The 144,179-nt window shown below is 45.0% G+C and overlaps 5 protein-coding genes, 2 long non-coding RNA genes and 1 pseudogene across 14 annotated transcripts; 2 read left to right on the forward strand and 6 right to left on the reverse strand.

Annotated features, from left to right (window-relative positions):
- Positions 1 to 4,227: 4,227 nt before the first annotated feature.
- Positions 4,228 to 7,280, reverse strand: LOC109732069 (F-box/LRR-repeat protein At3g03360-like). Its single transcript, XM_020291262.1, has 4 exons — positions 7,245 to 7,280; positions 6,306 to 7,157; positions 5,459 to 5,983; positions 4,228 to 4,512 (listed from the first exon to the last, which is right to left on the reverse strand). The coding sequence occupies exons 1-4, from the start codon at positions 7,278 to 7,280 to the stop codon at positions 4,228 to 4,230; spliced, it is 1,698 nt and encodes a 565-aa protein (XP_020146851.1).
- Positions 7,281 to 10,490: 3,210 nt separating this feature from the next.
- On the reverse strand, positions 10,491 to 13,715 carry LOC109732085 (F-box/LRR-repeat protein At3g26922). Of its 2 annotated transcripts, XM_020291276.4 has the most exons (5): positions 13,385 to 13,715; positions 12,764 to 12,869; positions 11,467 to 12,351; positions 11,196 to 11,348; positions 10,491 to 11,107 (listed from the first exon to the last, which is right to left on the reverse strand). In XM_020291276.4, the coding sequence occupies exons 2-5, from the start codon at positions 12,776 to 12,778 to the stop codon at positions 10,739 to 10,741; spliced, it is 1,422 nt and encodes a 473-aa protein (XP_020146865.1). In that variant the 5' UTR covers positions 12,779 to 12,869; positions 13,385 to 13,715; the 3' UTR covers positions 10,491 to 10,738. The 2 variants fall into 2 exon arrangements, with proteins under 2 accessions (XP_020146865.1, XP_040249057.1); XM_040393123.3 differs by lacking the exon at positions 13,385 to 13,715 and having other exon boundaries at positions 10,543 to 11,107; positions 12,764 to 13,061.
- Positions 13,716 to 19,623: 5,908 nt separating this feature from the next.
- On the reverse strand, positions 19,624 to 28,552 carry LOC109732068 (uncharacterized). 4 transcript variants are annotated; one of them, XM_073502634.1, is made up of 4 exons: positions 28,373 to 28,552; positions 21,503 to 21,620; positions 20,471 to 21,421; positions 19,624 to 20,356 (listed from the first exon to the last, which is right to left on the reverse strand). In XM_073502634.1, the coding sequence occupies exons 2-4, from the start codon at positions 21,536 to 21,538 to the stop codon at positions 19,838 to 19,840; spliced, it is 1,506 nt and encodes a 501-aa protein (XP_073358735.1). In that variant the 5' UTR covers positions 21,539 to 21,620; positions 28,373 to 28,552; the 3' UTR covers positions 19,624 to 19,837. The 4 variants fall into 4 exon arrangements, with proteins under 4 accessions (XP_073358735.1, XP_020146850.1, XP_073358734.1 ...); XM_020291261.4 differs by lacking the exon at positions 28,373 to 28,552 and adding an exon at positions 22,317 to 22,539 and having other exon boundaries at positions 21,503 to 21,679; XM_073502633.1 differs by lacking the exon at positions 28,373 to 28,552 and adding an exon at positions 21,943 to 22,023 and having other exon boundaries at positions 21,503 to 21,750.
- A 3,456-nt stretch (positions 28,553 to 32,008) lies between these two features.
- On the forward strand, positions 32,009 to 38,854 carry LOC109732084 (uncharacterized). 3 transcript variants are annotated; one of them, XR_012188270.1, is made up of 9 exons: positions 32,009 to 32,673; positions 32,790 to 32,877; positions 33,502 to 33,678; positions 34,592 to 34,776; positions 35,678 to 35,808; positions 36,373 to 36,588; positions 36,729 to 36,818; positions 37,368 to 37,682; positions 38,127 to 38,854. It is a non-coding gene; the product is annotated as an uncharacterized lncRNA (long non-coding RNA). The 3 variants fall into 3 exon arrangements; XR_006665736.2 differs by having other exon boundaries at positions 32,802 to 32,877; XR_012188269.1 differs by lacking the exons at positions 32,009 to 32,673; positions 32,790 to 32,877; positions 33,502 to 33,678; positions 34,592 to 34,776 and having other exon boundaries at positions 34,796 to 35,808.
- A 3,773-nt stretch (positions 38,855 to 42,627) lies between these two features.
- LOC109732083 (uncharacterized) lies at positions 42,628 to 45,162 on the forward strand (annotated as a pseudogene).
- Positions 45,163 to 58,870: 13,708 nt separating this feature from the next.
- LOC123494393 (uncharacterized) lies at positions 58,871 to 62,785 on the reverse strand. The gene is made up of 5 exons (XR_012186913.1): positions 61,137 to 62,785; positions 60,738 to 61,039; positions 59,947 to 60,621; positions 59,785 to 59,874; positions 58,871 to 59,700 (listed from the first exon to the last, which is right to left on the reverse strand). It is a non-coding gene; the product is annotated as an uncharacterized lncRNA (long non-coding RNA).
- A 1,591-nt stretch (positions 62,786 to 64,376) lies between these two features.
- On the reverse strand, positions 64,377 to 66,777 carry LOC109732082 (uncharacterized). The gene is made up of 3 exons (XM_020291275.4): positions 66,209 to 66,777; positions 65,245 to 66,126; positions 64,377 to 65,108 (listed from the first exon to the last, which is right to left on the reverse strand). The coding sequence occupies exons 1-3, from the start codon at positions 66,239 to 66,241 to the stop codon at positions 64,599 to 64,601; spliced, it is 1,425 nt and encodes a 474-aa protein (XP_020146864.1). The 5' UTR covers positions 66,242 to 66,777; the 3' UTR covers positions 64,377 to 64,598.
- Positions 66,778 to 72,822: 6,045 nt separating this feature from the next.
- LOC109732081 (uncharacterized) lies at positions 72,823 to 79,649 on the reverse strand. 2 transcript variants are annotated; one of them, XM_020291273.4, is made up of 6 exons: positions 79,197 to 79,649; positions 74,573 to 74,681; positions 74,082 to 74,177; positions 73,833 to 73,997; positions 73,430 to 73,503; positions 72,823 to 73,069 (listed from the first exon to the last, which is right to left on the reverse strand). In XM_020291273.4, exons 2-5 carry the CDS (start codon positions 74,673 to 74,675, stop codon positions 73,472 to 73,474), a joined length of 396 nt encoding a protein of 131 aa, XP_020146862.1. In that variant the 5' UTR covers positions 74,676 to 74,681; positions 79,197 to 79,649; the 3' UTR covers positions 72,823 to 73,069; positions 73,430 to 73,471. The 2 variants fall into 2 exon arrangements, with proteins under 2 accessions (XP_020146862.1, XP_020146863.1); XM_020291274.4 differs by lacking the exon at positions 79,197 to 79,649 and adding an exon at positions 75,619 to 75,773.
- Positions 79,650 to 144,179: the final 64,530 nt, after the last annotated feature.

Consider the following 144,179-nt stretch of genomic DNA (forward strand, 5'->3'; position numbering starts at 1 on the left):
CAAGTGACGGCGGCACTGCCTTGCGTGCAGGGGGGCACACCGCGGAGCCCCATGACGGGCGTCTACGCATGCCTGAACACTTTCACATATGCATCGGGACCCGTGCGATGTTTCGGTGACATAGCTACACCCCGAATCCCCCACCAACTAGAATTCCCTCCGTGTCGACTGTTTCCCCCCTCCGTGACACGGCGATAGCGACGTTTGTAACGGGGGGCAATCGATATACAATCAGGGTATGTTTTTTTAGATAAGGCATAATTATCTTATGCAAAAACAAAAACTAAAATAAAGTAAAACTGAGAAAATAAAGTAAAAATAAAAAAATAGTATGCCGACGGCGAGGCCGTCGGCATACCTATGCACACACGGAGGTGCAGTCCCACGGATCGATGACGTGGCATGGCACACGGATCGATGACGTGGCAGAGGGGCCTATGCCGATGGCTATACCGTAGGCATATATTTGCCATAGGTAGTATAAAGCGAAATTTAAAATAAAACTAAATAAATGTATGCCGACGGCTAGGCCGTCGGCATATCTGTGCACACACGGAGGTGCAGTCCCACGGATCCATGACGTGGCATAGCACACGGATCGATGACGTGGCAGAGGGGTATGGGCTAGGTCTATGCCGACGGCTATGCCGTCAGCATAGGGCTGGCACGGGTATGCCGACGGCCGCCGTTAACACCCGTCGGCGTAGGCTCAACGTCGTCAAACGGTCAGCGCTGACGGCAAGGGCTATGCCGACGGCCGCTCCTATGCCGACGGGCCCCGTAGGCGTACCTCGAGCGGTCCCGACGGCCTCGTATATGTCGTCGGCCCCGTCGGCATATATGGATTTATGCCGACGGCTTTTCTACGCCTACGGCCTGCCCTTGGCCGTCGGCATAGCTGCATTTATGCCGACGGGTGCCGCCGGCATAGATTTGGCCGTCGGCAAACCAAGTTTTTCTGGTAGTGACTTGCCAGGTCCGAGGCACAAGGATTCCCCTTTTCCATCCAACCTTCGGCCATGCCTCATTTAATTAATTGATGTAGGACACTCCTCAAATAAAAAATAATGTAGAACAGGTGGTTCTGGGAGGAGCGTGGAGGGTTGCAACCGGCACAGTGCTGATGGACCTCGGGAGCGACGATGTCGGAGGTTGTTAACTTTGCTGTACGTGCACTTTCTTCTTCCTACAAAATATGTTCTAGTGTAAGAGCATGGCTAATAGAAGAGCCGACAGAGGGCTCTAAACTTGTGCCATGTCATCTTATAGCCTTCACAGGAAAATAACGCTGGCTATACATGACCTGCTCAACTGGCTATAGTAATTAGTATTTACATGCATAGGGAAGAAAAGAAACGTATTGATTGGGTGGGAGAAAGCAGCGCCTGCTTTGAAGGGTTGCATGCCGTCCTTTTCTCTCTTGTAGTGTGCTACAGCCCGGCGAGTAGTGAAGCGCCGGCTACCTTCTCTTTCCTCTCTTCTCTCTCTTCCACATGGGATTTTGCTGATGTAAAATGGCTTATAGCCTACTGATTTGGACCTATTATACTTGCTCTAATGATGTTGAGGTTGTTGCTATTATTGGAAAGCATTAATTTTTCATCCAATTTTCCCTAAAAAGACACAGAATTTAAGTTCCCGTTGTCTTAGGACTTTGGGAATAACCCTAGCTTGTTCAGTTTCTCTCTTGTGGATGATTTGGATCAACTATTTATCTGTATGTATCTTGTGTTGCAAGTTGTGTGTTGATTTGTACTAGTTTTTCTTGTGTTTCCTCGTGATTTTTCTCGTGTTCTTCGTGTTTCCCCTCAAATCCACCTCAAGTTCGTGAAGATCGGACCGCCCTAGTGTCTTGCCCCGTATCATTGTGGTAACAAATCGAGAACGTTTCGCAAAAGTTTCAAGTAGACAGCTTATAAACCAGACCATCTCCGAGGATGAAATTACGTTTTAATAGCGTGTAGGGTGTATGCGGAGCACCTTAGGCTGGGTGCAACACTCAAGAATGCCTTTGCCAAGTTCAAATTGCCCTTCTCCGAGTACACGGGGTATTTGACAAATAAGTTTTCCAGTAGTGAGGTCACCGCTCACTGGTGGAGATTGATCGCGAACATAACCGCCCATTGTGTGTCACACACCATTCTTAAATCTCACAAAATCTCCTAACGTATGTATATAGAAAATATATATCATTTGCAGTATTAGTCATAAATATTTTGTCACTGAATGCACTAGCTAGTTTGGTGGAGCCCTTCTAAGTCAACCCGATCAAATAGCATGCACAATGCTATGACTGCGTTCTAGATAATATGGATCATGCTAGAGGGTGACGTGAGCTTCGCCACACCGTTACTTGGTCGTGAGTTAAGTCTCCTATTTTACACGGGCTATTTTGGTTACAGGTGAGCACTATTACATAGAGTTGACCGATATTCCTGGTTTATTTGGTTTATGGTGTCCGGTTCGCTGTTTCCATCGCTAGTTGTTTGATGTTTGGGTGTATCGTCAGTTTTCATCCTATATACCATCGGACCATATGCATCAAAACTGGCCTCCTTTTTCTCTGACTTCCCTACTTTGCTGGCGTGTGTATAGGCATGGCCCAAGGCCCATACACCATGCACACCCGCACACACAACCCATTTTACTCATGCCTCTGCCTCTCAAAATCACACTCCCTGCACTGTTATTCACCACCAAATGGACTCCAATATCTCAACCTAGTCGCCTCCCAACCTTGGGGTAGATCTACTGATGTAACATGTGCTCATGTTGGCTTGGATCTCCTATGCCTAATCTTTCCGTTCTTACTCTTCCCCACCGCTTAGCACGATGTCGGTATTCCATATCGCAAATCCACCACTTGATGAGTCCGATGGTGTAGACGGAGGATGCAATGAACCAACTGTTCGACATAGAATTAGCAAGCTGCCGCCGCCCCCTCACAAACGCACGAAGCAAAAAACTAGTTCACCCACTCGCCTAGCAGTAAAATCACCCATAGGGGCGGGAGATCCTATTCAACGTGCAACGTGTTGAAGGACCACCAAATGTGCACGTCCCAGGACACTCGCTTTGACCTGGTAGCCAGTCGGCCTTATTGGGCCATGGGCCATCCAGAAAAGCGAAGGGAAAAAACAAAGAAAGGAAGGAGAACTGGAAAAGGTAGAGGGATTGTTCTTGAAAAAATAAAAAATGTTTGCAAATTTTTAAAAAGAATGTAAAAGCCTAAAAATATTCCTGAATTAATAAAAATTTATGAGTTTAGAAAATTATTAGTGAACTTAAAAATGTTAGCAAATTTGAAAAAAGTTAGTGTTCGTGAATTTTAGAAAATCTTCCCTGGATTTTAAAAATGATCACGGGTTTCAAATGAAGTTTCCTTGATTTCAAAAATGTTCAAAGATTTTAAAAATGTACTCATATTTCAAAAAATGTTTTCACATCTATAGGGATTCTGTCTGTACTTACGTGTAGCCCAAATGAGCAAGCATTCAACATTCTTTGTGCCAAAAAGAGGAATAAAAAAACTTTCGTTCGTACCAAGAAGTCAACAACATGTATCAAGGGAGACTGATCTTGTAATCAGAACAACCTGTCCTGAATCGACATATGCTTCTCTTCATGAGTAATTTCACACGAGATGCAGATCAAGATCGATGCTGATGGTGACATGATCCATCGATCCAACAAGCAATATATTCCTATATTTAGCCCCCAGACGGTCGCCGGCGCCAGCAGGCAAGTTCCTCAGTGTCTACCTCGCCGGTTATCAAAGTCAATGACTGCCAGGGTGTGATTTTAAATAAAATATACTCCCTCCGTTCCTAAATATTTGTCTTTTTAGATATTTTAAATAGACTACCACATACGGATGTATATAGACATATTTTAAAATATAGATTCACTCATTTTGCTCCATATGTAGCCACTTTTTGAAATCTCTAGGAAGACAAATATTTAGGAACGGAGGGAGTAGATTGTATTCCACACCAGAAAAGAGAACACACATATATAGGTTTGCCCAACAAGGGGGGTAGCCGATATACATTTCATACGATGTATAGTCAACTAAGAAACAATTAAGAGGAAAACAACATGCGCAATAGCTACTAGTATAAGCTCTGGATGTCCAGGAACAACAAAACCACAGAGATGCCATGAATGATTATTGATTTATATGGACCTTGACCTTATGAGCGGCGGCCATCGCCATCATCCTCCCCCTTACCTTGAATTGATCACCTGTATGACATTCTTCCTCAATGAGTCCACTTTCTCCTTCGCCTCTATGATCTTCTTCCTCAACGAATCCACCTCCTCGCATACCGTGATGCGACTTCCTTTGGCACTCGTGATGCGAAGCTCTTCTAGAGATGGTGCAGCATCAAGAAGGAACATTGTCCAGGCGATATCACATTCTTCAGAAAGATTGTCCAAATTCACAAACCGTAGTTTGGCGAGCAGTACCACACGAGTAAGCAATTTTGGGCATTCCCGTTGAACCCAAATCTGGGAGAGATAAAAAAGAATAATAATGAAAAAAAGTTGTTCATAAATTACATCTCAAGTGATGCTACAGTTGCATATAACAATCATACAGAGAATTGAATAGAGATGATTGGATCAGTGGGTACCTTTTCACTCCAATATTCCTGATAAAAATCGCTTACGGAGGGGACATTGTAGGTCGTCTGTTGGAGCTTTGGTAGACGGTCAAGCTCCTTTGTTTTGAATTCCCCATAGGAGATAACAAGCTCAAGGACTCGAGTGTGTTTTACATGCAATGTTGAACGGATCCCCGCGTCACACTCAAAGAAACACAATGACTTGAGGCACTTGCAGGTGCTTAGAATGTTTTGTATGTCCAGTTCACTAAATCTCATATTATGCAGTTGCGGTCTTGTGAGGCCAACAAAAGCATTTGCACAATGACGAACAAAATTAGAAAACTTCCCAACAAAGAGCAGGGGATACGCCTCGGTGCAATGATAGGTATCCCTTGGCGTCAAGATCTCAAACTCGGTTGCATCTAGTTTCTGGGTCACCATGGCGAGGCCGGCTGATTTGCCAATCGAGTGACAACGAGAGGGACTCAAGAAAACCTGAGCTTCAGCTTGCGAATGGTAATCTGCCGGGACCACATGCTCAAGACTTTGTCTATCACATCGGCCACGATGCAGTTGATTCGAACGAAATAGTGGGGAATAATATCGTGGAGAATCAGCGAGCCGAGGCAGTTTATGCATTTGCCTTGAGAGGATGCAGGTTCTTACAAGATCAACCGTACCCACCCTCTCGGCGATGTCGTCATTGGGCAGCTTGCTTAGTAATATGTGGTCATTGTCAGATGCTTTCGTTAACTGCAATTCTCTAGGAGGGAAATTAGTCATGGGTGATAGATCAATATATTGACCTAGATCAAAGCAAAAAATAGCAATTGCAAAACGAGACTTACATCATGGCGGATTTTGTGAGTGGAAGCCACCGCCATGGCCCTCCCCTTGATCACCTCTGCGATCTCCAGTCTGAATGAATCCACCTCCTCGCTGGTCCGTGGACAACTCCAAGGACGGACTCCGAGATGAGGGAACTTGACAACGCAGTGCTCGCACACCTTCCTGTCGTGTAGAGATACCTCCTTGATGTTCTCCACAGCTTCAATGACGCGCCTGACGTATCCCATGAAGTTGTCGTTGGGCTGGAAGCCGTAGATAGTTAGTCTGGAAAGATTATTGTGCTTGAAATCAGGAGTAGATGGCTCCCACTTCACATCGGTTTTCTGGTAGTAACTTTTTTGCGACTCCAATTGGCATTTATGATCCCATACTGTGATGCAAAGCTCCTCTAAGGATGGCGCGGCTTCAAGAAGGAACATTGTCCAAGAGATGTCACATTCCTCGGGAAGATTGTTAAGATTCATGCGCCGTAGTTTGCCGAGCACAGGTGCAAGCACTTTAGGGCATTCCGGTAGAACCCAAACCTGGTAGAGATAAAACAACACTTGTAAATTACATCTCAAGTGATGCATACGTTACTACCGTTGGCATATAACAATCAGACAACGTATATTTCATATGCATATATATCATGGACCTAGCCACACACAAAATATGTTAGATTAGAAGTGAACTAATTATATCCGGCTTTCAATGCCATGAATGAAAATAGGCTCACGTACACTTGGACTCATGCTTTCAGTGGATTGTCCACTTTGTGATAATAAATGCTTCTAAGGTACTCCAATTTTTTACCATCATACATATATAAAAACAAAACGAGACAAAGATAATTGTGGTGAGTACCTTTTCACTTTGAAAATCGAGGTGCAGGTCACTGATTGAGGGAACATTAACAAGCAGCTGGCTCAGCTTGAGGGTCCTGTTTATAATGAACGCATGCGCCAGAGTTAGCTTGGAGAGCTGAGGGACATAGCCCAAAATCAAGGGATTGTCTAGGTTATCAAATATCCATCTATGCAAGGTCATCCGTCGAAGCTTGGGTAGACAGCCGAGCTCCACCGTTGAGAATTTTGCATAGGCGAGTGTAAGCTCTACGAGTCTGGCGTGCTCTACGTGCAGCACCGGGAGTTTCCGCGCGTCACACCGGAGCAAACGCAACGACTCGAGCCGTTTGCAGGTGGCTAGGATGTTGGGTATGTCTGATTCACCGAACCTCAGGTTCTGCAGATGCAGCCGCGTGAGGCCGGCAAACGCGTCCGGACACTCGCCGATAAAATTGTTGAACAGCTTCGCGGAGTCGAGGAGATCGGCATCGGTGCGCCTATAATAGATGTCCTTGGTCAGGATCTCGAACTCTGCGGCGTCGATCTTCTGCGTGGCCATGGCGAGGGCGACGGCCCTGCCGATCTTGAGATGGTCGTCGCCTCTCATGATGAACCTGAGCTTGAGGCTGCGGATGGGGATCTGTGGAGACCTCGTGCTGAGGATCTTGTCGGTCATGTCGGCCACGCCACGGTTCTTCCGGTGTAGGTCAAGATCGCTGAGGTCGACGACGATCTGCGAGAGCAAGGCCGGCAGGTTGAGCGTTTGCTTGGAGACGACGCAGGTCCTGACGGCGTCCAACGTGCCCACCCTCTCCAGGATGTTGAGCAGCACATCGTCGGGCAGTTTGACTAGCCTGTCGACTTTCAGCAGCTGGATAGATATAGATTTGATATAAATTCAATGACTCATGCACAAGAATTTGACAAGGAGGAACACAAGCAAGCAACGGGGGCTTACATCACGGCAGCGGCGGCGAACCCGGTTGAGCTTCATGGCGCGCGGTCCGATCTCAAGGAACAACGAAGTGGCAGATGGCGGCTAGGCTTACATGGCGCACGGCGGAAATCGCCTGCACGTTCCTTCCTACTAGTAGGTGCGATGATCAATATTGCAGACGTTTATATGGCAGCCTCCTCTTGCTTGAACACGGAAGTTTCCTGATCCTATATTCCACCTAGGTAAAGACAGCCAGGTATTTTAAGCATTGTTTCACAAGACGCAAACATATAAAAACAGCCTCTCTTGGTCGGTAATTTTTTCTTTCTAATGCAACCTTTATTCTGCGAAGGTAACTTTCGATCTATTCATCAACTATCAAGGTAGTAGTACAAAGAACATCAAAAGTAAAAAATACATCTAGGTCTATATACCACCCAGCAATGACTACAAAGCACTGGAGCGAGTTGAAGGCGCGCCGCCGTCTTCTCCCCTCCCTCATCGGAGCCGGACAAACCTTATTGTAGTAGACAGTCGGGAAGTCGTCGTGTTAAGGCCCCATAGGACCAGTCCAGCAGAACACAGCAACCGCCACCGATGAAGAGAAATATATATATCAGAAGGATCCAACCTGTGGACACACGAACATAGACGAATAAAGACATGATCCATGTGGATCCACTGAAGACAAACGCCAACCGAATCTCGTGAGATCCGCCTAAAAGAAACCTCCACACGCCTTCCGACGATACTAGAAACGCCACCGGGACTTATCCATTTTCAGAGAGCCGCCGCCGCCTCGCCTCTTTAAGCAAAACATAAACCCTAACAGAACTGAAAAGATCATGAAAAAACGAAGCCCTCCCACCAGTAAAGACAGAGATCTACCACGCCTATATGGCTCTAAGACCGCGGAAAAGGAGGTAGACCGATGAAGACACCGGCGGGAGGCATCGTCGGTGTTGCACGATGCGACGACAACATCACCGGTGTTGTGGACGTCACCGTGCAACTTCGCCGACGTTGCAATTGATGCTACAATGCTACAAAACATCGCCTGTGTTGTTGAAGCACCGGGCAACACACAACACCTCGTAGCACCCGAGCGGATCGGCTTGTACGACAACGTGGGCTTGCTACACCGGCGTCCCCTGACTACTCCATTGCGGCGGCGGTGGCTGGCGCTTCATCCGGCATTCGGTGGCTCGGTGCCCCCAGCCTGCCATACCCGTGACGGGCAGTACCTCTCCTTGGAGCAGTAGGCGTCTTTTTTAGAGTATTTTTCGGATGAAGCAGTAGGCGTCTTGCGTAGAGTATAGGGGGAAGAGCATCGTGCCGCCTATTAACAAAAATACCACGCATCAGAATTGTTCATAGTATATTTTTTCAGCGTGTATTTTAAAATTGATCTTTGTGTTTTAAAAATATTTCATCTTATATTTTAAAAATGTTCATTGTATTTTAAAAATAGGTTCGCCGTGTACTTGAAAATATTCATCGTGTATTTGCAAAATGTTCGCTGTGTCTTAAAAATACTTCGCTGTGTCTTCAAATTTTTCATCTGTACTTTAAAAATGTTCATCATGCTTTAAAAATATATGCATCGTATATGCTCATCGTGTCTTACTAATGTCCCTTGTGTATTCAAAAATATCCATCATGTGTTTTAAAAATGTTCATCGTGTATTAGAAAAGTACCATGCATCAAAATTGTTGATGTTGTATTTAGAAAATGTTCATCGTGCATTTTAAAAATGTTCATCTTGTGCGTCGTGCACGAATAATACGAAGTTTTTTTACACTTCAGGGTCGCCTTGTGCTTGGGTGCTCCTATCATTCTGAAGAATTCGGTGAAAATCCATGGAAACGAACTATTTTTCAAATTCATGAAGATCTTTTTAATTCCTGATCATTTCTTCAAAGACGCGGACATTTGTTTTTCCTATTCACGAACATTTCTCAAATTCGGGAACATTTTTGCAATTTCGTGAACATTTTTAAAAATACATGATTTTTTTGGTATTCACGAACATTTTTTCAAGTTGATGAACATATTTTCAGATACCCAAACATTTTTTCCTGTTCACAATTGTTTTCAGAATTGTGAGGCAGTACACGTACAGGGGGATAAAGAAGGGCACGTAAGGAAACTCTGTCCATTCACATTGTCTTAGACATCGCCGCATTATAACTCAGTTACTCAGAGTATGCAGATTGCAGAAGCATATAATTGCAGCACTTGTCCCCTAAAAATAGTTGAATATCTCTGCCTCGTATCAAAACTTCTCAAGGCTCTCACATTACAAGGTTGGTGTTCAGTTATGATGCCCACATATATATCAATATATGCCAGGTTCTGGATGAAATCTTGAACCAAGACTTTCAGTTGGCTAGCTATGCCACCTGGGTTGGCACGTGGTACTGCCGTATTATATCATTCGACAAGAAGTTTAAATTTGTGAACCTTTTGAAACAAAAGAAGCCACTGATCAATGTTTGAAAATAAACCTTGCGGTTTCAAAAACTTCAGTTCAGGAGGTTCAGTTTTAGGTGTCATTTTCTACAGTTTCGCCAGTTTTGCCATTTAGCAGATTAGTAAATTAGTTAGCAGATTTAGCTGGCAGGCTTAACAACCCGCAGCAAGTTTCTCACCTCTTTGATATGTTCGTGGGATGGCACGAACGTTGTGGATGATGATGGCGCATAGTCCGGGCCATGAGCTCCGTCTCTTTTTCTGTAATCTGAATAAGTAGAAGAGAAAAAAGAGTAGAAAAGCCGCGGATGTTTGAGCAGCACAAAACCTCTCTTCCACCTCTCATAGTTTTGGCAACCGACATGCATGCTGACCCCGTTCAATAAGATATCATGCCAAATGATATGCCAAAGACTTGGTCATTAGTCAACGGTAGAAGTAAAAGAAACTGAAGCCACTGAAACTGAATTCCCTCAAAAAATAAATAAAAGCCACTGAAACTGAAGCACTTCCCCTGGAAAGCAATGTTTGCATTCTTCAGGAGCCTGCTTCACAAGAAAATACAACTTGTGAATTGTGATGCGATGCGCTAGAGTGGTCTACCAGCCAAGACTAGCACAGCGGAGGTCGTGTCCCGCTTAGTACAATGAGAAGTGCAATTCATTTCACAGTGAAAACCAGCTTCAAGGAGTTATCATGAATACGAAATATCCACGATATCCATTTGATAAAATAGTACTCCCTCCGTTCCTAAATACAAGTCTTTGGAGAGATTTCAGTATGGACTACATACGGAGCAAAATGAGTGAATCATACTTTAAAATGCATCTATATACATCCGTATGTGGTCAGTAGTGGAATCTCTATAAAGACTTATATTTAGGAACAGAGGGAGTACTTGACAAGAGTACACCTTATCCTCCTCGACTCAGTACCATCTCAAAATACAAATAATTGAAAAGGTTCACTAGTGACAACTAATCCATGAATCATACAACAGTGTCTGTAAACTTTAGCTTGCAGTGCAAGAGCATTATTATTTTCAGAAGACTTGCCCCAAACTCGGAAAGTGAATCCGGACATGCGAGGGAATCTCCTTGCTGAATTCATAGCGAAGCCAAGACGTCTCCTCAAATGTCCACTCCTGAAGCATGTACTTGCACCTCACACACACTGGACTCTTATATAGTCTTATGTCCTCCAGATTCACCGCTGCTTCCACGACATTTCTCGCAAAGCGCACGAGTTTGTCTACTGCATGAAACCTCCCATAGATACTGAGCCCAGCCAGGTTGTGGTGCTTGAAATCAGATGTAGATGGTTCCCACTCTAGTCCCTTGTCCTTCTCCTTGCAAACCACAGGCAACTCCCTCCGTTTCCCCGTTACCATTTCACATAAATGATTCCGCACCTGCATTTGGTCAGGTAAAAAATTCCTAACTGGCCAGGGAAGTTTGAACATCGAAAATGAGAATTGAAGAATCGGTACAAGAGTTCACCAAGATGTGTAGTTCCTTAAGGCTGGGTGCACCATCCAGTAAGAACATTGTCCAAGTCAGGTCGCACTCTTCAGCAATGTTAATCAAATTCAGAATACTGAGTTTGTGGAACACCGGTAACAATTGTCTTCGACCTTCCGGTTTGACCCAAATCTGCAAAAGATGTAGTAATGCAGAATTATGTTAACCAAAAATAATGATTACAACCTCCCCATGACATGGCCAGCAAAACATATACACTTCACTGACAACATTGAGGACCTTCACTAACCTTTTCGCTTTTGAAGTCCAAAGACAGGTTGCTTATGGCAGCTTTATCAAGCAACTCACTTAACTTGAGCATCTTGTGCCAAGTGAAAGCAACATTAATGATGGACACAGTCTGGAGCAGTGGGACATAGCCAAGACAGAAGGGGTCATCCCGACATCTAAACACATTAAACTTCAGTTTTGTGAGCTTTGGTGCCCACTTCAGATCAACCCTCTCAAAACGGCCACAGACAATCACTAGTTCACTGAGTTGCGGGTGTTCCACTTCCAGCAAAGACTTAATACCCATGTCACATTCGTAGAGGGAGAGGAACTCCAGTTGCTTGCATATACTGAAAATCTTGGGGAAGCCTGATTCTCCTAACCTCAAATTCTCTAGCGTGAGGCGTGCAAGACCACCAAATGCGTTTGGACATGAATCAAAGAATGACATGAATTGCTTCCCATATATGAGCAGCTCATTCTTGGTACACTTCTTACGCACCTTCGTCAAGATTGTAAACTCAGCTGAATCAACCTTTTGTGTTGCTATGGCGTTGGCAACAGTCTGGCCAATTAAAATGGACTCATCTCCCAAGTAGAATTGCATGCGCAACAGGTGAATGGGGTACAGACTTCCAGCTCTCCTTTCCAGTATGCTCCTGGTTGCTTCCAGCACGGTGGTGTTGGCCCGAACTATATCATCTGGGGTTAACTTGCTCCAGTCTTCGTGCTTCGGCTCAAAAGAACCAGCCAATATAACAACTTTCGAGAGTATAGCAGGGATTTGCTTCCAACGTCTGGACAGGACGGTGGTTCGTGCGACGTCAACGATACCAAGTCGCTCGACAATGTTGAGCAAAACATCATCAGGCAACTTGCTGAGCCGATCATCTTGACTGTCCTCCTACATTTGATAAGGAAACAAATCAGAGTTGATTTCTTATTAGCATCATCATCATAGATGCCTGCGAAGCACGGATACGGACAAATCTGCCATTTCCACGTACATAATGCCGGTTATAGAGAGGATGATCCAGCTAGAGCTCAAAGGGTGACAACACCAACAACGATACACTAATTGGTAAGTATAAAAATCCGTATAGCAGTTTCGATATTATATAATTCGTATATTTACCCACATAAAAATGCAATACTGATTATATATTCCCACCAAAACTTAAAAAAAAAAACCCATGAGTTCTGAACTTCTGCTTATGGTTCCTACTTTCTATTATTCACCACCATGTAGTTTTTTTTGGCGGGTGATGTTGTACGAGGGCCTAGGTAAGGAAAGAGGATCAGGAGGAGGAACTCACCACCATGTTCGCCATCACCGGAGAGGTTTTGCGATGTCTCGGGACTTGCTGGCCTCCGGCGAATTCTAGTGACTGCCAGGGAGACCACCGCTTGGCAGGGGCAGAGCTAGCAATTGACAACAGGATGGTCCGCCTCAAAAGGTTTGACAACAAATATGACATGTAAACATTGTAACTAATTGCAAATTACCACATAGAAATAGATTAATATGGTCTTACAAACACACTAAAATTCTCATTTATGTCTCAGTTTTATAAACACATAAAATTCTCATTTATATCATGATTCACCTCAGAAAAAGCATCTTGCGTTTGTTCGACCACCACAGCCGGCATATGCACAAGCTCTCTAATTTGCTCTTCAGCCACATCTAACATATCATTCTTCCCTATCTTCCTAGCATGCTTGTGGAAAAGTTTTGCAATATCTCCGATCCTCTTCATTCTTCAATAATTCTTCAACAAGAATCTACTTTTATCGATCAATGACACAATTGAAAAGAAATGATGTGCTAAATTTACCGGTCCATGTTCATGTATTTTACTGGACAGAGCACAAATCAGCAAGCAATGAATTGAAGCTAACCCTAAATCAGAGGTTGGGGAATCGGAATATGGTACCTCAAATCAGGCTGAGCCGAGTGCCGGAGTGAAGACCGGGCGGTGGGCGGCTGCCGCCGGCCTGCGGGGGCGCCAGGCGGCCGGGGCAGGGCAGCAGGGTTGCGGCCACGGGCGGTGGCGCGGCTGGCGCCGAGCGCCGGGCAAGCCGAGGGCGCGACGGAGAGTCAGGTGCGGAGGAGCCACCTGGGAGGATGGGCGGCCGGCGACGGGCAAGGGCGGCGAGGCAAGCAGAGGCGGGGACGGGGCGGACGGCGGCTGGGCGTGGGGCAGGCTCTAGCGTCGCGTTCGTGGTGTCTAGTTTTTTTTTTTCGAGGAAGCGTGGTGTCTGCCTGAGAGCAGAGGCTCAGGGGCGTGGGTTGTTTTTTGGTCAAAGTGTTACTGGGCCAAAATTTCTTTCTCTGGTTCACAGCAGAAGCAGCTGCCTTGCTTGATACTGTATTTCTCAAACAAACAAAAAACTGCCTTGCTTGATGGGCTGAAGCTAGCAAGCAATACGGGATGCTCTAATTTTATTTTTATTTTTTATTTGGGAGAAAACTTTCGATCTATTTATCTTCAATCATAGCAGTACAATGAACACTGGAAATAATAAAAATTACATCCTGATCCGTAGACCAACTAGCGATGACTATAAGTACTGAAGCGAGCCGAAGACGCGCCACCGTCATCGCCGGAGTCGGGATGCTCTAATTTGATGGTGAGAACGGACAACAACACGGTTGTGGATGCTATAAACTGCAACAAAGGATATTCTATGGTGACATCGTCTGTTCTTGATGATTCTCATAGTATTTTACTAGATTTCGGGAGGGTTTTATTGAGCATTGTAGTAGAGAGATAAATTATGTAGATCATGGGTTGGCTAGATGGGGACGTGCAAACAACCCTTCTCTTTGGATTGATGCCCCACCTAGCTCATCCTAAGACTGTTAGCGGACAATGTAACTATTATTTGATTAATAAAGTAAACCTTCCCTTAAAAAACCCAAAAAATAGTGAAAAAGTTCATTAATTTCTGATTTTTATGATAAACATTGCTGAAAGTTTTAGCTTCCTGAAAATTTTCGTGATGAAATAACTTTGGTGGCGGTCTGGACAAAAAAGAACAAAATCGATGCTCCAAGACGCTTCCAACAATAGTTTTTTCGGAGCATCCTTTTTTTCAGACCTACATGAATGTCATTTCATAACAAAAAATTGCAGCAAGTTAAAACTTTCACCAATGTTTATAAAAAAATCAGAGTTTTTTTTACTAATTTTTCAGATTTTATATTTCATTAGGGAGCATGTGAGCTTGGATTCAAATACTCCACGTCCAAGAAAAGTATACTTTTCCCCCTCAAATCCATCTAGCTGGATCAAATTCCTCCCCCCCCCCCCCCCCCAAAGTCTAAAACCAGTTAAATCAACCCCCAAACCTTGCAATACCGAATCAATAAGCCCCTCGAGTGGTTTTGCGAAGGATTACGTCCGGTTTTGACTATAGGTTGTTGACTTGTGCCCCGTGATGCAGTGTTCAGAACTTTAGTCAAAACCACGTGCAATCCTTCCCAAAACCACTCAAGGGGCTAATTGATCTAGTATTGCAGAGTTGAGGGCATGATTTAACTGGTTTTAGACTTTGGGGGGAATTTGGTCCAACTAGAGAGATTTGAGGGGGGAAAGTATACTTTCCTCATAGGTATAATTCTTTAAAACTTGAACAATTTTTTAGAAACGTAAACAATGTTTGAAATTGAGAACATTGTTTGAAACTGTGAAAAGAAATTAAGCATGAACTTTCTTTAAACAAAATATGAAAATAATTAAATTGAGTAAAAATTATGAAAATTGTGAATACTATCTGAAAGTTCTGAACATTTTTTGATAAAGCAATCAGTCTTTGAAATTCCAAAAAAATAACTTTTTTAAGAACGTGAACAAATTTTTGAAGCTTTTGAAAAAACGAACATCTTTTAAAGTTTTGAAAGATTTTTATGAAACTTACATGATATTTTGCAAGTTTTATAAAAGAAGGGGAAAAACCAGTAACAACGTAAAAGAGAAAACTTGGAAGAAAAAAACCATCAAGAAAACAACAGGAAAAAACAGAGAAAAAAAATGAACCAGAACCTTTGGGAAGGTTCCCAAAGCCATAACCTTCAAGAATTGGGATCTCTTGCACGTTCCTAGCTATTGGGCCAACCTATCTGGCTGTCGCTCGCTCGCTCGCATGTGCAAAGCAACGACATTTTGCCGCTCGAATAGGATTCTCCACCGTTCGTTCCTTCCTTATATAGGTCAAGCTAGCTGTTTTTTTGTAATGCGGCTAAGGACACTTGACGCCATGCCTTGATTGAATGTCGGATGGCCTGATGTTTATGGATGGGCGTTGGGAGATGAAGAAACGCTGGAACATATGATCTCTAATCGTTCGGACAATGCCCGGCTATGGTTGTTTCTGTTTGTTTGAACCCATGAACCAACAAGAGCTTTCATAAGTGCTTATTACCCTATGGGCCATCTGGTGGACTCGAAAGCAGGCAATTCAGATGACAAATTTTAAAGTCCTCTTTCTATGATGGGTTTCATCAATAGATACTAGGAAGACTTGGAGACAACCTCGGCATGCAATAGGTCTCCAAGTTATGTCTCGGCAAGAGCTCGTCCAGCAAAGGTAACATGGCTTCCCTTGCTATTGGCGACAAGAAGTTGAATGTTGAGCAGTCTAGGCACGGCGGCAAAGGGGCAACAACAGTTGTATGTCGAGATTCTAGTGGCAAGTTCGTTGGAGCTTCAGCAATGGTTTTCGATGGTCTTGTTGATCTAGCTAGCTTGGAGGCCCATGGATGCAATGAGGTGTTTGGTGCTAGGATAAGATCTTCTTATGACAAGATTGACCATTGCATCTGAATGCTTGGAGGTAATCAGGAATATCACCAGCAAAGCCACATGTGTGTATGCTGCTATTCTTAAAGAGATCAATTTTCGGCGGACAATGTTCCAAAGTGTTTCCTTCCGGCATGAGTATCGTGAATCAAATGTTGAGGCTTGTTCGTTGGCAAAAGCTTCTTCTTCCCTTGATATAGGATGCCATCTATGGCTTGGGACTCCCCCTGTGATTGCCTGTATCGCTATGCTTTTGAACTTTGAATAAAGCCTTGTTTGCACTCAAAAAAAATCTAGTTGTTTTTACATGCAGTGGATGCCTGAATGGTTTCCCTACGATTTTCTAGGGTTTACACTGCCCTCCGGTGGATCCCCGTGGGAGTGCACAAAATCAAGTCGATTTACTAGGGTTCTCCTTGGTGACCAAGAGACCTATAGGTTTCACGCGGCGGGGCTGTTTGGAACCGATGGTTCATCATGACGGGGCAAGATCACAAGGGAGTTGGTCATGGCGGCAATCGGGAGAAGCATGAGTCTGTCGATGTCGCAGACTGCCAATGTGCAGGGAAAGATGGAGTTGCAATCAACCTGCTAGAGGAGAAGAACGGAGAATGAGGTGAGGGCAGTGAATAAGCAACCATTATGGCGATGGCGGGTATGCTAGGGCACGACTGGAGCCTAGTATGAAAAATAGGCATGGGGGACTAAATATGCATGGAGAAGAAGCAGCTGGACTGGATTTCTGGAGAGCTGGAGGAGATGATACAGGAGGTCAGATGGCTGGGACACTTTGGGATACATAAGATGAAACCTTTCACCCGTTGGGCGTATTTCAATGCCATGCCAATAGAGTGCGCTTTGGCACATGAAATGACATTCAAAGTTATGGCGGCAAATGTTCATGGTGCAGTTTCAGTTCGTAGCCGGTTGGAAGAGGATGATGGATGGCGACCCATGGATTTTTTGTGGGGTAGATATGCTAATGTAGGACTATTACAGGTTTGCAAATATTCGTTAGGAAAAAAAATGGAAAACTCTCAGCGTCAACCGGCGGATTTTCTTTCGTCCATCCGCCGCTTCCCACGTAACGCGTGTTCAAGTGGACCAGCGCACCGCTTTGGGTGCTGCCTTATCTTCTCTTTGGATTACTCCTGGCCACATCTTTTCAAATCAGCAGATGTAGCACGGGGTATCTGTCGCCTCCCTTGCTTGACACGTGTCCTGCTTGACCTCACACGTCTCTCTCCCTCATCTTTTCTTACAACCACATCGTCGTTGCAGAATGGTGGCAGCGAACGATGACTGCACGAGTGTGCGACGCAGCTGGAGATGTGTTGCAATTTTTGCAACATGTGCCTTGTTGCAGAAAATTAGGTGCGGCAGAGATGTTGTTGCAATTTTTGCAACAAGAGTCTTGTTGCAGAAAAATAGAGAAGAAGAGGTTGTGCAACATGGGTCTTGTTGTAGGAGATTAGAGAAGAAAAGGTTTTGCAAAAAGGGTTTTGTTGCAGGAAATTAGAGAATATAACGTTTTGCAACAAAGGCCTTGTTGCAAGATGAACAACATTTAGAATCACCCGACTGATCATGACTATAGTTACGCCACACGTGCAGCCGTCAGATACAAGTTTAAGCGGACGACATGCAACCTCTATCAGCCGCCCAAGACCTACATTACTGGACGTGTGCCTCTGCCATTTTTCTGCAACATCATCTCGGTTGCAGAAGTCATCCCGCAACAACGTTCATGTTACAAAAACATTAAGATGAGAAAAGAAATTCTGCAACACCATCTGTGTTGCAGAAGTCCGTCCGCAATGACACACATGTTTCAAAAAAGTTAATGCTAAAAAAAATCTACAACAAATCTCCGTTGAAAAAGTTTCCGCAACAAGAGATATGTGCAAACGGTTCTGCAACACTACCTTTGTTGCAATTGTGAGGAAAGAGATCAAACGGTTGTGAAGATGGCGGATCTTTGAAAATAATTCACCGGCGGACGCGTAGCGTCTCCCAAAAAAAATTGAGTCTGACAAAATTTACTTTTGATTTTCTTTTGGATGTGCTAATGTAACATCCACTGATTATTTTTCTAGATTTTTTTTAGTCCGGCAAAATTTATTTTCCTGTAAAGTCCAAAAACAGTAGAAAACAACAATTGGGAATAGGCGAAAATTGTGGAAAGTATATTAATTTAATATAAATATGTCATGGAACAAACAAAAACTATAGATATGTTTGGGATGCATCATGCCCCCTCCCCCGCCGCCATTGCCGTGGGATGTTGTGCCCCCTCCTCCGTCACCTCCGGGTGCTGCCGCTGCAATGGGAAAGAGACGAACAATCCTACAAATTTCTTGTCTGCAGCTAATGTAAACATTTATATGAACATGTATAAAGAAACACTGAGAAAACTTATTATAGGATTCAGTCCTACAAATCAAACAATGAAAAATCTACATGGAAAATTTTCTAAATAATCTAATCATGCAACTGCCTATGGAGATTCTTTGAATAAAAGGAGATGTCCTATAATTCTGCATTTTTCCTTGCGCGGCATCCAAGTCCTTGTTCTTGTAGGAACATGCCATGACTTTTCAGTCTAACATTTTCTACTCCCAACGTTGTTGGAATCATGCGTTCCAAAGGGCCCCTTAGCTTTTACCATTTCCAGCAAGTAAGAGAAAAATATTCTACTTGAAAAATATAAATAGCAACACACTGATGTGCTCATCCAAAATCAGATCAGTCATTTTGTTGTTGTTGATGCAAGCAACAAAACCATAGCAATCATCGGAGGATATGAAAAATCAAATTAACCAACTGGAATCATGCTAGCTGCAGCTATAGCCGGCCAAATACACAAGCACTCAACTTTCTCTTGTGCCATTTCAAAAAAAAAAAAGAACACAAGAACTTCTTTCGGGCACAAATAGCCAACATGCAAAGTCGCTAACCCCACATCACGTCAGATAAATCATGTGTTCAAAACCCAAGTGCAGAGGTCGTTGATGAACTGATCGATCGTTGCAAATCTTCAGCAAAGTTGCAGAGCTGCTCCCGAATGGAGCTCATCATCGCGCCGGAGCTGGCCGCTGGGGACGGACCACTGTGCAGCAGCCCCTACTTTTGCGGCGAGCTCCTCGGCGTGCACCCCGCGCCGGCGGCAACCAGGGACAGGAACGCTGCCGTTTTCTACGTGCATTTTCTTCTTCCAGCAAAGCTGTTGTCAGCAAAGTTTGTATTTCAGTGTCCATGAAAAACAGAGTGTCGTGGCTCTCATAAATACTCCCTCCGTCCGGAAATACTTGTCTTAGATACAACCATTTCTAAGACAAGTATTTCCGAACGGAGGGAGTACAAGATAGAAAAAAAAAAACAGACCATCATTCGAACTGAATATTGACTGTATTCAACATAAGCACGATACTGCACGACCAAAACATAAACGTGCTTATTTTATCTGATTCATTTGTCGAAAATAGCTAAATGAGTCGTTCGAACAAATAGGTAGCCGAGATACATTTCTGCAGAATATGCAGTAGCGCGGACGTAGGGTCTTTCAGATAGAGGTTCATCTTCCACTCAACCTAATGAGCGGAAGTGAATAATAGGAGAAGCCGTAGCCGACGCTGCTGTCATCTTCTCCCTCAACAAACCAAACTCCTCGCTGGTCCGTGGATAACTCGAAGGACGAACCGCCGCCTGAGGAAACTTTTCGAAACACAATGGGCACACCTTCCTGGCGTGCAGGGATACCTCCCTGATGTTCGCCGCAGCTTGAATGACGCGTCTAACGTATCCGATGAAATTGTCATCGGACTGGAAGCCGTAGATAGTTAGCCTTGCCAGATTCTTCTGCTTAAAATGAGGATCAGATGGTTCCCACTTCACATCCGTTTTCTTGGAGACGCTCTTTTGTGACTCGATTCGGCACTTATGGTCCCATACTGTGATGCAAAGCTCCTCTAGGTATGGTGCAGCTTCAAGAAGGAACAGTGTCCAGGAGATATCACATTCTTCGGGAAGATGGTCCAGATTCACAAACCGTAGTTTGGCAAGCACAGGAGCAAGCACTTTTGAGCACTCTGGTTGAATCCAAATCTGGGAGAGATAAAACAAATTAGAAGTAACAATGTGTGCATAAATTGTATCTACTGTCAGATATAAACATTATACAGTTAATGAGAATGGGATAGAGATGATTAGAGTGAGCACCTTTTCACTTCGAAACTCCAGATACAAATCGCTTACAGTGGGGGCATTAGCAAGAAGCTTGCTTAAGTTGAGTGTCTTGCCTGAAAAGTATGGACAAGCAAGACTGAGCTTCGAAAGCTGAGGGACAAAACCAAGAACCAAGGGATTATCATCATACTGCCAATCCCTATAGATCATCCGCTGGAGCTTTGGTAGACAGGCAAGCTCCACTGTTTCAAATTTCCCAAAGATGATAACAAGCTCAACTAGTTGAGCGTGTTCTACATGGAGCACCGAACGGACCCCCTCGTCACACTCGAAGAAAGACAAGAACTCCAACCGCTTGCAATGGCTAAGGATGTTGGATATATCTGATTTACCAAACCTCATATTCCGTAGATGCAGCCGCGTGAGACCAGCAAATGCATCCGGACAATCACGAACAAAATCATTGAATTTCTTAGCATAGAGCAGGCGATGGGCATCAGTGCAATGGCTGAAATCCTTCTGTGTCATGATCTCAAACTCAGCTGCATCCAATTTCTGGGTCACCATGGCGAGGCCAACAGATTTGCCGATGGAGAGACAGCGAGAGGGAACCAAGAAAAATTTGAGCTTCAGCTTGTGAACAGTGATCTGTGGAGACCTCGTACTAAGGATCTTGTCCGTCACTTCAGCCACAACACCATCCATTTCAAACAAATCACGAGGGCTGAGATCAATTACGATCTGCGAGAGCATAGTGGGCAACTTCTGTAGTCGCTTTGAAAGGATGCAGGTTCTTATGGCATCAAGCGTACCCACCTTCTCGAGGATGTTGAGCAGCAAATCATTGGGCAGCTCGCTTAGCCTGTCCTCCTCATTACCAGCTGCTTTCTTCGACTGTATTTTCACCGTCTCGAGGACTTTGACCACAACATCACTTGGCACCTCGCTTAGCCTTTCCTCCCCATAACGAGCTGCTTCCTTCGACTGCGTTAAGGGGACGGATTGGTCATCGGTGATAGATCGATAACTTGAAAGAACAAATAAAGCAAAAAAAAAACGACTTACATCACGGCTGCGGCGGCGACCTCTATTGAACTTCATGGCGATCCGATCTCAAAAGGAACAAAACAGACAACTTGAATCGACAAACAAAACGCCAGCAGTTATTCTTGAAACGATGCTCCTTCGGTGTGCGACAATCGTCGAAAATCAGGCTATAGCCTCCTCCGAACCGGATCCAATCTGGCGGATAATTCGTAAGTCAGACTGATTTACTATTGTTTCACAAGAGGCGGGCATATTAAAATAGGGGTCTGTCTAGGACACATCTAGATGTGATATAATTATGTCACATGTAAGCTGATGTCCACTTTGTTTGTGCTCTATTTTTCTTTGTCCTAGTTTTTATTTATTTCTTGTTGCTGCATTATATGTTTGTGGGAGCTTAGATGTGACATCCTTAAAAAACATCTAGATGTGAATTAGACAAACTGTTAAAATATCACCTTTTTCTAATACAAACCGAAATTGATCCTTTCCTTCTTCGAATCAGATTACATAACGAGATTGCCACATGTGTTTCCTTATTACTTCTTCGAATGAATCCGACCTTTTTTTTGTTTGCTTTCATAATTGCACTAGCTAGCACTTCTTTAGCGACTAATTAAACCTCGGCATCTCTAGCCGATCCCTCGCGCTGGTGCAGTGTTTATGCTTGCCGTGCGTCAATAATAGCATCTCCAATAAGTGCCAGTGCATGCTAGCCGCCGGCGTGTGTGCTTGCCTGCGTCAGTAATTGCCAGTGCGTGCGTGCCGCCGGGTGCCCGGGTCATCGTCAGAGGAGGAGGGCAAGAACGGGAGCGAGCCGGGGAGGTCATACCTGCTTGTGCTCGGGGCGGTGGAGGCTGGGCACGCTTGGAGAGGAACCTCGGGAGCGACGAACGTCACGAACGGCGGCGACGGAAGGGCGCGTCCGCCGTTAGTGCTGGGAGCGAGCCGTCCAGCGTCGGGCGCGGCGAGGACGAAGACGGCGTCAGGCGGTGGCGAGATCGGCTGCGCGGCGCGGCACAAACCCTTAGCGGCGTCCCGGGAATTTGGGGTTCGGGAAACAGAGAAGCCGAGGACCGAGCGGAAACAGGGTCGCAAAACGGGCCGAAATATGCTGCTCGTCTCGGCCTATTTCCTTCTCGGGCCGACCTGGAGTGAGTTTCGGGCTGAGACGAAAAGCTCGCTCGAGCGTCCAGCCCTAGCGCGTCAGCTGGCAACATATTTTGCTCGTTTTTACACATCTTGTTCTTTTAGTCATGAATTTCGAACCTCGAACATTGAGGTTCACAACCTCGCGAAGCATGCATTAACGTTGGGGACCGGCCGTCATGTTTGGTTAGGCCATCCCGGCGATCTTTTGTTCGTCCCTATAAATATTCTGACAGTTGAATAAAAGTTTCGCGAGTTTGTCTCAAAAAAAAAAAAGCTGCCCAAATCCCCTGTTGTCCCCTAAGGCGGCGGCCTAGGGTTCTCCTGTACTCCGGCGATCTCGCCGTGAGTTTTTCTTCCCCGGCGGCCAGCCGGGTTTTCCATCACGCACGAGAGCCCCTCTCCTCTCTTCTCTTCTCGGCTGAATAAGGGGGCAACCTTGTTGCTTTCCCGGCCTTGGTTGGAGACTGGGAGGAGGTGGAGCTCAGGGTTCCCTGCGAAGTCTGGTTTTCTTCAGGGTTTGATCAAAAATCAAGTGTCCATGGCCAACCTAGCAGAAGGCGAGAGGACAACCCAGGGTCTGAACGCCGATGGGGCGAGCGAATTACTGGATCGTTTGACTTTGCAGGATGACGAGTTGGATAACCTCGTCTGGGAAGACGAGATTGATGCTGATGAGATCAAACCCAAGTGGCTCGCCCTTGGGAGGCTATTAACGTTGAAGTCCTTTAGTCAGAGTGCTCCGATCGGTGACATGAGGGCAGCGTGGAACCTAGCGCAATCAGTGGTGTGGCGGCGGATAAACCCGAATCTCTTTTCGATTCAGTTTAATTGTTTGGGAGATTGGGACAAAGCTATGCACAAGGGTCCGTGGGACTTCAAAGGTTATGTGCTTATTCTTGCAGAGTATGATGGTTTCTCTAAACCGGAAAAGGTTAAGCTTGATAGATTGGAGACATGGGCTCAGATCCATAAACTGCCGGATGGGGTTCTAAGAACAAAAGCTTCCTACAGAACCTGGCCAGCCGCATTGGAGATGTTCAAGAGGTGCAAGTTACTTTGCCCAATGGCTTTGTGGGGGAATTTATCAGGGTGAGGGTCAAACTGGATGTGGGAAAGAAGCTGACAAGAGTTGTCCGCTTCACAAAGGCGGGCGAAACTGAATCCTATAGTGTGAAGTTTGAAAAGCTATCCACGTTCTGCTATGCTTGTGGGATGATGGGGCATTGGTATGAGGAGTGTGGGATGGGAGAGCACGACACTTCAAAGTTCGAATGGGGTCCGTTTTTGCAGATGTTCCCGACAAAAGCACCAGGGCCAGTCGGGTTCCCAGCCCATTTTTTCAGCGACCGTGACGCCCCCGATTCAATCGTACACTAATCATACACGCAAATGTGTACGATCAAGATCAGGGACTCACGGTAAGATATCACAACACAACTCTAAGAATAAAATAAGTCATACAAGCATCATAATACAAGCCAGGGGCCTCGAGGGCTCGAATACAAGTGCTCGATCATAGACAAGTCAGCGGAAGCAACAATATCTGAGTACAGACATAAGTTAAACAAGGTGCCATAAGATGGCTAGCACAAACTGGGATACAGATCGAAAGAGGGGCAGGCCTCCTGCCTGGGATCCTCCTAAACTACTCCTGGTCGTCGTCAGCGGGCTGCACGTAGTAGTAGGCACCTCCGGTGTAGTAGGAGTCGTCGTCGACGGTGGCGTCTGGCTCCTGGGCTCCAGCATCTGGTTGCGACAACCAGGTAGAATGGAAAGGGGGAAAAGAGGGAGAAAAGCAACCGTGAGTACTCATCCAAAGTACTCGCGAGCCAGGATCTACACTACATATGCATGGGTATCTGTGTAAGGGGCAATATCGGTGGACTGAACTGCAGAATGCCAGAATAAGAGGGGGATAACTAGTCATGTCAAAGACTACGCTTCTGGCAACCTCCATCTTGCAGCATGTAGAAGAGAGTAGATGGTAAGTTCACCAAGTATCAGCGCATAGCATAATCCTACCCGGCGATCCTCCCCTCATCGCCCTGTGTGAGAGCGATCACCAGGTTATATCTAGCACTTGGAAGGGTGTGTTTTATTAAGTATCCGGTTCTAGTTGTCACAAGGTCAAGGTACAACTCCGGGTCGTCCTTTTACCGAGGGACACGGCTATTCGAATAGATAAACTTCCCTGCAGGGGTGCACCACATAACCCAACATGCTCGATCCCCTTTGGCCGGGCACACTTTCCTGCGTCATGCCCGGCCTCGGAAGATCAACACGTCGCAGCCCCACCTAGGCACAACAGAGAGGTAAGCACGCTGGTCTAAATCCTATGGCGCGGGGGTCTGGGCCCATCGCCCATTGCACACCTGCACGTTGCGAGGGCGGCCGGAAGCAGACCTAGCTCCCTTAATACGAGCGCAGGCTTACGGTCCAATCCGGCGCGCGCCGCTCAGTCGCTGACGTCAAGAAGGCTTCGGCTGATACCATGACGTCGAGTGCCCATAACTGTTCCCGCGTAGTTGGTTAGTGCGTATAGGCCAGTGGCCAGACTCAGATCAAATACCAAGATCTCGTTAAGCGTGTTATTATGAAGTAACCGCGAACGCCGACCAGGGCCAGGCCCACCTCTCTCCTAGGTGGTCTCAACCTGCCCTGTCGCTCCGCCACAAAGTAACAGTCGGGGGCCGTCGGGAACCCAGGCCCACCTCTACCGGGATGGAGCCACCTGCCCCTTCAGCCCCCCATCTCCGAACAGCATCATAAGTAATGTAACAGTATAAAGTATATAGCATATGCCCGTGATCACCTCCCGAAGTGACCACGGCCCAGTAGTATAGCATGGCAGACGGACAAGAGTGTAGGGCCACTGATGGAATACTAGCATCCTATACTAAGCATTTAGGATTGCAGGTAAGGGTAACAACTGTAGCAACAATGACATGCTATGCAGCAGAATAGGATTAACCGAAAGCAGTAACATGCTACACTACTCTAATGCAAGCAGTAGAGAAAAGGAATAGGCGATATCTGGTGATCAAGGGGGGCTTGCCTGATTGCTCTGGCAAGGAGGGGTCGTCAACAACGTAGTCGGTCGGGGCATCAGCAGCGGCGTCAGTCTCGTAGTCTACCGGAGAGAAGAGGGGGAAGAAACAATGAATACAATGCAAACAGATGCATAACGATGCATGACAAGACAATGAGCGTTGCTAGGTGTGCCCTAACGCGGTAGTAGGTGATACCGGCGAAGGGGGAAAACATCCGAGAAAGTATTCCTGGTGTTTTGCGTTCCCGGACAGATGACCCGGAGGGGGAAAGTTGCGTGTTCGATATGTTAGGGATGTGTGACGGACGAACGGGCTGCGTATCCGGATTCGTCTCGTCGTTCTGAGCAACTTTCATGTACAAAGTATTTTCATCCGAGTTACGGATTATTTTATATTAATTTTTAAAGATTTAATTCATTTTTAGAATTAACATAATTAATTTAACCAAAAGCATTTATGACGTCATCATGATGTCAGGGTGATGTCAGCAGTCAACTAGTCAGTTGACCTAGTCAAACTGACGGGTGGGGCCCGTTCGTCATTGACAGAGTTCCACTAAACATGATTAATTAGCTTAACTAGGTTATTAGGTTAACTAAACATAATTAATTAAGTTAATTAATTAACTAATAAGATAATTATTATTTTTTAATTTCTTCTTTTTTAAAACAAACGTTTTGGGGTGCGGGCCCCCTTGTCATAGGCCCCTAGGGGCTTAACGGGGCGGGTTAACGGGCGCGGGCGAGGCTGCCCGTTTGGGCGCCCGCCCAGGCAAGTGGAGGCGCCGGTGCGTCGTAGCCGGCGACGAGGTGCGACGGGCGGCAGGGGGGCGGTGGCGAGCGAGGCCACGGCGCAGGGCAGGCACGCGGTCGGGGCCAGACCGGGCGGCGGCCAGGGGAGGTCGATGGCGGGCGGCGCGTGCAGCATGCGTGCGAGGCAGGCCACAGTGGGGAAGCGGGCGGCAGAGCGAAGCAGGGCAAGGCGGGCAGGCGCCGCGGCGGCGAGCGCGAGCAGGTGCGGTGGTTCGACGGCAGCGGCGGTCGGCTCGACGGGGTGTCGGCGCGGGCGGCGGAGCGCGGCAGGCGCGGCGGCGCAAGCAGCGGCAACAGGCAGCCGTGGGCCGCGTGGAGGTCGCCGGAGCAGGGCAAGCGGGGCGCGGGCGTGGTGAGCGAGCAGGGAGGAGGGGTGCGCGTGCGTGCGGGTGGCCGCGGCGAGCGGAGTGGTAGAGCTCCGGCTGGCCCCGGTGAGGAGCGGCGGGGCGCGGGCTAGGCGCGTGTGGGGCGAGTGCGCGCGAGCGGGACAGCGCGGGCACGCGGTGACCGGGCGAGGAGAGGGGGGCTCACGGGGGTTCGTAGGGCACGGGCAGTGGGGCGCGAGGTGGAGGTCAGAGACGTCGTACGCAGGGGAGGCAGGCCGGCGGGGAGGTCCGGCGAGGTCCGGTGACGGCGTCGGGCGATCCGGGGCGATGGCGTCGTCGGGATCGATCCCCTTCTTCCCGATCCAGATCGGGATCGAGAGGTGGGGGGAGAGACGAGGGAGAGTGGGGGGATCGTGGGGGTGGTTGGGCTAGGGTTTCCCAGGGGTGGGGGGTTAAGTGGGAGGGCGAGGGGCCGGCTGGGCCAAGTGGCAAGCTGGGCCACGGCCCAGCAACAATGGGGCTGTTGTTTCATTTTTTTTTGTGTTTGTTTTCTATTTTTGTTCTTTTCCTTTTTCCTTTTCTTTTCTGTTTTCTCTCATTTCCTAAACATTTCAGTTTTGGAAAAATATATAGGTTGCACCTAATTTAGTAAACTTAATTATGTCACATTCCGATCATTTTAGTTTTGATATTTGAAAGCTTTTAATGTTTGACCTTAATTTGAATTTGAATTCGAGCGAGATTTGAATCATCGTGGAACTACCAATAGTAATCATGATGACGTGGCATCATTAGCAGAGGTTTACTGTAGCTTAACTATCCGGATATCACAGCGACACTGGGAGGTTTGTGGAACAGATGTCACCACAGCGGTACTTCGTATTATCAATGGGACCGAGTCTGCGGAGAGCATCAATGAGACCATTTTGGTGCTAATACCAAAGGTAAAGAACCCCACATTATTGTCTCAGTTCAGGCCTATCTTTTTATGTAATGTGTTATACAAGATTGCCTCCAAGGTCATATCGAATAGATTGAAGCAAGTACTACCGGACATCATCTCAGAGGAACAATCAGCTTTTGTTCAAGGTAGGATGCAGGTTTCTGCATTTTCAGAGGAACAATCAACATTTGCGAGAGCATAGTTGGCAGCTTCTGCATTTTCTTCGAAAGGATGCAGGTTTTTACGGCATCAAGCGTACCCACCCTCTCGAGGATGTTGAGCAGCACGTCATTGGGCAGCTCGCTTAGCCTGTCCTCCCCATTACCAGCTGCTTTCTTCGACTGTGTTTCCACCGTCTCAAGGACTTTGACCAGAACATCACTTGGCAGCTCGCTTAGCCTTTCCTCCCCATAACAAGCTGCGTTCTCCGACTGCGTTAAGGGGACGGATTAGTCATCAGTGATAGATCGATAATTTGTAAAAACAAATAAAGCAAAAAAAGAAACGACTTACATCACGGCTGCGGCGGCGACCTCTATTGAACTTCATGGCGATCCGAACTCAAAAGGAACAAAATAGACAACTTGAATCGTCGAAAGTCAGGCTGAGCGCTTATTATAGCCTCCTCCGAATTGGGTCCAATCTGGCGGACAATTAGTAAGTCAGACTGGTTTACTATCGTTTCACATGAGGCGGGCATATTAAAACAGCACCTTTTTCTAATACAAGACGAAATTGATCCTTTTCTTCTTCGAATCCGGTTACAGAACGAGATAGCCACATGTGTTTCATGATTACTTCTTCGAATGAATCCGACCACGTGCCGCCAGGTGCCAGGGAGGTCATACCTGCTTGTGCTCGGGGCGGCGGACGTTGGGGACGGGGGCGCACTTGAAGAGGAACCACGGGAGTGACGAACGTCACGAACGGCGGCGACGAAAGGGCGCGTCCGCCGTCAGTGTAGGGAGCGAGCCGTCCAGCGTAGGGCGCGGCGAGGACGACGACGGCGTCAGGTGGTGGCGAGAGCGGCGGTGCGGCGCGGCACAAACCCTTAGCGGCGTACGGGGAATTTGGGGCCGGGGACCGAGCGGAAACAGGCCCAAATTTGCTGCTCGGCTAGGCCTTTTTCCTTTCGGGCTGAGCTCAAAAGGACAGTGGTATGCCAACCCAGCCATCGGGTTCAAGTCTGGCTAAAAAAAATCAGGATTCAAGTCCTGCTTGCATTTATCCTGGATTTATTTTAAAATTTCCAACGATATGTATTTAGTGAAAAGAGACATTTCTGTCGACTACGAGGTGCCTACAGTAACTTTATAAAATCTCAAGATGATATGCCGGCTTCAAGATGGGAATGGGCCGGGTCGACCCGCTGGGTCACTGACCCGGCCCAAAAAATCAGGGCCAATGGGTCAAGTGGGTTGGCCTTAGATGATAAACGGGCCAGTGGAGCCGGCACTGTGCTATGATGAGAAACGTATTGTGAAGTTATTTGCGTGTCCATCGACCGAGCTATGTTGGGGTAAAAGTGTGCCGTGGCCCACCCTGCCTAAAGCATTTTTTCTACATATGCATAGTCCAATCTGTGCGCTACCAGCTGAATGCACGAGAGATTTTTTTTAATAAAATGCACGGGAGATTATTCCTATGCTTAGCTTGCCTGAATGCACTAGATATTTACCGTTCGCAGTCTGAATGCCCAGCCTACTGCAGCCCACTCCACCGGAAGACAAGACAGGACCTACACACCTCACATCCAACACTGTATACCTATTCAAAATAACATCGTATTGATTAATGCCTGGTAGTATTGGAGTACTATGGTTCAAAAACCTTTTTTGTCATCCATTAGGCTGGCCTGCCTAGCTATTTATTTGTAAAAACAGAGTTGCAACTATTAATTCGCTGGATTTTGGATTGGCCTCATGTACCCGACGGGCCAGTGAGGCTACAAATTTCTCATGAAATGGGCCAACCCATGGCCTCACATATTGGCCTTGGGGCCACAGGGCCAGGTCCAAGCCAGGTCCTGGTCGGCCCATTCCCATCTTGATGCCGGCTCAATCTCTCGAAGGTGCTCATAGAGGTAAGGTGTGCGTGTGTGCGTTCATAGAAAGCGTTTGCGTTTGTACTATGTTTGAGAAAATAAAGCTTCGAGCCCTAGTGCGTCAGTTGGCACCTATATTTGATCGCAAGAGTCTAATAAACCTAGATTTGATCGCCTAAAAAACCTATATTTGAGTGGTTGTAGCCAGTCTCATGATAATTTCGGCCTTTCTCACTGTGTCGTCCCTTTCCCCTCCCCCGCTCGCACTATAGCCACGCTGGCGCCTCCCAAAGCCACTCGCAGACACTCCAATCCGCAACACAAACCCCGAATCCCCCTAGCCCTCTTTCAATTGACCGTTGTCGCCCCTGATTGCCTCGAATGGCTGGATCCAGCTGTCGGGGGGTCGCCGCCGCCGAGACGACGCATGGGGGCACTACTGGATCAACGTTATAGCCAGAATGGGGCTGTGTACCCGCTCCGAGCACTCACCGGCGCACCAAGCTCTAGATCCAGGCCCGGCCTGCCACCGCCGAGAAAGAAGAAGAAGAAAAAGTACCACATCATGCAACAACGGGCATGAGGGACGTGTGTGTCGGAGATTAAGGACCGCGACAGTGGAAGGAGTACCAGCTACTTCCAGTCGGCGGAGCAGGCGGGTTGTGCCTACAACGTGACGGCGGTATGCCTCTATGTAGCCGAGCAAGGATAAATTTCTCCCTCTGCAGCAGCGTCGTCCCAAAGTTCATCGTCGTCGTTCCCCTAGTGGTTTCCTTCCGCAAGGTACGGGAGAATCAGGAGACCTTCGAGCAAATCAAGGTTGTGCACACCAACGAGGCCTACCACTAGTACGTAACTGAATAGCACTGATTGGCCAATTCATATCATCGCAGTTGCGCGGAATATCACCGATCAACCAATTCATATCATCACAGGCACGCGAGTGGCCTGTTTGTGCCTCGGGGTCAGTGATGAAAGATTTATCATAGATGATGAGTCCCTTTAGTTATTCGGTAATGGGTAGTAGAGAGGTTCTCTGCCTCTTTCCTCAAAGTGTGACCCTGAGTTATAGAACCCTTGAGAAGACGTGCACTATGGGAAGGGTTCCTACCAAGCTCTTGCGAGAGTATTAAATTCCAGTTTTTGGACTGGATTGTTATCACCTCTTTTAATGAAACACTTATAATAAAAACAGGCATGAGTATGAGGACTTAATTCTTACAACCATATGTTTGCAATCAAGATCGCCATAATATTGTGCTCTGGAAGGCATCCGTTAGGATGTGCTTGCAACGAGACAAAGTGGGGGGGGGGGTTCAAATTACGTTTTGACCGGAACGCGCCCTGCATCAAGAGTTAGTTGTCCAACCGTAGGCCCTATCCGTCGTACAGGGTTACCTCAGTTATTAAGATAAATCAAACAAGAACATTGGGCGTTTAATGACTTGACCGCATGTAACACCAAGGATTGGCTTCACGCTACCATACTCAACCAAAGTACTAGCGCGCCATGAAACATCGGCATGATCACCAGCTGAAGTTGAGGCCAAAACTTCTAAAAGAAGGCAACCAAAAGGCCGTCAGAGCCAGGTGCCGGACACGCCATCATGACAACGATCCCCCCCCCCCCCCCCCCCCCCCCCGCCTCTAGCAAGAATGGAAGTGTCAGCCCCCCATTCTCAAGGTCAGATACCTTGGCCGCCACTAGCCAAAAGTCAACCGCCAAGGAAACCCCATCGTGGGGGTCCTCAAAGTGTTCATGTCTGCATTATTTTAGAGATAATTTTTTGTTTCCTTTTTTCTGGTTGTCTGGACTAATTTCAAGTTGGGACCCTACATTAAGGTTTTGAAGATCTACCAATTAGAAAATTATGCAAACCAGATCCATGTTAAACTGTCCTCTTACCATAAATTTGCAACAGTTCATATGAGCACAATTCTAGAAGTGCTCCCTTTCCCCTTATCTGGCCTCTAGTACTTATTTTAGGCACAAGTTCAAGATTGGTGTCCCGCGTGTTACAAGACTCTCGTGTCGCCGCACCACAATATCTCTACTCCTAATGTCTCAGTTGGTAGTCTGCGTTCCGGGTTTTATTTTCGTCCCACCATTTTCGTCCTACCATTTTCGTCCGGTTTTTTTCGCTGGTTTTCTTTCACCCTCTTCCCACCCCACCCATCCACGCACCCACCAAAAAAAACCCCACACCCAGAAAAAAAAAGCTCCATCGATCCCATCTATCGTTGCTGCCGCCGCCGCCGTCCGAGAGGGAGACGCCGCCGCCGCCGCCGAACTCCGGGAAACGCCGCCGCCAAGTCTCCAGGGCAGGGCGGTTTCAATCCCTGCCGCCGAACTCCGGGAGACGCCGTCGCTGCGGCACAGGGTAGATTTCGCGTCTCCACGTGGTCGCACGCACGCCTGCACCTCCACTTCCCCCCTCGATCTCGATCGGATCTTCCTCTCCACAAAAATCGCCACCGCCGGCCTCCTTCGCTCGACTCGGCCATGGTGAAGCTACACCTCCCCCAATTCCTCCCGTCGTCATCGTCATCCTCCGTGTGACCCCGCCAGATTCCACGATTTGGGGGATTCCCTATGAGGAGCCGGCGCGTCGTCCTCATCGCAGGCGGTGGCGGGTGTTGGCATGTGCGCGTACGGAGGAGCTCCACCTCACCCACTTCAGCTTCCTCCCGTCGTCATCATCGTCCTCCGCGCGACCACGCCAGCTTCCATGGTTTGGGGGAGCCTTCCCTATGAGGATCCAGCGTGTCGTCCTCGTCGCACCCTAATTAGGTTCCTGGTGTGTCCGCACCGCCGCACCCTAATTTGATTTCGACTGGAGTCTAGGACGTCAGCGCCACCAGGTACGTACATCTGGCTGTTCATCTTTCTTCCTCCGAACGAGCAGCGACCTATGCGTTTCTGATTCTAGATTTGTCCAACGATTTGCCTGATTGTTTCTCCTCTCTAATCTCTATAGTTTACCAATCAGGTCGTTAGCACTGCCGTCCAGGTGATAATAAACGCCGTTCACCACAAGAAGAGGTGAGAGGCAGATTCCAGATAAGGTATGCCCTAGCAGGTTTTATGAACCAGAGGCGAGAGGCAGATTCTTGATGATGATTTTTAACTGGATCTTATATTATCATAGCTTTGTGCTAATTTCCAAAAATAATTGTCCTTTTCAATTTTAGTACTGTCATGCCATCTCGAAAGTATGCATTGAGAAGAAATTGTTGGATGAGATAGATAGTTACTATCATTACTGATTTACTAATTTGCATCTCGGATGATTTTATTATTTGATATGCTTAATGATTTTAGATGCCCTTATTTTTTGGCCTCTAAATTTATGTCTACATAGATTGATTATTATTTAGACCTTTATACTTAAGGCCCTGGATTTTTGTTTCGCCCTGGGCCCCTAAAATCCGAGGACCGGACCTGCCGGCAGCACTTGATTCTATTTTAGCTGCAACCAAGTATCTACTTTAAAGTTATATAGATCAGATTTTGTCAATAAAGCTGAATTTCCTGATCCTATAATCCTTGTTCTTTCAAGCCAAACATGTCATTTTCTTTAAGTTTGCATGACTGTATTTTTTATTTGTCATTTTCTAAAGTTTTATGAACACTTCTGTTTTTCTGTCGAGCACTAATAGAGAGAAAACTGTTTTCTTATTTTTAACAAGGAGCAAACTGCGTGGCAAGATCAATAATGAATGGTTCAAGTCATGTGTTACAAGTTACAATGAGCAGGTGGTACTCAAGTCCGTTGATGATAAGGATATTATTCGAACATTTACTGCAATGAGGTCTCGGAAAGGGCATTTGCCTCGTGATTGTCTTTAGTGTGCTGTCGGTATTCGGTATGTTCCATCTGACCATCTATATTCTTGCAAGCTTTTGATTTGTAATATATTCAAATAATTTGTATTTAAAAATTATGGGTTAGTAGATCCGTTTTAATTTGCATTTCTATTCTTGCAAGTATTCGGTATTTGCATTCTTTTGTCCACGCTTTAATTCCTAGATCCCGTTTGTTTCGGCAGCATTGTTACTTTGTTGTTTCTTCTGCTACAAGGCCCATGGTTATAGTAAACCTTCTTCTTTTAAGCATCCTATCAAACCTACTTAAACAAACGTGTGCCTTTTTGCCCACATCTTCATGCTATTCATCTGCATGTTGCCTTGCATATATATATATATATGGTCAAAAAGCATACGGTTTCACCACAACAGGTAACACACAGGCCATGTGTCCTCTGCTTATGGATCTGTACTTGTGTTTCGTATATGCTAACCATACTTTCTGTTGCTCTCGCCAAACTCTCGTGTTAACTGTTGAGTGATGGGATCAGTTCATGACCTAACTAAAACCTCTGATCCAACACCTCATCACACTTTTGGTCAGACATGCATATTAGGCCAACGGCACATTTTAGTGAATGAAAACTATGAGCTGAGAATAAATAGGCGCTCTGTTTGGTTCAGATATTTTCATACATAATTTGATGTACTTCTCATGGATATCTTCTTACACGTGAGCTTATTTTGAAGATGATAATAAGTTTCTGCCTTAGAGTTAATGCATAGTATATGACCGTCAATCTCCAGTTCGAGGAAGATTTTGGAGCAGCAACATACAAGCAGAGCTAAGATTGGTCCAGCCACTTCATTTATTTTCTGAAAAGGAATTGATGAATGAGAGTATATTTTGAGAGATCCATCTATATGGTACGTTCAATGCTGATTTGATAATTTTGCGCATGTCTCGTGCAGGCATGCCAGCGCCTTCGTCGACCTCCACTCGCCAATCTGTAACGCCTATGCCCGTGGTGGCGGGTCACACTCTGATGCAGCCGTGCACGCCGCCGCTACCAGACGACACCCCCATCGAGTAATACACCCCAGTCGAGATTTTCTATATCATCTCTGCCAAGGCGCAGTTATCGGAAGAGATTCAGGTAAGATTATCCTTGTTTTCTACATCAAATTTTGCATGTTCATCTATCTAATCTTTAATACTACATTTCTTAGCTAATGTCCTCCTTGCCTGTACCATGTTCATATGATTAACAAAGGCTTGGCCATCTTAATATAGTAGCCCGTGAGGTGGATATATATACTACTCCCTCCATTCCTAAATATAAGTCTTTTTACAGATTCCAATATGGACTACTGAATGAATCTACACTCTAAAGAATGTCTATATGCATCCGTATGTAGTCCATATTGAAACTTCTAAATGGACTTATATTTAGAAACAGAGGGAGTACTTCAGTTTGCATGAGAGAATAATCACTTATATGTGTGCCTTGATATTATAGTAGGATTGCTTGGATTATTTCTGTAGTACTTTGTCCAAAAATGTTGTTCTAATCCCTAGCTCACTTGAACCTGGGTGAACAGTAAAATAATTAAAAAATCTGATTTTTTTTTTAGTGTGAAACATTGACAAATGTTTTCATAGCGAATAGAAATTTTTCACCAGATGACATTCGTGGAAAATATGTCCAAAAAATAGTTGCAAATTTATCACCAGATAACATTGTGGAAAATAGTTGCGTCCGTACAGTGTGTTCTTCGTCGAATTTGTGTTTGATTTTTTCACTATATATTACTTCTTGCTTGCGCGAGGGTGGTGTAGATTTGTTATTTTTTGCCCCGAAAAGAAGGTAGCCGGATTAGTAGTCTAATTGAGTAGATGCTGGTGAGGGAGGGTTACTTGATTTTTATTGAGTACATTATGCTCTGCTTTGTGACGAGGTTTGAAATTTGATGGTTCTGATGTGTAATAGAGGGGGCAAAAGTGTTATCCATTTCATTGTTTCTGTGCATGTTTACGTTGACCATCGGTGGCGGGAGGCGGCATTGCTGGCGGCCGAAGGGGTGCTTGTGGAAGCAGGTGGAATAGTCGGCAGCTGTGGGGATTCGTTATTCTCCGAGGTTGGCGGGCTCGACGCCAGGCTCGATGGGGCTGCGGGATTGTCAAGCAGGTAAAGTTCGTCAACTCGTCCAGTTTGATGCTTTTCAACTGCTGGATAATGGTTTCATGCCATGCGTCGTCTCCATGTATTTACTAAAACATTTACTATGCTCTTCTATTTGGAGAAAGAAGCATGGTGCAGCCTACCAAGCTGGGGAGAGCCATATAATGCCCATCTTGGAATTAGCTGTTCGACTGAGATGTGCTGGACAAATATTGCCAGTTCCTTTGAGTATGCTTGACTTGTATAATGTGATTTTCATTTTTTAGAGTGAATTACATAATATATAGATGTGCATTATTTTGGCTTCAGTAACTGATTTTCTCATGTTTAGAAACATGCGAGGTTGGGGGGGGGGGGGGGGGGGGGGTCTTCTAGCATTCCAATCTGCACTGCTTTTGCTTTGTTTCATCGACAGACATCATGCAATTGAAATAGTTTGATTCAGGACACCAAGCGTTTGGGAAAGTGGCATGGTGCTGGTCCTTGAAATTGATGTTCTTAGTGATTTATGATGGAGTTTTATCTGAATTTAACATCGCTGCCCTCAACATCAATTTTGTTGACTCATAGGCGGGTGATTGCTCAACGATGACTGGAGACGATCTTCGGTATTACAACTGCTTTATACCAATGGGTTATTTGCATCTCAAGTTAAATTAGTCACTGTTGATCAACAATGAGATGTGGCCATTGTTTGATGGATCATTGATGATACGGATGTGCAATGAAACAATGATATACCCACTGTATTGGACCCGAACACCTTCCTGAAAATTGTTCTGAAGGGTGAGACACTGAACCACCACACAATTTCAGAACTATATCTTTATATTATATCTCTTATTTTCCCCTTATTTGAATTTTATAATCCTTACTTTTCAATACATATCTAAATAGACTTGATGTTTTTGACTAATGGGTTGCAGGGTTAGCACAAGGAAACTATTGTTATGACTTGCGAGGTCTGCTGGAGGTGACCGGATCCGGATGACTTGAGCAAAGCTGTGAAAATTCACGTATACCGTTTACCAAACTCAATTTGTTTGGTCTAGATGCATGACTTTTAGAATAAATTTAGATTGTATGTTTACTCATTGTCGTGATCTTTGTACATCTGTAACTACACCCTACAACCTGAGCCACTTGACGACCTGCAATTAGATGTTACAAAATATAGATGCAATATGTTAATTCTAAGGTGGCATCAAATTCCTAATAATTCATACCTGAAATAAAATTGTGATTTATTCACTATCTTACTATCATATCCGCGTCGAGCACAACCGAACGCCTCTATTTCCGGTGAGGCCAACTATCCAGAATCCTCCCACCATCTTAAATCCATTGATGTTTTTCTGTTAAAGGCTTTGCTCTATGTAGATACTGAAATTAGCAACGCCAAACTTTTATTTTGGAAATATCACTTTTTTGTGAGAACTGGAAATATCACTTTAGAGTACTTTGGTCTGTAAGTGTGTTGCGCTGCTGTATTTTAAAGACGCGGTTTGTATTGGAAAAGATTACATTAAAGATGGTGTCGATCCTGACGACGGGCTGCCTTGCAGGGCAAGGGATGGGGGTACAAGGCATGGGTCTGCGGCGCCACACCTTGGTGTTGCCTGCCGGTGGCCAGCGAGCTGTGGCGGTGCTTCTCTGTTGCATGGCGAGGGACTGGGGTGCAAGGCGTGCATCTGCAGTGCCACTCCTGGGGCATGCCTCTCCTGCGACATTGCCGGCATACACAACATACCTTACTACACGGGGATTTCCTCTCTGAACTAAATATTATGTCAGAACTGAATATTACGTCCGAAGACTGAAACATCCATAAAGCTTATTGAGACTATTCATTGATGGTGTTTCTCTACTACACGAGGAAGGTAATTGTCGTTTATGTGCTTCTTTTCCTATTTCAATGCACCATTGTGTTATTTTGGTTGAAAAATTAAAGTTTCTACATATTTTCATGGTTTATGTATAGTAGCTGAGATCCGTTGTTTTATTCCTACATATTGAGGAAATTCTGGTGAAGCTAAAGTTGGTGTTGTTTCTCTTTTTTTTCTGCGATTTAGTACTGTTGACATAGTTGCTAAAATTTATAATTTCAAAAGATCAGTGTAGTGGTGCAGGCTAACAAAATCGTATTGTCTACAAGCCTGAGGTACACAAACATAACAACTGATGAAAGAAGAACATATTTGTACCTTGTTGCCCGCTGACTATAAACAGAAGAACATTGAAACACTCGTTATTGCATTATATATTTTAGTTGCAATAGTATTTGACTTTGCATGAAGAAATATGTTGAGTGTTTCTTCGTTCAGTTTCATGTGCCAATTAGGCATGGACGACGACGGCCATGATCCCATCATGGCAAGCTCACGGGAGGGAGACACACGTCTCATCCAGTGTAATAGCACGCTCCAAAAAATCCCTAACCCTCCATGGAGCCATTGCCAGGGTGATGAGATCAACACCACCCACCACCACCACCGAGCTGTAGACGGCGTGTCATGGTGCTCCCTAGCTCTTCCCGCCTCTTAAGAGACCACATGGCGTTCTGGCAGTTCTGGTGCAGTTTTTGGCCAAGGCTGGAAGCCAAGAACACTTCTTAATTTTGATCATGGACGTGACATTGTGGTCGGTGTTGTGTGGTGCAGTTCAGAGTTTTCTTGCCTGGCGTATAACAATGCATGTTCAATGGGGTAGCCTCTTCTCAGGCACGAGTATCCGAGGCAGACCACGACATCTATTTAGAATAGCTACAACAAAATTGTGACAGAGATGGTTAGTGGGAGAAGGAACTTGAGACCACAGTCAATTCTGCTGTAGGGACTGTGTGTAGAAGATAGTAGTAGCAAACATAGAAGTCACTTTGGAAAAAAAGTGTGCATATATTGTTGTACTAGAGATCCATTCCTATATTTAACTGATATGCATGGTTGAATTGTAGTATGTGTGATACGTGAGAATAATGTAATATGAAGCGAAATGTGGTGGACAGGGCTTCACATTGTTGTTTTTCAGCAGAATATGATGTTCGTCTCTTTTTCATATGAACTACAATATGGTCAATGGTAGCTTGCTGAATAGGTTAGGCTAGACCCAAGACATAATTTCACAGCGAGAATTTGACATGTTTAATTTTTTATGGAAAGAATATTTGCTGCTAATAATTAATGATACAAGTTCTGATTTGTTAGTGCAACATTATCTTCCATGTATATAGATTGAACAAAATATAAGCTGAAGTGGAATGTCAAGCCTTAATTTATACTAAAGAATGATATAGGTTTTCTCTATGTGTAGAATAGGATTTTTTTTCCCTTGGAGAATCTACTAGCTGGAGTGGTCAATGTCGATATCCTTGTGAAAGTTCGCATGATCTTAGCATGAACCAACTCACAATGCTATCTCGAGCAGTGCTTTATTCACTTAAGTATCTTTTTTTAAGGAAAATACTAGGTTAAAAGCCTATTGCAAAAAAATTAGACGCGAAGTTTATAAGGGTTACATGTATGCAATTTACATGGGTCTATCTAATGTTAGAGTTTCATGCCTCTAATTATTTGTATTTATGTATTCTAGCTATGGATACCAGTAGCATTAATTCTTTTAAAGTACTGCATCTATAAAATTTACTATTTAGATACTGTATATGAAAATATCAAGTAATTGTAAATGCCATTTATGATCACAAACAATCTTGCTGTATGATTGTTTCCATGGCCTTCAAAGAAGAGGTATCCTAGAAGTTGAGTGCAGTTGGAGGGGCCTCGGTCCTTTTGAGCTAAGAACAGTTGATGGGGCCTGTCCAATCTATGAATAGTAGATGGGAAAGTGTTGAAATATTTTGTGTTTCCATGGTTTCTAAATGGTAGGAGGTATGTGTAGTAACCTGTACGGTTTCAAGTGCCTAATTTCATGTGTAAAAGTTTGCTAGGGAATTCTGGTTGTAGAATCTTGGAATAAGGAAACAAATCCTACATGTGTCGTATTTAAATAATGAGTGAAGTGCACTAAAGGTCCTCGAACTATTTCAGGGGTGTCATGTAGGTCCTCAAACTATGAAAATCGTATTCCAGGTCCTCGAAGTGCAGTAAGTGTGTCATTCAGGTCCAAGATCTCCCTGACCCCCTCTAACTGGTCAGCTGACGCCGTTAACCATGAACACTGAACAGTAAACCATGAACAGTAATAATAGCGTTCCAGTTCCAACATCATTTCTATTCATGGTTTACTGTTCAGTGCTCACGGTTAACGGCGCCAGATGGCCCGTTAGAGGGGGAGATTTTGGACCTGAATGATTCACTTACATCACTTCAAGGACCTGGATGACGATTTTCATAGTTCGAGCTTCGAGGACCTACGTGACACCCCTGAAATAGTTCGAGGACATACATTGCACTTCACTCTAAAATAATGGATAATAACAGACATGCTATCATGAGATGATTAATCTTAAGCATAAAAGGGCCTTAAAGAATGATATAGGTTTTGCTCTATGTGTAGAATAGGATTTTTTTCCTTGGAGAATCTACTAGCTGGAGTGGTCAATGTCGGTATCCTTGTGAAAGTTCGCATGATCTTAGCATGAACCAACTCACAATGTTATCTCGAGCAGTGCTTTATTCATTAAGTATCATTTTTAGGAAAATACTAGGTAAAAAGCCTATTGCAAAAACATTAGACGCGAAGTTTATAAGGGTTATATGTATGCAATTTACACGGGCCTATCTAATGTTAGAGTTCCATGCCTCTAATTATTTGTATTTATGTATTCTAGCTATGGATACCAGTAGCCTTAGTTCTTTTAAAGTACTGCATCTATAAACTTTACTATTTAGATATTGTATATGAAAATATCAAGTAATTATAAATGCCATTTATGATCACAAACAATCTTGTTGTATGATTGTTTTCATGGACTTCAAAGAAGAGATATCCTAGAAGTTGAGTGCAGTTGGAGGGGCCTCAGTCCTTTTGAGCCAAGAAAAGTTGATGGGGCCTGTCCAAGCTATGAATAGTATATGGGAAAGTGTCGAAATATTTTGTGTTTCCATGGTTTCTAAATGGTAGGAGGTATGTGTAGTAACCCGTACGGTTTTAAGTACCTAATTTCATGTGTAAAAGTTTGCCAGGGAATTCTGGTTGTAGAATCTTGGAATAAGGAAACAAAATCCTACATGTGTCATATTGAAATAATGAGTGAAGTGCACTGTAGGTCCTTGAACTATTTCAGGGGTGTGATGTAGGTCCTCAAACTATGAAAATCGTCATCCAGGTTCTCGAAGTGCAGTAAGTGTGTTATTCAGGTCCAAAATCTCCCTGACCCCCTCTAATTGGCCAGCTGATGCCGTTAACCGTGAACACTAAAAAGTAAACCGTGAATAGTAATAATAGCATTCTAGTTCCAACATCATTTCTGTTCATGGTTTATTGTTCAGTCTCACGGTTAACGGCGCCAGATGGCCCGTTAGAGGGGGAGATTTTGGACCTGAATGACACATTTACAGCACTTCGAGGACCTAGATGACGATTTTCGTAGTTTGAGGACCTACGTGACACCCCTGAAATAGTTGGAGGACCTACGTGACACCCCGGAAATAGTTCGAGGACCTACAGTGCACTTCACTCTTAAATAATGGATAATAACAGACATGCTTTCATGAGATGATTAATCTTAAACATAAAAGGGCCTCCATGTGCCACCTATCATTTGTAATGCCCAATAAAGAGTTCTATGTTCTTGTATGACTTTATTTGTTTTGTTCATTATATCTGGTCGTATATGTTACCGAATTACATTGCAAGTGAAGTGGATCTCAATATTTTCATATGTGATTGGCTATCTTTTTTATACATGTGAAATTTGATATGCAATCAGTAACAACCAACCTGCAATGAGTAGGAAGGCATAGTGATGTAATCAGTAACCCGATATTGAATCCTAATAATGATATCAACAAAAGAATGTTCTCAATTTTTTAAGGCCCGTGGCAACGCACGGGCACTCTACTAGTTAGACTAGGGGTACAATGCTTGGGTTCGAAGTACTTAGCAGTAAAACTTGCATGAGATCAGCGTAATTGTAGGAATGTGTCGGGCAGCTGATGGCATTTGTCCTGAAACTGTTAGCTCATAGAATGATTCATTCATCGCCTGCTTATCAATCATCGGAAGCAAATGTATAGGTGATCTATTATTTTTTTTGGGGGGGGGGGGGGGGATGTTAGTGCTGGGTTTGATTGTTGGCCGCAAGACCATGTGTATGAAAAAGTAATATTGGTGCTATGAAACAAAAGGTAATTTATTCTTTGCTACTTTATCACGCTCAAAAGGTGCAAGTGCTAATTTATTTCACTACTCCCAAAGTGAAATAAATTAAAATCTCCCAAAGTGGTGCCATATATCAGGGGGTTATTTTACCTTTTCTTTAGTCTAAACACGCTCACTTTATATATTAATTAAAAGTATCCAACAAGATTTTTTTTTGAGAACTATCCATCAAGATACAATGTAGACCGGGGGACTGAATGAGCCATAGATGACGGCCCACAGGAATACCTAGAGCGTATTTAGCGAGGTTTTTTTTTAATTGATTTAGCGAAGCTTTTTTTTTTTGAGCGAAAGATTTAGCAAAGCTATGTGCCTTGAAATTGGAAGATCTTTAGTGGGCCGCATTTGAGTGTTCTTCATAGCCTTACAGTTGTGTTGAAATGGGCCTATGGGCTCAATTGTGTACCTTAGCCCGAGCCCAATATTAATAGGTCCACCAGAGGAGAGAGATATGCATACATCGTCTGCCCTAACGCCGTCCCCTCCCCACCCACCCTCCGGCGGCGGCGGCCACCGATCTCCTCCCCGGACTTGTCCCCTAAACCAGCTCCGCTCCAGATGCTACCTTCCAGATGATGAAGGAAGATCAAATTCATTCTGCAGCCGGATTCGAAGAAGGAAGGGACAGGTGCCAATTTCGTTCTGTCTTCGGATTCCAAGAGGAAAGGGATCAATTTCGGTTTGTATTAGAAAAAGGAGCTGTTTTTGTAAATCTAGATATTTTAAATCGTTATAGTAAATCGGTCGGTTTACGGATTCCACACCGGCCAGAAGAGGATTCGGAAACCTCCCGTCTCCGTCTCTTCTTTTGGGATTGGGATCCGAGGAGGTTATTATATAAGATCAGGCTGGGCGCCGGCGATTGTCGCACACAGAGGGGTCATCCGTTCAAGATTCGTTTTTGTTTGTGTTCTGTTTATCCTCGCAAGTTGGTCTCTTTTGTCATCGCATCAACATGAAGTTTAATAGGGGTCGCCGCCACCGACGGAACGTAAGTCGGTGCTTATGTTTTGTTTCATTCATTCATTTTATGAAAGTCAATTTATCGATCTATCACCGATGACTAATCTTCCACCTCGCAAAATGCAGTCGAAGGCAGAAGTTGATAGTGGAGACATGCTAAGCAAGCTGCCTGGCGATATACAAGCTTGTAATGGGGACAGGCTAAGTGAGCTGCCTGCCGATGTGCTGCTCAACATTCTCGAGAGGGTGGGCACACTTGATGCTGTAAGAACCTGCATCCTTTCGAAGCAGATGCAGAAGCTGCCAGCTATGCTCTCGCAGATCGTCATTGATCTCAGCCCTCGTGATTTGTTTCAAAAAAGTGATGTCGTGGCTGATGTGACCAACAAGATTCTTAGTAGGAGGCCTCCACGGATCACCATTCGCAAGCTGAAGCTCAAATTTGTCTTGAGTCCTTCTCGCTGCCTTTCCATCGGCAAATCCGTTGGCCTCGCCATGGCAACTCAGAAATTTGATGCAGCTGAGTTTGAGATCATGACGCCGATGGATTTCCATCTTTGCACTGATGCCTATCGCCTGCTCTTTGCTGAGCAGTTCAATAATTTTGTTCATGATTGTCCAGATGCATTTGCTGGTCTCACGCGGCTGCATCTACGAAATATGAGGTTTGGTGAATCAGACATACCCAACATCCTAAGCAATTGCAAGCGGCTGGAGTCACTGTCTTTCTTCATGTGTGGTGTGGGGATCAGTTCGGTTCTGCATGTGGAACACACTCAACTCGTCGAGCTTGTTATGTCCTATTGTGTATTCAAAACAGTGGAGCTCAGCTCTCTACCAAAACTCCAAAGGATGACCTTTGGTGATTGGCCCTGTGATGAAAATCCGTTGGTTCTTGGTTTTGTCCCTCAGCTTTCCAAGCTCAGTCTTGCTAATCCAAACTTTTCAGGCAAGACCCACAACTGAAGCAAGCTGCTTGCTAATGCCCCTACTGTAAACGATTTGTTTCTGGAGTTTCGAAGTGAAAAGGTACTCACTCTAATCATCTCTATCCCATTCTTGTTTATTGTATGATGTTTTATATCTGACGGTGGTAACTTATGCATCACTTGATGATGCAATTTATGCACAACTTGCACGCATTCTTAATTCTAATTTGTTTTATCTCTCCCAGATCTGGGTTCAACCAGAATGCCCGAAAGTGATTGCTCCTGTACTCGCCAAATTACGGTTTGTGAATCTGGATCACCTCCCCGAAGAATGTGATATTTCTTGGACAATGTTCCTTCTTGAAGCTGCACCATCCGTAGAGGACCTTTGCATCACAGTATGGGATCATAAGTGCCGAAAGAAGTCACACAAGAGTTACTCTGAGAAAACAGATGTGAAGTGGGAGGCATCTGATCCTGATTTTAAGCACAAGAATCTGGCGAGGCTAACTATTTACGGCTTCCAGTCCGATGACAATTTCACAAGATACGTCAGGCGTGTTATTCAAGCTGCGGTGAATATCAGGAAGGTATCTCTGCACGACAGGAAGGTATGCAAGCTCTGTGCTGAAAAGTTTCCTCATGCTGAGGTTCGTCCTTCGGGTTATCCACGGACCAGCGAGGAGATGGATTTGTCGAGGAAGAAGATGACAGCGGCGTCAGGCGGCGGCTTGTCCTGATATTCACTTTTGCTCATAAACAGTTGATTTGAACGTGAATGTGGTTGGAAGGAGCAATGTTGGTTTTCTGCAGAAATGGGCTCCCTCTGTCCAGCGGCCAGCGAGGGCAGTTCATTTGGGAATGCTTTGCTGAAGATTTGCAACGCTCGATCAGTTCATCATCGATCTTTGCACTTGGGTTTTTTTTTTACCGCGAGATGTAGGTGACCTGATGTGGGGTTAGCGTCTTCGCATGCTGACTATTTGTGCAGAAAAGAAAGTTGAGTGCTTCTTTATTTGGCCGGCTATAGCTAGCACGACTGTCCTAGTTCGTTAATTGTACTCAAACGACAAACGATTCTGATCAAGGTGCTTGGAGAATTATACAAGACCCAAGTTCATTGTTGAAAGCCAGGTACTTTCCGCATTGCCATCTCCTGGACGCCACACTGGGCACGTTCCCCTATCAGGTTTGGCGCTCGCTGTTGGAACTTGGAAGGACGGGACACCCTTTCACTTGGGACTCATCAAGGCCTTGTTCGGTTGATGGAGATTCAATCCCCTAGTGGATTCAATCCACGCAGGGGTTTGGTGACACCCACCCCGTCACCCAATCCTCATTATTTCCTTTCCTTCTAATCCCTGTCACTTTAGATTCATTCGGTTAATCCCCAAAATCCCTAATCCTACAAATTCATAGTGTGAGAGGGGAAGGAAGATGAGGGGATGGTAGGGGCGTTGGATCTTACCGGCGAGATGGTCGCCATACGGAGAGGTGAGGGCCGCCACCGCCGCAGCCTCGAGGTTACCGCGCCGCCACCACTGCTGCCGTCGAATCGCGGGAGAGACAGGGGTCGAGCGAAGGACTCCGTTTTTTTTTCTGTACCGTTTCATTCGTCGGGCAGGGTTTGGTTCCACGGGATGGGAGGAGAGGTTTTTTTCCCGGTGAAAACCCAGTAGTTTCGGAGGGAATAGGCCGGGGTTTGACCTCCGCCGGGTTAAACCGAACACACCTATATGACTGACCGGGATCCAACCCCCGCAGGGTGAAACCCACGTGGATCGGGGGGGTTTTGACGCAAATCCCGGCGGGGCTAGGGACAAACGAACAAGGCCTAAAGGGTATTGGCTCTCTGGTTCTTCGACACACATCTGGACCGAGAATTGGCTTCCAAGGGACTATAAGCTTCGGCCTATTTGTCCTATATATCAAATGATCCGCCTCAATTTGTGTCCGAATTGATCAATCCAGCTACAAGGTCGTGGGATAGACAAGTACTGATGCAGCAGTTCATTGCACCGGACACTGAAGTGATCCTAAATATCCCTCTTAGCTCTCGGATACAGGAAGATTTTTGGGCATGGCACTATGAGAAGAGAGGTGTTTTCACGGTACGATCAGCGTAAATGATGATCTCTGCTGTGAAGAAACAAAGGGAGGATTGGCTAGAGCACAGGGCGAGCAACTCAGATATCCAGGCCACAAAACGTTCATGGACATCACTCTGGAAAGTTAAGATCCCTTCGAAGGTGCGCATTTTCGTGTGGAGATTGGCTCATACTTCCCTCCCGACGGGGTCGGTGAGGCATGACAAGAAGATGGCGGACAGTCCAGTCTGTTCTATATGCAATGCATCGATCGACTCATGGCGGCATTCACTTATCGGATGACAAGATGCGTTTGGGCTCTCGGCGACGAAGAAACCCTGAAACATGTGATATCGAACCAAACAGAAGACGCAAATGTCTGGGTCTTCTGGCTATTTGAAACTCTGAAGGAAGAAGAACTTGTGCAGGTTGTGATAACCATGTGGGCGATATAGTGGACTCGGTGGCGAGAAATCCACGATGACCAATATCAGAGCCCTCTCACCACAATGGGTTTCATTAATAAGTACTAGGAGGATCTTCAAATTGCCACGGTCAAGAGAAACCGTGATCATGTGCCACACGCGATAACACAAAGGAAGCAGTGATGGATCCCTCCCACGGATGGTGCCTGCAAATTCAATTTGGATGGTGGTCTATCAACGCTGGGTGACAAAGGAGTTGCAGCGGCAATCTGCAGAGATGAATCAGGAGTGTTTTTGGGAGCCTCAGTTGTCGTTTTTGCGGGCTATCTGAACTAGCAATCTTGGAAGCGATGGCATGCAGTGAGGCATTGGTGCTGGCCCAAGACCTTAATCTCAGGAAGAGGATCATAGCATCGGATTGCCTTGAAGTCGTGAACAATATCAAGAATGGAGCCTCTTCGTCCTATGCTTCAATTCTTAGGGATATTGAGTCTAGCGGAATAAACTTTGATAGTGTTAGTTTCTGTTTTGAGTCAAGAGAGTCCAATTTTGAAGCTCACTCTGTTGCTAAAGGAGTTTCTTCTCTTTCGGTTGGACGCCATGTGTGGCTAGGGACTGACATTGCATGTATTCCGTACGTTGTCAATGTTGAATAAAATCTCTAGTTACCCCTAAAAAATCAAGGTGCTTGCAGGAATATATTTTTAGGAGAAAGGTATTTGGCGAACCACCTGAAATTAGCGATATAGAACCAAACGGCGCGTTTATCGTTTGATCAGAATCGCTCGGCCATGATCAATTGCCTCCGCCCATTTTCTCTTTTTTTTCGCGTGTGCTTTGCAAGCCACGTCTCCACTTCTCCTGCAAGTCCAAGGTAAATAGCCAAAAAAATTGCTATGAACCATTTAGTCTAGCGGACTTTTTTTTCATTACATACAACACACGTTCCTTTCTTAGTCACACATAACACCACATGCTACATGTATCTTTGTACTATTAGTTTTAACTCAAACAAATAGCGATCAAACCGTTTATTCTACTGTTTCTCCTGCACATTACACACCAGTTCACCTGGTCATAGTTATTAGTCTGCTCATGGTAAAGTTACCAAGCTGCTCATGTCATACATACAAACACTATGGTAACTTTGACTCAGGAAAAAAATGATTCAAACATACCCGGTAATTTATGTGTAAATAGCATGGTAATATACGCACCACAGACCTGATAACTTATGTAACTTTATCGTGAAAGAAAGATGTTGAAAAACATTCCTCCAGTAACTTATGTGTAAATAACATGATAATATACACACCACAGACCTAATAACATATGAACAAACACCATGGTAACTTTTTGACCCCGCCCCCCCTAAATTACATGATAACACACACCGCAATAAATTTTAGACCCCGGAAAATAACTTATTGAAAAACATACCCCCGAATAACTTTTGTGTAAATAACATGGTAATATGCGGAGGCGCAGGTTTGGTCTATGGGTGTAGATACACCCTATATGGAAAAATAGTAATTAAATAAAAATTCAAACAATCTAAAAATATTTTTGAAATAAACTGAACCTCCCATTGTACTTGTGAAAAAACCAAACTTTTGACTTCTTCAAGAAAAAAAACATTTTTTAGGGCAAAATAGTGTGAATAGTGACCTATAATAGCAAATAAAAAATTTGCCCTAAAGTCAGCGCTGGTTTTTTATTCGTGAAAATTTATATACTAGTGCAAAAGAAAGTCAAGTTTATATATTCGTGAAATCCTGGCAGGATTCCGGGGCCTCCATGGTCGAAGTAATGGCGAGGTGGCTACCCTTATGTTGATTCCCACTTCAGACCCCGTTCACAGGTGAGGTTTTTGGTATTGGTTCGTATGGTGGAGTCTCTTTGTTGTAACCGATATCTGATTGCATGGGGCGGAAGTAGTTAACCAGGAGAAATTGATGACATGTGGTATGACCGCTAGTATGGTCGGGCACGCTCGTATCACGCATTGCCTTCTTTTCTGGAGCATGAGGCGAAACCTGGTTTCTTCTCATGTGTTCTTCTCTTCGTAAACAAGATTCTTGTGACTTCCAATCAACTTATTTTCCCACCAAAAATTGGGATTTTCCAATGAATGCTCCAAATCTCTTGATTCTTGGGATATTGGTGAAATCAGACAGAATGGGCTCATGTACTTGGTAAAATGTAGTAAATCCTACGTCTATGATGCAGAAATGCTAAATATACTATGATGCGGGATGCAATCATCAACAGTTGGTCCTCTGGGTGTGCGTTGTTTTAAACTTTATACGTACGCTCTCTCCTGTGTATTAAGGCAATGAAAAATTTGTTGCATCAAAATAAGTCACAATTGTAAGGACATTTGAGTTACGAGTAGAGATGTCATCAATTTGGAGGTGGAGACGACACTGATGGTGTAGTAAGAGTGACATAATAGAACAAAAGCATTGAGCCGAAAGCGGATTGATTTAGGTGGAGGTGGCCTTATCTAACACATCACAGGGTAATACTTTTACACATAAGTATTACCCATAATGGTGTATAGTAGGAGATCTCAACAACATAGTCAAAGTTTATAGCGTTATAGTTAAGTAATGAATTAGCCCATGAAAGGCATACATTTCAAATTAACTTCTTTGCAGTAGAAATGTTTTAGGAATGTTGATGATATCTTTGCAGGGGGAAACAAGACTAAACATATAGAATATGATTCCAATAATAAACACATATGATGACTATCTACTAAATCCCCCAAGAACAAGAAGAACAATTATGACCAAGAAACAAGCTAGCGCTGCAAAGAGCGAGAATGGTAGGGGATTGAAGGATAATTACCTCATATAGTCTAGAATCTTCTGCTTTGTCAAATAAACTTGTTAGTCTACTACTCTAGAAACCTCTTAGGAACCACTATGAAGTTACTTGTTACATATACACTCCAAAGAACTCTACTGGGTCTTATAGATAATTAATGATACTATTGGCAATCCCATGATTTTTTATATAAAACATCACAAAGTAAATTTAAAATAAAAGAATATTTGTGATAAGAGTATCACTTTATAAGACCATATATATTATAAGCATGATTATGTTATTACTTATGATATTTTTATTCACAAACAGTATATCAAAGAATGTGTCAATACAAATTGAGATATGTTTAGTGCCAATATGAGTTATGAAAAGGTATAAAAAGTTCACACAACAAATATGCATTAAAAAAGCAAACTAAGACAAACTGCTTGTGTGTAAAAGGACTAAGGTGAAGCAATAAATGCAAAAGATAAATTTGCCTGAAAGAAAAAAAGTCTTGAGGTTAAGAGTAGATTTACTCCTACAGAACTGTTGGAAATATGCCCTCGAGGCAATAATAAATAGGTTATTATTATATTTCCTTGTTCATGATAATCGTTTATTATCCATGCTAGAATTGTATTGATAGGAAACTCAGATACATGTGTGGATACATAGACAACACCATGTCCCTAGTAAGCCTCTAGTTGACTAGCTCGTTGATCAATAGATGGTTACGGTTTCCTGACCATGGACATTGGATGTCGTTGATAACGGGATCACATCATTAGGAGAATGATGTGATGGACAAGACCCAATCCTAAGCCTAGCACAAGATCGTGTAGTTCGTTTGCTCAGAGCTTTTCTAATGTCAAGTATCTTTTCCTTAGACCATGAGATTGTGCAACTCCCGGATACCGTAGGAATGCTTTGGGTGTACCAAACGTCACAACGTAATTGGGTGACTATAAAGGTGCACTACAGGTATCTCCGAAAGTGTCTGTTGGGTTGGCACGAATCGAGACTGGGATTTGTCACTCCGTGTAAACGGAGAGGTATCTCTGGGCCCACTCGGTAGGACATAATCATAATGTGCACAATGTGACCAAGGAGTTGATCACGGGATGATGTGAGTTACGGAACGAGTAAAGAGACTTGCCGGTAACGAGATTGAACAAGGTATCGGGATACCGACGATCGAATCTCGGGCAAGTAACATACTGCTAGACAAAGGGAATTGTGTACGGGATTGATTGAATCCCCGACATCGTGGTTCATCCGATGAGATCATCGTGGAACATGTGGGAGCCAACATGGGTATCCAGATCCCGCTGTTGGTTATTGACCGGAGAACGTCTCGGTCATGTCTGCATGGTTCCCGAACCCGTAGGGTCTACACACTTAAGGTTCGATGACGCTAGGGTTATAGGGAAAGTATGTACGTGGTTACCGAATGTTGTTTGGAGTCCCGGATGAGATCCCGTACGTCACGAGGAGTTCCGGAATGGTCCGGAGGTAAAGATTTATATATAGGAAGTATGGTTTTGGCCACCGGAAGTGTTCCGGGCATCACCGGTAGTGTACCGGGACCACCGGAGGGGTCCGGGGGTCCACCGGGAGGGGCCACGGGGCCCCGGAGGCATACATGGGCCAAGTGTGAGAAGGGACCAGCCCCTAGGTGGGCTGGGGCGCCTCCCCACCAAGGCCCATGCGCCTGGAGAGAAGAGGGGGCAAACCCTAGGGTAGATGGGCCCTTAAGGCCCATGCCTGGTGCGCCTCCCTCTCCCCCCACTTGGCCGCCACCCTAGATGGGTTTTGGGGCTGCCGCACCCCTTGGGGTGGAAACCCTAGAGGGGGCGCAGCCCCCTCCCTCTCCCCTATATATAGTTGAGGCATTGGGGGCTGCAAACACATGAGTTTTCCTCTCCCTGGCGCAGCCCTACCTCCTCCTCCTCCTCTCCCGCGGTGCTTGGCGAAGCCCTGCGGGATTGCCACGCTCCTCCATCACCACCACGCCGTCGTGCTGCTGCTGGATGGAGTCTTCCCCAACCTCTCCCTCTCTCCTTGCTGGATCAAGGCGTGGGAGACGTCACCGGGCTGCACGTGTGTTGAACGCGGAGGCACCGTTCTTCGGTGCTTAGATCGGAATCAACCACGATCTGAATCGCTACGAGTACGACTCCTTCATCCGCGTTCTTGCAACGCTTCCGCATCGCGATCTACAAGGGTATGTAGATGCACTCCCCTTCCCCTCGTTGCTAGATTACTCCATAGATTGATCTTGGTGATGCGTAGAAAATTTTGAATTTCTGCTACGTTCACCAACAGTGGCATCATGAGCTAGGTCTATGCGTAGTTTCTATGCACGAGTAGAACACAAAGTAGTTGTGGGCGTCGATTTTGCCAATTCTTCTTGCCGCTACTAGTCTTATCTTGTTTCGGCGGCATTGTGGGATGAAGCGGCCCTGACCGACCTTACACGTACGCTTACGTGAGACAGGTTCCACCGACTGACATGCACTAGTTGCATAAGGTGGCTAGCGGGTGTCTGTCTCTCCCACTTTAGTCGGAACGGATTCGATGAAAAGGGTCCTTATGAAGGGTAAATAGAAATTGGCATATCACGTTGTGGTTTTACGTAGGTAAGAAACGTTCTTGCTAGAAACCTATACCAGCCACGTAAAAACTTGCAACAACAATTAGAGGACGTCTAACTTGTTTTTGCAGCATGTGCTATGTGATGTGATATGGCCAGAAGATATGATGAATGATATATGTGATGTATGAGATTGATCATATTCTTGTAATAGGGATCACGACTTGCATGTCGATGAGTATGACAACCAGCAGGAGCCATAGGAGTTGTCTTTATTTTTTGTATGACCTGCGTGTCATTGAATAACGCCATGTAAATTACTTTACTTTATTGCTAAGCGCGTTAGCCATAGAAGTAGAAGTAATCGTTGGCGTGACGACTTCATGAAGACACAATGATGGAGATCATGATGATGGAGATCATGGTGTCATGCCGGTGACAAAGATGATCATGGTGCCCCGAAGATGGAGATCAAAGGAGCAAAATGATATTGGCCATATCATGTCACTATTTGATTGCATGTGATGTTTATCATGTTATGCATCTTATTTGCTTAGAACGACGGTAGTAAGTAAGATGATCCCTCACTAAAATTTCAAGAAACGTGTTCCCCCTAACTGTGCACCGTTGCGAAGGTTCGTTGTTTCGAAGCACCACGTGATGATCGGGTGTGATAGATTCTAACGTTCGAATACAACGGGTGTTGACGAGCCTAGCATGTACAGACATGGCCTCGAAACACAAGCAAAACACTTAGGTTGACTTGACGAGCCTAGCATGTACAGACATGGCCTCGGAACACAAGAGACCGAAAGGTCGAACATGAGTCATATAGCAGATACGATCAACATGGAGATGTTCACCGATGATGACTAGTCCGTCTCACGTGATGATCGGACACGGCCTAGTTTGACTCGGATCATGTATCACTTAGATGACTAGAGGGATGTCTATCTGACATACACGTTTTGATGACTACTTGATTGTTCAGTGCGTAATGCTAACGGTTTAGAATTGTGGCACCAAAGACGGTTTTGAAACGTCGCAGAACATATGAGATGTTTCGAAGACTGAAATTGGGATTTCAGACTAGTGCCCACGTCAAGAGGTATGAGACCTCTGACAAGTTTCTTAAGCCTGCAGAATAAGGGAGAAAAGCTCAATCGTTGAGCATGTGCTCAGATTGTCTGAGTATCACAATCGCTTGAATCGAGTGGGAGTTAATCTTCCAGATGAGATAGTGATGGTTCTCCATAGTCACTGCCACCAAGCTATTAGAGCTTCGTGATGAACTATAAATATCAAGGATAGATGATGATCCTTGAGCTATTCGCAATGTTTGACACCGCGAAAGTAGAAATCAAGAAGGAGCATCAATTGTTGATGGTTAGTAAAACCACTAGTTTCTAGAAGGGCAAGGGCAAAAGGGATACTTCATGAAACAGCAAATCGTTTGCTGCTCTAGTGAAGAATCCCAAGGTTGAACCCAAACCCGAGACTAAGTGCTTCTGTAATGAGGGGAACGGTCACTGAAGCAGTGCTACCCTAGATACTCGGTAGATGAGAAGGCAGGCAAGGTCGACAGAAGTATATTGGATATACATTATATGAATGTGTACTTTACTAGTACTCCTAGCAGCACTAGGGTATTAGATACCGGTTCAGTTACTAAGTGTTAGTAACTCGAAATAAAAGCTGCGGAATAAACGGAGACTAGCTAAAGGTGAGATGACGATATGTGTTGGAAGTGTTTCCAAGGTTGATGTGATCAAGCATCGCATGCTCCCTCTACCATCGAGATTTGGTGTTTGCGTTGAGCATGATTGGATTATGTTTATCGCAATACGGTTATTCATTTAAGGAGAATAATGGTTACTCTGTTTATTTGAATAATACCTTCAATGGTCTTGCACCTAAAATGAATCTCGATCGTAGTGATACACATGTTCGTGCCAAAAGATATAAAATAGTAATGATAGTTCCACAAACTTGTGGCACTGCCATTTGAGTCATATTGGTATAGAACGCATGAAGAAGCTCCATGTAGATGGATCTTTGGACTCACTCGTTTTTGAAAAGATTGAGACATGCGAACCATGTCTATTGGTATATATGCATGAAGGAACTCCATGCAGATGGATCGTTTGGACTCACTTGATTTTGAAGCACTTGAGACATGCAAATCATACCACATGGGCAAGATGACTGAAAGGCCTCGTTTTCAGTAAGATGGAACAAGAGAGCAACTTATTGGAAGTAATACATTTTGATGTATGCAGTCCAATGAGTGCTGAGGCATGCAGTGGATATCATTATGTTCTTACTTCACAGATGATTTGAGTAGATGCTGAGTGTATTTACTTGATGAAACACAAGTCTGAATTATTGAAAGGTTCAAGTAATCTCAGAGTGAAGTTGAAGATCGTCGTGACAAGAGGATAGAATGTCTGTGATATGATCATAGAGATGAGTATCTGAGTTACGAGTTTGGCACACAATTAAGACATTGTGGAAAGTGTTTCACAAGTAATACCGCCAGGAACACCATAGTGTGATGGTGTGTCCGGACATCATAGCTGCACCCTATTGGATATGGTGCATACCATGATGTCTCTTATCGAATTACCACTATCGTTTATGGGTTAGGCATTAGAGACAACCGCATTCACTTTAAAAGGGGCACCACGCAATTCCGTTGAGACGACACCGTTTAGAGAAACCTAAGTTGTCGTTTCTTAAAAGTTTGGGGCTGCGATGCTTATGTGAAAAAGTTTCAGGCTGATAAGCTCGAACCCAAAGCGGATAAATGCATCTTCATAGAAAACCCAAAATAGTTGGGTATACCTCCTACGTCAGATCTGGAAGCAAAAGTAATTGCTTCTAGAAACGGGTCCTTTCTCGAGGAAAAGTTTCTCTCGAAAGAATTGAGTGGGAGGATGGTGGAGACTTGATAAGGTTATTGAACCGTCACTTCAACTAGTGTGTAGCAGGGCACAGGAAGTTGTTCCTGTGGCACCTACACCAATTGAAGTGGAAGCTTATGATGGTGATCATGAAACTTCGGATCAAGTCACTACCAAACCTCGTAGGACGACGAGGATGCGTAATACTTCAGAGTAGTACGTGATCCTGTCTTGGAAGTGTTCCGGGCATCACCGGTAGTGTACCGGGACCACCGGAGGGGTCCGGGGGTCCACCGGGAGGGGCCACGGGGCCCCGGAGGCATACATGGGCCAAGTGTGAGAAGGGACCAGCCCCTAGGTGGGCTGGAGCGCCTCCTCACCAAGGCCCATGCACCTGGAGAGAAGAGGGGGCAAACCCTAGGGCAGATGGGCCCTTAAGGCCCATGCCTGGTGCGCCTCCCTCTCCCCCCACTTGGCCGCCACCCTAGATGGGTTTTGGGGCTGCCGCACCCCTTGGGGTGGAAACCCTAGAGGGGGCGCAGCCCCCTCCCTCTCCCCTATATATAGTTGAGGCATTGGGGGCTGCAAACACATGAGTTTTCCTCTCCCTGGCGCAGCCCTACCTCCTCCTCCTCCTCTCCCGCGGTGCTTGGCGAAGCCCTGCGGGATTGCCACGCTCCTCCATCACCACCACGCCGTCGTGCTGCTGCTGGATGGAGTCTTCCCCAACCTCTCCCTCTCTCCTTGCTGGATCAAGGCGTGGGAGACGTCACCGGGCTGCACGTGTGTTGAACGCGGAGGCACCGTTCTTCGGTGCTTAGATCGGAATCAACCGCGATCTGAATCGCTACGAGTACGACTCCTTCATCCGCGTTCTTGCAACGCTTCCGCATCGCGATCTACAAGGGTAAGTAGATGCACTCCCCTTCCCCTCGTTGCTAGATTACTCCATAGATTGATCTTGGTGATGCGTAGAAAATTTTGAATTTCTGCTACGTTCACCAACAAGAACATTATCAGAAATGCAAAAGAACTGAGGTGAAGCAATACTTACGGGTGGTTTTGTGTACCCAATAAGTTTGATTTGCCTTATTACGAGCAGTGTCCTTGGGGACTGAAACAAAAGCCTCATCCATGTTATACCACTTGTCTGCACAACAACAAAACAAAAATGTCAGATGTGCAAAATGATACAAAAAACAAGTGTAGAAAGATATTGCAACAATCTAATTACCATTAGCAGGCAGGTTAGGATAGAACATCGAGCAGCCATCCCGGACGTAATTGGTGCCTTGATAGTTCTTGGGTGTCCCGGGAGGGCACTCTCGCTTGCGAAAATCCCAGGAGGCAGGTACTCCAGCGACCTTTATTGGAGTAATGTGTTCTCTGTAATTCTTGACAAAGCATGTGTCGTTGTTCATATTTGTGTTGTTCTTAATACTTTGATCACTAGAGGGATCACACACCTTTAATATGTCGATGACACAGTTATCCTTACGAAAAAGGATGACCTAAAAGACACTAACTTGAAATTATTCTGACAAAAAACTTAACATTTTCTATTCAAAAGGTTTCAAAATGCCGGTATAAAAAAAGAAAATATAAGAATACAATGTTCTTCACTTGAATCCAATAGAATTTTGTTTCCACCAAAAAAACCTGATTACACTATAGGAAATAATAAAGAATTCCCGTCTGGAGATTCCAGCAAATGTAAAATTCATATGAATGCGGAATGAAATACAACAACAACAAAGTCTTTAGTCCCAAACAAGTTAGGGTAGGCTAGAGGTGAAACCCATAAGATCTTGCAATCAACTTATGGTTCTGGCACATGGATGGCAAGCTTCCACGCAGCCCCTGTCCATGGCTAGTTCTCTGGTGATACTCCAGTCCTTCAGATCTCTCTTTACAGACTCCTCCCATGTCAAGTTCAGTCTAGCCCGGCCTCTCTTGAATTATCATCACGCTTTAGCCATCTGCTATGCACCGACCTGCACTAAATTTGCCCAAACCATCTCAGACGATATTGGACAAGCTTATCTTCAATCGGTGCTACCCCAACTCCATCTCGTATATCATCATTCTGGACTTGGTCCTTCCATGTGTGGCCACATATCCACCTCAACATGCGCACCTAACTGTTGAACATGTCTCCTTTTAGTCGGCCAACACTCAGCGTCATACAACATTGCAGGTCAAACTGCCATCCTATAGAACTTGCCTTTTAACTTTTGTGGCACTTTCTTGTCACAGAGAATGCCAGAAGCTTGGCACCACTTCATCCATCCGGCTTTGATTCGATGGTTCACATCTTCATCGATATCCCCATCCTTCTACATCATTGACCCCAAATATCAAAAGGTGTCCTTCTTAGGCACCACCCGCCCATCAAGGCTAACCTCCTCCTCCTTGTGCCTAGTAGTACTGAAACTGCACCTCATGTACTCTGTTTCAGTTCTAGTAAGTCTAAACCCTTTCGATTTCAAGGTTTGTCTCCAAAGCTCTAACTCCTATTGACCCCGTCTGACTATCATCGACTACCACCACATCATCCGCAAAGAGCATACACTATGGGATATCTCCTTGTATATCCCTCGTGACCTCATACATCACCAAAGCAAAAAGATAAGGGTCCAAAGCTGACCCTTGGTGTAGTCGTATTTTAATCAGGAAGTCATCAGTGTCGCCATCACTTGTTCGAACACTTGTCACAACATTATCATACATGTCGAAATACTGAGAAAATTCATATAGGATTCAGTCCTACAAATCAAACAATGAAAAATCTACACAGAAAATTTTATAAATAACCTAATCATGCAACTGCCTATGGAAATTCTTTGAATAAAAATGAAGATATCCTATAATTCTGCCTTTTTCATGCGCAACACTCAAATCCTTATTCTTGTAGGAACATGTCATGACTTTTCAGTCTAGCATTTTTTACTCCAACATTTTTAGAATCGTGCGTTCGAAAGGGACCCATAACTTTTACTGTTTTACCTTCTTATTGAAAAAAAATAGTATCAACAAGAAAAAAACATCAAATCATGCTCTTTTTGTGTTGTTGTTGCTGCTGATGCTGATGCAAAGAACAAAACCAAAGCAAGCATTGTAGGATGTGAAAAATCTAATTAACAATCTGGAACCGTGCGTCACAAGAGCACTCACTCATGCCGGACAATAAACAAGCACTCGACTTTCTCCTATGCCAGAAAACAAGAACTTCCTTTTGTGCACAAATAGCCAACGCGTGTAAGGGCATCTCTAAAGCTAGCCGCAAATATCTTCGCTATATGTCCATTTTTATATCCGGACGTGATCCGCGGATATGATGCCGGAGGGAGCCATCCAAAGTTATTCACAAATTAATCCTTATTTGTCTGGTTAGGAGGAGAGAGATGAGAGGGGGCCATGCATGTGCAGAGAGAGAAAAGAGAGGAGGATGTCCGGACTTTGGTATAGCTCCCTCACGTTTGTCTCAGTTTTGCCGAAAAACAGACGTCCGAACCACTTCGCGGACCGATGAGGGTCCCCATTGGATGACAGAATTTGCCACAATCAATCCAAACATCATAACAGAGCAAATTGCACCAATGGTACACAAACTTGTCCCCGATGCTCACTTTAGTCCACATTCTCGCATCTCCGAAAAGCGGCTACATCAACTTGTTAATCGCGCTCAGTTTAGTACAAAAACAGCTTAGAGGACGACAACTGGCAAGCTGAGTCAGCAGGTATTTTTCTAAAACCCCCCTGTTATATTTGCACGTTGGGTTAGCAGCGGTGATGGCTGGCGGCAAAGAAGCAGTGCCCGGGTTAGGTCAGGCGATGGCCGGCAACAGAGTGCTCGATGACAGCGAGTGGAAGAACTTAAGAGGAGGGACATGAAGGAGCTTTATTTTTCTTTTGTAGTGTTTTTTGTTGCTGTCATGTATGCAATGGGTTTCAGAATGTAATCTCTTCTCTGAGTGTATTGTCAGTTGTGCAGACTAGTCATGTTTGGAAGTAATGCAATGCTCCTGCCTACTTCAGTTTTATATTTGATAGCAATTGACTTGCATTTTGACAGAAATAAACTGAGCTATGATCATGACAGGATCATTTTGACAGAAATTTACATTTTGGCAGAAATATTGACAGTAATAAACTCATCATTTTGATAGAAATAAACTGATCCATAAAAGATTCAGACTTCTGGCATTAAGTTTCCAACATTGATAAATAGTTTCACATATCCTGGCATGAAAAATGATCTTTCTAAGATCATTTACACTTGTCTGGCACAATGATCTTAACAAGATCTGCTTGAAACCAAAATGGGGCTGCTGCATATTACAAAAGGTGTGCTTCACACATCAAACTAACCTAATCAATGACCTGGGACTGCTGGGTGCCACTATGTTCCTCCTGGACATTTTGTTGGTGAGTGTGGCCTCCCCTGCCAAAGCACAGATTCCAAAGGGTTGTGTTGGTGTAGCCTCTCCCCCTTCTTGTAGACCCTCTTTCCCTGTTTGACAAGAAACCTCTCCCAACAGTACTAGCTCCTCTTCCCCCATGTGAAACTGCACCTCTCCCAATAGGAGTAACTCCTCTTCCCATGTTTGAAACTGAACCTCTCCCAATAGGAATAGCTCCTCTCCCTCCTGCTTGAGAACTTGCATTGCATGTGTTTCCACCCCTAGTTGATTTACCCCTTCTAAGTCCAAGTGACATTCCTCTAGCTGTTGCAGTGGTTACTCTCCTTTGCTTTGGCAATTGATCTCTATGGGCAGCAACAAACTGTGACTCCTAAGGCATAGGATGATGTTGTATCTCACATCTTCTCCTAGCTTCAAACTGCAATTGACAAGAATGATCAAATACATATAAAAAATGGATATCTGATGGAAATTCAAGTCAACAATTATGAAGGTGATTTACTTGATCCATCATGTTTGACAGAAGAGTATCTTCATCCACATTTACTGGATTGTTTATAGTGTCACCTTTAGTTGCTTCAACATTTATGTACTAGAAACAAACAGTTAGCAATGGAAAACAAAGTGAGCAATGGAAACATAAAAAGATGGCAGTGGTACAAACCTGGACATCATTTTCAGTAAATTCCTCCTCTTCTGCAACTCTTTTTCTTTTACCATTTGGTTTAAGATCAGGGCAACCTCCTCTGTTGTGCCCTGCCACACCACAATGACCACAATGAATGACTGTTCCATGTCTGCTCAGTCTTGTACCATCCTCAATTTCTTCTGGGGCCTGTCTCCTGTTCTTCTGCTTCCTGCCTTTCTTTACTTTTACTGCTGGTGCATGAACAAGGATGTTACGGTTTTCTTCCAGAACTTCTTATCTCTCACAGGACAAATGCTATGACCATATGCTTTCACATAGAATTTAAGGTTGTAGCAATCATCAACCATTGTCTCCGGCTTGATCCTCTCACGCCTTGCTGCAGCAACTCCATGGGAACAGGGGATTCCAGTTAGTTGCCATCTTCTACATGTGCAAGTACATGTGCCTAGCTCAACTCTGTATGTGTGGTCATGGCCCGTTACCTGAAAGACCTTACTGCCAGAAGGGTAAGCAGTACAAGATTTTGCAAAATCCACTAATTTCTGAAGTTTCTTTGAAATTTTAGGGCACATCATCCCAGTCCATTTGTTAATTGCTTCTTTCATTTTTGTGTATATCCTATTCATTAGTTGGCATCTTATCTTCTCAAACATTGTCAAAATTGGCATGTCCCTTGCATCAAGTATGTAGCTGGCAAAAAATAAACAATATTTCAATTAAGAAACTACAAACAAATTACAACTCAAGAAGAAAGAAACAATTCATATTTGGAAATGCACTGAAATGCACAAAGATCAACATAATACCTATTAAATACTTCACATGTGTTGTTCAACACAAGGTCACATTTTGGAAATTCTCTAAAATAGGCCTTCACCCAGCACTCTTTAGGAAGGTTTTTTAACCATTCATAACCTGCTGGGCAAGCCACTTTCATCTTCTCCATATTTCTCTCAAACAGAGGTTCATTGCAAGATTTTGCACATGCCCAAACAAGTTCCTTCAGAGTTTCACCTGGGTATAGTTTTCTGAAATTTTGGTACAGGTGCCTGACACAAAACCTGTGTTCAGCTTCTGGGAATACACTTCTCACAGCATTTATTAATCCCTGCCAAGTAAATTACATGTGAACAATAAACACAACTAAACATTGCACAGATTATTGTCATGTGAACAATAAACACAACTAAGATGGCAGTAAATACCATTTGCCTGTCACTCATAATTGTATACTGAATTGAGTTACCAATTCCTAGATCAGTTTTCGGTGTGTTCAAAAACCAGAGCCAGCTATCAGTGCACTCAACCTTCACAATAGCCATTACAATCATTAGGATCAATGCTAACAGCTGTGAGCAAAACATCACCATATCTTGTATTCAAGTGACAACCATCCACACAAATCACTGGTCTACAACCCTCTAGGAAACCCTTCTTGCATCCACCAACAGCCCAGTAGCATGATGTGAAAATTTTCCTTGTATTCAGGCATAGGTAGAAACTGCTACCTGGGTTTGTGCTCCTCGGTTCTTCCCCATAATCATACAAACTATTGTATTGCTCCTCCTCTTCACCATATATTTCATCAAGTGCAGCCTTTCTAGCTCTTTGTAGCTTGGACCTGGTAGCAATCATGTTAAACTATTTTTGCACTTTCATAGAAAACGATTTCACTGTCATCTTCTCATCTACCCTAAACTCTTCTATATATTTCTTGGCAAGATATGGTGTTGTCATTGCCTTTATCTGCCACTCTCTCTCACATGTATGCTCATCAATGTATTTCTTCACAACCATACAATTTGTCCTCTTGTCCATTGCTGCAGACAGGGACCATGGACAACTAAGTTCACAATGAGCCTCTATCCTTTTTGCATCATTCCTTGATTTCTTAATAGGCACTCTCTCTTCGATGTTGTACTCAGTAAGTGTTGCCCTCAGTTCTTTGGCAGAAGCAAAAGCCATGACCAGTTTGAATTTAGGCTCCACCATGTCAACCTCTGGATCAAACACTGTGAAGTTCTAACCCAAATCATCTGGGCCAACTTGTAGCATAGGCAGTGGCTTATCAACATCATCATAGTCATATAGCTTAACTTCCTTTTCCTTTCCTTTTCCCTTTGCTTTGTTGTCCTTTTGCTTTTGCTTTTCTTTCTTGCTACCAACATCATCATCTACATCTGAATCCACTGCATCACCAAGATTATGTGCATATAAATCATCATCATCCTCTAGCTCATAATCACTGTCATTAAACTCAATTCCACTGCCCAAATCTACTGTCACTAGCCCCTGTTCCCCCTCCTCTTCCTCTACTGCAAACTGTGTCCCAGCTAGATCAGCTTCAACTGGTTTATGTACCTTATCCTTGTATGCATGTGAAGACTTTACTAGACTAATGACATGGGGCAATTCAACATTCTGCTGCAACACATCCTCCTCCTGGCGTCTGATAATGTCCACATGATCAACATATAGAGATATAAGCTTTGATTTGAGAGCTTCATTAACCAGTGCTATGGAATCTGCATCACAAGTTAAGGACCTCAGTCCATCTCCTAAATCTTTGCCAGGAATTGTCCAGTACACAGCCAAATTAGTACCAGGAGTGTATCCCAATTTCTCCAGATGATCTTGCAGCCACAGTAATGACCAAGTATCTCCTGAACAGTGGTCAAAAAAATCGATCTTTTCCTCCATATATGCCTTGTTCTTCCCAATCCCACAGAAAAATCCATAGTGGTGGATCTTAACACTAAACAGATCATCAACATCACCTGCATTGCACAAAAATTGGGAAAATTTTAGTTTTTTATCCTATGAAAGCAAACCCTAAATCATATACTACTCTATGTTCGTGGCTACCTAAATGTCAAAGGGAAAGCTGGTCTGATACTACCACGTAAAAACCATGGCGAAATTTAATCTCTGAATCAGTAAATTTCATCCATCTAACTCCCCCGAAACCCTAACCGCCGCCGTGCTTATTTCCAACAAATTGCAGCAGAAAAAACATTGGGAACGAGCACATACCGTAGTCAGGAGGGTCTCCGTCGCGATCTCGAAGCACGGGCGGCATCTATGCACATGGTCGCCGGACTGGGAGCGGCGCCGCCGTCGCCCACCCTTTGTTCGACCGAAAACAGGGGACAGGAGCAGGGGAGAGAGATGAACAGCCGGACCTCCAAATGAGGAAGCGGGGTCCCCTCTGTAAATATGACGCCGCCTCGCATGCACACGTGCCGCTCACGTGTCGGCCAGGGTTTTTTCTGCAAAAATGATTCCCGCACAAACCAGCCTCAGCTGAGTCAGCGTTCCACGTAGTAGTTTTTGTACTAAACTGAGCGCGATTAACAAGTTGATGTAGCCGCTTTTCGAAGATGCGAGAATGTGGACTAAAGTGAGCATTGGGAACAAGTTGTGTACCATTGGTGCAATTTGCTCATCATAACCCAGACGTACACCTGAGCTTTGAGGATCTCCTTTGGAGATGCCCTAAGTGGCTAACCTCACATCATGTCAGATAAATCTTTGGTCAAAACCCAAGTGCAGAGGACACCCAACACGTCTAACTCCTCAAACACACCAGGGTGATCCTTCTCGTTTTTCTCCCTAACCCTAGACCGCTAGGGAAAACTCTCCCTTCCAGGCTTCATTGGCGAGTCCATGGATTCGCCTCCCCTTTGCCTGCCACTACGGCAGCCAGTGGCGAGGAGGGGAATGCCGGTGCCTTCGCTCAAGTTAGTAATTTAGGTTAGGGTGCGGCGCTTGGGTGGATGTTGGTGTGTCTTCTCTGAGTTTGTCCTCCAAACTCCAATCCTCCTCGAGTTCGTCTATCTGGATGTAGTCGACGAAGCTTCGGCGTAGATCCCCGCGGCAGTGAAGGGTTTCTCATCATGTGGTGAGATTTGGTGTCACGTGTTTCAGATCTATGCGGGTTTAACGGCAATCACTGCGGCTCCTGGGCACTGGTCCTTATGTGCACGTGTATGAAGACTTCACGGGTGTCATCGACAAGGTCAAGCCGGCTCTGACAGGGAGCGACGACAATGGCTCGCGGCTTGTTCTGACAGTAGCAATGGTTATTCGGCTATTTTAAAATCTTAATGTCATTATTATTATGTCTGAGATGCTTTGTATTTTCGGTGAACTTTCATAATACATCTGATGCTTTTCGTAATTCAAAAAAAAACAACTGCAGAGGATGATGATGAACTGATCGATTCGGCAAATCTACAGAGCCGCTCCCCAATGGAGCTCAGCTGCATCATTGCGCTGGAGATGGCCGCTCGGGACGGAACACTACTCTCACGGCGATCTCCTCGCCGCTACCACGGCCAGGGACGCTGCCGTTGTTTGTCAGCAAAGCTTGTGTTTGTGCGTCCATGGAAAACAGAGTGCCGTGGCTCTCATATATACAAGATAGAAAAAATAACAGAGCATCATTCATAGTACTGAATATTCACTGAATTCAACATAAGCACGAGCACGTACAGCAATGTCACAACATAGATGTGCTTATTTTAGCCATTTCATTGGCCAAAATAGCTAAATGAGTTGTTCCAACAAATTGGTAGCGGTGAAACATTTTTGCAGAAAAACGATAGCATTGACATAGTCTTTGAGATTGGGGAGTCCTTCCAACGAGATTCATCTTCAACTCGACCTCATGAGCGGAAGTGAATATCAGGAGAAGCCGTCGCCGACGCTGTTGTCATCTTCTTCCTCAACAAATCCACCTCCTCACTGGTCCGTGGATAACTCGAAGGACGAACAGCCGCGTGAGGGAACTTTTCGAAACAAAATGGGCACACCTTCCTGTCGTGCAGGGATACCTCCCTGATGTTCGCAGCAGCTTGAATGACGCGTCTAATGTATCCGATGAAATTGTCATCGGACTGGAAGCCGTAGATAGTTAGCCTCGCCAGATTCTTCTGCTTAAAATGAGGATCAGATGGTTCCCACTTCACATCCGTTTTCATGTGACTCTTTTGTGACTCCTTTTGGCACTTATGATCCCATACTGTGATGGAAAGCTCCTCTAGGTATGGTGCAGCTTCAAGAAGGAACATTGTCCAAGCAACATCACATTCTTCAGGAAGATTGTCCAAATCCACAAGCCGCAGTTTGGCGAGCACAGGAGCAAGCACTTTTGAGCGTTCTGGTTGAACCCAAATCTGGGATAGACAAAACAAATTAGAAGTGATAATGTGTTTGCATCATCAAGTTATGCGTAACTAAATTACTACCATCGGATATATGCATCACATACACAATTAATGAGAATGGGATAGAGGTGATTAGAGTGAGTACCTTTTCACTTCGAAACTCCAGATACAGATGGCTTACAGTGGGGGCATTAGCAAGCAGCTTGCTTAGGTTGAGGGTCTTGCCTGAAATATTTGCATTAGCAAGACTGAGCTTCCAAAGCTGAGGGACAGTGCCAAGAACCAAGGGATTTTCATCACAAGGCCAATTATTATAGGTCATTTGCTGGAGCTTTGGTAGAAAGTCAAGCACCACTGTTTTAAACTCCCCATAGGTGATAACAAGCTCAACAAGTTGAGCGTGTTGTACATGCAGCACGGAACGGACCCCCGCATCACACTCAAAGAAAGACAGGGACTGGAGCCGCTTGCAGGTGCTAAGAATATTGGGTATGTCCGATTCACCAAACCTCATATTCTGCAGTTGCAGCCGTGTGAGACCAGCAAATGCATCTGGACAATCTTTTAGAAAATCATTGAACTGCTTAGCGAAGAGCAGGAAATGTTCCCCTGTGCAATTAAATGAATCCCTCAGTGTCAAGATTTCAAACTCGGCAGCATCTAGTTTCTGAGTCGCCATAGCGAGCGCAACAGCTTTGCCGATGGGGAGACCGCGAGGACTCAAGAAGAATTTGACCTTCAGCTTGCGAACGGTGATCTGGGGAGACCTTTTACTAAGGATGTTTGCCGTCACGTTGGCCACAACGCCGTTCATTCGCACCAAATCGCGAGGGCTGAGATCGATGACAATCTGGGAGAGCATGCCGGGCAGCTTCTGCATTTGCTTCGAGAGGATGCAGGTTTTGACAGCATCAAGCGTGCCCACCCTCTCGAGGATGTTGAGCAGCACGTCATTGGGCAGCTTGCTTAGCATGTCATCGTTGGGCAGCTTGCCTAGCATGTCATCATTGCCAGCTGCTTTCTTGGACTGCAATTAACCAGGGGGAAATTAGTCATCCGTGATGGATAGATGCACATCAAGGAAAAACTTACAATAACAAAACACTTACATCACGGCGGCGGCGACCCCTATTGAACTTCATGGTAACCAGATCCAAAAAACAGGACAACGTCGGCGAACTTGCGTCGATAAACAAACAAAACGCAAGAAATCTTATATTCTTGAAATTATGCTCCTTTCGTGTCCGACGATCGACGACGCCCGAGCTGAGCTTATTATAGCCTCCTCCGATCCTCCTCCTAGAAGAGGAGACAGAGACGGAGGAGGTTTTCTAATCTTATTGAAGCTAGTGTAGAATTCGGAAACCGACTGATTCACTGTTATTTCACAAGAGGCAGACATATATAAAAGTAGCTCCTTTTGCTCATACACAAACCGAAATCGATCCCTTCCTTCTTCGAATCCGACTACAGAACGAAATTGGCACCTGCCCCTTCCTTCTTCGGATCCAACTGCAGAATGGATTTGATCTCCTTCATCTAGAGCATCCGGAGGGACTTGGGTTAGGCAACTAAGGGCGGGGAGGACAGTGGCGGTCGCCGCCGCCGCCGGTGGATGGGGTGGAGGGTGGGTGGGGAATTGGAGAGCGTTTAGGGCAGACGACGCACGCGGAAGGGCAATATCTCTCCTGTGGTGGACCTAGTAGATTTGTGGTTTGGGCTAACCTACAAAGTTGGGCCAAGAAGCCCATTTCAACATAAGAGTAGGCCAGGGAGAAAACAAGATAAGCCCCAGAAATTCCTTGCATCATTTAAAAAAAGTGTTTTGTGCTAGAAAAACATACCTACTATTAAAAGGAGAAAGATTTCTCATTTCTCCTTTCATCATTGTATTATATCCGTTGATTTATATATGGATGTATTAAAGCATTTACAACCATGGTTGTCAAATATGCCACTATATACGTCCGTCGACACGCTTGGCCGATTTTTTTATCTGTCCCTCCCTATTATTAAAAGGAGAAAAATTTCTCATTTCTCCTTTCATCATTGTATTATATCCGTTATTTTTTTTGTTAACCACAAAGATAAACGGTTGAGATTTAAAAGAAATTTCGTATGTCATACCCTTTCGTAAATCTCACCTGTCGCTCGGCCGCTCCTGCACGGGCTTCCGCCTTCCGCCTGGGCTTTGTAGGGAATAAATCAACACACTTCCGCCTAGGCTTCGTATGGAATAAATCAACATGTATTTCGCTTACTTCTTGTGTTTGGACTTTGGACTGCGTTTGTGTGTCTCAATCCAGCCAGGAAAACGTATGGTTACAACCAAACCATGATATCGGAGTCTCGTAGAGAACAGTGAACAAGGCAGGCTCACACTGTAGGAACACCTGCATCAGCAGACGGTGCACTACTGTTGGGGATATTCCCCACGACCAAGACCCGGCTCATAAGGATAAGCCGCCCTAAGGCTTAAGTCATTTCTGGGTTTAAGTCGCCCTGACGTCAAGTCGTCTCTGTACTTAAGCAGCCATGTTAAGTCATCTCAGATCCCGACCCGGCAGGTGAGACACGGCGGATTGTAAGTCGGCAGATTATAGGCCGGCAGATTGTGACCCGGCAGATTATAAGCCGACAGATTGTGACCCGGCAGATTGTAAGGTGGCAGACAGATTATGACCCGGCAAATGCATGGAGTCACGGAGATGAGTCTCAGAGATGAGTCGCCCGGAGTTAAGAAGCCCAAGGCGTTAAGAAGCCCACGAAGAGGAGCCCAGGGTTAAGAAGCCCGCGATGGAAAGTCATAATAGGGCAAGTCCTAATCCTATTAGGACTCTACATGTAACCCGCCCCTTCAGCTTATATAAGGAGGGGCGGGGCATCCCAAGAGGGTCAAGTTTTTCTAGGCGTCTCAATAGACAAGTCTTAGACAACATCAAAGTAGATGCTCTCGAGATAGAGGCAACAAAACATAGCCCTTGTAATCGAGATCGTCATGATTATCAATATCAATCAAGCAGGATGTAGGCTTTTACATCCACCGTGAGGGGCCGAACCTGAGTAAAAACTCGCGTCTCTCGTCCCGCTCAACTCCTCTCGAGCTACCAGTTAGATGCGTTGGCCTCACGACTAAGTCCTGACACTAAAGACATCTGCTATGACGAAACCACGACAACTACAGTCCCAAAGTGCGGCCCCGGGAGTTTTTTTTAAAAAAAGGAGGATGACCCCCGGCCTCTGCATCTGGGAGATGCATACGGCCACTTTATTGATTATTCTCGAGGACCTTACAAAGTTTTGCAACAATATGCCTGAATCCACCATCTTGGCAACATATGCCACTACTCCTATCCATATGATGAAGGGGTGCTACCTGGGCCAAATACCCGGACCACTCACCTAAGCCTATCATCAAAAGCCAGAAGCCCCAGCCGAGCCACATACTGGGTCTGGGGCATAAACTGGTCTGACGCACTCACATGTGTCGTCGCCGCCATCTTCCACAGGTCCGTCTTCAGAGCAGATGTTGAGGCTTCTACCTTGTCAGGCCACTCTGCCATCGATGCCACCATGACGCTAGACAACTGCCTTCACCTGCGCGGCCCCGGGAGTTACCCCTTACCTTCGGCCCTGGTGCATTGGCGCCCAATACACTATGTACACAACGACTCCCAGGAAAAATGATGTTTTTCTTTGATGATGAAGCTGCAATGAATGGAATAAAGGATCTTGTCATGGTGGCTATGATTGAGAAGCCGCAGATCAATAGGTTGTGAATTATGCTGGTAGTACAATTTCACATTAGGCGTTATTTGAATCGAGATTGAGAAGCTGAGGTTTTTATTATCCCAGTTTCAAACAAGGCCACCTCACTGAAATCTGAATTCCCAGCTAAGCAGAATCAACATCAATTGATCTTTTAGTTATAGCTTCTTTACCACGTGATCCATTGTCAAGCATAGAAAGGCTTATGTAATCTCTGTCCACCAACGCACAATTGCATTGTCATAGTCTATAAAAATCATGTGTCAAGATACGAATTTGCATATAGCATTAAATATATACAGGAAAAGAGCTTATACTTTGCAACGGGTACAAAGAAAAATAATGTGTTACTGATACAAATCGACCACATAGTACCATGCTAATTGATTCTCGAACAAGCAAGCACGTACCAAAGATGAATAGATTGAAAGTTTTCTCGTAAAAAAACCGACAAGTAGTACATGTCCTGATCTAAATCAATCTAGGTCGCATATGCTAGCTTCCTATGTACGTCAACTTCCTTCGGTTCATCTCCGTCCATCACCCCTCCTCCATGCGCACGCACCGGTGAATTCCATCTGCTCCACCACCCTGTCTTCGCCTGAACTCCTCTGCCTCTCCGAGTCTGCCCGTCTGACCTTGAGGTTTGCCATGAAAGAGTGATTCCACTCTACAAAGGTAACCCTAATTAGACTTCGATGGAAAGTAGATATATGGATTGAAGAAATTCGTGGTCGGTATTTATCCATAGCTTGGAAACATATTATAGATCATTCACGCGGAAGGACTCGGACTGAAAACGAGTAGAGAGAGAGATCCGGCGAAGGTTTCGTAGGGTTTGGAGAGGTTGTAGAGGAAGAAGAAAGAGTTAGAAGAGAGATGGGGAAGATTTATCTCCTGCTTGAGCGTTATTGGCGTTGCCAAAACGCGGTATGAGCGGCGATACGAGCGCTTGTGCTCGTACCGAATGTTGTCAAATGTCCTGGATAACTGGTCATCTCTGTGCATACCTGGTGCGCTTGTACCGAACACCGTTTTAGAAAACGAGACTTTCTATTGTTCTGCTGAGAAGTCGGCACGACCAATGGTACGACCGCATGTGCTCGTACTGAGATGCCATCTTGAAAAACAAGACCTTCTATGGTTTGAATCTTGGAGAGGTATGACCAGCGATACGAGCATATGCGCTCGTACTGAACTCCATTGATCGCCCTGGACCTTCTGGGCCTTCCTCTCCTCTTGCGGTACGGTTGTCGGGGTCATACCAAGAGCCGTCTCAGCCTCTAAATCACGTGAAAATTCAGTTTCCTTCCGGCTTTTCTTTTTATCACCTGAGAGGTTAGTTTCAACGTGGATAAAAGGCATAATTTCCACGCTCTCAACATGCACTCAGTACATAGCAACTTCACAACATAATCGGGCACGGTAGCGACTCTTTTTCTCTCGTCTTTATCTCCTAACAAAAACTTCAACACTCTTTATTGAAACGACAAAAAGAAAACCTACTTACTGTTCATCTACCTTATTCAAATGGGTAGCCTCCCATGAAGCATTTCGTTTTCGGACACTGTTCTAAGAAAAAGGCCTCTTCAACGAAGGCCCTAACCCCACCCTCCGCCCATTTGTTTGGCATCCCCAAACCTAGTTCATACGCGGGGAGAATATCAGGAGGCATTTGAACATGCTCATAGCTGCCTCCACGTCAGGTGACCCTCGCTGGCCCATGAAAAAGACTTTTTTTTTCTTGATGACCGCGAACCAGTCGTTGTATGTGAAATACTATATCTCGCCCATACTGATTCCTAAGGAAGTCTCGCCTTTAGTGCTCGGCTAATGGGTCGGGTTCAACACTGTAGCTCGTTTGAGCTAGTTTGGCTTGTTTTTGTTTTCTTTTACTTTTGTGTTGTTTGTAATGGTTTTTCATAGGTTTTCTTCAACTTTTCTGTCTTCCTAGTTTCTTCACTAGCTTTTCTTTCGTGTTTCTTTTTTTTTCTATGATTTTCTTTTGTTTTTCTTCATTCCTTCACTGGTTTTCCCTATTTTTTTCCTTTTCCTTTTTCTTTGTTTATGTCCATATCTTCACGGGTCTTCTGCGGGTTTCTTTAGTTTTTCTTTTTTTCATTGTTTCCTTCATTTCTTTTTTTCTTTTGTTTCTTCGGTTTTCTTTTGTTTCTTTTTTGGGTTTCACCAGTTTTCTTCGGTTATTTTTATTTTTCTTTGAACATGTGTCTACATTATTGCATACACATAATCAAGAACATTTTTATATCTTTATTTTCCAAATATAGGATTAATAAAAAAAGTCAAATATATGTGTTACTACATTTTTTCGTAAACATTGCACATTTTTTTGTATACATCAAAAAGATTTTCTATACGAGTCATGTTGTAGAAATTTCCGCTACACGAGTCATGTTGTAGAAATTTCTGTAATATTTTTTTTTGCAACAGAGGCCTTGTTTCAAAAAAAAATTGGCAACAGAGGTCTTGTTGCAATTTAGTTTTTTTTGCAACAGATATCTCATTACAAAATTATTTTTTCTGCAACATAGGTCTTGTTGCAGTTTTTGCAACAGAGACACTGCCGCGGAAACTCATTGTAGTGGACAATGAGCAGCGAGCAGCAACCACGTTGACCAAAAGAAAGAAAAATAGGACCGCTCGGTCAGGACACGCGTCGTATGAACGAGCCGGCGGATGCTTGCGTGCGATCCGCCGATAGAAGCCAAGCGTTTTCCTTTTTCATATACATAAGGGACGTTTCCTATATATGTTTAACATTTTTCAAACACATGACTAACATTTTCTTCAAATATATGCTTTGATGTCTACTTTTTTCGTACATATTATACATTTTTTGTATACATATGAAACATCTTTTTATGCACGATTAACATTTTTCTTCAAATATATGTTTTGATGTCTAGTTTTGTTGACATCACATTGTATAAAAAATGTTTCAGACGTAGACGGAAAATGTACAATGTACTGGTCATCACATTTTCTAATGTATACGTCTGAAACATTTTTTATACATGTTTAATATTTTTCAAATACATGATTAAAAAATTAGAAACACATGTCTAATACTATCAACAGTTATTAAATGTGATGACCAGTTTTTGAAATGTTATCAACATTTTCTAGAAGTTATTTGAACACTAGGTCAAATTTTTATTTGTGCTATGAACATATTTTTAAAATTAAAATATCATATTTTTTTTATTTCAGCAATGTAAGTAAATTTAATAAAAGAAAAAACGAACGACGAGATAAACTACCTGGGCCGGCCCACTGGTACTTGCCTTAAGGCGAGGCCATGGTTGGTGTCGCTATAAGCGCGACGCCGACCTCCTCGCCATGGCAATCCTGTCCATGGACCCGCAGCCTAACTTGGCCACCTCTCCGACCCAGCACGGTGACCTCAGTTAGAACCTCGGTTGTATGACGTGCTTGAGCAGGATGCGGCTTGCGGCGCCAAGAGGTTTGAGCTCCTTCGGGTGTGCATGCGTGTTGTTTGCTTGTGCAGCCGACCTCCCTCTTGCCGTCGTCTTCCGCTTATTCTTTTTTTTTCAGAATTTGGATTTAATAAACTCTTTTTACAAAGGAAATCCTAAAAAAGAATTTTTAGATCAAGTAAAAAAAATTGTGCCGGTGTGCGTGCATGTTGCGGTTGCTCCGTGGCTACGGTTGGCCAAGCTGACAGAGGGGTGGAAAATTTGCTGCGAAATTGGCGCAACGACACCGAGTTACTACTGCCCTGGCAGAAGGCAGGTGGCACATTGCTAATCTACCAGCTAAATTCGGAAGCAAATTGCCATCTTCAGGCGAATTGGTCAATTGAGATGGCCCAATATATACGACCAGGCAGGTTACAACTTACAAGTGAGGAGCATGCAGTTTTCAGGGACAAAATATACGGCACCCGAGCAAGTCCAAGCCGGGGACAAACAACTTACTAACCGCCATATATATAACACCAAGAATCCAACATTGCGCAAAATGCATCAGTAAGGTAAACTCTCAAGTTCCAGACATAACCATCCAACCAGCAAAAACATTTACACAGGATGTATCACAATAGCGACTCATTAGTTCAGGGCAAGAACATGGATCAAGTTTATTGCACGACAGATGATGAACAGCACGGGTGCAGACTGGCCTGAAATGCCCCAACAGTCTCTCAGTGGTACAAGTGGTAACTGCAAAGAAACATGCAGAGTGTCAAATAGGCGCACAACCTTCTATCAAATCTTGCTGAGCATATAATAAAAGCTAAGTGACAAACTGACAAACAACATTGGCATTCAGAGTGTCAAATGTGTCATGTCAAACAACATTGGCATTCAGAGTGTCAAATGTGTGCTGTCAAACAACATTGGCATTCAGAGTGTCAAATGTGTGCTGTCAAACAACATTGGCATTCAGAGTGTCAAATGTGTGCTGTCAAACAACATTGGCATTCAGAGTGTCAAATGTGTGCTCAAACTTGTAGCAAATCTTCCTGAACATAAAAGCTCAAGAGACTGGAACAGATAAATTGACAGACAGTGTTGGCATACCATTTACTAATGCAAAAAAAGGTCCCAGACTTCCTTCCTTCCTTACTCTGGCTTCACCATTCCAGCAACCTTAGCTGCATAACAAAGGAGGCAAATAGTACTGTGTTAGCACAATACTATAAAATGTAGTTCAACCCATGCAGCATGGTACAATGGGGTGGACATGCTGTTATCTCTTGGCTGCCCAAAACTCTCTAATACTACAATGGCATAGTATAGTACAAATCAATACTGATTATTATATGAGGGTCGTATGAAACATTTAACTTCTGAACAAAAGTAGTATAAGATATTGGATTTTCAAATAACACACTAGCAGTTGTATGCCATGCTGCACCATGGTTTAAATGCTTGTCAACATAATTGTAAGGAACAACAAATGAAATACAGTGATTCCACATACCATCGAGACGCCGGGTGTGATAGGCATCAATGATCTCATCAGAGATGGCGGCGGGCTCGGTGTTCTCAGGCACATGCGTCTTGGTTTGCTCAGCGTCTGGCACAGGGGTCTTGGTCTCTTTAGGCCCACTCAGAGTCTTGTTTTTGCCACCAGACGGGAATTTACCTGCATTTAATAAAATGTACGCACTAGTGAGACATTCTAAAAGCAATAACAGGGCACATACAAACATAATGTTAAGGAACATACGGTTTGGTTTGAGAGCCCTGTGTCTGCGATTGGCCGCTTTCCTAGCGGTTTCATGTGGTAGGATGGGGGAGATGCGGTACATGTCATAGGCGGCGGCTGCATAAAATAATGTCACCAAAGGAATGAAAAGGCATGAAAAGAACCAAATATATCATGTCCAAATGCATGCAATCAAATGTCACAGGATTCATGTCTAAACGTATGCAGTCAGCAAGTACTTTGACACTATGACCAGAATATGCATCATGTCATTCCACATGTATTAAAAAAAGCACAAGTAGAACTTATTCTGCAGATTTCTAAATTAAGCAAGCATAGGTTCAATGATAGGTGACCAGCAGAAACAGCAAATACTACATACCATTCACATGAACAGCACACACAGCCCTAATACATCGCATAACAGCAGTATGGTACATCACAAAAGATGGTTACAAACATACATCAAGGGTTCAGAGTACAGTCATAGTGTCTAGGATCAGAAAGTATACCATTCGGCTCTGGATACACAACGACGCAACCTTTGTATGACCCAGCTCGGTGAAGTTTCGCGAGGTGGAACTCCACCAGGATCTCGGGATTGATGAGGTCCATTGTACCCTGGAAAAATTATCATCAGACTAGAGAAAAACAAGCATCTACATGATACAACAAATCAACCGCAGACTTCATATACTGAAACAGATGCTGTACGAACCATACAAAATCAACTGAAGCCGATGCGAATCGCACAGAATAATATCTGCTGCAAGACCTCATCTACTGCAATGAATCAACTGCAGTTCATATCCTTCATCTACTGCACTTTTTTTTTGAATAAAAGAGGGGACCTCCCTCCGATTTCATTAACGTAACCAGCAAACATCCAGCACTGCTAGGCAGGCTCAGAGCGACAAACCCAAAAGCGAAGGAGTTTAAAACGACGACTAACCATCATCATATTACAAAGGGTCACCAAGCCCCAAGCAACACATCCAACTTGAACCACATACCAGAGTTCCAGGATCAACAAATAGAGGTAAAAGCGCTATTACAGGAAGGAAATGTGGAAAGCCAAGCGGACTACAGCTTCAGAATCCTACCCTTGGCATCCCCAGTTCATCCACTGCACATGTCACCACCAGAAATGAGACAGATCTACAGCATTCCACCCTTCGAACCGCACGAAATCAGCGCATAAACTACTGCAAGAGATCAGATGCGAATCGATCGGGCCTTTCGAATCGCACGAAATCACCACTTGCAGCTACCGCAAGAATCGATCGTAAGTTTTACACGTCGAGCCGCACGAAATCAACACACCATCTACTCCAAGCGATCAGATGCGAACCGACCGGGCCTTAGGAATCACACGAGATCACCGCTTCCATCTACTGCAAGAACCGATCGTTTCATCTACGCTTCGAACCGCACGAGATCAACAATTCATCTACTGAAACAGATGAGACGCGAATCGGTCGGGCCCTTGGACTCGCACGAAATCACCACTCCCGTCTACGCACGAATCGACCGGAGGGGAGGAGAAGGGGGAGGGAACCTCAAGGGAGGGGTCGGGTCTCTCCTGCGTCGAGGCGAGCGGAGAGCTGTGGGAGGCGAGCGAGACCCGGAGAAATTGCGGCGGCGGCGGAAGAGGGGGGACGCTCACCGTGCAGCCATTTATATATTAGGGTTGTGCTGGGCTTCCGGCTTGGGCTTGAGGCTTTGACAGAGTGGGCGCATTTCGAGCTACTGGTTTCTGTCCACGCAAAACTACCGAGGGGCCTGGACTTGACTTTTGGGTATTGTATTGGTTATGGTTTTGGGCCTGGAGGATTCTTATAAGACTTCAAAAATTAATTCATGAGTCCATTTACCAAGAGCAACTCCGAGCCAGAAATTGTAGAGGTTATGGGCTGTAGAGAAGAGAAGAAATGGATCTTGCAGATGACCTGTATGTTTAGCACGATACATGTGGTGACGGACCGTTTTTCCCGTGCCTGCAACTGCACGTGTTGCGAGGCGGTTTTATTGGCACGTCCTGTCGAAACAGAGATCGTGTCCCTCTTTTCACGGGATTCTCATCAATACGGGTAAATCATCTACTACCACCAGGCTAGCGGCATGATTTACAAAGATGTCAAACTCAAGATGGAAATTTATGAAGATTTTCGGGTGGAGCATGAGTAGAGATGCAAACTATGAAGTACATTCTCTAGCTAAAGATGTTCTATCACTAGATCTGAGGTGTATGTTTGATTGTTCAATACCCCACATTTTGTTGTCTCGTGGTAGGCGATCACCAGGTGGGCCCGTCCAATGTGGGTTAACACATGTTATAAAAAAAATCAATTACACGTTGACTTTTTTTTTAATTTACATGAATTTGCTTTACATTGTGTTAACATTTTTCTAATGTCATGAACATATTTTTGAAAAGTGTGAACATTTTCTAAAATTACATGATTTTTTTAATGGTGGGAAACATTTTTTAAACTACGTGAACATGCTTTACATTTTATAACAGTTAAAAAAATCATAGCATTTTTAAAATGTCACAACATTTTTTCTCAATGGTACAAATATTGTATACATTGTATAGATATTTTTAACGGAAGTCATGAACATAATTTTGAAATGCGTGAACATTTATTAAATGTTAGGAAAAAATAATTTGAATGCTATCAACAGATTTGAAAAGTTGTGTGCATTGTTTTAACACTACATGACCATTATTTTTTTAATGTACGATAAACACTTTAAAATAAGTAAACTAATTTTGGGGATATATGTATTTAGAATATTTCAAAATATAAATAAAAGTCAAAAATAAAAACAAATGAAACTAGCTAACTAGTGCTATTGGTTTGGCCCAGTTCGCGCGCTCCGTAAGACGAGGGGGCACTGGGTCTCGCACTAAGGGGACAAAGCCGCACCCATCATAGCTTTGCCAGGCTAACACCCTTGTCTCCCTCCTCTATCCACACCTTATCTAGGCTAATCACGTTAGGACTATTTCAGGCCAGGCAACTCCAGGCCTTTTCAAGACAATCCAAGCAAGCTCCAAGGCAGGCGAGTGGTCATGAGGACGCGAAACGAACTGTGCCTTTAACGGTGCTTTCTTTAGATTTTTTTAATGCTATTTATATTTTGTAAAAGTTGTGTCCATACTATACTCTTTTTACACAACATGAACATTTTTTAATGTGGAATAAACACTTATAATAATTTAAGTAAACTAATTTTTGGGATATATTTGTATCTAGAATATTTCAAAATATAAATGAAAGTACAAAAGAAAAACGAATGAAACTAGCTGAAATAGTGCTATCGGGTTGGCCCAGTTCACGGGGTCCATAAGACGAGGGGACACTCGGTCTCGCACTAAGCGCGACAAAGTTGCACCCATCATAGCTCGCTAAGGCCCCATTTGGTTGTACGGGATACCTGGGGGATCCCTTCCTTTTCCCTGGGTGGGTAAACCACGGGCTTAGTTGGCCCTGGGCGATCAAACAGGCCTATTTGTATTTGGTAGAACACGAGGGAGGAAGATCCCTAGGCTTTCCCAGGCCCATCCCCGGTTAGATCTCCCTGTGTCGATAGGTCGGGGAGAAATCCCTCGATTCATTTGCTCGCTCGCTCGCTCTCGCGACCTTGGCCGCCTGACGAACTGCCTCCATGACCAAATTTCGTCCAAATTGAGGTGGTGCTCTCCCCGTGGTGAGGGAGAGGGGTTCCTAATGACCATGAAAATCCCCCCAAGGGGGATTAGTGCCCTGGGATACTCTACCCTTCCAACCAAATTAGGCCTAGGTGTTGGAATTCTCCCGCCCCTGGCCAGGCTAACCCCTTTGTCTCACTCCTCTATCCACACCTCCATCTAGGATTCTAGGCTAATCACGTCATTACTATTTCAGGCTAGGGCAACTCCAGCTTTTTCAAGACACCAACTAAACAAAATCCAGGCAACATAAACACATATAGGCACGCTCCAGGCCAGGCGAGTGGTAACGAGGGCACAAACTGAGTTGGCCCTTTAACTGTGCTTCCTTAGATACTAATAAGTATGTGCATGTGCGTCACCTTGGGGGTCAAATATTTCTTAACACAATAAGAATACTATACGGGACAAATCTTTATGGAAAGCAAATATACCAATAAAATTATGCTTCTTGGTTATGAGTTCATTGCAATTTATTTGATTACCAAAGATGACAGGCTGTGAATTTATTGTTATACGAAAAGGCGATGAAAACCTAGAAAGAAAATCAATGAAGGGTGGAAGGTTGGACGAAAGGGTGGTGATGAGAAAAGTGAAAGGTGATAAGGACAATGCACGTGCGTTGGAACAGGATGTAAATATTTTAGTATGCTAGCTTGTGATTTACCTGTCCATGTTATTGCTATTGTGTAAATAATTGTTTACCAAAATTTGTCCGTGATTTACCTTATATGTTGATGAAAAGATTTGTAAGTAAATTATAAAGTGAAATTAATTCAGAAGATAAATAATTAAGATGATTGATTATTATATGGGGAAGGTTGACCAAGGGGTTGTGAATAAAGCCCAAGTAATAGTTATGAATTTGAATGCCTCATGTCTCGTTAGGTTATAAGTCTAGGCTAATGATACACAACCCCGAGAATCCAAAGCTCCATAAATTAGTATTTGTACATTTTTTTTAAAGAAGAAACAAAAGTACTTTTTAAAGCATTTCGTTTTGCATGGAATTTTTTCGTATCACGGGTGTGGCTAGATTTAAACCGGTCTCATATAAATAATTTTGAAGTCTGTCTAGATGCCCTAATTATTGCACATCTAAGTGACTTAGTCAAACATAAGAAAAAAAGGAAGAAAAAAACCACATGAATCTCCGCGTACGATCAATGACATATGATTTAGATGTGCAATACTTATGCACGTCTAGATGTGCAACTAATAATTTTTCTGAATCAGCTGAGATTAACAGGGCTTTTTTCTTGAAATCACACCAAAAAAAAGTCTGCGCAGATCCTATGGCCTATAAGTTGATTGAAAAACAATTACTCACTCTGTCCCATAATATTATGGGACGAAGGGACCGGAGGAAAAAATAAGTCCTAGCATAAGAAAAATTCATAAGATTGAATAATAATTACCTCTGTCCCAAGACTTTGCAAATAGCTCACATATGAACTAGGGGGTGCACTGCAAATCAACACCCCTGGCTTGAATCTTCGTAGGCTGATTTAGAAGACGTCCGACGTTGCTTGGTGCGGATTAAACAGGATTGAAGTTGTTCGCCGGGATTAAGTCCTTTGCAAGTCTAAAATCCCCTCGACAGTCTCCAATCCCCTCTGATCCGCGGATGAAGAGCGAACCCTCAGCTGGATCCGGTACGAGGAGAAGCGATATCCTCGCCATCGGGGCAGTGGATTGATTTGATTGAACTGTGGTACTAGAGGTTGTTGTGATGGGGAAGAAGCGAGAACAGAGGAGCGGTGCTCAGCCTGGTCCTATGTGTTTATGGACAAGAGGCTAGATCCCGAACAGCAACGAACTCTGGACAGCTTTTGCGTCGCTGGGCAGACAACGTTGCGTGGCCGGCGTTTAAAGAGGAGAGGTACTACAGTATATGGTAGTAGATCGCGTATCGTGCCATACTATTCTTTGCACGAGTGCCTATTTCACAGGCTCCAACTAGCACCGCGTCACTGAAAGCTGGGGTCGTTGCGCTCTATGGCCCACACGTCAGCGAGGTTGGTGACCGGGAGTCCTTATATTGGACGTGCACGGTATATAAAACCCATGGTCCGCTCCCATCGATTGTGGTTGCCCACTGCAGATTGCTAGCCACCACCCGATGCATCAACTTGCATGGGCCCATGAAAATTAAACAACCCACTGGATGCCAAGTCATGCATGCCATGTCACTGATCCACGAGAAACGATGTCATCCGTTGATTTTGAAGGATTTGTGCTTCCTCGACAGTTATGTGTGCTTTCTTGCTTGCGAAATTTGTCATGAAATCTTGGGTGTCGTCGTCGAATGAATACTTTGTCCATAATATATGGCAAAATGAACAAACAAGAAAAGATGTTTTAACAAAGAGGTACACATGACGAGTCAACTTGTGATTGGATGGTTAGAAGAAGAGTGGTATCCCCGGCCCACCAGAGTTCAAGTCCCAAACTTAACACTGATACTCGCATTTTCATGTATTTATTTCAGGTCGTGGCGACTTCGTCAATCTCAAGATGATGTCTCGGCTCAGTCTTCCGAAGGTGCTCATATGAGTAAGACTACCCACAGTGGGAATAACATAGATAGTAATATCACACATATCTAGATTAAATAGATGACGTGACATGCAATAAATGAAGAAAGAGATGAAAGTGGTAACATAGCTAGTTACTACTAGTATGAGTATCATCACACATATCAAGGCAAAATGTGTTTATAGCCTAATAAATGAAGTGTTGCATGTTACCACACATATGTTACTCCCCACTATAGAGGTAGTAACATAGACTAGTAACATGGGCATGTTACTAGTCTATGTTACTACCCATTGTGGCTAGTCTAAGATGCGTGTGCTTGCGTTCGTAGAGGTGAGTGCATGTGCATATGTGTAAGTGTTTGCTATAAGTGACCACTTTGCCAAACATCGAGAAAGGTCCAACCACACTAGCAAGCTTCACAGTTGTCTCTAATTCGACCAGTCATGATAAACAATAGATGAGATACTCTCCGAAAATGTCTCCAAAGAGTAAGAGGCGCTCGAGCCTTTGAACGCCATCGTCGTCTATATCAACCCTTGTCAAGGATTAAGCTTTTGTCATAGACTTGCGCTCTAGAGTACATGTATCGAGCCCCTTGGTTTTATACGAGACCCGAAACCTCTAAATTTCACATTAAAATCTAACATGTCTCGAAGAGGACACATGCACAAGTAATGATTCAATTTTATCATTTTATTTTGTATGGACACACATATGATCTCTCTTCTTTATTAATATGGTAGCAAAGCTTTTACTTCAATAGAAACTAGAAAGTCACAATTGTTAGGAATTTGGAGTTAGGAGTAAGAGGTCACATCAATCCAGGGGCAACAACGACATTGTTGGTGCGGTATGAGACATAACAAAGAAAAAACATTGGGCCGAAGGCAAATTGATTAACGTGGATGCAGCCTTATCCAACATGGCATAGTTTAATTTATTTACATAAGTATTATTGTATATTGTAATGGTGTAGTCGGTTATTTGAGCTACATATTCATAGTATATAGTGTTATATGGTAATTTCATATTTAGCTTCACGAAAGGCACGAGCTTCAAAAAACTTCAAGTAGGTTTGCAATAGGAAAGTTACTAGTATTGTTGGGAAAACGAGACTAAACACACAGAAGTTTATATGATTCTTATAACAAGTACATATGATGACTATATATATCTCCTAAATCGTCCAAGAACAAGATGGGCAAATCTGAACAAGAAACAAGTGTTGGGAAACGTAGTATTTCAAAATTTTCCTACGATCACGCAAGATCTATCTAGGAGAAGCATATCAACGAGCGGGGAGAGTGTGTCCACGTACCCTCGTGGACCGAAAGCGGAAGCGTTTAGTAACGCGGTTGATGTAGTCGAACGTCTTCACGATCCAGCCGATCCAAGCACCGAACGTACGGCACCTCCGCGTTCAGCTCGATGACGTCCCTCGAGCTCTTGATCCAGTTGAGGCCAAGGGAGAGTTCCGTCAGCACGATGACGTGGCGACGGTGATGATGAAGTCACCCGCGCAGGGCTTCGCCTAAGCACTACGACGATATGGCCGAGGTGTGTAACTGTGGAGGGGGCACCGCACACGGCTAAGAGATTGGTTGTTGTGCTATTGGGGTGCCCCCTGGCCACATATATAAAGGAGGGAGGGAGAGAGGAGGCCGGCCAGGTTGGGCGCGCCAAGGGGGGGAGTCCTACTTGGACTCCTAGTCAGTAGGATTCGCCCCCCTCCCCCTTTTCCTTTCTTCCACCGGAGGGAAAGGGAAGGGAGAGAGAGGGGGAAGGAAAGAGGGGGGCCGCCCCCCTCCCCTAGTCCAATTCGGTTTGGGCAAGGGGAGGGCACGCCCCTCTCTTGTGGCCCTTTCTCCTCTCCTCCAATAAGGCCCACTAGGCCCAATACTTCTCCCGGGGGGGGGGGGGGGGGTCCGGTAACCTCCCGGTACTCCGGAAAAATGCCTGAACCACTCGGAACCATTCCGATGTCCAAATGCAACCTTCCAATATATGAATCTTTATGTCTCGACCATTTCGAGATTCCTCGTCATGTCCGTGATCTCATCCGGGACTTCGAACAAACTTCGGTCATCAAATCACATAACTCATAATACAAAATCGTCATCGAACGTTAAGCGTGCGGACCCTACGGGTTCAAGAACTATGTAGACATGACCGAGACACATCTCCGGTCAATAACCAATAGCGGAACCTGGATGCTCATATTGTCTCCTACATATTCTACGAAGATCTTTATCGGTCAAACCGCATAACAACATACGTTGTTCCCTTTGTCATCGGTATGTTACTTGTCCGAGATTCGACCGTCGGTATCATCATACCTAGTTCAATCTCATTACTGGCAAGTCTCTTTACTCGTTCCGTAATGCATCATCCCGCAACTAACCCATTAGTCACATTGCTTGCAAGGCTTATAGTGATGTGCATTACCGAGAGGGCCGAGAGATACCTCTCCGATACACGGAGTGACAAATCCTAATCTCGATCTATGCCAACTCAACAAACACCATCGGAGACACCTGTAGAGCATCTTTATAATCACCCAGTTACGTTGTGACGTTTGATAGCACACTAAGCATTCCTCCGGTATTCGGGAGTTGCATAATCTCATAGTGAGAGGAACATGTATAAGCCATGAAGAAATCAATAGCAATAAACTAAACGATCATAGTGCTAAGCTAACGGATGGGTCTTGTCCATCACATCATTCTCTAATGATGTGATCCCGTCAAATGACAACACATGTCTATGGCTAGGAAACTTAACCATCTTTGATTAATGAGCTAAGTAGAGGCATACTAGGGACACTCTGTTTGTCTATGTATTCACACATGTACTAAGTTTCCGGTTAATACAATTCTAGCATGAATAATAAACATTTATCATGATATAAGGAAATATAAATAACAACTTTATTATTGCCTCCAGGGCATATTTCCTTCAGTCTCCCACTTGCACTAGAGTCAATAATCTAGATTACATAGTAATGATTCTAACACCCATGGAGTCTTGGTGCTGATCATGTTTTTCTCGTGAGAGAGGCTTAGTCAATGGGTCTGCAATATTCAGATCCGTATGTATCTTGCAAATCTCTATGTCTCCCTCCTTGAATTTACCGCGGATGGAATTGAAGCGTCTCTTGATGTGTTTGATTCTCTTGTGAAATCTGGATTCCTTCGCCAAGGCAATTGCTCCAGTATTGTCACAAAAGATTTTCATTGGACCCGATGCACTAGCTATGACACCTAGATCGGATATGAACTCCTTCATCCAGACTCCTTCATTTGCTGCTTCCGAAACAGCTATGTACTCTGTTTCACACGTAGATCCCGCCACGACGCTTTGCTTAGAACTGTACCAACTGACAGCTCCACCATTCAATATAAATACATATCCGGTTGTAACATCCCAAATTTTCAATTTGAAATGTTATACATTAGATCATCATGCATAACATACTTTATTGCATTTTGTTTTGCGATCCTGGAAATTCCACGCAACTCAAGGACCCACGGAGAGAGTTGGGGATTTCATTATTTTCATATTTGAGTTTTCTCAAATTTTGAAAATAGGATCATTTGTTTTAATTATTTTTCTCTCCGAAAATATTTCATATCAAAATATATGAGAGGGGATAAAATGACTTCTCCACAAATAATGAAATATTGGAGGAAAAATATTAAAAACAAATATTTGATTTTATTTGGATTTTATTTGATTTTATTTGAATTAGGAAAAATACTCGTTTTTTAAAATTGCATTTTAGGCCCAAATAAATGTTCATCTTTTCCGGTTTATTTTAGAGGACGGGGAAAATTTATTTCCGGATTTTTGGAGTCCGTTTAGTATTTCTTTTCTTACTTTTTCTGCACGTCTGAATTTTTTTTTAAAAGTCAACCGACTCCGGGCCGTACCCGAGCGGGACTCCTCGGGCGGGCCTTTATAAGCCGCGACCCCGGCGCCCCAGCCCACCTGAGCCGCCCCGCGAAACCCTAGCCCCGCCCCGATCCGCGCCGCCGCCGACGCCGCCGCCCCTCGCCGGACCTCGCCGCCGCCGCCCGTAGCCGCCGTTGCCGGAGTCCCGCTGCCCCTCGCCGGACCTCGCCGCCGCCGGTTTTCTTTGGAAAACCGTGGTTTTTTTATAGATCGGTTTAGTTTTTTTCCGGTTTATTTATTTTGCGGACGTTCGTCCGTATGTTTGTTTTAACGAACGGTTTCCGTCGTTTAACCGCAGATAACGAACGTTCGTTCGTTAGCCTGTTCGTCAGTTTTTCTTTTTCTCGGATTTTCCGCGATTATTTTCGATCGCGATTTCCGATTTGTTTTTCGTTTTAGTATAACTTTTCGCTCGTTTATCGGAATCAGGCGATTCAAGCGCCTAGAGTTTCATATCGAAACCCTCTTTCTGTTTAACCAACTCAAACAAGTTTTTGCTACTGTAAAATTTGACTTAGGTCCAGATTAGTAAACGAAGCTTGTTTCTTTCGCCGTTTGAGTTTCGTTGCTTCGTTCGATTTGATTCTTTTTGCAAACCGGAGTTCTTAAGTTGAACTTTCTGGTTAGATATCTTATTTTGAGTTTTATTTGTGCACCCTTGCTTGATTGCTTATGTATGTATTGTTTGTTTGCGTTAGAGTACCCGGAGTGCGAAGCGTGCTACTACGAGTCTCTAGGTTTCACGGATCATCAGCAAGGCAAGTAACACTTTGATCATACCTCTTTACCACCCAGTTTTATTGCATTAGATCAATCCTCAAACAATTGCATGATTAGGATCTGATTAATATGTGGGTTTGGGAAGTAGATGAGGTAGTACCTATTGCCCTGTTTACTATCAAACCTTTGGGAGTTACTTCTACGTTTGCTTATATTGCTATGCTATGCTCGTAGACGTGGATTGGGTTTGAGAGTTTTCCATGACAGATGTGAGGCTGTTAATTAATGGTTCAACTTAAGGTGGCTACTTTAATTTACATCTAGGTGGATTGAGGCACCTGGAGAATCCAGTGTTGCCTGTATTTTTGGATATCCCGGAGTACCCGTGTGATCATCCTATGGACCGCTATCCAGGCTCAAAGGGATCATGAGATTATTCATGCTAGAAACTTCCGTGTGCAGCCACAAGCTATTATGGGCTCTAGCATAGTTGAGTAGGTTACATGACCTCTTGAAGAGGTGGGCTAGCAGATGTAGGGGAAAGTAGGTGTAACTGTCCACCCGGAGTAAAGAGTAGTGTTTCTGAAAGACTGTGTCTCGGTCATCCGTTTCTCAAACACCATGTAGTGCGAGAAATCAAGCGGAGGCGATCGAGTCTTGTGGGGAAAAGTGCACAAATCTCTGCAGAGTGTACAATCTAATCATGGTTAGCCGTGTCCCCGGTTATGGACATCTCTAGTATCTAGTTCTTGGATTATCATGTGAATCTCATCATCATGTTACTTAATTTAATTTGATTGGGTTAATCACGTTCTTAATTGGGATTGAGTTGGAGGTACCTTCTCAATGTTTAACAACCACCATGATAGTTAAATAAAATTTATTCCTTTGTGGTAGGGAAAAATTGGCTTTTCGCAAAACTGTAACCATAGAGCTTTCCACCAGCCAAATATGCATGTAGTGATAGCATTATTCTGTTCATTACTCTCTATGTGTTACTTTGCCAGCATATTCCATGTGCCGACCCGTTTTCGGGCTGCAACGTATCATGTTGCAGACTTTTCAGACGACGAGTAAGGAGCCTTAGGCCGTGGTCTTATACTCAGTGATGCCGTTGGAGTTGATGGACTCACTTTATCTTCCAAGCCTTCCGCTGTTATCGTATTTAGATGGCCTTAAGCCATATTTATTGTAATGAGTTCTCTCTTGAACTATTCGATGTAATAAGTGTGTGATTGCTACTCTGTTATAAATCCTTCAAGTACTGTGCGTGTCAGCATTACCGATCCAGGGATGACACTGATGCACAGAGACTAGACTGTTTGAGGTCTGGTTGCTACAAAGATGGTATCAGAGCACACGCTGACTGTAGGACACGACCACTAAGCTAAAGCCCTAGATCACTACTCTCTTCTCATTTCTGACTCCTCTCCTTTCTTCCACTCTTTTAGGATGGCGAATGCAAGGAACAAGTTCGCGCAACCAGATGAGGATACACCTTTTGGACGACACTTGAAGGAAGTTACTAAGTACCTGAACATCGGAATACCAAGCTTCACCGGGACCTACAATGCCACACTACCAGAAGAGGAGCGCTGGATGATTCAAGTTCAAGTTCCAGGAAGGACGTTCACGCCAGTCACTGAGCCTATAGAGTTTTCCTTTGATGCACCAACCTGGAGTCTAGGAAAGAGCATGGCAGCCCACATCACCGTGGGATGCATTGGAGAAGTGTACCACAATGATCTCAAGGATACTATCTATCAGATTTGTGGGCGCCGAGACGAGCAATGGGAGATGATCAGCACCAGGAAGGATAGATCTATTGCAGCTTTCATTCAGGAGTTAAACCAGCACATTCGTCGCCAGGAGAACCAGATGTGCGCAGACATGATAGATCTGAAGAAGGCAAAGACTAGGATCATGGAACTGGAGGAAGAACTCAAGGCTACACGCGAGGATTATATGGAGGAAATCGTCGCACTAGTGGAGAAGAATGGCGACCTGACAAAGAAGCTAGGAGTTTTCATGGGAGACCCAGCACCAGGAGGAGATGATGACGATTCTACTTGCCCGGAGAATTACATCATCATCGACGAAGCCGACTCGGACCCCAGTGAGTATGATTGGGAGGATGAAGCCGGAGCAGATATCATGGAGTCTTCGACTGAGCAATTTTTCTAGTAGACCACCAAATTAGTAGTAGTATTCCACCATGTATATAGTATAGTCCAAGCACTTTGTAACGATAGTTAGATCGATTGTATGCCTTGTTTGAATTGATTGGAGTGATATGTTTGTGTTTGTCTCATGTGCATATGGGTAGTGTGTTCCCTCTAGACCTCATTCTATTCTATTTTCTCATCTTTTCTAAAAACCATCAGATGCCTTCGAGACGCGACACCGGATTTGTTTTCCCACCGGAGATCACTCAGTTGATTCAGCAGCAGAAGGCAACAACAACAACAACAACAACCCACCACCCCCACCACCTGTTGATCACTTAGCCCGTTTTCTTAGGCTGAATCCGCCGGTGTTCTCCAGTAGCACCGAGCCGATTGTGGCAGATGATTGGCTCCGCAAGGTTGGAAGGGAGCTGACCACTGCAGGATGCACAGATGCGGAGAGAGTGCGTTTTGCCGCACATCAGCTTGATGGACCCGCAGCATCATGGTGGGAGAATTACACAGCCACTCACCCCATTGACATTGTCACATGGGACCAGTTTCAGCATGCTTTCCGTACTGCCCATGTTTCAGCAGGAGCTATGGCCATGAAGAAGCGTGAGTTTCGCAACTTACGCCAAGGAGGACGTACCGTTGGCCAGTACATGGAGGATTTTAGTAAGTTAGCACGTTATGCCCCAGATGACGTTGCTACGGATGCAGCTAAGCAGGAGAAGTTTCTGGAAGGACTGAATGATGAGCTGAGCATGCAGTTGATGGTGGCAACTTTTAACAACTACCAGGAGTTGGTAGACAGAGCTCTCATGATTGAAGGGAAGCAGCAGCAGATTGAGAACCATAAGAGGAAGTATGGACAAGGAAAGTACAGTACAGGAGCTCATCAGAAGCCTCGTTTTACCCCGAACTCGGGAGGACACCTTCAGCATAACCATGGAGGTCACAATCACAATGGAGGGAGCTCGCACAATCATAGTGGCCCCAAGAATGGCAGTGGGAACGGAGGAAGCAACGGACAGAACCGTACCAACCCATCGACCCCAGCCAAGAGGGATCTAAGCCACGTTACTTGTTTCAAGTGCCAGAAGACTGGACATTATGCCACTGATTGTCCGGAAGCTAAGAATGGAAATGGCAATGGAAGCCCGGGGAAGAAGCCGAACCCTTTCAACAGGGGACAGGTGTGTGACGCCCCCGATTTGACCGTACACTAATCATGCACGCAAATGTGTACGATCACGATCAGGGACTCACGGGAAGATATCACAACACAACTCTACAACATAAATAAGTCATACAAGCATCATAATACAAGCCAGGGGCCTCGAGGGCTCGAATACAAGTGCTCGATCATAGACGAGTCAGCGGAAGCAACAATATCTGAGTACAGACATAAGTTAAACAAGTTTGCCTTAAGAAGGCTAGTACAAAGTAGCAACGATCGAAAAGGCAAGGCCTCCTGCCTGGGACCTCCTAACTACTCCTGGTCGTCGTCAGCGGCCTGCACGTAGTAGTAGGCACCTTCAGTGTCGTAGGTGTCGTCGTCGACGGTGGCGTCTGGCTCCTGAACTCCAGCATCTGGTTGCGACAATCCGGTATAGAAAGGGGAAAAGAGGGAGAAAAGCAACCGTGAGTACTCATCCAAAGTACTCGCAAGCAAGGAGCTACACTACATATGCATGGGTATATGTGTAAAGAGGCATATCAGTGGACTGAACTGCAGAATGCCGGAATAAGAGGGGGATAGCTAGTCCTGTCGAAGACTACGCTTCTGGACATCTCCATCTTGCAGCATAAAGAAGAGAGTAGATTGAAGTCCTCCAAGTAGCATCGCATAGCATAATCCTACCCGGCAATCCCCTCCTCGTCGCCCTGTTAGAGAGCGATCACCGGGATGTATCTGGCACTTGGAAGGGTGTATTTTATTCAGTATCCAGTTCTAGTTGTCATAAGGTCAAGGTACAACTCCGGGTCGTCCTTTTACCGAGGGACACGGCTATTCGAATAGATAAACTTCCCTCCAGGGGTGCACCACATAACCCAACACGCTCGATCCCATTTGGCCGGACACACTTTTCTGGGTCATGCCCGGCCTCGTAAGATCAACACGTCGCAGCCCCACCTAGGCTCAACAGAGAGGTCAGCACGCCGGTCTAAACCTATGCGCGCAGGGGTCTGGGCCCATCGCCCTATGCACACCTGCACGTTGCGAACGCGGCCGCGAGCAGACCTAGCAACCCACACGATCACGGCGGTTACGTCAAAGCGGTCCAACATGGCGCGCGCCACTCAGTCGCTGACGTCAAAAGAGCTTCGGCTGATACCACGACGTCGGGATACCCATAACTACTTCCACGTAGATGGTTAGTGCGTATAGACCAAATGGCCAGACTCAGATCAAATACCAAGATCTCGTTAAGCGTGTTAAGTATCCGCGAACGCCGACCAGGGCCAGGCCCACCTCTCACCTAGGCGGTCTCAACCTGCCCTGTCGCTCCGCCACAAAGATCCACTTGCGGGTACTCCTACGAGCCGACCCGACTTTAGTCATCACATGTGTCATGTATATAGTATATAAGTACATGCCCGTGATCACCGCCCAGGTGATCACGGCCCGATAGTATAGCACAGCAGACGGACAAGAATGTAGGGCCACTGATGGAAATCTAGCATCCTAGACTAAGCAGATAGGATTGCAGGTAAAGGTAACAACAGTAGTTAGCAAGGATAGGCTATGCATCAGAATAGGATATCGAAAGTAGTAACATGCTACACTACTCTAATGCAAGTAGTAGAGAGTAGAGTAGGCGATATCTGGTGATCAAGGGGGGGGGGGCTTGCCTGGTTGCTCTGGCAAGTAGGAGGGGTCGTCGACTCCGTAGTCGAACTGGGCAGCAGTAGTGTCGGTCTCGTAGTCTACCGGAGAGAAGAGGGGGAAGAAACAGTAAATACAATGCAAACATAAGCATGACGATGCGTGACATGTCAATGAGCGGTGCTAGGGGTGTCCTAACGCGACAGTAGGTGGTACCGATGAAGGGGGGGGAACATCCGGGAGGTACTCCCGATGTTTCGCGTTTTCGGACAGTCGGTCCGGAGGGGGAAAGTTGCTAGTTCGATAGGTTAGGGAGGTGTGGTGGACGAACGGACTGCGTATCCGGATTCGTCTCGTCGTTCTGAGCAACTTTCATATAGAAAACATTTTCATCCGAGTTACGGTTTAAAAGATATGAATTTTCAAAGTTTATTTGAATTTCTGGAATTATTTAATTAACAGAAAAAGGGATATGACGTCAGCATGACGTATGAGTGACGTCAGCGGTCAACAGTCCGGGTTGACTGGTCAAACTGACACGGGGGACCCACCTGTCATAGACAGTGGGTTAACAGAGGATTAAACTAATTAGTTTTTAGTTAATTAACTACTGGGCCCACCTGTCAGTGAGAGATTATTTAAACTAATTATTTTTATTTATAAAACATTTTCTTTTTCTTTTCTTTTTTAATTTTTGCGGCGGGGCCCGCATGTCAGTGACTGGGCCTGCCCAGTCAGCAGTTGACTGGGTCAACCCAGTCAACTGGGGCCCGTGGGGCCACTGGCAGGGGCACTGGGGGTGGGGCCTGGCCAGCCACGTCGGCGGCCGGCGCCGGCGCAACTCCGGCGACCAAAACCGCGGCGGTCCCTCGCCGGAGTTGGCCGGAATCGCGCTACGGGGCTCGGGGAGGAACGGGGCTAGGCCCATTCGAAAGAACTCGCAGCGCCGCATCCAGTGGTGGCCGGGGCTTCGCCGGACTTGGCCGGAATCGGCGCCGGCGAGCGGCGGAGGCGGCGGTGCGCACGGGTGCTCGATGGGGACATGGCTACGGCGAGCTATCGAAAAAGCGGAGGGGCTGGGGGGCATCTACATACGGCGGGGAGTGCAACGGGCTTGACCCCGTGACCATTTGGTCACCGGAGACCCGCCGGCGGCGAGCCTCGCGGCGCGGCGTTCGGGCGCGCGTGGGGGGGCAGCTACGGAGCGCGCGCGAGCTAGCGGAGAGGGGGAGGAGGTAGAGGAGCTCACCGCGCGGCTGTAGGGGGACGGCAGCGTGCTCGGGGAGGCTCGTCGGAGGCGAAACGAGGCGGCGATCGACGGCGGCCGTGCGGGGAAGACGAGCTCGGTGTGCTCGTTGTAGGGGCTCCGGTCTCCAACGGGATGCACCAGACGATGCAGCGGGCGACGGCGGTCCTTGGAGACACCTTGGGGCGGCGAGGTGGGTACGGTGGCCGTGTGAACGACGGTGAACGGCGGCGAGCGCGTCGGGCGTGGGGAAGAGGAGAGCGGCGCGGATCCGGGGGAGAGGCGCAGAGGCCGAGGGAGTGAGCGGGGTGAGTGGGAGAGAGGCCCGAGGGAGCGGGGGCCGCTGGCGCCCTTATCCTCTCGCGGGGTTCACCGCCGGCGAGGGGGTGCGGCGGCAGCGCGCCCCTGTTCCGACCCGGTCGGGGGAACAGGGAAGGGGCGAGGGAGGAGGTGGGCTGGGCCGGGGGCGCGGGGGTGCGGCCCAGTTTGGGCCGGGGGGGGGGGGTTTGGGGGTTTGGGCCGGGGTCAGTGGGGGGGGGGAAGGCCTGCTCCTTTTTTTTCTTTTTCTCTGACTGTTTCTGTTTTCTTTTTATTTGCTTATTCCCTTTTCTGTTTTATTTCATTTAAAGCATTTAGGCATTTTATAAAAATGTGTTTTCTCCACCATAATTACCAGTGTAATATTTGGCACCCACTGAACATTTTTGTTTGAATTTTTGAAAACTTTTATTTTCCACTTTAATTATATTTGAAGTTTGAACTAGGAGTTTGACAAGGGTGTGGTTCAAATGTGATCAAGCCCTGTTTAGCAACATGATTAGCTTAATCACAGGGAGTTACTGTAGCATGATTCTCAGGGTGTTACAAATCTCCTCCACTACAAGAAATCTCGTCCCGAGATTTAGGAGGTAGAAGGAAACAGTGCGGGGTATTCCTCGCGCAGACGATCCTCTCGTTCCCAAGTGGCCTCATCTTCAGAATGGTGCGACCACTGGACTTTGAGAAACTTGATCGCCTTCTGACGCGTGCGGCGTTCAGCTTGGTCGAGAATGCGGACCGGATGCTCCTTATAGGAGAGGTCTTGCTGCAATTCGAGCACTTCATGATCCACAGCTCGGATTGGATCCTTGAAGCATCGGCGGAGCTGTGACACATGGAACACATCGTGAACCTGAGAAAGGTTCGGCGGTAGTTCCAGTTGGTATGCCACTTTTCCACGCCTTTCGAGAATAGTGAATGGGCCAATATAGCGAGGAGCTAGTTTGCCCTTGATCCCGAATCGGTGAGCACCCTTCATAGGTGTGACTCGAAGATAAGCCTTTTCGCCAGGTTGATAGACCATGTCTTTATGATGACGGTCATACTGACTCTTCTGACGTGACTGAGCAGTCTTGAGATTCTCGCGAATAATGCGGACTTGTTCTTCGGCATCTTGGATAATATCCGGACCGAAGAGTGGACGTTCCCCAGTTTCTGACCAGTTCAGAGGGGTTCGACACTTTCGTCCATATAACACTTCGAAGGGGGCCATCTTCAGACTAGCTTGATAGCTATTATTATAAGAGAACTCAGCATACGGGAGAGATTCCTCCCATTTCTTGCCGAAGGAAATAACGCAAGCTCGAAGCACGTCTTCGAGAACTTGATTGACGCGTTCAACTTGTCCTTGCGATTGAGGATGAAACGCAGTACTGAATGACAGATGAGTTCCCATTGCTTCTTGGAAACTTGCCCAGAATCTTGAAGTGAATAAGCTGCCACGGTCTGAGCTGATAACCAATGGAATACCGTGGAGTGAAACAATCCTGGACATATAGAGCGTTGCCAACTGGCTAGCAGTGATCGTTTCTTTGACTGCCAGGAAATGTGCAACTTTGGAAAGCCGGTCAATGACGACAAGAATAGCATCATTACCTTTCTGCAATTTGGGAAATCCAGTGACGAAGTCCATCTCAACATGGTCCCATTTCCATTCAGGAATAGAGATAGGTTGCAGAGTTCCAGCAGGCCTTTGATGTTCTGCTTTGATACGACGGCAAACGTCACACACAGCAACATAACGAGCAATGTCTTGCTTCATATTAGACCACCAGAATCGCTGTCGGATGTCTTGATACATCTTTGTACTACCAGGATGGATACACAGAGGCGTATCATGAGCTTCTTTCATAACTTCCTGTGTCATATCCAGGTTTTTCTCTGCACATGGCACCACTAGGCGGCCCTTGAAGTATAGGGTGCCATCTTCAGAAATGGTGAAGAATGAGGACTTTCCTTCTGCGAGGTAGCGCTTAATCTTGTGGGCTTCAGAGTCATACCTCTATAGCCTTTTGATGCTGTCCTCGAGATCTGGTTTAGCAACTAGGGTATTGAGGGAACCCTGGGTAACAACGTGGAGGTTCACCTTGCCAAATTCCTTTGGAGGGGGAGCGAGTGCACCCGGAGGAACAATATGGAGGTTCAGCTTCCTGAATTCTTCAACAAGTGAGGGCTGAACTTTATGAACCTGGAGGTGGTTGCAGTAAGACTTGCGGCTCAAGGCATCAGCCATTACATTAGCCTTGCCTGGAGTATAGGAAATACCCAAGTCAAAGTCTGCAACAAGCTCCATCCATCTCTGCTGACGGAGGTTCAGATCTGGCTGAGTAAACAGATACTTCAGACTTTGGTGGTCAGTGAAGATCTCGCAACGATTACCGAGAAGGTAATGTCGCCACTGCTTCAGCGCATGAATGACAGCAGCAAGTTCGAGGTCGTGAACTGGGTAGTTCTCTTCGTGAGGGCGCAATTGTCGAGAGGCATAAGCAATCACTCTGCGGTCTTGCATTAGGACACAGCCTAATCCTTGACGGGAAGCGTCGCAATAGATGACGAAGTCCTTCTTAGTATCAGGGGGAGCTAGAACTGGAGCAGAAGTCAACTTGTCTTTGAGTGCCTGGAAACTTTCCTGACATTTGTCTGTCCATTGGAACTTGACGCCCTTATGTAACAGGTTAGTCAGAGGCCTGGCGATCTTGGAGAAGTTCTCGACAAATCGACGGCAATAGCTGGCGAGACCGAGAAAACTTCTGACTTGCTTAACGTTCTTGGGAGGAGTCCAATCAAGAATAGCCTGAACTCGCTCGGGGTTGACGGCAATACCATCCTTAGAGATGACATGCCCCAGATAGGTTACTTCGGGTAGCCAGAATTCACATTTAGAGAACTTGGCATATAGTTGATGTTCTCGTAGCTTTTCCAGCACAAGACGAAGATGTTCAGCATGTTCTTCTTCGTTCTTGGAAAATATCAGGATATCATCCAGATAAACCACGACGAACTTGTCGAGGTAATCCATGAATATGTAGTTCATCAGACGAGAGAAGATGGCTGGAGCATTGGTTAAACCGAAAGACATGACGGTGTACTCATATGAACCATAGCGAGTCACGAAGGCGGTCTTTGGGATATCCTCTTCGCGAACACGAATCTGGTGGTAGCCCAACCTCAAGTCGAGCTTAGAGAACACTGACGAACCCGCCAGTTGATCATACAGATCATTGATCCGAGGAAGAGGGGATTTATTCTGAATGGTAGCTTGGTTTATAGGACGGTAGTCTTGAACTAACCGGTTTGTCCCATCCTTCTTCTTGACAAAGAGAGAAGGTGCTCCCCAAGGAGAGCAACTTGGGCGAATGAATCCTTTGCGAAGAGACTTGTCGATTTCCTCCTTAAGCTCAAGGAGTTCATGCGGCGGCATTTTGTAGGGTCGCTTGGCTATAGGAGTGGTGCCTGGTTTCAAGTCGATGATGAATTCGACAACTCTAGCAGGGGGAATCCCCGGAAGTTCTTCAGGAAAGACGTCGAGGAATTCACGCACGACGGGAATGTTTTCAATGCCCTCGAGTGGTGCAGCGTTCAATGCATTCAATGCATAGAGCCTGGCCTCGGCATTTTGCACCAGATGGGCTTGGTAAGTAACTATCTCATCTGAAGGGTGTAGCAGATGGACGGTCTTAGTGGTGCAAACGATTGAAGCAGTATGAGCTGTTAACCAATTCATTCCCAGAATGAGATCAATGCTACAGGACTTTAGTACGATGGGAGAGACAAGAAATTCCAGTCCTTCAATTTCAACAGTAACATCGCGACTAACCATAGAGGTTTGACATTGGCCCGCAGGGGTGTGTACCACTAGCGGAGTGTTTATCTCTTCGTGATTAATGCCATGCAGGAATGCAAATTCTGCTGAAATGAATGAGTGGGATGCTCCTGTATCAAATAAAACGGATGCTGGTACTGAATTTACGAGGAGTGTACCCATCACAGTAGCAGGCTGGTCTTGAGCTTCGCTGAGATCAACGTGGTTGGCATGAGCACGACCATGAGACTTAGCATTGTTGTTGCGGGGCTGGTTGTTACCACGGCCAGCTGCTGGAAGGGCCAGTTGATTCTGATTCTGATAGTAGTTCCTGGCAAAGTGACCCGGTTGACCACACTTGAAGCACAGACCATTATCGGGAGTGGGAACAGGAGCCCCAGGTGGGGGAGCTGGGAGCTTTGACTGCCTAGATGGTGGAGGAGGCAGACGCGGTGCAGTATAAGATTTCCTGGGAGCAGGTGCACTTGGACGATACATGCTGTTCGGGATCCATATCTTACGCTTCTGTGAGGGCGAGCCCGAAGACGAGCCCGTGTCACGGTTGCGCCTCTGAGAGCTCTGGTATTCCTGCAGACCAGTCTCGACATTGATGGCCTTATTCACCAAGGTGGCGAAATCGGCAAAGTCATGCACTAGAAGTGCGAGCTTGATGTCAGCTTGTAGTCCATCACGGAACTTCTCCTGTCTGCGTGCATCAGTTGCAATGTCTTCTTCAGCATAGCGGGACAAGTCCAGAAACTCCCGCTGATAAGCTTCGACAGTTTTGTTGCCTTGGGTGAGGTTGCGGAACTCACGCTTCTTCCGGTCCATGACTCCCTGAGGAATGAAGCGGGCACGGAAAGCAGCTTGGAAGTCTGGCCAGGTGATGATTGTTCCAGCTGGCAGAGTACGCCTGTGGCTGTCCCACCATTGAGCTGCGGGTCCCTTCAAGAAGAAGGAAGCAAAATTGACATAGCTGGCAGGGGCTACATCAGCAGACTCCATCTCATAGGTGATGTCACGGAGCCAGTCATCAGCATCCAGAGGCTGAGTTGAGCTGCGGTAGATGGTTGGGTTGAGGCGTATGAAATCTTGAAGAGTCACTTGAGCTGGCTGTTGGTTCATATTGGGGCGAGGAAACTGAGCCATCATATTTTCCATGAATTGGCGGTTCAGTTCAAACTGTTGGATCATACCAGCCATGTACTCAGGTGGTGGTGGGGCATCGCCACCACGACCACGACCACCTGGTCTAACCATCCTGCTAATATATAACAGGGGTAGTTCAGCATTGAGAAAATTTGCAATGACAAGAATCATTCATGATGAAACATGCATAATTGAAAGGAGCACGATAGCTACTACATAGTAGTCGGCATAGTTTACAAAAGGGGTCATGCATAGAGTTCAGTACACAGAGTTCAGTACATTGACTAAAACATCATAGGCGGCACACAGGCTCGCGGCGACTGCAACTAATACTACAATCAAGCCTACATCAGTCCCAAGAGGTACTGTGGAGGTAATCGTAGCCCGACAGCTGGTAGTGAGGCAACGGATAGCTCTCCACGTCAGCAGACTGGGGGCCGCGGATACTCAGGTGTAGAGCCCGACGCTCAGGTGGCAGAAGAGAACCAAGTGCGGGAGAGTAGCCTCCCACCTCTGGCCAACCAACACCGTGGGGCATCACGGTCCTGGCTGGGTAGATCGCAGAGCGCGGTACCTGTCCAGATCGGACAAAGGGATGCAGCAGCGTCAGAGCACGGTAAAGGTGCTGACGGGTGGTGTACATCTCGTGGCGAAGAGCTCGGTTAGCTCGATCCAGCCCATCAGCATGCAGAACCAGGTGCTGATGGTAGAAGGGCTCTCGGGTGACAGTGGAGTAGGCAACAGTATAGTATCCCTCCGCACCAACATCAGAGGCGATAGCAATGTGCCTGAAAGGGGAGGTGTCCAACTCCCGATACTCTCCACGAAGACGTGTCAGAGCAGCATAGGCTGCATCGTGGACAGCCATATCGATGGTCACACCAACACCATGTGCGGTGTGCAGCACAGTAGTGGAGTCGTACTCCCGAGAGTAGAGGTGGACGATGGCACGGTACTGCTCCTGGTTAAAGTCCTGGTACTCCTCGTAGACGGTGAACTCAGGGTGCCAGCGATAACCCAGATAGGTCATCATCTCAGCTAGCACCGCAGGTGATCCCGAGGCACCAATGGCCATCGTGTGGCGAACAACCTGCCTCGTGGGTTCCATCTGAAAGCAAAGACGTTTCAAAGGAGTCAAATGACAGTGTGTGAATTGTTCAAAATACTATTCTAAGAAACAACTATGGCTTATCCATCTTAGGGGTGAACGCGGTCACGGGATCCTAGTCTTTGAGTTAGTAATTTCGTTTAACCCGAGTAGGAGAGAGTTCAGAGTCCCAGAGTAAAGGTCGAGGAGTAAAAGATCCTAGTACCACCCAATGGCGACGTGGGCCCGTAAGCCGCACAGCCATGTTAGTAAAAGTTTGCAATGTCTAGACTCGACTTCGGCCAAGGAGTGTGGAAGGGGGTTCCTACAGGCAGTCGGCTCTGATACCAACTTGTGACGCCCCCGATTTGACCGTACACTAATCATGCACGCAAATGTGTACGATCACGATCAGGGACTCACGGGAAGATATCACAACACAACTCTACAACATAAATAAGTCATACAAGCATCATAATACAAGCCAGGGGCCTCGAGGGCTCGAATACAAGTGCTCGATCATAGACGAGTCAGCGGAAGCAACAATATCTGAGTACAGACATAAGTTAAACAAGTTTGCCTTAAGAAGGCTAGTACAAAGTAGCAACGATTGAAAAGGCAAGGCCTCCTGCCTGGGACCTCCTAACTACTCCTGGTCGTCGTCAGCGGCCTGCACGTAGTAGTAGGCACCTTCAGTGTCGTAGGTGTCGTCGTCGACGGTGGCGTCTGGCTCCTGAACTCCAGCATCTGGTTGCGACAATCCGGTATAGAAAGGGGAAAAGAGGGAGAAAAGCAACCGTGAGTACTCATCCAAAGTACTCGCAAGCAAGGAGCTACAGTACATATCCATGGGTATATGTGTAAAGAGGCATATCAGTGGACTGAACTGCAGAATGCCGGAATAAGAGGGGGATAGCTAGTCCTGTCGAAGACTACGCTTCTGGACATCTCCATCTTGCAGCATAAAGAAGAGAGTAGATTGAAGTCCTCCAAGTAGCATCGCATAGCATAATCCTACCCGGCAATCCCCTCCTCGTCGCCCTGTTAGAGAGCGATCACCGGGATGTATCTGGCACTTGGAAGGGTGTATTTTATTCAGTATCCAGTTCTAGTTGTCATAAGGTCAAGGTACAACTCCGGGTCGTCCTTTTACCGAGGGACACGGCTATTCGAATAGATAAACTTCCCTCCAGGGGTGCACCACATAACCCAACACGCTCGATCCCATTTGGCCGGACACACTTTTCTGGGTCATGCCCGGCCTCGTAAGATCAACACGTCGCAGCCCCACCTAGGCTCAACAGAGAGGTCAGCACGCCGGTCTAAACCTATGCGCGCAGGGGTCTGGGCCCATCGCCCTATGCACACCTGCACGTTGCGAACGCGGCCGCGAGCAGACCTAGCAACCCACACGATCACGGCGGTTACGTCAAAGCGGTCCAACACGGCACGCGCCACTCAGTCGCTGACGTCAAAAGAGCTTCGGCTGATACCACGACGTCGGGATACCCATAACTACTCCCACGTAGATGGTTAGTGCGTATAGACCAAATGGCCAGACTCAGATCAAATACCAAGATCTCGTTAAGCGTGTTAAGTATCCGCGAACGCCGACCAGGGCCAGGCCCACCTCTCACCTAGGCGGTCTCAACCTGCCCTGTCGCTCCGCCACAAAGATCCACTTGCGGGTACTCCTACGAGCCGACCCGACTTTAGTCATCACATGTGTCATGTATATAGTATATAAGTACATGCCCGTGATCACCGCCCAGGTGATCACGGCACGATAGTATAGCACAGCAGACGGACAAGAATGTAGGGCCACTGATGGAAATCTAGCATCCTAGACTAAGCAGATAGGATTGCAGGTAAAGGTAACAACAGTAGTTAGCAAGGATAGGCTATGCATCAGAATAGGATATCGAAAGTAGTAACATGCTACACTACTCTAATGCAAGTAGTAGAGAGTAGAGTAGGCGATATCTGGTGATCAAGGGGGGGGGGCTTGCCTGGTTGCTCTGGCAAGTAGGAGGGGTCGTCGACTCCGTAGTCGAACTGGGCAGCAGCAGTGTCGGTCTCGTAGTCTACCGGAGAGAAGAGGGGGAAGAAACAGTAAATACAATGCAAACATAAGCATGACGATGCGTGACATGTCAATGAGCGGTGCTAGGGGTGTCCTAACGCGACAATAGGTGGTACCGGTGAAGGGGGGGGACATCCGGGAGGTACTCCCGATGTTTCGCGTTTTCGGACAGTCGGTCCGGAGGGGGAAAGTTGCTAGTTCGATAGGTTAGGGAGGTGTGGTGGACGAACGGACTGCGTATCCGGATTCGTCTCGTCGTTCTGAGCAACTTTCATATAGAAAACATTTTCATCCGAGTTACGGTTTAAAAGATATGAATTCTCAAAGTTTATTTGAATTTCTGGAATTATTTAATTAACAGAAAAAGGGATATGACGTCAGCATGACGTATGAGTGACGTCAGCGGTCAATAGTCCGGGTTGACTGGTCAAACTGACACGGGGGACCCACCTGTCATAGACAGTGGGTTAACAGAGGATTAAACTAATTAGTTTTTAGTTAATTAACTACTGGGCCCACCTGTCAGTGAGAGATTATTTAAACTAATTATTTTTATTTATAAAACATTTTCTTTTTCTTTTCTTTTTTAATTTTTGCGGCGGGGCCCGCATGTCAGTGACTGGGCCTGCCCAGTCAGCAGTTGACTGGGTCAACCCAGTCAACTGGGGCCCGTGGGGCCACTGGCAGGGGCACTGGGGGTGGGGCCTGGCCAGCCACGTCGGCGGCCGGCGCCGGCGCAACTCCGGCGACCAAAACCGCGGCGGTCCCTCGCCGGAGTTGGCTGGAATCGCGCTACGGGGCTCGGGGAGGAACGGGGCTAGGCCCATTCGAAAGAACTCGCAGCGCCGCATCCAGTGGTGGCCGGGGCTTCGCCGGACTTGGCCGGAATCGGCGCCGGCGAGCGGCGGAGGCGGCGGCGCGCACGGGTGCTCGACGGGGACATGGCTACGGCGAGCTATCGAAAAAGCGGAGGGGCTGGGGGGCATCTACATACGGCGGGGAGTGTAACGGGCTTGACCCCGTGACCATTTGGTCACCGGAGACCCGCCGGCGGCGAGCCTCGCGGCGCGGCGTTCGGGCGCGCGTGGGGGGGCAGCTACGGAGCGCGCGCGAGCTAGCGGAGAGGGGGAGGAGGTAGAGGAGCTCACCGCGCGGCTGTAGGGGGACGGCAGCGTGCTCGGGGAGGCTCGTCGGAGGCGAAACGGGGCGGCGATTGACGGCGGCCGTGCGGGGAAGACGAGCTCGGTGTGCTCGTTGTAGGGGCTCCGGTCTCCAACGGGATGCACCAGACGATGCAGCGGGCGACGGCGGTCCTTGGAGACACCTTGGGGCGGCGAGGTGGGTACGGTGGCCGTGTGAACGACGGTGAACGGCGGCGAGCGCGTCGGGCGTGGGGAAGAGGAGAGCGGCGCGGATCCGGGGGAGAGGCGCAGAGGCCGAGGGAGTGAGCGGGGTGAGTGGGAGAGAGGCCCGAGGGAGCGGGGGCCGCTGGCGCCCTTATCCTCTCGCGGGGTTCACCGCCGGCGAGGGGGTGCGGCGGCAGCGCGCCCCTGTTCCGACCCGGTCGGGGGAACAGGGAAGGGGCGAGGGAGGAGGTGGGCTGGGCCCGGGGCGCGGGGGTGCGGCCCAGTTTGGGCCGGGGGGGTTTCGGGGGTTTGGGCCGGGGTCAGTGGGGGGGGGGGGAAGGCCTGCTCCTTTTTTTTCTTTTTCTCTGACTGTTTCTGTTTTCTTTTTATTTGCTTATTCCCTTTTCTGTTTTATTTCATTTAAAGCATTTAGGCATTTTATAAAAATGTGTTTTCTCCACCATAATTACCAGTGTAATATTTGGCACCCACTGAACATTTTTGTTTGAATTTTTGAAAACTTTTATTTTCCACTTTAATTATATTTGAAGTTTGAACTAGGAGTTTGACAAGGGTGTGGTTCAAATGTGATCAAGCCCTGTTTAGCAACATGATTAGCTTAATCACAGGGAGTTATTGTAGCATGATTCTCAGGGTGTTACAAGGTGAACCACGTTAACGTGGTGGAGGTTGAAGCACAGCCTGATGCAGTAATAGGTAAGTTTTTGGTTGAGTCATTTACTGCAATCATTCTTTTCGATACTGGTGCATCACATTCATACATATCAAGGGGATTTGTGGATAAGTTTAAGTTGCCCACCAAAGTTCTTAGAACACCTATGTTAGTAACCTCGCCAGGAGCAGAGTATATGGCAAGCCAAGGATGTTTTCAGTTGCCATTGGCCATAGGTAGGCATGTTTTCCCCTCAGACCTAATAGTTTTTTAGTCGCAAGGTTTGGATGTGAATTTGGGAATGGATTGGCTATCGATGTATGGAGGAGATTGCGCCAGTAAGACGATCTTGCTTACTACCCCAGAAGGAAGAAGGATTAAGTATGTATCCCGGCATGTGTCGAAGAGGACTCAAGTGAATTCCTTAATAGGAGTTGTACAGGAGGAAGTACCAGTGGTGAAGGAATTCCCTGACGTATTTCCAGAGTAGTTGCCAGGCATGCCACCGGATAGAGACATTGAGTTTCTGATTGAGCTTTTGCCAGGCACAGGGCCAATATCTAAGAGACCGTACAGGATGCCCGCTAAGAATTTGGAAGAAATTAAGAAGCAAATTAAGGAGTTACTGGATAAAGGATTTATTCGCCCAAGTTCGTCACCTTGGGGATCACCAGTACTTCTAGTGGAGAAGAAAGATGGATCGTTGAGGATGGTTGTTGATTATCGTGGTTTGAATGAAGTAACCATCAAGAACAAGTACCCACTGCCGACGATCAATGATCTGTTTGACCGACTACAAGGAGCTAAAGTATTTTCCAAGATTGATTTGCGATCAGGATACCACCAGTTGAAGATTCGAGAGCAGGATATACCCAAGACAGCTTTTACCACAAGGTATGGGCTATATGAGTACACCGTTATGTCATTTGGCCTGACTAACGCACCTGCCTATTTTATGAACATGATGAACAAAGTGTTTATGGAGTTTTTGGATAAGTTCGTCGTAGTGTTCATTGATGATATTCTGGTCTATGCGAAGAATGAAGAAGAGCATAAGGAGCATTTGCGTTTAGTACTTGGAAAGCTCAGAGAACATCAGTTATATGCCAAGTACAGCAAGTGCGAGTTTTGGTTAAAAGAAGTTGGATTCCTTGGACATGTTATATCCGGATAAGGAATAGCAGTAGATCCCCCAAGGTTAACACTGTGACAAATTGGGAAGCACCCACGACAGTTGGAGAAATCCGGAGTTTTCTTGGACTCGCAGGATATTACCGGAGATTCACTGAGAATTTCTCAAAGATTGCAAAACCTATGACCGAGTTGTTGAAGAAGGACACCAAATTCAATTGGACTGAGGAATGTGAGGCTAGTTTCTAGGAGTTGAAGAAACGTTTGGTTACAGCGCCAGTGTTGATTTTGCCACATCAACGCAAGGATTATGAAGTATATTGCGACGCTTCACGTCGAGGACTTGGAGCAGTGCTAATGCAGGAGGGAAGAGTTGTTTCATATGCCTCACGACAGCTTAAACCCCATGAGTTGAATTATGCTACACATGATTTGGAGTTAGCAGCCGCAGTGCATGCGTTGAAGCCATGGAGACATTTTCTCATCGGAAACCATTGTGAGGTGTACACGGATCACAAGAGTTTGAAGTACATTTTCACGCAGAAGGAGTTGATTCTCAGGCAAAGGAGATGGTTGGAGCTCATTAAAGATTATGATATGAGATTGCATTATCACCCAGGAAAGGCTAACGTAGTAGCCGATGCGTTGAGCCGCAAGAGCCATGTCAACACGCTCATGACCGGAGAGTTACCCAAGGAGTTAGCCGAGGATCTTCGTGAACTATGTTTGGAAATAGTTCCAAGAGGCTTTGTAGCAGTATTGGAGATTCAGTCTACTTTGACGGATAAGATCAGAGAAGCTCAGAAGACAGACAAGGAGATTGCTGAGATAAAGGAAAGGATGAGTAAAGGAAAAGCCAAGGGATTTCGTGAGGATGAACACGATACCTTATGGTTTGAGGACCGTGTTTATGTGTCCAATGATCCAGAGATCAGGAAGTTGATCTTGCAAGAGGCCCATGATTTGCCGTATTCAATTCACCCAGGAAATACCAAGATGTACCTGGATTTAAAGGACAGTTTCTGGTGGACCGGAATGAAGAAGGATATTGCGGAGTATGTAGCAGTTTGTGATGTATGTCAGAGAGTAAAGGCAGAGCATCAGAAGCCAGCAGGATTGTTACAACCATTGCCGATACCCGAATGGAAGTGGGATAAGCTAGGCATGGATTTTATTGTTGGGGAACGTAGTAATTTCAAAAAAATTCCTACGCTCACGCAAGATCATGGTGATGCATAGCAACGAGAGGGGAGAGTGTTGTCCACGTACCCTCGTAGACCGGAAGCGGAAGCGTTATCACAACGCGGTTGATGTAGTCGTACGTCTTCACGATCCGACCGATCAAGTACCGAACGCACGGCACCTCCGAGTTCAGCACACGTTCAGCTCGATGACGTCCCTCGAACTCCGATCCAGCCGAGTGTTGAGGGAGAGTTTCGTTAGCACGACGGCGTGGTGACGATGATGATGTTCCACCGACGCAGGGCTTCGCCTAAGCTCCGCAACGGTATTATCGAGGTGTAATATGGTGGAGGGGGGCACCGCACACGGCTAAAATATCGTATATCAATTGTGTGTCCTTGGGGTGCCCCCTGCCCCCGTATATAAAGGAGCAAGGAGGAGAGGGCCGGCCAAGGGGAGGTGGCGCGCCCAAGGGGGGAGTCCTACTCCCACCGGGAGTAGGACTCCTCCTTTCCTTGTGGGAGTAGGAGAAGGGAAGGGGGAAGGAGAAAGAAGGAAGGGGGCGCCCCCCCTCCCTTGTCCAATTCGGACTAGCCCATGGGGAGGGGTGCGGCCACCTTTTGGGGTCTTTCTCTCCTTTCCCGTATGGCCCATTAAGGCCCAATACGAATTCCCGTAACTCTCCGGTACTCCGAAAAATACCCGAATCACTCGGAACCTTTCCGAAGTCCGAATATAGTCGTCCAATATATCGATCTTTACGTCTCGGCCATTTCAAGACTCCTCGTCATGTCGCCGATCTCATCCGGGACTCCGAACTCCTTCGGTACATCAACATACATAAACTCATAATAAAACTATCATCGTAACGTTAAGCGTGCGGACCCTACGGGTTCGAGAACTATGTAGACATGACCGAGACACCTCTCCGGTCAATAACCAATAGCGGAACCTGGATGCTCATATTGGCTCCCACATATTCTACGAAGATCTTTATCGGTCAAACCGCATAACAACATACGTTGTTCCCTTTGTCATCGGTATGTTACTTGCCCGAGATTCGATCGTCAGTATCTCAATACCTAGTTCAATCTCGTTACCGGCAAGTCTCTTTACTCGTTCCGTAATACATCATCCCGCAACTAACTCATTAGTCACAATGCTTGCAAGGCTTATAGTGATGTGCATTACCGAGTGGGCCCAGAGATACCTCTCCGACAATCGGAGTGACAAATCCTAATCTCGAAATACGCCAACCCAACAAGTACCTTTAGAGACACCTGTAGAGCACCTTTATAATCACCCATTTACGTTGTGACATTTGGTAGCACACAAAGTGTTCCTCCGGTAAACGGGAGTTGCATAATCTCATAGTCATAGGAACATGTATAAGTCATGAAGAAAGCAATAGCAACATACTAAACGATCGAGTGCTAAGCTAACAGAATGGGTCAAGTCAATCACGTCATTCTCCTAATGAGGTGATCCCGTTAATCAAATGACAACTCATGTCTATGGCTAGGAAACATAACCATCTTTGATTAACGAGCTAGTCAAGTAGAGGCATACTAGTGACACTCTGTTTGTCTATGTATTCACACATGTATTATGTTTCCGGTTAATACAATTCTAGCATGAATAATAAACATTTATCATGATATAAGGAAATATATAATACTTTATTATTGCCTCTAGGGCATATTTCCTTCATTTATCACGGGATTGCCCAGGACTTGTTCAGGCTATGACTCGATATGGGTTGTAGTCGATCGTTTGACGAAGGTAGCTCATTTCATCCCAGTAAAGACCACTTATACCAGTGCTAAGTTGGCAAAGATATACATGACCAGGATTGTATGTCTGCATGGAGTTCCGAGAACCATTGTATCAGATAGAGGAACCCAGTTTACTTCAAAGTTTTGGAATCAATTGCACGAGACTTTGAGTACCAGGCTAGAGTTCAGTACAGCCTTTCATCCACAGACAGACGGACAGACCGAAAGAGTAAATCAGATTTTGGAGGACATGCTGAGAGCTTGTGCGCTTGATTAGGATCTAGTTGGGACGACAATTTGCCATATGCAGAGTTCTCTTAAAACAACAGTTATCAATCCAGTTTGAAGATGGCCCCTTTCGAAGCTTTGTACGGAAGGAGATGCAGGACACCGTTGTTGTGGGACGAAGTTGGAGACCGTCAGTTGTTTGGACCAGATTTGATTAAAGAGTCTGGACAGAAGGTGAAGTTGATTCGCGATAGGCTCAAGGTAGCCCAGTCCAGGCAGAAGAGCTATGCAGATTCTAAACGCAAGGAGACAGTTTACAAAGTCGGAGACAGAGTTTATCTTCGTGTGTCATCACTTCGAGGAGTGAAGCGCTTTGGAGTTAAGGGAAAGTTAGCGCGACGTTTTGTAGGACCATACAAAGTTTTGGAGTGTATGGGAGAAGTTGCTTACAAGTTGGAATTGCCTGAAGGATTGACGGGAGTTCACGATGTGTTCCACGTATCCCAGCTGAAAAAGTGCCACGCAGAGATGGCTGAGATACCACTGAGAGATACAGTGCCACTGGAAGCGATTCAGTTGGATAGTGATTTGACCTACGAGAAGAAACCAGTTAAGATTCTTGAGTTTGCCAGCCGAGTCACCCGCAGCAAGGTTATCAAGTTTTGCAAAGTTCAGTGGAGTCACCATACCGAGGAGGAAGCCACCTGGGAGCGAGAGGAAGATCTACGGAAGGACCACTCTCACCTATTTTCTAGCCAGCCCGAATCTCGAGGGCGAGATTCATCTTAAGGGGGGTAGGTTTGTAACATCCCAAATTTTCAATTTGGAATGTTATACATTAGATCATCATGCATAACATACTTTATTGCATTTTGTTTTGCAATCCTGGAAATTCCACGCAACTCAAGGACCCACGGAGAGAGTTGGGGATTTCGTTATTTTCATATTTGGGTTTTCTCAAATTTTGAAAATAGGATCATTTGTTTTAATTATTTTTCTCTCCGAAAATATTTCATATCAAAATATATGAGAGGGGATAAAATGACTTCTCCACAAATAATGAAATATTGGAGAAAAAATATTAAAAACAAATATTGGATTTTATTTGATTTTATTTGAATTAGGAAAAATACACGTTTTTCAAAATTGCATTTTAGGCCCAAATAAATGTTCATCTTGTCCGACTTATTTTTAGAGGACGGGGAAAATTTATGTCGGGATTTTTTGAGTCTGTTTAATATTTCTTTTCTTACTTTTTCTGCACGTCCGAATTATTAAAAAAAAAAGTCAACCGACTCCGGGCCGTACCCGAGCGGGACTCCTCGGGCCGGCCTTTATAAGCCGCGACCCCGGCGCCCCAGCCCACCTGAGCCGCCCCGCGAAACCCTAGCCCCGCCCCGATCCGCGCCGCCGCCGCCGCTGACGCCGACGCCGCCGCCCCTCGCCGGACCTCGCCGCCGCCGGAGCCGCCGCCGCCCATCCCGCCGCCGCCCGTAGCCGCCGTCGCCGGAGTCCCGCCGCCCCTCGCCGGACCTCGCCGCCGCCGGAGGTAGCCGCCCGCGCCGCCGCCGGTTTTCTTCGGAAAACCGTGGTTTTTTCTAGGAAACCGTGATTTTTTTATAGGTCGGTTTAGTTTTTTTCCGGTTTATTTATTTTGCGGACGTTCGTCCGTATGTTCGTTTTAACGAACGGTTTCCGTCGTTTAACCGCAGACAGCGAACATTCGTTCGTTAGCCTGTTCGTCAGTTTTTCTTTTTCTCGGATTTTCCGCAATTATTTTCGATCGCGATTTCCGATCTGTTTTTCGTTTTAGTATAACTTTTCGCTCGTTTATCGGAATAAGGCGATTCAAGCGCCTAGAGTTTCATCTCGAAACCCTCTTTCTGTTTAACTAACTCAAACAAGTTTTTGCTACTGTAAAATTTGACTTAGGTCCATATTAGTAAACGAAGCTTGTTTCTTTCGCCGTTTGAGTTTCGTTGCTTCGTTCGATTTGATTCTTTTTGCAAACCGGAGTTCTTAAGTTGAACTTTCTGGTTAGATCTCTTATTTTGAGTTTTATTCGTGCACCCTTGCTTGATTGCTTATGTATGTATTGTTTGTTTGCGTTAGAGTACCCGGAGTGCGAAGCGTGCTACTACGAGTCTCTAGGTTTCACGGATCATCAGCAAGGCAAGTAACACTTTGATCATACCTCTTTACCACCTAGTTTTATTGCATTAGATCAATCCTCAAACAATTGCATGATTAAGATTTGATTAATATGTGGGTTTTGGGAAGTAGATGAGGTAGTACCTATTGCCCTGTTTACTATCAAACCTTTGGGAGTTACTTCTACGTTTGCTTATATTGCTATGCTATGCTCGTAGACGTGGATTGGGTTTGAGAGTTTTCCATGACAGATGTGAGACTGTTAATTAATGGTTCAACTTAAGGTGGCTACTTTAATTTACATCTGGGTGGATTGAGGCACCTGGAGAATCCAGTGTTGCCTGTATTTTTGGATATCCCGGAGTACCCGTGTGATCATCCTATGGACCGCCACCCAGGCTCAAAGGGATCATGAGATTATTCATGCTAGAAACTTCCATGTGCAGCCACAAGCTATTATGGGCTCTAGCATAGTTGAGTAGGTTACATGACCTCTTGAAGAGGTGGGCTAGCAGATGTAGGGGAAAGTAGGTGTAACTGTCCACTTGGAGTAAAGAGTAGTGTTTCTGAAAGACTGTGTCTCGGTCATCCGTTTCTCAAACACCATGTAGTGCGAGAAATCAAGCGGAGGCGATCGAGTCTTGTGGGGAAAAGTGCACAAATCTCTGCAGAGTGTACAATCTAATCATGGTTAGCCGTGTCCCCGGTTATGGACATCTCTAGTATCTAGTTCTTGGATTATCATGTGAATCTCATCATCATGTTACTTAATTTAATTTGATTGGGTTAATCACGTTCTTAATTGGGATTGAGTTGGAGGTACCTTCTCAATGTTTAACAACCACCATGATAGTTAAATAAAATTTATTCCTTTGTGGTAGGGAAAAATTGGCTTTTCGCAAAACTGTAACCATAGAGCTTTCCACCAGCCAAATATGCATGTAGTGATAGCATTATTCTGTTCATTACTCTCTATGTGTTACTGTGCCAGCATATTCCATATGCTGGCCCGTTTTCGGGCTACAACGTATGATGTTGCAGACTTTTCAGACAACGAGTAAGGAGCCTTAGGCCGTGGTCTTATACTCAGTGATGCCGTTGGAGTTGATGGACTCACTTTATCTTCCAAGCCTTCCGCTGTTATCGTATTTAGATGGCCTTAAGCCATATTTATTGTAATGAGTTCTCTCTTGAACTATTCGATGTAATAAGTGTGTGATTGCTACTCTGTTATAAATCCTTCAAGTACTGTGCATGTCAGCATTACCGATCCAGGGATGACACTGATGCACAGAGACTAGACTGTTTGAGGTCTGGTCGCTACACCGGTTTGTGACTTATTGTCATCCGGATCAGTGTCAAAGCTTGCATCGACGTAACCATTTACGACGAGCTCTTTGTCACCTCCATAAACGAGAAACATATCCTTAGTCCTTTTCAGGTATTTCAGGATGTTCTTGACCGCTGTCCAGTGATCCACTCCTAGATTACTTTGGTACCTCCCTGCTAAACTAATAGCAAGGCACACATTAGGTCTGGTACACAGCATTGCATACATGATAGAACCTATGGCTGAGGCATAGGGAATGACTTTCATTTTCTCTCTATCTTCTGCAGTGGTTGGGCGTTGAGTCTGACTCAACTTCACACCTTGTAACATGATGTCTACTACACAACTTTATTCTTGTAGACACGTGTTGGGCCTCCAAGCGTAGAGTTTTGTAGGACAGTAGCAATTTTCCCTCAAGTGGATGACCTAAGGTTTATCAATCCGTGAGAGGTGTAGGATGAAGATGGTCTCTCTCGAACGACCCTGCAACGAAATACAAGAAATCTCTTGTGTCCCCAACACACCCAATACAATGGCAAATTGTATAGGTGCACTAGTTCGGCGAAGAGATGGTGATAAAAGTGTAATATGGATTGTAGAAATATATTTTTATAATATGTATAAATAAAAAAGCAAGGTAGCAAATAGTAAACGGGCACAAAAATGGTGTTGCAATGCTTAAAAACAAGGCCTAGGGTCCGTACTTTCACTAGTGCAATCTCCCAACAGTGTAACATAGTTGGATCATATGATTATCCCTCAAAGTGCCATAAAGAATTACTCCCGAGTTCCTATTAGCAGAGAAAAAAAGATAGAAATTGTTTGTAGGGTATGAAACCACCACAAAGCTATTCTTTCCGTTCAACTATTCAAGAGTTCGCACTAGAATAACACAAAGCTATTCTTTCCGTTCGATCTATCCTAGAGTTCGTAATAAAATAACACCAAAGCAAGTTCATATTCATAATACTCAATCCAACACAAGGAACTACAAGGGGACCCCAAAGTTTCTATCGGAGAAAAGATAATAAGAACGTACATCAACCCCTATGCATAGATTACCCCAATATCACCGTGGGAATCCGCGAGTTGGATGCCAAAACACATATCAAGTGAATCAATATGATACCTCATTGTCACCTCAAGTATTCATGCCGCAAGACATACATCATGTGTTCTCATATCTGAATAAAGATTCAATTCATCACAACAAGGGTATAGAGGGGAGAAACATCATATGATCCGACTATATTAACAAAGCCCATGATATAGATCACGAGAGAGAGAGAGATTAATCACATAGCTACTGGTACAAACCCTCAGCCCCGAGGGTAGACTACTCCCTCCTCATCGTGGTGGCCGCCGGGATGATGAAGATGGCCACCGGAGATGATTCCCCCTCCGGCAGGGTGCCGGAACGGGTCTAGAGTGGGTTTTGGTGGCTACGGAGCCCTGCAGCGGTGGAACTTCTGATCTTGGTTAACCCCGATGGGTTTCGGAATATTTGGGAATTTATAGTGCAAAGAGGGGTACGGGAGGCCACCGAGGTGGGCACAACCCACCTGGGCCCGCCAGGGGGCCTAGCGCGCCCTAGTGGGTTGTGCCCCCCTCGGGGCACCCCCCAGGTGCTGCTTTGGCCCATTGGGAGTCTTCTAGCCCATAAAAAATCCCCATGGAGTTTCGCGGTGTTTGGACTCCGTTTGATATTGATTTCCTACGATGTAAAAAACAAGCAAAAAACAGCAACTGGCACTTGGCACTGGGTGAATAGGTTAGTCCCAAAAAATGATATAAAGTTGCTATAAAATGATTGTAAAACATCCAAGAATGATGAAATAAGAGCATGAATACTTCATAAATTATGGATACGTTGGAGACGTATCAGCATCCCCAAGCTTAATTCCTACTCCTCCTCGAGTAGGTAAATGATAAAAGAAATAATTTATGAAGTGTGAATGCTAGCAAAGTGCATAAGTTTGATCAATGATAATTTCAATCACTTTTTCTAGCATCATAACAGCAATTCTTTCTTATAAAACTTCTCATGTTATAGTAGCAACCATTCACATGTTAAGGTTCAAACAATGAACTCTCTTGAAACTCAACAACCTATGTTCTTAGTCACCAAGCAATTGCAATTCAACTTATTCAACAGAGTTTAAGTAAGAGCTCCACATACTCAACCATCATATAGTCTTCTATGATTGCTAACACTCACTGCATACACATGAGAAAAACGTTTCAACCGGACACACAGAAAGATAGGGGCTTATTGTTTTGCCTCCCAACGTATTCACCTTAAGGGTGATGTCAACAATAATAACTCATGCTACCCATATTCAACTGGACATATGTGCCTAGATCTTTCCTCACCACATGATGCTTGCCAAAAGAGAAAAATAAAAAGGAATAGAGAGAATAACTTTGACTCTTTGCATAAAAATAAATACTGAATATTACAAGATAGGCCCTTCGCAGAGGGAAGCAGAGGTTGCCATGCGCTTATTTGTTTGTATGCTCAATCCCTTAGTGCAAGAGAACGTCACATTGTATTGCCCCTTAAGATGACAACCTTTATTATGCAGTCTGTCGCTTTTATTCTTTGCCATCCAAGTTCGTACAATGCTCAATTTGCTCTTACACTAAATGATCTCACACTTTTAGAAGCAATTTTTATTGCCTTATTGCACCGATGACAACTTACTTGTAGGATCTTGCTCAATCCTTAGGTAGGTATGGTGGACTCTTGAAAATAAGATTTGGGTTTAAGGATTTTTGGATGCACAAGTAGTATCTCTACTTAGTGCAGAATTTTTGACTAGCAAAGATGGGGGGTAAGCACCACATGTTGAAGGATCTATGACGATATGACTTCTATGTGAATATGAGCAAACATAAATCATTACGTTGTCTTCCTTGTCCAACGTCAACAATTTTGGCATATAATATCTTGATGGGGGCTCACAATAACAAAAGATTTCTATGATAGTGTATTTATATGTAAAAGTTCTCTTCCTTATACTAATTATTGATGAATTGCTTGTATGACTAATATTGTGATTGTCAAGGCTCAAAAGATTTCACTTTCTAAACCCAATGTGAAGCTACCACTAGGCATGATATGATTTCATCTTCATGACATTCAATTTATTCAACAATTTACTCATAGGATATAAGTGAAGCACAAGAGTAAAAGACAAACTACTCCAAAAAGATATAAGTGAAGATCATGCGAGTAGTTAAGCAAATGGGTAGCTAACTGAGGACTCTCTCTTATTTAAAACTTGCAGATCTAAGTATTTTATTTAAACAGCAATCAAAACAAAAACAAAATGACATTCTAAATATAGCACAACTCATGTGAAGAAGCAAAAACTTAGGCTCAACTGATACTAACCGAAATTGTTGAAGAAGAAAGGTGGGATGCCTACCGGGGCATCCCCAAGCTTAGATGATTGAGACTTCTTGAAATATTATCTTGGGATGCCTTGGGCATCCCCAAGCTTGAGCTTTTGTGTCTCCTTAATTCCTCTCATATCACGGTTTTCCTAAATCTCAAAAGCTTCATCCACACAAAACTCAACAAGAACTCGTGAGATAAGTTAGTATAAACTAATGCAAAAACCTTATCATTCTCTACTGTAGCAAATCACTAAAATTATTATTAAACATTTCATACTAAATGCCTCTGCATATTTAATACTCCTATCCTCAAATAGGATCATTAAACAAGCAAGCATATGCAAACAATGCAAACATAACAGCAATCTGCCAAAACAGTACAATGTGTAAAGAATGCAAGAGTATCAATACTTATTCAACTCCAAACATTATGAAATTATACCACACTGTAGAAAATTTATTAGATCTCATTTTGCAAAAAGTTTCAACATGTTATCACATTCTGACTTTCCTCGGGAATTTTTGCAACATCGATAAACTTTCTGTTTTCAAACAGCAACATGTATACTTGCAAGATAAGCATGGCAAAGGCTATCAATGCCACTTTTATTGAAAAAAAAATGCAAAGCATTATCCTAAATAACAGCAAGCAAATCCTAACAAAATAAATTGACGCTCCAAGCAAAACACATATCATGTGACGAATGAAAACATAGCTCCAAGTGAGGTTACCGATAATGTTGGAGACGAAAGAGGGGATGCCTTCCGGGGCATCCCCAAGCTTAGTTGCTTGGATATTCCTTGAATATTAACTTGGGGTGCCTTGGGCATCCCCAAGATTAGGGTCTTGTCACTCCTTATTCTCCTCATGTCCTCATCTCACCCAAAACTTGAAAACTTCAATCACACAAAACTTAACGGAACTTCGTGAGATAGGTTAGTATGATAAAGAGCAAACCATTTCACTTTGGTACAGTCAAAGACAAGATTCATAATTGTTTCCACACAATGCCTACTGTAGCATGTCATTTACACAATTTATATTGAGCAATATAAGTCATAGAAACTAGAAAACAAGCAAACTATGCATTGAAAACAGAATCTGTCAAAAACGGAACAGTCTGTAATGATCTAGATAACTACCATACTTCTGCTACTCCAAAAAATATTAAAAAATTATGACCACGTGAGAAATTTGTATGTTGAACTTCTTCAAAAAGAATCAACTCAATAGCACTCTTCTGTTAAAAATTAGACCTATTTTCGTTAGCGCAAAAGTTTCTGTTTTTCAGCAGAGTCAAATCAACTATCACCTAACATGATCCCAAAGGCTTTACTTGGCACTTTATTGAAACAAAAGATATAAAACATGATCAATACAGTAGCATAATCATGTGAACACACAAAAACAGTAAGTAAAAGTGTTGGCTTGCCTCCCAACAAGCGCTTTTCTTTAATGCCTTTTAAGCTAGGCATGATGATTCAATGATGCTCACATAAAAGATAAGATTTGAAACACAAAGAGAGCATCATGCATCATAAGTTCCTCTCTCATAATAATTTTCAGTAGCATCATGAATAGATTCATCAATATAACCATTACATAAAGCATTCTCTTCATGATCCACAAGCATAGAAAATTTATTACTCTCTATGGCATACATGTCATCATAATAATCATCATAGAAAGCAACTTTATTGCCATAGTCAGTTGAGACCTCTTCCAAAATAGTGGATGTATCACTAAATAAAGTCATTACCTCTCCAAATCCACTTTCATCAATATCGTAATGAGATTCAACACCCTCCAAAATAGTGGGATCACTACTACCTAGAGTTGACACTCTTCCAAACCCACTTTTATCAATGTAATCATCATAAATGGGAGGCATGCTATCATCAAAATAAGTTTGATCAATCAAAGTAGGGGGGCTAAAAAGATCATATTCATTAAACATAGCCTCCCCAAGCTTGGGACAAACATTAATTGCAGCAAATAAATTCTCAAACATGTCATTCTCATCAAACATAGCATCCCCAAGCTTGTGGCTTGGCATATCATAAGCATAATCACTCTCATCATTAATAGTATGAATAGAACCAATGATATAACAATTGCTATCATCATAATTTCCCAAGTTGGTGCCAAAAAGATTTCCAATATTATAAGAAGTATCATTATCTTCCCAATCATAATCATCACTGGTGCGCGTCGGTCCTAAACAAACGGTTTTTTACCCCTTTCCGCGACGGCCTTCGGAACCGTCGCCAAGTGAGTGTGTGCGATAGGGGGTCCTTCCCACACGACCAGAAACCGTCGGGGATATGGAACAGTCATCCAAAGGCCTTCCAAAATGTAATAGTGTGCGATGCAGCACACACTAAATTCTTTCGCACGTGTGGTATCGGTGATTAAGCATGTCTAATGACGCAGTGAAACCATACGGTCTGTCGTAACGAACCGTTTGGGAAACAGTATGTAAGGTACACGGTCCAACATATGAACTGTGTGTGATTTGTGCCCTATCGCACACGAGTTTTCTGCGTAACCCGTCTGCCATGCTAGACTCCATCGCACACGTTTTCCAACAATTACCGTCTGTGATAATGTTCTATCACAAACGGTTCAGGAGCCCCTTCGCACACATACAAGTGCTGCAGACCGTTTGTGATTTGTTAGTTATCACCGACGGTTGCCGCAAGAGTGACGTGTGCTTTTCGTTTGGGATCCCACACGTTTCCTGAAAAAATACGACTGGGATTGTATTTTGCATTGTGCACGGTTTACTCCCAATTCTCATGTGCGATAACGCGATATCACAAATGGTTCCGGAGAACCTACGCACACGTAGTAGCGCTGTGAATCGTTTGCGATCTGCCGTGTATCTGACGGTTCCAATCGATTGACGTATGCTTTCCTATGTGGATCACACACACTCATTTAGTTGAACCGTGTGCGGAGCAATTGCTAGGTTAAAACAAAAATATCCCATTTTGAATCGGCACACAAAAAGAAAATTCGCCATAATATTCAATTGAACAAATAAACAAAAATATACCATTTTGAATCAGCACACAAAAAGCAAATTCGCCACAATATTCAATTGAACAAATAGTGTCCACAGGAAGAACATTCATCAAATTTCGCAACAATTGCAATTGAACATATGGTAGCTAAATTCCAATGATTTGTCCACACATATATGCATGACATAATTAATCATAGTATATGAAATACGAAGACCTCATCAGATGGAAAATAATGGATCCATGCGTTATAGGTTTAGCGGCTAACTCTTACTCAATGTTTCAGGAGAAACCATGCTGAAATCTTCATCATCACCAGTGGGATTGATGTAGTGATCCAGGAAGAAGTCGCTGATAAATCTTCGAACCATCAGCAATTCACCAGCCGGGAGCGGTTCAGGGGTCCTCGGTTTTAAGATGAGCTGCAGTATTTTTAAGATCAGAATGTGCCATATGAGTGGAGTAGAATATATTAATTAAGATAGACTTACTGGTACTAATTCGCGAGGATCGTCACAACTATCAGCAGATTTGCAGATGGAGATCATGTGTCTACAAACATAGTATCCACAAAGGTCGGTCCTTGCTTCTTGCTGAGGACACTGAAATTTTTCGTACAAAATTAGTCATGTATTTGTCCTGTTAGGAACAACCTAACCGGTGTTAGATGTATTATTTTTTCTTTGGACAAAATAGAAAGAGGTTTATTTAGAAGCTTGAACATTTGACTAGCGTAAGTAAAGGTATTTGCAGACTGTTGGATAAATTTTCTGAAAATAACGGATTTTGGTGTGTTACCGAAGAAACGATCTCATGCTGCAGAGGTTGTTCCGTCTTGAACAGGTTCCCTTTTTTAGTTTCCCACAATGCGAGCACACTGCAAATGATGATGAATTTTGACAACATCAATTATTGAACCAGATATGAATGCAAATTAATTTCAACATCATAGAATTCAATACCTATCCAAGAATTGCTGAAGATGCGTCAGATCCTGAGCGTTTGTTGACTCTCTGAGAGAATCGATGTAGTAAACTGTGTTCTTGTTTGGAACAATGAATACCAATATCCAGTGATTGCTACATATTAAGAAAGCCATGAACTTACGAATGATGCCGAAATCTGAAAGACAATCGGTGTATGCGTGGTTGTTTACTTGACTTACCCATCATGATATGGCTAGAGAAATGATTCTACATGGGATGTGTTTTCGAAGATACGGATGACCGTGTTAACGGCCCAGTCCCGTCGGTCCTTTTCATGTGATGTTGTGCCATTTGCTAATGCAGGATCTATGAAATACACACTCTCACTTTGTCTTCTCTATGCGTTCAATCCCCCGAGAGGAATAAAATGCAGCTAGCTGTTTATCATTTACAACCTTGTATGGAGAAGTTGATCAGAGTTTGTTAAGTACTTACAAAATCACGCATCTAACAAGAGTGGCATAGAGCACGTTGAAGTTGAAGAAGAGATGTAAGTCCTCGAAACTCACAATGATGGAACCAGCATCGTGTCGGAAATGATCTCTGTTGTACTGGACTAGCAAATGGTGATGACCTTCTGACATTTGATCCATGCAATATTCACGTAACTCGCGGCAACTGGAGCTGCACTCATCAAAGTATTCGCCAACAAGAAATGGCTGACCATGGACGTAATTGCGTGCTTCAAGTACGTCTGCTTTTCTTTTAGCAAGCAACAATTCTACTTCTTCATCATCCATGGCATCAGAAATAATATTACTCCCTGATTCGAACAATGTGCTGTTAATTTGGTTCTGGGCGATGAGTGCTTTAAGTAAGAGGCAATCGTTCTCTTTCCTCTTCACTTTCCCACTGCGCTTCCTCGTGGTCGTGGGTGTAGCCTTTTTGGCCTCTTCCTTCTTGGTACTTGAAGCATTTCTGGCAGAACGTCTGGTTGCCTGCACGGTAGACTAGCGAGCAGACGGTGAAGCTTGGACGGACTTCTTAGCAGACTGTTTATCTATGCCGGACTGCTGAGCTGGTGGTGTTGCAGTGACCGACTGCTGACCATGCGTTGAAGCTATGTCGGGTTTCTGCGCAGGTGGTGCCAACTTGTCGGTGTGCTGAGGAGGCCGTGCCAACGCGTTGGTTTGCTGAGCAGGAAGTGCTGACGCATTGGTATGCTGATCACGCGCCTGCGGACCGACGGACCGATGAGCAGTCGGTTCTGGACCTACAGACTGCTTAGAAGGCGGTTCCGAAGCATCAGACTGCTTAGCAGTCTGTTCCACCAGGTTGGTCTACTGAGCATGTGCTGCAACTGGGTCTCCCCCGCTGCTTCAGCGGCCGGCAACTGAATCGGTGGTGCGTCATTAGCAGTTGTAGGCCTTGCCACTGGCTGCTTTGGGGGTAGAGGATGACATGGCACTACAAAAAAAATACACTTCCGTGATGATACGTGTTTGTCACAGTAGGTCGCGTTTTTTGTCATGCATGTACATCCATGACGATTTTATGACAGAATCAAGATAGTCATACCTGTGCTGTCATAGAAGTGTTCCATGACATTACCAAAATTATCATCACGGAAGTGTCCACTTCCATGACGATAAATCGCGCGTCACAGAAGTGCTTTCGTCAAGGGTGACCGACACGTGGCATCCACCGTAACGGAACGCCGTTAAGCTATCGGGTCCAATTTTGGATCCGATAACCCGCTAATAGCTCCGACCAATGGGGATTTTCCACGTGTAAAATCATCATTGGCTGGAGGAAACACGTGTCGGCTCACCGTTGGGACAGATGTCATCCACTCATTGGACCGAAGGCGCCTATGATACGTCGACATGTGGCACGGCCGAACAGAGGCCCATTCCTGTGAAAAGGCCGGCCCATTTGACTTCGTCAAAAGGTGGCGGGCCGGCCCACGGAAAGCCTGTTAACGGCCTGTTCGCGTATAGCCCATTTACAACCCGGTAACCCAGGGCCCATTACGACCTATCCGAATTAGGCCCAGTAGCGTCATCTGGGCCGTCCAATATGATTCCAGCCCATTTTAAGTTCCATCCCATGTATGGCCCATGACGTCTTTCGGCCCATATGAGGCCCTTTGTAACTCTTGGCCCATTAACGGCCCGTGGTGAAACTGGCCCGTAATGAATAGTGTATCACTTTATACCCATTAACGGCCCATTAATCCATTGGGCCGTTTGCAGCCCATGTTATCTTTCGGCCTTCTCAGGGCCCATTTATTCTTGGGCTCATTTCCAACATTCGGTTACTTACGGCCCGTTACTGCCATTTTCTGCTTGTGGGCCAAATTCAGCCCGTGGTTAGAGTCGGCCCGTTTGTGGCCCGTTAATACATTGGGCCGTTTTCATAGCGTCATCAAATACGGCCTATTAACGACGGCCCGTTATGGTCGGCCCATGAATGGACGACTCCAACTCTAGCCTGTTTACGGCCATAATGCGGTCTGTTTTTGGCCCATGTTTGGCCAATCGATCATACAGCCCGTATAAGGCCCATTGATGATACGGCCCGTAGAAGGCCCATTGTTTCTACGGCCCGTAGAAGGCCCATTGTTTCTACGGACAGTAGAAGGCCCATTGTGTTGGGAATCGTAGCATAATTTTAAAATTTTCCTACGCTCACCAAGATGCATCTATGGAGTATACTAGCAACGAGGGGAAAGGAGTGCATCTACATACCCTTGTAGATCGCGAGCGGAAGCGTTCCAATGAACGTGGATGACGGAGTCGTACTCGCCGTGATCCAAATCACTGATGACCGAGTGCCGAACGGACGGCACCTCCGCGTTCAACACACGTACGGTGCAGCAACGTCTCCTCCTTCTTGATCCAGCAAGGGGGAAGGAGAGGTTGATGGAGATCCAGCAGCACGACGGCGTGGTGGTGGACGCAGCGGGTCTCGGCAGGGATTCGCCGAGCTTCTGCGAGAGGGAGAGGTGTAGCAGGGGAGGAGGGAGGCGCCCAAGGCTGTGATATTGCTGCCCTCCCTCCCCCCTTTATATAGGCCCCCTGGGAGGGGGGGGGGGCGCCGGCCAAGATCCCATCTTGATGGGGGGCGGCGGCCAGGGGGGTGCCTTGCCCCCCAAGGCAAGTGGGAAGCCCCCCCACCCTAGGGTTTCCAACCCTAGGCGCATGGGGGGAGGCCCATGGGGGGGCGCCCAGCCCACTAGGGGCTGGTTCCCTTCCCACTTCAGCCCACGGGGCCCTCCGGGATAGGTGGCCCCACCCGGTGGACCCCCGGGACCCTTCCGGTGGTCCCGGTACAATACCGGTAACCCCCGAAACTTTCCCGGTGGCCGAAACTTGACTTCCTATATATAATTCTTTACCTCCGGACCATTCCGGAACTCCTCGTGATGTCCGGGATCTCATCCGGGACTCCGAACAACTTTCGGGTTTCCGCATACACATATCTCTACAACCCTAGCGTCACCGAACCTTAAGTGTGTAGACCCTACGGGTTCGGGAGACATGCAGACATGACCGAGACGCCTCTCTGGTCAATAACCAACAGCGGGATCTGGATACCCATGTTGGCTCCCACATGTTCCACGATGATCTCATTGGATGAACCACGGTGTCGAGGATTCAATCAATCCCGTATACAATTCCCTTTGTTAATCGGTATGTTACTTGCCCGAGATTCGATCGTCGGTATCCCAATACCTTGTTCAATCTCGTTACCGGCAAGTCTCTTTACTCGTACCGCAATGCATGATCCCATGACTAACGCCTTAGTCACATTGAGCTCATTATGATGATGCATTACCGAGTGGGCCCAGAGATACCTCTCCGTCACACGGAGTGACAAATCCCAGTCTCGATCCGTGCCAACCCAACAGACACTTTCGGAGATGCCCGTAGTGCACCTTTATAGTCACCCAGTTATGTTGTGACGTTTGGCACACCCAAAGCACTCCTACGGTATCCGGGAGTTGCACGATCTCATGGTCTAAGGAAAAGATACTTGACATTGGAAAAGCTCTAGCAAACGAAACTACACGATCTTTTATGCTATGCTTAGGATTGGGTCTTGTCCATCACATCATTCTCCTAATGATGTGATCCCGTTATCAATGACATCCAATGTTCATAGTCAGGAAACCATGACTATCTGTTGATCAACGAGCTAGTCAACTAGAGGCTTACTAGGGACATGTTGTGGTCTATGCATTCACACATGTATTACGATTTCCGGACAATACAATTATAGCATGAATAATAGACGATTATCATGAACAAAGAAATATAATAATAACCATTTATTATTGCCTCTAGGGCATATTTCCAACACATTGTTTCTACGGCCCGTAGGAGGCCCAGTGTCACTGCAGTAAATATGTAGCCCATGGCCTGTTAAAGGCGGGAAACTACTATAGGTTTAGACCTGCTAATGGCCCAAGATGATTATAGGCCCACATTTTGGCCCATATGAGTAACGGGCCGGCCTGAAGACCGACAACACTGAGATCCACTGAACCTTCCGGCCTAAATTACAGCATACCGACCAAAGAATAAACCCAGACTATACAATAAAGAAATTACGGCATCTTACATCCACTGGGAATCAAAGTTCGCTACCGGTGATAATAAAGCGCAGCATGACCGCGGATTACATACACTGGGCATCAAAGGTCGCCACCAGTGCATATAAACGCGCCGACAAAAGAATATACAAAACTGAGAGCACTTCAGAAGGCACTAGACCTGGCAAGGTCGGGCCCCGCAAGCAGCCGAACAAGTTGACGAGACCTCAGTTGTGTCAACGATAGATGCTTCATCCCTAGCTGTATGGCACCATAGTGCGCAAGGCAGTCCCCTGGCATATTCATTACATCTTTGACTTCAAGTCGGAGCTGAGCTGAAGCAAGCCTTTCTGCTTTAAGTTGAGACTGAAGAAGTCGAACTGATTGAGGCAGCGACTGCACAGAGGTTGTCTCACACCTGCTGGTGAGTAGCTTCAACTCACTGTCTTCATCAAGACAGGACCTTGGAGTCATCTCGCTGTCCTCAAGATGGTTTGGCTCACTATCTTTCCTAAAGTTCTGCCTGCATAAGAGATACGACTCTGAAAGAGAAACAAGGAGACACGTAACAGGTTTCACAATTATATAAGCAAATAAATGGATCTGTTCTGCATAAGGAACATGTTTTTACAACTACAATTTAAAACTGGTAGTTGTTGCAAACATCCAATCAGATGTAAACAGCAGTGGAGGAAATGATGCCTATCCAAATCTATACTAGAACAAAGTTTGAAGGCTTGAGAAGGATGAACTTACATTACATGTTAACACGGGCTGGACAAAGCCCTTCTCCATGTTGATGGAAGGATAATTCAATAAATTCCCCAAAGAAAATTCTTTATAAGCGTTGCCATTATTCTACATTTTGCAAAGAGTAAATATAGATCAAATAATATTGGAAGAAATAGAGGATAATGAAGCTCAAGTGCAGACTGATGATACATAATCAAATAGCAATTAATTAAGTACAACGTTACAAGGAAAAAGGTACTGACAAGAGGAATGCAGACATCAACGTGTGCAGTGGCATTTGCTTTATTCAACATTTTGGTAAGAGTAAATGTAGATATGATAATTTGGAGAAAGTGGAGGGCAGGGCAGATAAGATGCAGAGTAATGCTAGACAATCAACTATCTCGCGATGCATGTACAGTAATACCACCACCGTCCGTTATTACTTGTCGCTCAAATGGATGTATCTAGCACTATTAAGTTCTAAATACATCCAATTGATCAACAATTAATTCGATACGGAGGGAGTACATGACAAAAAGTACTTACATGAGCAATCCAAAACTTCATAACCATTGTGTTAATTCTACATTTATCTAAGAGTAAATATAGATCTTATAATTTCAAGCAAAGGGAGGATAAAGAAGCGAACATTTACAGTGATGCTACATAATCAAACAACAAAATGAGTGTAAGTATGCTGCCAAAGGGCAAGAGGTACTGATAAGAGCAATGCAGAGCCCAGTATTGTCGTGAGATCCTATGATCCTTTGAGCAAGGAGATTCATCTGAAATTAGTTTTCATACAAGAGAGAAGGTAAGGCACATGTAGAAATTTAGGAGTTCAAATTTCGAATTGATATCATAGACAGTACCTGACGCTGGGCTCTTAGCAGTTCTAATAGGGGTTTGGCCACTGGAGTAGGGGTAGAGTCTGGTACAGTCGGGCCTGTGTTTTCTATAGCTGCTGATCTATCTGATTTAAGAGGTATCACTACCTTTTCCAAATACCTAGTTTGTACTCCTTGAGGATCTGCACTCACCCTCTTGCTTTTGGACATCTATTACGAAAGAACAACATTTGACTGGAAAAACATAGTATGACGACACATGGAATAGGTACAGAAAATGGATAGGTATGGCATATACTCATATATGATGCTTAAACTAAGTAGATGGTGTAACAAAGTAGAAGTAATGCAAGAGGTCAGATGCAAAATATGTGCGACCAATACAACCTTGCCAAGTTAGAGCATGCACCTTGACGGGTGAATAAGATAGGCCATCCTCCACCATGCCAAGTTTGTTAGCCAGTGGATTGTTCCGCAATATTCCTCTCGTGCACCCATTCTAATATTCATTTTGATAATGTTCAATACCTGACATGCATGAAAACATAAAAACAAGTGAGATTATCTTTGTAATGCAGAAGTGATTCTAATCCAATACTTCCTCGCTGTAAACCCCTTTGTGCTATCTCTGCAATTCTTCTAAGAGGTGCCATGCATGCTGTAATTTGGTGTGTGCATTAATATAATGTGGCCTACTACTCAAAATATGAGAGCTCCAGAAGTGATGATACTTCGCAGATGACAGCTTCAACATATAGTAAAGAAGAAGAAGTCGACCTGACCTGACAGATTCAAAATATACTAAGGGAGAATAACTCAACCTGACCAGTCGACCGCAAGAGAAGAGGATCATCTTAAAGAAGAGCAGAAGAGCAAGCAGATTGAAGATATTACAAGTCTTTCTATACAATGTCGGTTGGTCACCCATGATGAACCAGAGCGCACAGAGAAATACTATTCCTTCCAGTCTCTCCATATGTGGCTCACATGCATTTCGAAACTAAAGTAGGAACATTTAGCCGACCAATAAAACATCTCTCAGTTTTACTAATATAAGCATAATATCAGATTTGAATTTGTACAACTAAGCTTGTTTAGCTCGATGGGTGGAGCAGTGCTATTACGACACGAACCACGTAGGCTGATCGTGGTCATCATAAAATGGGGAAACCGTAAGCATGATGAGTATAGTCTTGACCATGGCAGTGGGATGGCAGATCTGAAGCTGCAAACCGCGCAAAGGGTAGTTAGCAATCGATGTTTGCTTTGAAATAACAACTAAGATTTGGTATGGACAAGAAAGTACAGTCAACAAGTGACAAAGAAATGCAATTCTGCTGTCTCTCTATATGTCACGACATGCATTTGGAAACTCAAGTGAGACCTTTAGCTAACCAATTAAATGTGTCTGTTAACTAATATCGGTATCATATCACAATCATATTTGAACAACTAAGCTTTGGAATTTTGAGTGTTGTGTTGTTTAGCTTGAAGGGTGGAGTAATGCTAGTACGACAGAAAGCACCCACGCAGATCATAGTAGAGTAGATAAAAGGGGAAAACCCTAAGCATCAAGAGTAAAATCAGGAAAGTGGAACTAGCTGGACCAGTGGGTGGCGCACATGCTTTTCGAAACGAATATAGGAACAGGTGACTAATTAAATGTTCTCTGTTTTAGTAATATGAACATCATATCAGATTCATATTTCAACACGTAAGCTTTGGAATTATGAGTGGCATGTTGTTTCGCTTGATGGGTTGAGGTCTTGAGGAGCAGTGCTAGCATGACACGAAGCAGTGAAGCACGTACGATGATGGTAGTGAATATAAAGGGGGGAAACCATAAGCTTTACGAGTATAGTGATCGTGACATGGCGGATCTGAAGGTGCAAACCGGACAAAGCTACTTTGCAACCAATGTTTGCATTCAACTAGCCACGACAATTTGGTACGGACAAGAAAAGTACAGTAAACAATTTAAGATCTATTTTTCGGGTGAGATCAATAACTTAAGCACATATGGAAGAGTACCACCTCTCTTGCGACGCCGTGTAGGCCCCTGCTGATTCGTTGAGGGTGCTGCGGGTGCGATGGCTGTCGGCGGTGAGGAAGAAGACTTTAGATGGCAGACGGCTGGGTCGGGGGATAAATCCTGTTGCCGTGGACGAGGCAGTCGTAGGAGCGGCACCGGCAAGGTGGACGACGGCACCGATGAAGCGAGACGACGCGATGAAAGGATCCTGGTCCGGCGCCGTGGATGAGAGACGTCCATCTCTTGCAGTGGACGACGGGGTAGGGGTAGCGGCTCCGGCAAGGTGGAGGATGGGGTGGCGGACGGAGGAGGCTGGCCGCAGTGGGGAGGTTGTCGTGGCGCCGACGGTGTATGAATGGGGAAATGGAGGGGGAGGGGGGATCTCAAACTTTGGGACACGCTTGTCTGAAATGTGGGAAAGTTACGAACTTATCCCCCGTTTAAAATTTCGGACATCACGTCGGTTGGGGATAGGATGGTAATCTCGCATCTCCCAAATATTTGCCGGTAACGATTTCGGGCGAGGAGAGGGTGTTTTGCCGCCCACGGTTGGCGCCCATGGTGTATGAACGGGTCTGACAGGTAGGGCAGTTGTGTCACGTCTGAGGGAAGTTACACATCTGCCCCTATTTAAAATATTAGCCTACATCGATTTTGGACGAGAAGAGTTTGTTTTGCCACCCACCATGGATGAATCGGGAAATGGAGGGAGAGACACATGTCTTTCGGACGAGCTTGAATCAAATGTGTTTTGCCGCCCACGTTTGGCGCCCACCGTGTCTGAATGGGCTCAGAGGCCGTCGTGTCACGTTTGATTGAGGTTACTAGTCTACCCCTATCGACAGCAGTGTAAATCCGGTCGATAAGGATGTCAAGTGTCAGGGGTAGACAATAATTTCCATCTCGCAAACACTTGCTTCGGGCAGCCAACAAATGATAGTGGGTGTTTAGCCGCTTCGTTCAAAACTTGGGAGAATTAGCATTCATGTTTGCCCTGGGCCCTGGCAACTAAATCCAAATCCAATTTTTATTCGATTACGAATATCCATAGATAATTCTACGTTTTGTTATTTATTTCTTCAAAACCACAACAAAGATTTATTCCACCTTTATATATGATTATGATTTAGAAATGCCGTGATCTTCGAATTTAGTAGGTTGGATACACTTTGAGTCAAACAGTTATTTCATCCAATACAATATGCTCACACGAAAAACAGTTCACCTTATGTCAATCATACAAGTACTGAGGATTACCTCGCCTAAAAAATTCAGATCATTACAACACATGGACAACATAGGGGGTCTTACAACATAATCCATTCAGAGACATGACACAACATGCAAGTACAATAATCTAATGACAATTTCAACTGCTATCTAAAGAAGAACTGGGATTACCCTGGGCTTCAGATAGAAGAAGCAACAGGACCTCCTCTGTCTTCAAATGCAACATTCTTACTTCCTCCAATTCTTGGGTTGCTTGCATAATGCGTGCAGCTAATTGCATAATTTCCAGCTTCAAGATCGAGATTACCTCATTCATGGCAGCCACACCATCTCTTTCTGCCTCTAGTAGAGCCTTAAGAACTATAATATCTATGCTCAGACTGCTCTCCGGCTGTGTTGCCTCTGAACTGCTACCATCTGGTAACATGGATGGCGCACTCCTTCCACAAATAGATTCTGGGGTTGTACATTGTGTCCTAGTGTGAACAGCATCCTGAAAGGTTTCCGCTGGACATAAGTAAGAGATAGTTATCGCATGATCCAGGCAGTAAGCTTACATGGTAAACGACATACGAATTATTGCCGAGCATGGCAAGCTATATTTAAATGGTTCGAAGCAGCATCAGCCGAAAAGAAATTAAAATGGTAAGATGAAACTAGGGATGTAAGTGGCAAATAAACGACATCCACCAGTCCCATCTAGTTAGTTTTTGCTAGCTCTCTGGTTCATTTTCCTCAAAAAACAAAAACTCTTTTAAACTATCAAACCACTAGTGGAATTTAATCGGGATTAAATGGGACCCAGTTGACATCCCTAGTTGAAAGGGAGTGTACCACCGCTATATTTAAGTTGCCAAGGCATCTAAGCAGTTGAAAGAATCTGAGAAAGCACTTAACAGTGTGGCCTCATATAAACTACGAAGACAGTCTTGTGATGAAGTTCAGAGGAAAAGTTAAGGACTCAAATGAACTAGGCATGCATTTCTTTATGATAGTACAGCAGGCACTGCTGACATATTGGCCAACTTAGGTATAGCATAACAAGTAACAAACAAGCATTCGAATCAAGCAATACAGCAAAGCAGACAACTGAACTATTTGTTATTCTGTAGGATTACAGGTTGAGGGCACAAGCCAAGAAAGCAGCCCACACACATTACATTTCACATGTACTAAAACGCACTGGCTTACCATATGTTGCTGTGAAGCCTCGCTGCTGTTGCAATGTTCTTTGAAGATATCGTCAGCATCCCGTGGTTGCAAATCTACTTGTTGTAGTTTATTCTGCACCCTCTATTTAGGTAAAATTAATTTTAATTGCATGCACTGGTTCGAATTGATCATCAATGGTTCATCTAAACTAATGAAAGAAGGGTGTGTGCATACACGACAATATATCTGCTTCCCTATATTTTTATGCTTGTTTGAGGTGCCAGCCCCAAAAGAACAAATATTTTGCTTGATGGGGTTGGCAGCTCCATAATTAATAGAAGCATCAAATTAGTCATGCAACTTGGGAAGATCAAGAACACACAAAAAAGTAATGAACAGAGGCTCGGAGCAGTGATGTAATAGCTAGCATCAGAAAATGTCGGGTAAAACGAACAAAAACTAGCGGAACCACATGCTAGTTTGCTGATGTGTAATTAAGCATAGAGAACATGAAGCAGTCTGATGGAACCAACAGGTGGCATCAGAACAACACCATTATCATAAATATAGCATGCAAGAAGTAAAATAGTAGGCAGTGATATCTAGGAAGTACAGTAATACTTAGGACAAAACTAAAGCATATTAACTATATGTGCACTGGTATGTAATTTAGCACATGTAACATGTTCACTGCCAGAAGTATGGCCCTACAGGTGCAAGCAGAATAACGCGTCTCATGAAAAACTGAATGATGCCCTGAAGAAATTCAAAGGTGCGGTGCTTATGCTAAGAAAGTGAACGTAGGCGCCGGCCGTTGGATAATAGTACCTGATTCTCGGCGGCGTATGGGTATCGTTGGCATACTTGATAGCTAAGGATAGTCGATGGTGCTCGTGTTGCGGTTGAGTTTGGGCCGGCCGTCGCCGTCGCTGAAGCGGCTCCGGTGCTACGGTTGCGGCGCCTGTTGACATACAAGAAAGCTCATCTGTGGTAAGTGAATAGTTGCACGATAAAGAGAAAAACCGAAGGAGTACAAATCGAAATAACCTGATGAGGCTGCGGCGTCGGTAAAGCAGGGCCGGTGGAGTTGAATATGGCGTCCGTGGAGCGGGTATGGTGCAGTGGACGAAGGCTTCGGCGGGCGCGTTGTACAGTGCTTTCGGTGAGGCGGATCTGTTGCGGCGGACGAGGGCTTGTATGAAGGGCCAGCGAAGGGACGGACGAGGGAGTCAGTGAAGGGCCTACACTGTGGTGGACGAGGGCGCCGGTTAAGCAGATCCGGTGCGGTGGACCATGATGGCAGTCAAGGAGATCTGGAGCGGTGGACAAGCCAGTCGCTGAAGCGGCTTCGGTGAAGGGGTGAGTTGGCAGTTGGGGGTTCCAAGGTGCGGAAGGTAGATCCGTCGGGGTGTGAGGTCCACCGCTGTGGCGGAGGACTAGATTCCGCGGCTTGCCGTGGTTGGGGGGTGGGGGGGTCGGGGAGGGGAGGGAGGGGCTCTGGGGAAGAATGTTGGGGCAAAGAGGGGAAAACAATGGAGTTACCAAAGCAGCCCTTTTCCGTTCATGTGGCAGGGGTAAACCAGGAATATCGCAGGGCTAAACTTTCAGGCGTGAGATATTTCGATGTGAGCGGGAAGTTTGAAAGCTTTTGGTGCCTGAAATTATATTCTGCTCTTGTACGGCCGACTATGATATCATGGCCGAGAATTTGTTTGTTTTGCACACAAAAAAAGTGCAAGTTTTGAAAATCAATGTCTCCAACTCGAAACTTAGATTGTCCATTCAATTCAAATATGGTTCATTGAGCTACTACAAGAAAATACCATCATACGGTCCAATTCAAATGAAATTCCAAATGTGTTTATCCTAAATATGATGACAAAAGCAAAAATGTGTATGTGTATGAATAAAGTGGATGATTATAAAGTTTGAACATGCCCGTATGTGTATATCTCTAGGTTTGATATATGAATTTGAAATCACGAAATCTCGGCTTAAAAAAGAACCTCTGTTTAAATGAATTACAAAAGCTAATGATGGAGTCGAATTCCAAAATTCCAATCTTAGGTTTGTAATTCTGGTACATCAAGGTATATCACGCATGTTCAAAAGTATCGTTATCTCATAGTCCAAAATGTGAAACAAATTGATCAACCATGAGTGCACACACTATTGACCATGTATATCTCAATTACGCTAAAGTCCCTCAAATATAGACACCTCACTCTTTATTCAAGGCCAACCCCCCCTTGTCGCCCACCCCCCTAGTCGCCCCCCACACACAGAGAAGTCGTTCTCTCCCCCAAACACCAACACACGAGCACATTAACACCCCTCTCTCTTCTAAAGTCTGGACCCCAATATAGGTCTCTATCACTTTGTCTCTTGCGCATTCACACATCTCTTCCCCCACTCTCTAGCTAGGTCTCCCGGCATCTCTCTTTCCCAAGCACACGCACTATGTAGAGTGTATCTTTCCCATACACACAAAACGTCGCCCCCAAACGTCTATCTCCCTAGTTATGTGGTTCTTGCACACTCACCTCACACACCACCCCCACTGCAAACAAGCACACTTTGTCTCCTTGTGCACCACTCTCCTCTTTCTATCTCTCCATCATGCGGACCCGCCCCAGCTCCTCCCTATATACATATATGTCGTGACTCTTTCCATAGCTCCTTAATGTATCATCATTCTCGATCTCGCACATTGTTCTCTACACCATCTATTCTAGATCTCTCATGAAGTCCCTATCACACACACGATGACTCGCTTCCCTTGCGTCTCCGTACATAGGCCAATTTCAAACAACATCAACATTGTCTCCCTATCTATACGCCATTTATGGACACAAACGCCCCCTCTCTTGCCCCTCTCTTCCTCTCTCTATCTCTCTCGCTCTCACACCCCTCTCCCACACACACTCGATATCTCTTCCAAATAGTCTGCTCCCCCCGCCCGCGCCCATGCTATCCCGCTACTACACATGTCACACCATTCCCCCTTCCCCTATACTAGGTTTACATCATTAGTAGTCTCTCTACTCCACATACACACACTCCCTCTCACACACAAACGCGCGCACAAACACACACAGACACGCACAAACACCCATTAATCTGGATCCTCATCTCTCCCCATGTCCGCATGTGTATCTCACACACTCACTCTCTAATTATGTATATGTGTCTCCACGTTACACAACACAAAGCCCCATGTACATGTCTCTCTCTATCCTCCACACACATAGACACAAAGAATCTATTATCATTGCCTCAGTCTCTAGACATATCACACACGCACACTGTCTCTCTCTCTCTCTCTCTCTCTCTCTCGCAAACACGCTCAACAAGGGTTTCCCCGTGAATAACTTACCGTCTATTCATCAACAGTCGTGGCAGTACGGCGAACACGAGACGTGAAAAAGAATAAATTTACACGTGCTTAGACCACCTAGTATGACTACTAGGACTAGAGCAAGCCAAAAAGTGCGCCGCCGTCACCCCCTCCTTATCGGCGATGGGAAAACCTTTGTTTTACACAGTCGAGAAGTCATTGTGCTAAGGCCTCACATGCTGCGGCGTTGAATAGAATGGAGATGCTAGTTTACGGAAACAAGTATCGATAATACGTTTGTATCTCTTATATTTCTTCTCTTATAAAAAACCGAGTTGGTGATGATGGTACGCGTGCCATCTTGCAATATAGACCGTCCGATCTATATCTGACGGATGGAAATTAAACTAAAGATACCCGCACCCCTCTCCACATTTACAGACAAGGCCTTTCCTCGTTCATCCTTATCTCCCACAACCACATTGTTGAGCAATTAAGAAAGGAAGCCTCTGGAACAAACTGGCCTGGTGGCCGCTACCGGCGTCGTCCATCCCCATGCCTCCGCTTAGTCCGACCACCAATCACCACCACGCCCCACTCCTCTTCACCTTATCTCCTATTTCTCGAGATATCATTAGTTTTTACACATGGGATTACTCCCGCATGGGTCAATCACAACAAGTGTTTCGTAAAAAAATGCATCTTGATGTCCCGTGCAATGCACGGATCTTGCTAGTACTCCTACAGAAGACTAAGTTGGTGATGATGGTGTGTCTGCCATCCGTCGTTTGTGACCATTAGATCTACATCAAACGACTGTGAGGTAAGTTGTTGCCTTTTCTCACCAACATCCCACTTGTCTACCAATTTGCAGAAAAACCCATAATTAGTATCTTAAAACCAACCACATCCCTCCCTGACCTCACCAGAACAGCCCAAGGAATATATTCTAATTGAAACATACTATATCTCTAGTGATATATGTATATCAAAATTAGAGTGTTTTGTATCAAGTTTGTGAATAAGTATTATTATAATTATGATTCGTTGCAACGCACATGAACATTGCTAGTATTTCCAACCATGCAATTTTTTTCCTAGTATTCCATAGTTTCGAGTTTTCCATCAAGATATTAGTCACTCATGGTTGATATTTACTTTCAATCATGTACACATATGCACTATGTAACTAGCCTTGCTTATTGGGTTCCAAAGCTTAACTTTCACTCCTACTTACAATATGTAGAGTATTTAACAAAAAACTACCACTTTCAACCAGCCCTAGGAAGAATCTATTGTACAAAAATAGCAAAAACATACCGAAAATTTCTTAATCCACGCCAAAAACAACGACCTAGTACCGATTAGGTTAGTTTAAACCCATTTATGACAGGGTTGGCCCACACGTCCGTGCTGACGAGGCAGCTTAAACCAACACATTTTGTTTGACCGTTGACACGAGGGACCCACATATGACCTTCTATCTTGTTATCCCCCCCTCAAATAATCATTATTTTTCCTGAACATTACTTCAAACAGTACTGATGCGTGTTCGTCGGTGGCGCCGGTGATGAGCGAGTTGGCCGCCGATCCTCCGGACGGGCCGGACGCCGCGCTGGCCTACGCACGGGTTGGAAGGCTGGTGATACGTCTCCAACGTATCTATAATTTTTGATTGTTCCATGCTATATTATATTCTTCTTTGGATGTTTAATGGGCTTTATTATACACTTTTACATTATTTTTGGGACTAACCTATTAACCGGAGGCCCAGCCCAAATTGCTGTTTTTTTGCCTATTTCAGTGTTTCGAAGGAAAATGATATCAAATAGAGTCCAAACAGAATGAAACCTTCGGGAACGTGATTTTCGGAACAAACATGATCCAGAGGACTTGGAGTGGACGTCAAGCAACCAACAAGGAAGCCACGAGGCAGGGGGGCATGCCTACCCCCCTGGGCGCGCCCTCCACCCTCGTGGCTCCACCGACCTACTTCTTCCTCCTATATATACCTACGTACCCCCAAACCATCAGGGACAGAGCCAGAACCCTATTTCCACCGCCGCAACCTTCTGTACCCGTGAGATCCCATCTTGGGGCCTTTTCCGGCGCTCCGCCGGAGGGGGCATTGATCACGGAGGGCTTCTACATCAACACCATAGCCTCTCCGATGATGTGTGAGTAGTTTACCTCAGACCTTCGGGTCCATAGTTATTAGCTAGATGGCTTCTTCTCTCTCTTTGGATCTCAATACAAAGTTCTGCTCGATTCTCTTGGAGATCTATTAGATGTAACCCTTCTTTTTGCGGTGTGTTTGTCGAGATCCGATGAATTGTGGGTTTATGATCAAGATTATCTATGAACAATATTTGAATCTCCTCTGAATTCTTTCATGTATGATTGGTTATCTTTGCAAGTCTCTTCGAATTATCAGTTTGGTTTGGCCAACTAGATTGATCTTTCTTGCAATGGGAGAAGTGCTTAGCTTTGGGTTCAATCTTGCGGTGCTCGATCCCAGTGACAGTAGGGGAAACGACACGTATTGTATTGTTGCCATCGAGGATAAAAAGATGGGGTTTATATCATATTGGATGAGTTTATCCCTCTACATCATGTCATCTTGCTTAAAGCATTACTCCGTTCTTATGAACTTAATACTCTAGATGCATGCTGGATAGCGGTCGATGTGTGGAGTAATAGTAGTAGATGCAGGCAGGAGTCGGTCTACTTGTCACGGATGTGATGCCTATATACATGATCATACCTAGATATTCTCATAACTATGCTCAATTCTATCAATTGCTCGCCAGTAATTCATTTACCCACCGTAATACTTATGCTATCTTGAGAGAATCCACTAGTGAAACCTATGGCCCCCGGGTTTTTTTCCATCATATTAATCTCCCGTCAACAAGCTATTTCTGGCGCCGTTTATTTTGCTTTCTTTACTTTTAGTATTTATCATAAAAATACCAAAAATATTATCTTATCATCTCTATCAGATCTCACTTTTGCAAGTGGCCGTGAAGGGATTGACAACCCCTTTATCACGTTGGTTGCAAGGTTCTTATTTGTTTGTGTAGGTGCGTGTGACTTGAGCGTGGCCTCCTACTGGATTGATACCTTGGTTCTCAAAAACTGAGGGAAATACTTACGCTACTTTACTGCATCACCCTTTCCTCTTCAAGGGAAAACCAACGCAGTGCTCAAGAGGTAGCAGCTGGCCCGAGCGTGACTCACGAGCGAGCAAGCCGCCGCGCTGGCCTTCGCTCGAGCCAGATGGCTGGCCTTAGCGCGGCGCGCGCGAGCAAGACGCCGCGCCGCCGTGCCAATCTAGCTAGCAAACCCTTCAGACAAGCAGCTGGACGGAGCTATCTTGGCTAGCTAGCGGCCGCGAGCGCCGGATGGAACTGGCATCCGGGCTGCCGCAAGATGGGCTCCGCATAGCCGGCGGTTTTGACCTCGCCTTCTGCCGGCGGCGGTAGCTGCGTCCCATGGCCGAGGATGACTAGGTGGACGGGCTGGAGGTAGGAGGTCACTCGGGGATTTTTGTGCAGACTGACATGTAGGTCCCACAAGTCATAACGCCCGGTCGAATAGAAGGCGTTGACTTAATGGGCGACATGGGCCCTGTTTGGATACTCTAAGTTAGAGGTTAGAGTTAGATTCTAACCCTGAACCAACTCTAACGAAAGTGGTGTTTGGATGGCAGGGTTAGATTGACAACAAATGTATCCAAACAGGGCCATGGGTTGAAACGTGCCTATAACGACACTTTGTGGAGTAGTCGTTTCTTGGTAGGGCTGGTTGGTAAGAGCATGTACAATGGTTGATAAGGTAGTCTTATATTAAGTCTGCCACGTATGCAAGTGGTAGTAGTTTCTTAGCATTATTAGTGGTTTCTTGCATTATTAGGGGTTTCTTGTAAGGAACAATGTACCACTAGCGACAAAAGGCGATTCTAGGTTGCGTTGTACTCCAACGAGTACTACTAGTGGTCGCGGGAGTGTATACCTCGTTTTGTGGGTTCAATCCCGGCCGAACGCACGTCGACCTTTTTTTTAAATAGTAACTTCGCTGCGAGCCAATATTTTACACAGGTAGTTTGAGTTTTGAAGTCAAACGGACGTGCGGCACCACAATCTGGGTGCACTGGATAGCCTATCCACGTGAACGGGTTTTCCTTCCCAGCATCTCGTGGCTCGCGTGCTCGCCCTAGCCGCACCTCGCTTGCAGCTTCCTCATCAGCTAGTAGCATATTTAAACTAGCGCCTCCCAATTAAGCCCGAGGAGCCGGAAAAGCCTGGCGGGCATTGGGAACTGTGCAATATGGCTCTGTACGTAAAGTGCTCTACTACTACTCTGTAGCTTGTGGCGTTGTACGCATGGACTTCACTCCATTATCGGCTCTACTATAAAAGAAATTCCTCTTGACGTGTTTTTTTTGAAACAGAGGCAAAAGCTTTGCTTCATCTCATTCATAAAGAAGGAACTACTAACAAAGTTCGACGAGATTCATTACACCTCCACAAATGGAAGCGAAAAGCCTAGTCTCGCTGTATCAAATAACTCGAATGTTTTGTCCCCACAGTAACCGTCTCTGATAAACATGCTGCTAGTGTGTGCGTGAGAGGAGCGGCTTAGTAGGCCAGCTACGTGAGAGGAGCGGCTAAATAGAGCACCGAGAGTACCCACTAGGCCACTACGCAGGTGTACTTTCCCTGCATTGATAGTACAACGATGGTTCTAGAGAACAGTAGTACCCTCCACTTCCAACTGTAGCTCCTTGGCCCTGAGATTCAAGAGTTCAAAACTGGTGCACTATACTAGAAGTACAGTACATCACACTACTAGTTGTGAAAGTAGTACTAGTACTGCTACAGTACGAGTACGCACTCCTCCGTCACATAATGTAAGACGTTTTTTGACACTAGTTGGCGTGTACAAAAAATAGCAAAAACATACCCAAAATTTCTTAATCCACGCCAAAAACTACTAGCTAGTGCCAAAAATTTCTTACTAGTGCTATTATTTACAGTATAATGCAATCCCATAACGTCCCATAATGCTATTACTAGTAGTAAATAATAGCCTCACCCCTTTGCTAAGGAATGATCTACAGTTGGAAGGGACGAGGCCCTGCGGTTACTACGCTCTTATCTCCTCCTCGCCAGTTCCCCTCCCCCGAAGAGAAGGCAGTTCGTCGCTGCTCCCATAGATTCGCTAGGCGGTTCTCCTCCTCGTGGGGGCTGGGAGACCTTGGACGACGATCCTCTGGGAGAAATCGCACGCCGCTCCGACGTCCTCACCGCCGCAAGACTCGGTGCTTCCTGCACCAATTTTTCAAGACGATGCTTAAAAAGGCTTGGGAAAAGGCCATGCTTGTTGGTCTTCCATGCGTCCTCGAGGAGAAGGTTCTTCTATGGGACAATCCTTCGAACAATCCACCGCTCCCTGGCCATGGTTGCACGTTGACTCCGCTAGAGTTGCCGACGTTGAGAGGTAGTCGGATTTTGTCCGATGAGCAGGTCAGTAATGGAGTTTGATCATGTAGTACTTAGTTATTCCATTTCCATCCCGTAATTTCTCCGCTGCCCACGACAGTGGAGAAATCCGGAGTTTTCTTGGACTCACAGGATATTACCGGAGATTCATTGAGAATTTCTCAAAGATTGCAAAACCTATGACCGAGTTGTTGAAGAAGGACACCAAATTCAATTGGACTGAGGAATGTGAGGCTAGTTTCCAGGAGTTGAAGAAACCTTTGGTTACAGCGCCAGTATTGATTCTGCCAGAGCAACGCAAGGATTATGAAGTATATTGCGACGCTTCACGTCGAGGACTTGGAGCAGTGCTAATGCAGGAGGGAAGAGTTGTTTCATATGCCTCACGACAGATTAAACCCCATGAGTTGAATTATGCTACACATGATTTGGAGTTAGCAGCCGTAGTGCATGCGTTGAAGACATGGAGACATTTTCTCATCGGAAACCATTGTGAGGTGTACACGGATCACAAGAGTTTGAAGTACATTTTCACGCAGAGTTGAATCTCAGGCAAAGGAGATGGTTGGAGCTCATTAAGGATTATGATATGAGATTGCATTATCACCCAGGAAAGGCTAACGTAGTAGCCGATGAGTTGAGCCGCACGAGCCATGTCAACACGCTCATGACCGGAGAGTTACCCAAGGAGTTAGCCGAGAATCTTCGTGAACTATGTTTGGAAATAGTTCCAAGAGGCTTTCAAGCAGCATTGGAGATTCAGTCTACTTTGATGGATAAGATCAGAGAAGCTCAGAAGACAGACAAGGAGATTGCTGAGATAAAGGAAAGGATGAGTAAAGGAAAAGCCAAGGGATTTCGTGAGGATGAACACGATACCTTATGGTTTGAGGACTGCGTTTATGTGTCCAATGATCCAGAGATCAGGAAGTTGATCTTGCAAGAGGCCCATGATTCGCCGTATTCAATTCACCCAGGAAATACCAAGACGTACCTGGATTTAAAGGACAGTTTCTGGTGGACCGGATGAAGAAGGATATTGCGGAGTATGTAGCAGTTTATGATGTATGTCAGAGAGTAAAGGCAGAGCATCAGAAGCCAGCAGGATTGTTACAACCATTGCCGATACCTGAATGGAAGTGGGATAAGCTAGGCATGGATTTTATCACGGGATTGCCCAGGACTCGTTCAGGCTATGACTCGATATGGGTTGTAGTCGATCGTTTGACGAAGGTAGCTCATTTCATCCCAGTAAAGACCACTTATACCAGTGCTAAGTTGGCAAAGATATACATGACCAGGATCGTATGTCTGCATGGAGTTCCGAGAACAATTGTATCAGATAGAGGAACCCAGTTTACTTCAAAGTTTTGGAATCAGTTGCACGAGACTTTGGGTACCAGGCTAGAGTTCAGTACAGCCTTTCATCCACAGACAGAAGGACAAACCGAAAGAGTAAATCAGATTTTGGAGGACATGCTGAGAGCTTGTGCGCTTGATTAGGATCTAGTTGGGACGACAATTTGCCATATGCAGAGTTCTCTTACAACAACAGTTATCAATCTAGTTTGACGATGGCCCCTTTCGAAGCTTTGTACGGAAGGAGATGCAGGACACCGTGTTGTGGGACGAAGCTGGAGACTGTCAGTTGTTTGGACCAGATTTGATTAAAGAGTCTGAACAGAAGGTGAAGTTCATCCGCGATAGGCTCAAGGTTGCCCAGTCCAGGTAGAAGAGCTATGCAGATTCTAAACGCAAGGAGACAGTTTACGAAGTCGGAGATAGAGTTTATCTTCGTGTGTCACCACTTCGAGGAGTGAAGCGCTTTGGAGTTAAGGGAAAGTAAGCGCCACGTTTTGTAGGACCATACAAAGTTTTGGAGCGTATGGGAGAAGTTGCTTACAAGTTGGAATTGCCCGAAGGATTGACGGGAGTTCACGATGTGTTCCACGTATCCCAGCTGAAAAAGTGCCACGCAGAGATGGACGAGCTACCACTGAGAGATACAGTGCCACTGGAAGCGATTCAGTTGGATAGTGATTTGACCTACGAGGAGAAACCAGTTAAGATTCTTGAGTTTGCCAGCCGAGTCACCCGCAGCAAGGTTATCAAGTTTTGCAAAGTTCAGTGGAGTCACCATACCAAGGAGGAAGCTACCTGGGAGCGAGAGGAAGATCTACGGAAGGACCACTCTCACCTATTTTCTAGCCAGCCCGAATCTCGAGGGCGAGATTCATCTTAAGGGGGGTAGGTTTGTAACATCCCAAATTTTTAATTTGGAATTTTATACATTAGATCATCATGCATAACATACTTTATTGCATTTTGTTTTGCGATCCTGGAAATTCCACGCAACTCAAGGACCCACGGAGAGAGTTGGGGATTTCGTTATTTGCATATTTGGGTTTTCTCAAATTTTGAAAATAGGATCATTTGTTTTAATTATTTTTCTCTCCGAAAATATTTCATATCAAAATATATGAGAGGGGATAAAATGACTTCTCCACAAATAATGAAATATTAGAGGAAAAATATTAAAAACAAATATTTGATTTTATTTGGATTTTATTTGAATTAGGAAAAATACGCATTTTTCAAAATTGCATTTTAGGCCCAAATAAATGTTCATCTTGTCCGGCTTATTTTTGGAGGACGGGGAAAATTTATTTCGGGATTTTTGGAGTCCGTTTAGTATTTCTTTTCTTACTTTTTCTGCATGTCCGAATTATTTAAAAAAAAAGTCAACCGACTCCGGGTCGTACCCGAGCGGGACTCCTCGGGCCGGCCTTTATAAGCCGCGACCTCGGTGTCCCAGCTTACCCGAGCCGCCCCGCGAAACCCTAGCCCCGCCCCGATCCGCGCCGCCGCCGCCGCCGCCGCCGCTGCCGCCGCCGCCCCGCGCCGCCGCCGCCGCCCCTCGCTGGACCTCGCCGCCGCCGCCCGTAGCCGCCGTCGCCGGAGTCCCGCCGCCCCTCGCCGGACCTCGCCGCCGCCGGAGGTAGCCGCGCGCCGCCGCTGGTTTTCTTCGAAAAACCGATGTTTTTTTAGGAAACCGCAATTTTTTTATAGATCGGTTTAGTTTTTTTCCGGTTTATTTATTTTGCGGACGTTCGTCCGTATGTTCGTTTTAACGAACGGTTTCCGTCATTTAACCGCAGACAGCGAACGTTCGTTCGTTAGCCTGTTCGTCAGTTTTTCTTTTTCTCGGATTTTCCGCGATTATTTTCGATCACGATTTCCGATTTGTTTTTCGTTTTAGTATAACTTTTCACTCGTTTATCGGAATCAGGCGATTCAAGCGCCTAGAGTTTCATCTCGAAACCCTGTTTAACCAACTCAAACAAGTTTTTGCTACTGTAAAATTTGACTTAGGTCCAGATTAGTAAACGAAGCTTGTTTCTTTCGTTGTTTGAGTTTCGTTGCTTCGATCGATTTGATTCTTTTTGCAAACCGGAGTTCTTAAGTTGAACTTTCTGGTTAGATCTCTTAGTTTGAGTTCTATTCATGCACCCTTGCTTGATTGCTTATGTATGTATTGTTTGTTTGCGTTAGAGTACCCGGAGTGCGAAGCGTGGTACTACGAGTCTCTAGGTTTCACGGATCATCAGCAAGGCAAGTAACACTTTGATCATACCTCTTTACCACCCAGTTTTATTGCACTAGATCAATCCTCAAACAATTGCATGATTAGGATCTGATTAATATGTGGGTTTTGGGAAGTAGATGAGGTAGTACCTATTGCCCTGTTTACTATCAAACCTTTGGGAGTACTTCTACGTTTGCTTATATTGCTATGCTATGCTCGTAGACGTGGATTGGGTTTGAGAGTTTTCCATGACAGAAGTGAGACTGTTAATTAATGGTTCAACTTAAGGTGGCTACTTTAATTTACATCTGGGTGGATTGAGGCACCTGGAGAATCCAGTGTTGCCTGTATTTTTGGATATCCCGGAGTACCCGTGTGATCATCCTATGGACCGCCACCCAGGCTCAAAGGGATCATGAGATTATTCATGCTAGAAACTTCCGTGTGCAGCCACAAGCTATTATGGGCTCTAGCATAGTTGAGTAGGTTACATGACCTCTTGAAGAGGTGGGCTAGCAGATGTAGGGGAAAGTAGGTGTAACTGTCCACCCGGAGTAAAGAGTAGTGTTTCTGAAAGACTGTGTCTCAGTCATCCGTTTCTCAAACACCATGTAGTGCGAGAAATCAAGCGGAGGCGATCGAGTCTTGTGGGGAAAAGTGCACAAACCTCTGCAGAGTGTACAATCTAATCATGGTTAGCCGTGTCCCCGGTTATGGACATCTTGAGTATCTAGTTCTTGGATTATCATGTGAATCTCATCATCATGTTACTTAATTTAATTTGATTGGGTTAATCACGTTCTTAATTGGGATTGAGTTGGAGGTACCTTCTCAATGTTTAACAACCACCATGATAGTTAAATAAAATTTATTCCTTTGTGGTAGGGAAAAATTGGCTTTTTGCAAAACTGTAACCATAGAGCTTTCCACCAGCCAAATATGCATGTAGTGATAGCATTATTCTGTTCATTACTCTCTATGTGTTACTTTGCCAGCATATTCCATATGCTGACCCGTTGTCGGGCTGCAACGTATCATGTTGCAGACTTTTCAGACAACGAGTAAGGAGCCTTAGGCCGTGGTCTTATACTCAGTGATGCCGTTGGAGTTGATGGACTCACTTTATCTTCCAAGCCTTCCGCTGTTATCGTATTTAGATGGCCTTAAGCCATATTTATTGTAATGAGTTCTCTCTTGAACTATTCGATGTAATAAGTGTGTGATTGCTACTCTGTTATAAATCCTTCAAGTACTGTGCGTGTCAGCATTACCGATCCAGGGATGACACTGATGCACAGAGACTAGACTGTTTGAGGTCTGGTCGCTACACCGGTTTGTGACTTAGAGTCATACGGATCAGTGTCAAAGCTTGCATCGACGTAACCATTTACGACGAGCTCTTTGTCACCTCCATAAACGAGAAACATATCCTTAGTCCTTTTCAGGTATTTCAGGATGTTCTTGACCTCTGTCCAGTGATCCACTCCTAGATTACTTTGGTACCTCCCTGCTAAACTAATAGCAAGGCACACATCAGGTCTGGTACACAGCATTGCATACATGATAGAACCTATGGCTGAGGCATAGGGAATGACTTTCATTTTCTCTCTATCTTCTGCAGTGGTCGGGCGTTGAGTCTGACTCAACTTCACACCTTGTAACATGATGTCTACTACACAACTTTATTCTTGTAGACACGTGTTGGGCCTCCAAGCGCAGAGTTTTGTAGGACAGTAGCAATTTTCCCTCAAGTGGATGACCTAAGGTTTATCAATCCGTGAGAGGTGTAGGATGAAGATGGTCTCTCTCGAACGACCCTGCAACCAAATACAAGAAATCTCTTGTGTCCCCAACACACCCAATACAATGGCAAATTGTATAGGTGCACTAGTTCGGCGAAGAGATGGTGATAAAAGTGTAATATGGATGGTAGAAATATATTTTTATAATATGTATAAATAAAAAAGCAAGGTAGCAAATAGTAAACAGGCACAAAAATGGTGTTGCAATGCTTAAAAACAAGGCCTAGGGTCCGTACTTTCACTAGTGCAATCTCCCAACAGTGTAACATAGTTGGATCATATGATTATCCCTCAAAGTGCCATAAAGAATTACTCCCGAGTTCCTATTAGCACAGAACAAAAGATAGAGATTGTTTGTAGGGTATGAAACCACCACAAAGCTATTCTTTCCGTTCAACTATTCAAGAGTTCTCACTAGAATAACACAAAGCTATTCTTTCCGTTCGATCTATCCTAGAGTTCGTAATAAAATAACACCAAAGCAAGTTCATATTCATAATACTCAATCCAACACAAGGAACTACAAGGGGACCCCAAAGTTTCTATCGGAGAAAAGATAATAAGAACGTGCATCAACCCCTATGCATAGATTACCCCAATATCACCATGGGAATCCGCGAGTTGGATGCCAAAACACATATCAAGTGAATCAATATGATACCTCATTGTCACCTCGAGTATTCATGCCGCAAGACATACATCATGTGTTCTCATATCTGAATAAAGATTCAATTCATCACAACAAGGGTATAGAGGGGAGAAACATCATATGATCCGACTATATTAACAAAGCCCATGATATAGATCACGAGAGAGAGAGAGAGATTAATCACATAGCTACTGGTACAAACCCTCAGCCCCGAGGGTAGACTACTCCCTCCTCATCGTGGTGGCCGCCGGGATGATGAAGATGGCCACCGGAGATGATTCCCCCCCTCCGGCAGGGTGCCGGAACGGGTCTAGAGTGGTTTTCGGTGGCTACGGAGCCCTGCAGCTTTTATTCTTTGCCTTCCAAGTTCGTACAATGCTCAATTTGCTCTTACACTAAATGATCTCACACTTTTAGAAGCAATTTTTATTGCCTTATTGCACCAATGACAACTTACTTGAAGGATCTTGCTCAATCCTTAGGTAGGTATGGCGGACTCTTGAAAATAAGATTTGGGTTTAATGATTTTTGGATGCGCAAGTAGTATTTCTACTTAGTGCGGATTTTTTGACTAGCAAAGATGTGGGGTAAGCACCACATGTTGAAGGATCTATGACAATATGACTTCTATGTGAATATGAGCAAACATAAATCATTACGTTGTCTTCCTTGTCCAACATCAACAATTTTGGCATATAATATCTTGATGGGGGCTCACAATCACAAAAGATTTCTATGGTAGTGTATTTATATGTGAAAGTTCTCTTCCTTATACTAATTATTCATGAATTGCTTGTATGACTAATATTGTGATTGTCAAGGCTCAAAAGATTTAACTTTCTAAACCCAATGTGAAGCTACCACTAGGCATGATATGATTTCATCTTCATGACATTCAATTTATTCAACAATTTACTCATAGGATATAAGTTAAGCACAAGAGTAAAAGACAAACTATTCCAAAAAGATATAAGTGAAGATCATGCGAGTAGTTAAGCAAATGGGTAGCTAATTGAGGACTCTCTCTTATTTAAAACTTTCAGATCTAAGTATTTTATTTAAACAGCAATCAAAACAAAAAAAAAATTACATTCTAAATATAGCACAACTCATGTGAAGAAGCAAAAACTTAGGCTCAACCGATACTAACAGATACTTGTTGAAGAAGAAAGGTGGGATGCCTACCGGGGCATCCCCAAGCTTAGATGCTTGAGACTTCTTGAAATATTATCTTGGGATGCCTTGGGCATCCCCAAGCTTGAGCTTTTGTGTCTCCTTAATTCCTCTCATATCACGGTTTTCCTAAATCTCAAAAGCTTCATCCACACAAAACTCAACAAGAACTCGTGAGATAAGTTAGTATAAACTAATGCAAAAACCTTATCATTCTCTACTGTAGCAAATCACTAAAATTATTATTCAACATTGCATACTAAATGCCTCTGCATATTTAATACTCCTATCCTCAAATAGGATCATTAAACAAGCAAGCATATGCAAACAATGCAAACACAACAGCAATCTGCCAAAACAGTACAATGTGTAAAGAATGCAAGAGTATCAATACTTATTCAACTCCAAACATTATGAAATTATACCACACTGTAGAATATTTATTAGATCTCATTTTGCAAAAAGTTTCAACATGTTATCACATTCTGACTTTCCTCGGGAATTTTTGCAACATCGATAAACTTTCTGTTTTCAAACAGCAACATGTATACTTGCAAGATAAGCATGGCAAAGGCTATCAATGCCACTTTTATTGAAAAAAATATGCAAAGCATTATCCTAAATAACAGTAAGCAAATCCTAACAAAATAAATTGACGCTCCAAGCAAAACACATATCATGTGACGAATG

Source organism: Aegilops tauschii, chromosome 6 (assembly GCF_002575655.3).
Source record: "Aegilops tauschii subsp. strangulata cultivar AL8/78 chromosome 6, Aet v6.0, whole genome shotgun sequence".
NCBI classification, from domain to species: domain Eukaryota; kingdom Viridiplantae; phylum Streptophyta; class Magnoliopsida; order Poales; family Poaceae; genus Aegilops; species Aegilops tauschii.

Excerpts from the sequence above, each read along its gene's own strand:
- LOC109732085 (XM_040393123.3), bottom strand. The coding sequence starts at position 12,925 with ATGTCATATTTGTTGTCAAACCTTTTGAGGCGGACCATCCTGTTGTCA. Across the intron at positions 11,349-11,466 it reads TGGACTTCAAAAGCGAAAAG|ATTTGGGTCAAACCGGAAGG; the intron begins GTTAGTGAAGGT and ends CATCTTTTGCAG. Across the intron at positions 11,108-11,195 it reads TTAAGGAACTACACATCTTG|GTGCGGAATCATTTATGTGA; the intron begins GTGAACTCTTGT and ends GACCAAATGCAG.
- LOC109732081 (XM_020291273.4), bottom strand. The coding sequence starts at position 74,675 with ATGGACCTCATCAATCCCGAGATCCTGGTGGAGTTCCACCTCGCGAAA. Across the intron at positions 74,178-74,572 it reads TGTGTATCCAGAGCCGAATG|CCGCCGCCTATGACATGTAC; the intron begins GTATACTTTCTG and ends TATTTTATGCAG. Across the intron at positions 73,998-74,081 it reads CAGGGCTCTCAAACCAAACC|GTAAATTCCCGTCTGGTGGC; the intron begins GTATGTTCCTTA and ends TATTAAATGCAG.
- LOC109732082 (XM_020291275.4), bottom strand. The coding sequence starts at position 66,241 with ATGAAGTTCAATAGGGGTCGCCGCCGCCGTGAT. Across the intron at positions 66,127-66,208 it reads GGGGTCGCCGCCGCCGTGAT|TCCAAGAAAGCAGCTGGCAA; the intron begins GTAAGTGTTTTG and ends GGTTAATTGCAG. Across the intron at positions 65,109-65,244 it reads TGGAGTTTCGAAGTGAAAAG|ATTTGGGTTCAACCAGAACG; the intron begins GTACTCACTCTA and ends TGTCTATCCCAG.
- LOC109732069 (XM_020291262.1), bottom strand. The coding sequence starts at position 7,280 with ATGAAGCTCAACCGGGTTCGCCGCCGCTGCCGTGAT. Across the intron at positions 7,158-7,244 it reads TTCGCCGCCGCTGCCGTGAT|CTGCTGAAAGTCGACAGGCT; the intron begins GTAAGCCCCCGT and ends ATATCTATCCAG. Across the intron at positions 5,984-6,305 it reads TCGATTTTCAAAGTGAAAAG|GTTTGGGTTCTACCGGAATG; the intron begins GTACTCACCACA and ends TATCTCTACCAG.
- LOC109732068 (XM_073502632.1), bottom strand. The coding sequence starts at position 21,538 with ATGAAGTTCAATAGAGGTCGCCGCCGCAGCCGTGATGTAAGTCGTTTT. Across the intron at positions 20,357-20,470 it reads TGGAGTTTCGAAGTGAAAAG|ATTTGGATTCAACCAGAGTG; the intron begins GTGCTCACTCTA and ends TATCTCTCCCAG.